Source organism: Cnephaeus nilssonii, assembly GCF_951640355.1.
Source record: "Cnephaeus nilssonii genome assembly, chromosome: 13".
Taxonomy (NCBI): Eukaryota; Metazoa; Chordata; class Mammalia; order Chiroptera; family Vespertilionidae; genus Cnephaeus; species Cnephaeus nilssonii.
In genome coordinates, this window is record NC_137084.1 from 2,154,291 (window position 1) to 2,291,280 (window position 136,990).

Below are 136,990 nucleotides of genomic sequence, written 5' to 3' on the forward strand. Positions count from 1 at the left end.
CCCGGAACGCCGAGAAGCTCCGAACGCACTGAGACCCCCGCTTCGTCCGGCCAGCCCCCAGCCCCGGGACCCCGGGAGCCCAGGCCCACCTGTGAAGTGGAGAATCTCCGTCCACTGCTTGCAGATGTAGATCTGGACGTCGGTGCCCCCCAGGGCCAGGTAGGTGCCGCTCTGGTCAAAGATCAGGGACTTCACCTGCCAGAGCCAGAGCAGAGGTCACACGAGGGGAGGGATCGGGCCACCGGAGCGGGTGAAGCTGCTCAGTGTTTCGGTGAATAACTGACCGACGAGGAGGCAAGCGAGGTGGGGGGCGGGGGGGGGGGCACCTCAAAGTTGTTATCCAGCTGCAGCGTCTTGAAATTCTTCAGCTTGCGCAGGTCCCACAGCTTGACGGAGGAGTCGTCGGCCGCCGTGGCCAGGTAGTAGCCGTTCTCGGAGAAGGCGATGCTGGTGATGGGGCCCGAGTGGCCAGGGAAGTTGGCCACGTTGGTGCGCTCCTGCAGGTGGGGGCGGGCAGAAGGCCACCCACTGGTCAGGAGGGAGGAACGGAGCTCGCGAACCCCTCCCTCTGGGACGTCCTGTCTCTCAGGGAAGGACAGGAGCGGGAAGAGCAGGGGTGGGGCCCAGCCCAGGGCCCCCGACCACCCGCTCCGTCACACACAGCCCTCTCCACCCGCGGCCCCGGGCCGGCCACAGGCATCCGGCACACGAGCAGCACGGCTCCGGCCGCGGGTCCCACCTTCAGGTCCCAGATCTTGATCTGCGAGTCCATGGTTCCTGTCCCAAAGATGAGTCCGTCGGGATGGAACTGCGCGCAGGTGAGAGCTGGGGGAGGGAGGGCGTGGTCAGAGCCCCCCATCCTGGCACTCAGGGCATTTTTATAACAAGTGAGCAAATGCAGGGAGACCCCTCACCGCAGCCGGAGGTCTCGTCCGTCACCTTGGTGAGCACGCGCCCCGTCTGGATGTCAGAGAAGGCCCAGTACTGAAACAGACACAGGCAGGAGTCAGAAAGGGGGTGCCCTCCAGGGCGCAGGGACCCCCGTCTGGCAAGCCCTGGTGAAGCCAGCCCCCCGGCAGAGGAAACACTCTCCTTGCTGGGGCGGCCGGGGCGGGGGTGTGTGTGTCGCTGCCCTCCCCCCGCGGGGCCGCACCTGGTCGTCCGAGGAGCTCAGGAGATAGTCGCCGGTGGCGTGGAGGCTGAGGCCCGTCACGGAGCTCTCGTGGGCCCGCACCACCTGCACGCAGGAGGAGCTCGGCACCGACCAGATCCTGATGGTGGCGTCCGGGGAAGCAGAGAACACCAGCTCCTAGGAGGAGAGAGGCGGGCGCTCAGGGAGAGGCGCACCCTAACGGCCGCCCAGGCTGCGGATGGCCACCCGCCCCGCCCACCCCCCGCCCCGCCCGGCTTCTCCTTGGGCCCTGCCCTGCCTGGAACCCCCTCACCACCCAGGGTGCCTGCCGGGGCCTCGGGAAACACTAAGATGCTAAATCCGCCAGCATTTGGCCGTGGAGGCCCCGCCACCTAGTGGTGAGCGGAGAACTGCAGCCGAGGGCAGCTCCCAGGACCAGAGAAGCTGGCTGGGCTCCGGGGGCGCATGGCTGCTCTCGGGGGGGGGGGGGGGGGGGGGGGGGGGGGGGGCAGTGCCTCCAGGTGGACGGCCGATGGCAGGTGGCGGATGGCAGGTGGCGGATGCGGCCTCAGCACTGCCCCCTGCACCTAAGGCTCCTAGGAAAGTCTGGGCAGGGAGAGAGCTTCTGTGGCGCCACCAAGCAACCACTGTGGTTGGAAATTAAAAACCAACCACCATCTTCTGTCAACGTGATTTCGTAGAGAAATATTAACCCCCAGTAAGAAAGGAGGGCTTTCATTTGGAGAAATTAATTTTTATGAAAAATTCAGCAGGTGTTTGTTTCTAACTTCCTGACAGGACAGCAACGGCTGGCTGAGCGGCAGGGGCCCCCCGCTGCCCCAGCCCCAGCCCCCAGCCCGAGGCCTGAGCTGCCACACCCCCGACGCCAGGACTCTGCCGCAGCTGCCTCTCCGCGGCCCGGCCCGGCCCGTCTCTCCCACCCCACCCGCTGCGACAGGCACACCATGTGCCCCGAGGACCGGGGTCCTGACTGCCTCGGCTCCTCGCTCCAGGTTCTGTTGGGCTCTGCTTCCTGGTTTGTACTGTAAACACAGGAGGGCCTGGTCCTCCTCCTAATAACACGGTGGCAGCGAAGACGCCTTGGTAAGCCACATGTTCCCTCGGCCGGTCGGGAGGCTGCCTCGTGGGCCCCACAGAGGAGAGGGGACCGACGACGCCAAGCAGAGGCCCTAACTGTCCCCTCGGAGACCAGAGCGCCCTCAGGAGACAGCAGGGGCGGGGCGATTCTGGGCCCTGAGCGCTGACATGGGGCTGAGATGAGGGGGAGGAGAGCGCTACCTGGGAGGGGTGGAACACCACGCTGGTGACCTTCTTGGTGTGGCCCTTGAGGGTGGCCAGGATCTGCTCGGAACTCTTGTCGAAGACGACGACGTTCTTATCCGCCCCGCCTGGAAGGACGCGCGTGAGACCAGGAGCCGAGCCCTTCCAGGTCCCTTCGCCCCGCGGCCCTCGCACGGGACAGACAAGCACCGCACCCCTCACCCCCTGCACCCCCCTCCCGCCCCTGGGCCAGGCCAGCGCTCACCGGTGAGGACCTTGTTGGTGTCGGCGGGGCAGAGGTCCAGGGCGAGGATCCCGGGGATGCTGGCGCTGTGCAGGCCCTGCCACAGGAACCCGTCAGGCCCAGCCTCGGGGGCCAGAGCCCCACACTCCCCCGGCCCCACACTCCCCCACCCCCACACGCCCCCGGCCCCACACTCCCCCGGCCCCACACTCCCCGGCCCCACACTCCTCCACTCCCCCACCCTCACACTCCCCGGCCGCGCCAACAAGCGGCTGGTGCTCCGCCCTCTGCACTGGGACCAGCACCTCCCTCACCGCATCACTGGGAAGCCAGAGCGGGCAGGAAGCGAGGTGACACGGTAGCAGCCCAGGCTAGGGACGGGCCAGAGGCGAGGGACAGCTCGCTGCCCGCTGGCTCCAGGCTGCCTGCCCCCCCAGAAACAGCCCTGGGGGCCCTGTCCCCGGGACCCAGGCCTGGCCACTCACCACGTGGGAAGCCACCTGCCGGTACTTGCTGAGCTCCTCCGGCTTCACCAGCTCCTCAGGCACCGTCTTCCCTCTCTGAGAAAGGGCCCGAGGAGGGCCGTGAGCGCAGGACCCAGCCGCCCCTGCAGGGGCTCTGCCGCCCCGGCCACCCGCCCCGGCCCGGGGAGAGCACGCACCTTCTTGCGCTCCGTGGTCAGCACGGTGGCCTTGTCTTGCAGCTGGGGGCGAGAGAGGGAACAGACTCCGGTGAGACAGGCTATTCTGCCGAGACGACGGGGTGCTGGGCGGGGCACGGCCCTGTCTCAGGGTCAGCGGAAAGCCGTATCTGCCGAGGTCTGTGCCCGGGGCCAGGCATGAGCCCTTCTCGCCCTCCCAGCTGCGGGGCGGGCGCTGAGGACTTGGCTTCAGAGGAAACGGGGCCTCGGAGAAGTGGGGGTCACTTGCCCGAGGCCGCAGGGGGACAACGCAGAGCGAGGGGACCAGGCCTGCAGCACCCAGGCCAGGCCCGTGGCGCCGAGGTGCGAGCTGCCGGCCTGCCCCGCTTGTTAGACACAACCGAGCACTTCTGGGGGGAGGCCCAGGCTCAGCCCCGCCCGAGACCCGCCCGCTCTGCGTGTGAGCTGCGCCTCCGGATCTGTCTCCATGTAGCCTCCACCCTGCCCGTCTCCCTCAGCGACAAGTGGAGACTGTAACCAAGTGTCTGATCTCTGCCCAGAGCCCCCTAGCGAGAAGCGGGAGGTCCGGCCTGTGGAGGAGGCGCTGCTGTTCCTTTAGGAGCAAAGGTTACGGACCCGAGAGGGTGGGTGAGCCGCCCACGGTCATAAAGCTCGTAAAGGCGACACACACAGCCCGGCCGCCTGGGCGAGTCTGTGCTCCGCATGACCCACTGCCTCACGGCCGGTCCCATCCCTATTGGCCTCCGGGGAGAAACGAGGCCCCACCCCCACCACGCGAGCGCCTACCTTCTGGATAATCTCGGGGGTCATTCCCACCAGCTCGCCCAGCTCCATCGGCTCGCCTGCCCCCTGCAGGGAAGACGTGAAGGTGAGAGGGGCGGGGGGGGGGGGGGGTGCCAGGCGCGCGCAGGAGGGCCGGGCAGGGGGCGGGGCGGCGGCACTCACCACAACGCTGGGCTGGGAGCTGGGCACGGCCTGCGGCACAATGAGGCCGGCCTGCGGTTTCAGCGTCGCCAGAGCTGTGAGAGAGACGCGTTAGAAACGGGCATGACAGAGCGAGACCAGCCGGGGGCGGGGGGTTATGGGGGGGAGGCTGTACCTTCCCGGGCAGCGGTGACCTCCTTGGTGAGGCGGGCGATGACCCGGCAGGCGGCGTCGTGCTGGTACAGCGCGTGGGACAGCTCCTGGCGGGTGGTCTGCAGCTGCTGGCGCAGAGTGAAGCTGTGCAGCATGACCGCGTCCTGGGGGGGCACACCGTGAGCGCGGGCCGGGGCGCCCAGCGGAGGGGCCGCCGCATCAAAGGGCTCCGCCGCGTCCACGGCCTCGGCCCGTGTCGGCGGCCCAAGCGCTATCTGCGTGGCCCCGGACGTGCTGGCCGCCCCCCAGCCCGGGCTGCCGGGCCTGGGCACAGACCTGAGCACGGACCTGGGCACGGACCTGAGCACGGACCTGGGCACGGACCTGGGCACGGACCTGAGCACAGACCTGGGCACGGACCTGAGCACGGACCTGGGCACGGACCTGAGCACGGACCTGGGCACGGACCTGAGCACGGACCTGGGCACGGACCTGGGCACGGACCTGGGCACGGACCTGGGCACGCAGCAGCGGGAGCCACTCTCTCCCCGCCGGCGCCACTCACCTCCCGGCTCACCTCACGCCCCGCCATCACCTCCCCGAGAGGGACCAAGAGTGCCGCGTACTGACCCCTCAGCGCCAGGCGCACCGAGCCTTCGCTCGCTCACAGCTGAGAGCACCCAGCTCAGGCCGGCCCGGTTCCTGGTGCTGGTGACGCACCGACAGGTGAAACCAGCCCTGAAGCCATGGATGTGGACTCTCATTCTCCCCACGCCCCGAGCGGCGCTGCCCACGCTGTTCGGCGAGGAGAACTAGGGCCTGAACGCAAGCGGCTCACAAGGCGCGTGAGCGGCGGAGCCAACGTGGAACCGACCCGCGGGACTCAGCACCAGCCCCCCCCCCCCCGCACCCCTCACCGGGCCATCCTGCCCTCGAATGAGAAAACAGTGCCCCCCCCCCCAGGCCTAGGCCAGCGAGGCCTTCCAGCGGGGGCACCCTTCTCCCCAGGGACTCACCCATTCGTCCTGCAGGGCTTTCAGAATGGCTGGGATGCTGGTGGCCGAGGGGGGCTTGGGCCGGATTGGGTGAGCCACTGCCAAGAGAGGGGAAGGGGCATGAAGAGCCACCCCCGGGGACCCTCCCTCCCCTCCTTCCTCCCCTCCCCTCGGCCCCTCCCGCACGCTCTGGGCAGGGCCGGCCTGCCGGGCGGGCGGCCTCGGGCACCTTTGATGTCCACCAGCTGCTCCTCGGACAGAGGCTGGTTGTTGATGGGGTCGGTGCCGTTCTCGGCGATGTACTTCTCAATGAGGCGCCGCTCGTAGATGTGGTTGGAGACGGGGGACACGCACGGGTGCTCCGGCACCTCATTGGAGACTGCGGAGACGGCGGCAGGGGCCTTGGTGAGGGGGGACCTCGGCCCAAGGGGATGCCCCCTCTGCTGCTGGCCCCAACACGACCATGTGCCCCACCCCCAACGAACAGGAGTCAAGACGTGACACCACGCCCGCTCTGTCCTGTCCCCAGAACGCTTCCCTGCGACATGACCAGCTTCGCCACGTCTCCTGACCGTCAGAAGCCGACACACACGGCCTGCGCAACGACCGTGAGCAGGCACCTGAGAGCACCCCGCCCTGCGGCCTCGTCCTGAACAGAGGCCGGACTGTCGCACCCAGGACACGCAGGCGCACACGAGGCCACTCGAGCCTCAGTCCAGAGCAGCGCCTGCCACCTCTCACCTCACGGCGCTGCTCACTACTGCCACCCCGTGGCACACCACACCTCGCTGTCCTTGCGTCGGCGGACACAAAAAGGTACCTATCACTGATTCCCTCACCCCAGGCCAGCATCGCCGCGGCTGCGGCCATTTTTTTATTTGACACCCTGAGGGGAGGGGTCAGTGTCCCTGGCTGAATAGTCAGGTATTGCTTGTTTTTAAAATTCCTGCAAGAACCAGCTGCAAATTGCTGGTCCGGAGCCTGGATGGAGCATCAGACAAAGAAATGACAAAGCAATGTGACAGGTGCCGTAAGGATACAAAACAGCCACATGTTGTTTCCTAGTTGCCAAGCTCGACTGTCAGCACTTCCCATCCATTAATTCATCTGCACGATCGCCCCCCACAGGGGCATCACTCCCGAGCTGCTGCCTGCTGCGTAGTCTGCGCGTCCCTTGGGGACAAGCTCGCAGCTGGACCCCGCAGCCCAGCAGGCGGCTCCGTAAACACAGAGGAGGGAAGGGGCGGGAGGATGCTGGGGATACGGGAACGCGCTTCCTCCAGACCGAAAGGAAACAATAAAGGTGAAATACCCTGCAAACGGCGCCTTCTTCAAATCACCACTGCCCTTCCTTTTTCTTGGCCGGGGATGGGGGTTGGGGGGGGGGGGGGATGGGGAGGTAATGGAAAGATCCTAAGAGTCAAGAGCTTGAGAGTTAGGCAGCAAATAGAGAAAGGGATGAGAAAGCAGTAACCTGTTGACACAGCGAGGATGGACACCTTTAGGCCACGCTACACAATAAACCACCAAGAGGGAGGACGCACATGCAGAAAAAAGCACGGGTTCGGGGTCAGAGGGCCTCGCTGCAGCACCCAGCTCTGCCGCCGATGGCTGCGCAGCGCTAGAAACGCCATCATCTCCCTGGACCTACCGCATCTGAAAAACCAACAACGGGCCTTTATTCCCGCCCCGGAGGGTTCCTGCGAGGATGCAACCAGACCCCCGAGCGCCAATGACGGCGACGCCAAAGGCCGCGGCTTTCGCACCGGGTGAGGCGGGCAGCTACAGACCTGGCCTCCAGCCCCGCCGCTGCCGCTGCCGCTCCGCGTGACCTGCGCACTCTGCAGCTCTGCCCACCCGGGCGCGATCTCAGCGGCACCCAGTGCAATACTCGCCTTTTGCAGGGGACACCGAGGCCCGGGGCCGCGCACCAGCTCCCGAAGCGGACCGTGCACAAGCCCTCGGGATCCTGCTGCCTCCGCCGGAGCTGGCCCCCTGCACCAGCCCCCTCCCTCCGTTCAGGCCCCGACGATGCGTGCGACAATCAACTCGCGGCGTTACGTAAACGGTGAGGCGCTGCGCAAATGCATCCCACGCAGAGGGGGAGGACCCCCGCGCTGACAGGCGGCCGCCCTGCCTCCCCCGCGCCCCGCTGTCACCTCCGCCCAGCCCCCGCGCCGCAGCGGCCGCAGACCCTCCCGCTCGGCTCTCCGGCCTCCTGCGACCCGCGATCGGCCGCAGCGTGTACTCACTAGAGCAGATCAAGGACATGGCGCCGTCGCTGTGCTCCGAGGCGCCACACGCCGGGCTCCGGGCTTAGCTTCGGAGCGGCCGCGGGGCAGTTCCTGCTCCCCGCTGCTTCCGGGACGCTCCGCGGCGAGCGGAGAGCTACCACCCCGAGCGACGATCGCGCAGCCCTTCACGTGCGACTGCGGCGGATCGCGCGCCTCTGCCTGTACTTAACGGAAACTGCCCTTTCCCAGAATGCACCGGGGCAGGAAAGGGCGCGCCAGGGAACACTCGGCTATTTCCGGACCCACTCGGCTCCTTCCGTAAAATGCTCCCTGCGGCAGGGAGAGAAGAGATCCGGAACTACACTTCCCATGATGCAGCGGGAATTTTAAAACCAATGCATTTTCTCAACCTTTTTTTTTAAAAAAAAAAAAACAACATATTTTTATTGATTTCAGAGAAGAAGGGAGAGGAAGAGAGAGATAGAAACATCAATGATGAGAGGGAATCATTGATTGGCTGCTTCCGGCACGCCCCCCACTGGGGACCGGTCCCATAGTCCAGGCTTGTGCCCTTGATCTGACTCGAACTCGGGACCCCTGAGTCCGCAGGCTGACACTCTATCCACTGAGCCAAACCAGCCAGGGCTTTTCGCAACCTTTTTGAGACCCATGCGCGCTGGGCCGTGGGGCCACCATCTTGCAAACTCTTAAGTGTACCCGAGGATTTCCTAACCAACTTGGTAAAATGCATATTCCCAAGGTCTGCCTTAGAGGGTCTGCATTTTCAGCGTGTGCCCCACGGGATTCTGAGGTTTGAGAGACACGGCTAGATGACCCGCTGCAGGGAGCAGCCACTGGCCGAGAGAGAAGCCGCGCTGGTCCGGCCTCTACTCCCAATTTGCTCTGCGATCTTGGGCAAGTCATCAGCTCCTCTGCCCCTTTCCTACTGGCTTCTGTTTCCCTTCCAACTCAGATCGTGTAGGGTCTCGGTGGATACCTATAAAATGCGATCCTCCCAGAAATCATGTACAGAACACGTGGTGTGAGCTCTAAGGGTCCAGACCAAGCAGCAGGACAGACAGGTGTGTCTTCTTCGCGGAAGAGGTGTGGCCGATGCTGACAGGTGGGCAAGATTCAGGTGGAAGAGAAGCAGCACAGAGGGCATCCCAAAAGGAGGGGCAGCGCAAACAAGGGCGGGGAGGAGAACAGACGCTGCCGGAACGAAGGGTTTGTATGACATCGTGCCCAGGAGCGTGGACTCTGAGGTCGGGTTGTGTGTGCTCGATCCCAGCTCCACCAGCTGGTAAACCGAGTGACCGTCTCTGCCTTACTCCCCTCATCTGGAAAATAGGGCAGGACAACAAGGGTTGACCTAACGCAGAGGGTTGTTGTGAGGACCTAATATTTAAAAAGCGCTTTGAATAAACTTGACGCAGTTGTTAGAAAGGCTTCTGGAAGGCGAGGCCCAGGATGCCACAGAGCCTGTTGGGAAGAGAGACCCTTGGCTGAGGGTTCAGAGCGCGATGGATGCTCCGGCCAACATCGGGGGGAAAGAAAAACCCGAAGAGGCGACAGGCTGGTGGTTAACTCCTGTGCCCCGTGGTCTGGGCAGAAGACAGAATCAGAAGGCCAAGTCAGGCAGGGGAGAGGGAGCGGTGAGTTTGGGGCACTGCTGTAACATCAAAGGCGCGCTCGCCCAGGGCAGCCAACGTGATCTAAGCATTAAAACAGCAACTGGGATGTTTTTTAAAAATGAGATCAACTTTGTGTGACTTTCTTGTTTTTGTTTTAATCCTCACCCGAGGATATTTTCCCATTGATTTTCGGAGAGAGTGGAAGAGGGAGGGAAAGACGGAGAAACACCGATTGGCTGCTTCCTGCACGTGCCCCCACCGGCCAGGGAAGGGCCTGCAACCGAGGTACAGGCCCGAAGTACGTGCCCTTGACCGACTGGAACCCGGGGCCGCAGGCCAATGCCCCGTCCACCGAGGCAAACCGGCTAAGCCTTAGCCGCTAAGGCAACTGGGATGCTTTCTGTGTGCAGTTACCTCACTGAATCCCCACACCTACTGCGCAGCCCTTTATAGTCAAGTGGAAACAACTGAGACTCGGAGAGATGAAGCCGGCAAGGGGTCACCTCATTCCAAATCCGCCCCCACTCCCCCCCGCCCCCCATGCTGCCCGTGTTTTGCAGAGTTGGGGCCTGAGAGTTGGCGCCCCTCCTTCTCTGCAACTGGACGGCTGGGCGCCCCCTGCAGCCTGGGCGTGGAACTGCTCCCGGAGGGAACGGGCGCGTTTCCCAGCGTCGCGCGGCGGTAACTGCTGCAGCGCCGCTTCCCTCGGTGCCTTTTTAGCGAGAGAAGTTCCTGAAGAGACCGAGGGCTCTCGGGCGCCCCTTCCTCCGGACGCTGCCCAGCAGGCACCGCGGCGCTCGGGCACTACATCGCCCCAAATGCCGGGGCGCTGGAGGGCGGGTGGGCTTCGACCCCGAGCTGAGATGCAGCTTGCCCACCCTACAGCCCAGCCAGGGTCACGCCTTCCCCCTTTCCCGCCAGACTTCCGCCCCCAGCTCCGGCCGCCCGCCCCGCTGCGCTCCGGGTGGGAAAGCTCGGGAAAAACACCGGCGGGAGGGGAGGGCGCATGCGCACAGCGGGGCGGGCGGGAGCGGCGGGGCCCGGGCGCGTCCGCCTTGCGCGTGCGCAGACGATAAACCAACGCCCCGGGATCGAGGCGCGGGTTTGGTGGCGCGTTTGGCGAAGTCGCACGTGAAGGGCAGTCGTGGCCGGAGGCGGGTGAGTGTGGGCCGACGCCGGGGCTCAGGGGCCGGTCGGGCCCGGGAGGCGGCAGCCACGCAGGCGGGGCCGGGGCGGAGCCGCGAGGCTGGGCGAGCACGACTGGGGAGGGGTCCGACTGGGGACCCGGATCCTTGTTGCTATGCAACAGGGGGCGTCGTTACTAGGCAACGGGAGGCACGCGTTTCCTGGGAGCCGAGGGTTCCGAGGCGGCTAGGAAATCCGGCCGAGGCGAGGCGCGGTCCGGCGGGGGGACAAGGCCAGCGCTGAGCGCCTCGCCCCAGACCCCCGCCCCCCGCCCCCCGGCCCAGCCCCCTGCGGCCTCGCTCCGAGCCCTTTGGGATACCCTGAACCCATGGGCCGTGCCGGGTCCCTTGCCAGAGACGCCACCCAGCAAGGGCTTGGCAGGGGACCCGCTGTTGGAAATAGCACATGGCGCTGACACCCTGTCTGGGGTAGGCTGGGCCCTGGGGAGGGCTCAGTTCGGCCTGTCGCCCTGCCCCCAAACAGAGGCTGGGAAGCAGCTGTTGGGGTTGGCGGGGCTGCCCCACCTGCCGGGGCGCTGACTTCATTCCCCTCCGCGGCAGCCTCGCCGTCTAGGAGCCCCCTTTCCACACCGGCTGTCCTTGGGCGGTCGCCGCCTGTTTGGATCAACTTTAAAATCAGCCTCCCCCACCTGTCTGCATGGCTCCCCCGGCTGCCCTCCACGGCACCCTCCCGGCTCTGGCCAGGCTTGGTCCCAACAAGCACGGATGAGCCATGCTGCGCCAGGCGCTGGGGAGCCCGAGAAAAGTTGGTTGTGGGGTCTGGACCAGGGGGTGCTCGGAGCCTGAAGGGGTGGCAGGCGTGGAATCGGGGACGCCCGCGGCCGTGCGGTGAGCAGTATACCGACGGTTTGGGTACGCACATCCCTTTGTGTTCTTTTTCCTATTTCTTGTTTTCCTTTTTGTGCCGCACCCGCCGTCTCTCTTGGTGGGCGGTGCGCCGGGTTCTCGCAGAGCCAGGCCAGCTCCTTGGGGTAAGTCCTGGCCCGCGTACCCCGTTGTCCGTTGGAGGAGCCTGGGCCTCAGATAGCCACAGGCAGGACTTAGCGGCTTCCAGTTTGTGGCAGAATTGAGCCTGGGACCAAAACGGAGGTAACGTTCAGGGCTTTGCCTGGAGTAGACTTTCCCCTGACCTGCCCACCGTGGTTCTGCATCGGAAGTTCCGAGGAGCTCTGAAAACACAAGCTGGGTCCCTCGCGGGGGGAGTCGGAGGTCGTTGGCCCCGTGGGACAGACCCCCTTGCTGTGACAGGCTCCACCGGCCACTCTGATGGGCGACCAGAGCCGAGAATCACTGCTGCCCCCCAGGATGAGGAAGTCGGGGCCCGAAGAGGCACCGAGTCAGCTGCCCTCCTGCCCCACGGTGATTCATAGCGTGAAAGAAAGCCAGGCAGAGGAAGCCTGCCTCCAGCAAACCACACCTCACACACAGCTTCCCGCTGCCATGGCGAGAGGAAGCCGTTCCACACACCCCCGCCCAACTCCCCCCCCCCCCCCCCCCCCGGGCTTCCCCGGCCCTGCTCCAGCCAGAGTGCTGTGGCCTGAACGGCAGGGGTAGGTAGGTCTTGTCCCCAATTTTTGCCGTCCTCATCTCTTGCTTGGTACACACCAGGACCTGTGAGCCCAGCAGGCGGGTCCCCTGTGGGTGGCCTTGTCCTGGGGGTCTGAGGGTCCTCTCACTTGGGGCTTGTTGATATTGGGGAGAACGTTCAGTGCCTCGAGGGCAGGGACCATGTCTCACGGTTGCCGTGCCAGGGTGTGGAATGAGCCACAGGGCAAGATGTAGGTTTTGGGTTCTGGATCAAGTCCCAGTTCTGCTTTGTGGACTTGAGCAAGTCGCCTGACCTCTCACACTTGATCTTAGCCAAAAGGCCGAGAAGCGATTCGCCTGACCTCTCTAAGCCGTAGTTTCCTGGGTGAAATGCGGAGAGTTGCAGTACCTCCTCAGAGAGCTTTAAGCGTTGAGCGAGGTGGTGGGATAGCGAGCACTGTGTGAGCGGTAAAGCGACACCGTGGAGCCGCGCGCACTGCTGTGACCGTGGCTGCGGGTGAAGCCGCGTCAGACGTGCTTCCCCTCAGCGTCCAGGCGGCTCCTGCCGTGACCGCCGCGGCTCCTTAGTGAGAAAGTGCGACAGAGTGGTGGGGGTCAGGCTCTTGCTGCCTGGGACTCACGCGGAAGAACAGACAGAGACTTCTGTTCAAGAAAACAGAGGAGGCCCTGACCGGTGTGGCTCAGTGGATAGAGCGTCGGCCTGCGGACTGAAGGGTCCCCGGTTCGATTCCGGTCAAGGGCAGGTACCTTGGTTGCGGGCACATCCCCAGTAGGAGGTGTGCAGGAGGCGGCTGATCGATGTCTCTTTCTCATCGATGTTTCTGACTCTCTATCCCTCTCCCTTCCTCTCTGTAAAAAATCAATAAAATATATTATAAAAAAAAAAAAAAAGAAAACAGAGGAGACGCAGGGCCACGGCCTCGCTGCGGAGGGCTTATTTCAGGGTCCCCGGCTCCCCTCAGCTGGGGCAGGTGGCCGCTTCACAGTGGAGGCCAGCGCAGAGCTCAGCAGGCTGCCGTGGGGGGAGCAGCTCCTGTCATGCTGACCTAGGCTGGGGGAGGTGACATGTGACTCCTGCCGGGGGAGTTCCTTGGACATAGGATCGCACCGAGAGAGCAGGCCTGCCCTGTCAGTCCCGGGGCGCGTGTGACCCAGATAGCCCAGGAGCCCCCGGCTTCCCTCGCCTCGGACCGGCAGGCAGGAGCCGTCTGCTGCTTGGTTTGTGCCAACAAGAGTAGAAGGCGTCCCAGCCTGGGGTGGCCCCTCGGGACCTGCCTGCTTCTCGGCCCTGCTTGGTCCCACCGGCCTCGGAGACGCCAGCGGCTGTTTCGGGGCCAGGAAGTGCCCGAATTCGATATTTTTAAAGATAACCCTTTCTTGAACCCTTCTCTTTCCCACAAAGCAAGAAAGGGAACACCCTCTCTCCCCTCTCCTCCATCCTGACGGCTCTGGTTTCTGGCCAGCTCTCTGCCTGCCCTGGTAGCAGGCGAAACTTCACGCCCCTGGCTGCTCCTCCCTCTGCCTCTGAGTCCTGGGAACGCCCTGGAGCGACAGGTTCCTCTGGGGGGCGGGTGGGGCCTGGAAGGGGCGGACTGACTTCTCTGGAGCTCGGAGGCCCCGAGATGTTGATACTGAAAACGGTTCTTGGCTGATCCACCCCAGCTTCACTGTGGCAGCGCTGACGGGCCCGTAGCATCATGGAACACGACATGGAGCACAGAACCCGAAGCGGTGACGTGAACTGTCACCGCTAAGTCACTGCGACGATTGATAGGTGCCTACTTCCTTTTCGCGTCCGGATGACCTTCCGTGCGGCTCTCTGTATCACCTCGGAAACGCCCGTTGGCGGTCGTGTGGCCGGGAGCTGTGTGCCAGGGGTCTGCTGTCAAATGCACCTGGGTTCAAGTCCTGGTTTTTCTATTGATTTCAGGGAGGAAGGGTGAGGGGGAGGGAGAGAAACATCCATGATGAGAGAGAATCATGGATCGGCTGCCTCCTGCACGCCCCACACTGGGGATCGAGCTGGCAACCCAGGCCTGTGCCCTTGACCGGAATTGAACCCGGGACCCTTCAGTCCATAGGCGGACGCTCTATCCACTGAGCCACACCGGCCAGGGCAGCTTTTTGTTAAGAATAATATCTTTCCTTAAAGGTGGTGCTCTCAGCCTTTGCCTCCATTGGTGGCTGGGGAGCGGAGGGCCTTCTGAGTCTGGGTCTCGCCTTCGCACAGTGGAGCCCCCCGGGATCTTGTGGTCTAAGCCTCGGCACCTCCAGGCAGCGCCAGCCCTGGCGAAGCTCCCCGTGACCCCGGGAACAGCCGCATTGGAATCCGCTGCGGCACCTGCACCCCCGCGGGCCTGTGGTTTGAGAGCAGAAGCTTAGGGTCAGTCCCGGCCTTTCTACTGCGCAGGGACCGGGGCTGACACGTCCCTCCCGTCTTCTCGTCCGCACCAGCAGGGCATGTGTGTGCGGCATGTTCTTGCTCGAGCAGTGACCGAGCGCCTTTCTTGATGTTGTTATACTCGGACAATCCTACTTGGGCGCTATTTTTAGGTTGTTTTTATATTCGCTTTATCTTAAGTAGATTATAATCTCCTTGGGAACCAAGCCTCATAGACTTATTATTTCTTATGCCCAAAGCACCTAAGACACAGACAGGCTTTCGGATGTTTAGAGCTGGAGTAAGGGTTAGAGCAGGCGTCCTCAAACTACGGCCCGCGGGCCACAGGCGGGTGTCTTTGCCGTTTTGTTTTTTTACTTCAAAATAAGGTATGTGCAGTGTGCATAGGAATTTGTTCATAGTTTTTTTTAAACTATAGTCCGGCCCTCCAACGGTCTGAGGGACAGTGAACTGGTCCCCTGTTTAAAAAGTTTGGGGACCCCTGGGTTAGAGCGAGCTCGCCCCCGCTAAGGCGCTGAGCAGTGCCCCTGGTTAGCTGCCGTGCGGGGTGAGGGTGAGGGGGCCCGGGAGTCGTGGCTGTGCCCAGCTGCAGCGGGAAGTGCCGTCCGCCTTTCTCACTGACGGGAGGCGGAGGGCGCCGCGTGGAGGCAGCGCGTTTCCCTGCGGTCTGGCCCCCTGCTCACCCTGTGCTGCTCTCCCCGCAGACCCAGTCATGGCCGGTTCGGGCAGCACGTGGCCATCGCACAGCCGTCTGTCCCAAGTCCCCCTGCTGGTCCTCGTGGCCCTCGTCCTCCTGCACTCAGCATCGTCCGAGCCCTCCCGAGACTTCGTGCCGCCCGGCAGGCAGAAGAGGGAGGTGCCCGCTGACCTCCTGAGCCAGATGGGCCGGTCTGTGCGGGGGACCCTGGATGCCTGGATCGGGCCGGAGACCATGCACGTGGTCTCTGAGGTGAGGGCGGCGGTTCCTGCGGGGACCCGCACGGAGGAAGATGGAGGAGGAGGCGCTGGCTCTGCGTCCTCTCTGTGTCACAACCCCCGTGGCCCCCGATTCCACGCGATGAAGCAGACATCCCTGCCTCTCGCGCTCCCATTGGTTGAATTCCACCTGAAGGCCCTGAGCTCCACCCCAGTCTTTCCCTCCTTCCTGCCCTTCTGGCCAGAAAGGCTGGGAAGAGCCATCTTTTTTTTTTTTTAATTTCTTTATTGATTAAGGTGTCACATATTTGTCCTCATCCCCCCATTCCCATCCCACTCCCCTCCCCACGGATGCCCCAACCCCCTGTTGAACTTAACCATTGGTTAGGCTCATATGCATGCACCCAAGTCCTTCGGTTGATCTCCCCCATCCTCCCCTATCCTCCCTCTGAGGCCCGATAGTCCGATCGATGCCTCCTTGCTTCTGGTTCTGTTCTTGTTCAGGGAAGAGCCATCTTTACAAACCATGTCACTGGCCCCTGGAGGGTCAGGCTTTGGTCTGCATGTGACCTGGTGTGGTGGTGGGCACACCACCAAGCCCTGCCTCATTCCTTCGCCTGTAGAGATGGGGGCGGGGCTCTCTCTCCCACCCAATGGGGTCTGATGGTTCCCACCCACATACACCCACTGCCACCCGCACCGTGTGCCAGCAGGTCCTCTGCATTAGGGCCCAGGTGTCCTGGGTTCTAGCCCAGGAAGGAGGAGCGGCCTGCTGTCCGTGCCCGCGCCCTGGCAGGGGGCTGGGGAGGGCCCCTCCGAGGCCCCGTGCGGGCAAACGCTGGCTGAGAAGCGGGTGGGAGCCGGTCCTGCCGGCCTGGCTGGACCTGGTAGTGAGGTTTGGGGAGGAGCCTCACTCGTCACGGGTTCATCTCTCCACAGACCACGTCTCAGGTGCTGGGGGCCGTCTCCTCGTGCATCTCCGTGGGCTTCTTCGCGCTGTCGGGGATCGCCGCCCAGCTGCTGAACGCCTTGGGGCTGGATGGTGAGTGGCAGGGAGCTGGTGGGCAGCTGGGGCTTAGCCCATCACTTCCTGTTTGTGGGAGTCTATCTTTTCAGGGTCTAAACTTTTCCCCAGCCCCCTGCCCCCGCCCAGGGCTCCCCAGAGGCCAGCTTAACAGCAGGCCAGAAACTGCCGCCACCTGCCAGTCCGCCTCCTGTCGGAGGAGCATCCCGCTCAGCCATAGCCTCGCATGGAACTCCCCACAGCCGGGAATCACTCCCATTTTGTAGATGAAACTGGCTCAGCCAAGGCAGGGACCTAACCAGGGCGGCAGGACACGGAGCCGAGATTCAGGCTCACATCCCTACGGCTCTGTGACCCCGTGGGAGGGGCTTTCTCTCCCTTTGCAGGGGGTCTAAGTCCTCCCTCTCTTTGGGTTTGAACGCCCCCCCCTCACTTGTCCCCCCGCCCCCCCCACCCCCCCGCCCGCTGGCCCATCGCCACTCCAGGCTGGCTGATTCTGTGACTCTTCCCCCTCAGGAGACCACCTCACCCAGGTCCTGCAGCTCAGCCCCGGCCAGGTGCAGACCCTCCTGCTGTGGGGCGCGGCGGCCCTGGTCGGCTACTGGCTGCTGTCCCTGCTCCTCGGCCTGGTCTTGGCCTTGCTGGGGCGGATCCTGTGGGGCCTGAAGCTTGTCTTCTTCCTGGTCGGCTTTGTGGCCCTGGTGCGCTCCGTGCCCGACCCTTCCACCCGGGCCCTGCTCCTGCTGGGCCTGCTGACCCTCTACGCTCTGCTGAGCCGGCTCACGGGCAGCCGGGCCTCGGGGGTCCAGCTGGAGGCCAAGGTCCGAGCGCTGGAGCGCCAGGTGGAGGAGATGCGCTGGCGGCAGAGGCGAGCGGCCAAGGGCACCCGGGGCCTGGAGGAGGAGTGAGGCCGCCCCGCACCTTCGTCGTCTCCGAACCAAAGAGCTGAGCTGCTTCCGGGGCGCTGGCCCTCCTTCCAGCCCTGCCCCTCGCTTGCCCCGTCTGGACCCTCAGGACTCTGACCTCTGCCCCAGCCCCCAGCTGAGAGGGCGGGAGACCCCTCCCTTGCTGGTCCTCTGACCCCTTTCTCTGCCCCCATCCGTCTCCGCTGGGCAGCTCGGAAGCCCCCACCCCCAGCTCGTGCTTCTGCTCTCTGAGCATCACTGCCGTCAGCCGCCCTGCGGCCACCCCGCCTTCCTGCTGCTGCTCTCGCTCTCCTGTCCTCTTTGCCTTTGCCAAGTCCCAGCTCCCTCCCTGTGTCCCCTCCCCGCCCTGCGCTCCTACCCAACCACTGTCCTTCCAGGCTGCTCCTTCCCTTCCTGCCCAGGGTGGGAGAGCAGGGCCGCTGGGACTGAGGGGAAGGGAGGTGGGGACATTGCCCTGTGGGGCTGTGGGCGAGATGGACATTGAGTCTGTTACAAGTGCCTTAATCCGAGCCAGCGGGCCCTGCGCTTGCCTGCTGCCCTGTGTGCGCCCTGGGCCCTGTGCGTGCCGGGGGCCCCTGTGCGTGCCCTGGGCCCTGTGCGTGCCCTGGGGCCTGTGCGTGCCCTGGGGCCTGTGCGTGCAGGTAGCCCCTGTGCATGCCTTGGGCCCTGTGCGTGCCCTGGGCCCTGTGCGTGCCCTGGGCCCTGTGCGTGCAGGTAGCCCCTGTGCATGCCTTGGGCCCTGTGCGTGCCTGTGCGTGCCCTGGGCCCTATGCGTGCCATAGGCCCCGAGCTTGCCGGCTGTCCTACTGTGTGTAGGAAAGTGTGCTGTGGCTGCTTTGTGTCGTGATTCCCCTTCAGCCGAAGCAGAGGCTGGCTGCTCCGGAGGGTGCTTGCGAGCAGGCCCAGCAGCGGCTCGGTCCCGGGGTGGGGGTGGGGGGGTCAGGGACCGAGGACGAAGGACTCATCCTGTCTGCGGAGCTGCAGGCGCCTCCATCTCCACTCCCACCGCCGGGAGCTGCTGACCAGGCCACCCCCATGGCCCGGGAGGGTCGCGGAGCAGACACACCGAGATGGCACCCCCTCCCTTCACATGCTCTGCGGGGAGCAGGGGGCGTCTGCAGACCCCTCTCCACCGGGGCGCTCCTCCCCTGGAGGCTCCGGTGGGCCGGGCACCCTCCTCTGCCGGCCGGGCATGTGACACCCGTGATGTGGAGAGTGACGACGTGCCCAGTTCTTACTGTCAAGGTTGACGCGGAGTCCCAGCTGGCGTGATATGTATTTTACCAGCGCTTGGTGGTTTTAAATAAAGTGCACGCTGTTCCATTGTCTGTGCCGCGTACGTGCGCTCGGCAGAGTCCGCACTGCCTCGGTTTCCCGCTGCAGCCAAACCCCCTCTAGCCCACCCTGTCTGTCTCCCGGCGGCCGGGCCAGGCTGGTGCGAAGGGAAGGCGGGAGGGGGTGGGAAGGAAGGAAGGCTGGTACCAGGTACCCTTCCCTCCAGGAGCTGAGGCATGAGGGAGGCCTGCCCCCGTTATAAGCCTTCCAGGAGCTGACTGGCACCCCACGCCCTGTCCCCCCCCTCGTGCCGGGGTCAAAGGCTGGCCCTAAGCCAGGGGACTTGGGCCTCCTCCTCGCCCACAGGGTTTCCTGCCCTGGGGTTCCTGACCCAGCCCGCAGCCTGGCGGGTGGAGGGCCTGGGCGGGTTTCTTTTGTCAGCTTCCCTGGAGATGCTGCTGGTTGGCGGGTGCCTGCTCTGGACCCTCCCAACCGCCTAGCAGGCGAGCCTGGCCCGGAGGCTGCCGGGACCCGGGAGGCCGGCCTTCTCTGGGGAGCAGAGGCAAGTCCTCACACTTCCCACGCCCACAGGCCTGTCCTGGGCATGAAACCAGCTGCCTGCGCCTGGAGTCCTCCCTTCCCGCAGGGGCCCAGGCCTGGTGGTGGTGGTGGTGGTGGTGGTGGTGGTGGTGGTGGTGATAGAACGAAACAGAAGCTTTAAACAAACCCCCTTTCCCAGTACTGGGAGCAAAAGTCTTAAACTGTTCCACAAACCCCCTTTTTCCAGTACTGGGAACAAAAGCCTTAAACTGTTCCAGGAAACAGCTCTGAGCCACAGGTGCTAACAATTAAGAAAAATAGGAGGTAGGGTTATCAGATAAGAACAACTGACTAAGTCAGGAGGTCTATTGTAACAATTTACTGTAAACAAGCCCAGGTCCACTTTGGAAAATTCCCCGAATTACATTGTACCCCACCCCAGGCTATAGTTTTCCCTTTATAAGCTTGTAAGACTCTTCATTCGGGGCCCAACTCCTCTGCTCCTGCGTGAGTCACGAGTTGAGCCCCAGCGCGCTGGAATAAACCTCTTGTTTTTTGCATCAAGTGACGCCTCCTGTGGCTGATTGGGGTTGCCGTCGATTCGGGGGACAGAGTAAGGGTCTCCTTTTGGGGGTCTTACATTTGGTGCGTTGGCCGGGAAATTGACGGCCCCCCCTCATCCGCGGAGTCGACCTTGGAGGTAAGAAGGGGTACCCCGAGATTGTCTGTCTTTGTCCTGTGTGAGATTGTCTGTCTTTGTCCTGTGTGAGATTGTCTGTCTTTGTCCTGTGTTTAGCCAGTTGGACCGGTGTTGTGTGCGCGCGCACTTTTGGTTTGGCAACCGTTCGGCGACTCGTGAGAGTAGCCGAGCAGTGGCCGGTAGACGTGCCTGGAGGGCCACAGGTTGCAGCCCTGGGGGACGCCCCAAGGGTGGAGGAGAGCCAGGGACGCCTGGTAGTCTCCTATTGTGAGGGCGCTGATCAGGTCCAACTGTTGGATCAGAGATTGTTAGGATCGCGCCCGTCTGGTTCTGTTGTGTATTTGTGGAGGACAAAGTGGAGTAAGTGGGTCCTCGCGTCTGTAGCGTTATTGTTATTTGTGTTTCTGACGACTTACGAACTGACGATGGGACAGACTGTGACTACCCCTCTTAGTCTGACATTAGACCATTGGACTGAAGTTAAGGGAAGAGGTTGCGACCTATCAGTTGAGATCAAGAAAGGCCCATGGAGGACCTTCTGCTCCTCAGAATGGCCCACTTTTAATATAGGATGGCCAGCAGAAGGGACTTTTGACCTGTCTGTCATCTTTGCTGTTAAAGAGATTGTTTTTCAGAAAGAACCTGGAGCCCATCAGGATCAGCAGCCCTACATCGTGGTTTGGCAGGACCTGGTGCAAAATCCACCCCCCTGGGTCCGACCTTGGGTTGCAAAACCCAAGCCCCGACTGGCTGCTCCAGTACCGGCTGATCCAGTACTGGCCGTGCCGGTGCCAGCCACTCCGGTGCCAGCTGCGCCGGTGCCGGCCGCTCCAGCGCCGGCCGCTCCAGTACTAGCCGCGCCGGTGCCAGCCACTCCGGTGCCAGCTGCGCCGGTGCCAGCTGTGCCGGTGCCAGACACTCCAGTGCCGGCCGCCCCGGTACCGACTGCTCAGGTGCCGGCCGCTCCAGTCCCAGCTGCTCAAGTTCTCGCCGTCCAGACTCCCAGTTCTGGGGGGAAATCCAGTCACTCGGACCCCCCCCAGAAGATTTATCCAGACCTCCAGACTGACCTCCTTCTCCTTGACCCACCTCCCCCCTATCCTCCTGTCTTGGTTCCTGTAGAAGGTCGGGGGGAGCCAGAAGCGTCGCCGCCCCCGGCAGTTGCCCCCTCTGCCCCCCCTAACGAATCTCTGCTAGGGCCTGCACAGAGCACCCGGAGCCGCCGCGGAATGACTCCCGACACCACTGTTGCCCTTCCCCTGAGAGCTTATGGGCCCCCACCAGTGGTGATGGATGGTGGGCCGGCCCCTCTTCAACCTCTCCAGTACTGGCCTTTTTCCTCCGCTGACTTGTATAACTGGAAAACTAACCATCCTCCCTTTTCAGAGGACCCCCAGCGCTTAACCGGGCTGGTAGAGTCTTTAATGTTCTCTCATCAACCCACATGGGATGACTGTCAGCAGCTACTGCAGACTCTTTTCAATACGGAGGAGAAGGAGAGGATCTTATTAGAAGCAAGGAAGAACGTACCAGGAACAGATGGACGACCCACCCAGCTCCCCCACCTCATCGAGACTGCCTTTCCCCTCTCCAGGCCTGACTGGGATTTCAACACGGCAGAAGGTAGGGAGCGACTGACAGTCTATCGCCAGACTCTAGTGGCTGGCCTCCGCGGGGCAGCGAGACGCCCCACTAATTTGGCTAAGGTAAGAGAGGTTATCCAGGGGGCCACGGAACCTCCGTCAGTATTTCTTGAGCGCTTAATAGAAGCTTTCCGGCGCTACACTCCGTTTGACCCTACCTCTGAGGGGCAAAGGGCTTCCGTGGCCATGGCTTTTATAGGGCAGTCAGCGGTAGATATTAAGAGAAAGTTACAAAGAATAGAAGGGTTGCAGGATTATACCCTACAGGATCTAGTTAAGGAGGCAGAGAAAGTGTACCATAAGAGGGAAACAGAGGAGGAAAAAGAGCAAAGGAAAGAAAAAGAAAGAGAAGAAAGGGAAAACAAAAGGGATCGCAAACAGGAGAAAAACCTGACACGGATTTTGGCCGCAGTAGTAAGAGAGAGAGACCAGGAACAGACCCAAAGCAGGGCTAGAAAGTCAGGTTACCTGGGCAACCGCACCCCATTAGACAAAGATCAGTGTGCCTACTGTAAGGAAAAAGGTCACTGGGCTAGAGAGTGCCCTAAGAAGAAGAAGAACAGGCCCTCCAAGAAAGTGTTAGCCCTGGAAGAAGATTAGCGGGGACGGGGCTCGGAACCCCTCCCCGAGCCTAGGGTAACACTAAAGGTGGAGGGGAAGCCAGTTGAGTTCCTAGTAGACACTGGGGCTCAACACTCGGTCCTGCTTGAACCGTCTGGGCCCGTCTCCCACAAAAAATCGTGGGTGATAGGAGCCACAGGGCACCAGCAGTACTCATGGACTACCCGAAGAACGGTGGACTTAGGAACGGGACGGGTAACCCACTCGTTTCTAGTCATCCCCGAGTGCCCTGCGCCTCTACTTGGGAGAGATCTCCTAACCAAAATGGGAGCCCAGATTACCTTCACCCCTGAAGGCCCGGAGGTGACCCAAAGCGAGAAAATGGCTACCGTCCTGACCATACACCTAGATGATGAACATAGACTTTTTGAGAAACAGAGAGCAGAAATTAGTCACATAAATGACTGGTTGAACAGGTATCCTGGGGCGTGGGCCGAGACGGCTGGAACAGGACTAGCTGCTGAAAGGCCGCCCGTAGTCATAGAACTGAAGGCCACTTCTACTCCTGTGGCTGTACGCCAATACCCTATGACCAAGGAGGCCAGGGAAGGAATTAGGCCCCATGTCCAGCGTCTCCTTCAGCAAGGCATTCTGGTAAAGTGCCAGTCGCCATGGAACACCCCCCTGTTACCCGTTAAGAAGCCTGGCACAGGAGACTATCGCCCGGTGCAGGACTTAAGGGAAGTGAACAAACGGGTGCAGGACATCCACCCCACTGTACCTAACCCTTACAACTTGTTGAGCTCTCTCCCCCCGGATCATATTTGGTATACTGTCTTGGATTTAAAGGACGCTTTTTTCTGCCTGCGGCTACACCCTTCCAGCCAGAACATCTTTGCATTTGAGTGGCGGGACCCTGACTCCGGGACTACAGGACAACTGACTTGGACCCGATTACCCCAGGGGTTCAAGAATTCCCCGACCCTCTTCGATGAAGCCCTCCACCAGGATCTGGCCCACTTCCGTGCCAGCCATCCCCAGGTAACTCTTCTGCAGTATGTAGATGACTTACTACTAGCCGGGGCCACAGAGGAAGAGTGCCGACGGGGCACGGGACTACTGCTAGAAGAACTCGCCCGCTTAGGATATCGGGCCTCCGCCAAGAAGGCCCAGATCTGCCAAAGAGAGGTAACGTACCTGGGGTACGCCCTCAAAGGGGGGCAGAGATGGCTGACGGAGGCCAGAAAACAAACTGTGACTCAGATACCCGTTCCTCGCACACCCCGCCAGGTGCGAGAATTTTTAGGGACTGCGGGGTTTTGCCGCTTATGGATTCCCGGGTTCGCTACCTTGGCGGCTCCCCTCTATCCTCTGACGAGAGAGAGTGTCTCGTTTGAGTGGGGTAACGACCAACAGCAGGCCTTTGATGACATCAAGAAGGCATTACTGTCAGCCCCCGCCCTGGCATTACCGGACGTAGCAAAGCCCTTCGTCCTATTTGTGGACGAGAGGAGGGGAGTGGCCCGAGGGGTGCTGACCCAGTCTCTAGGGCCGTGGAAGAGGCCGGTAGCATACCTCTCCAAGAAGCTAGATCCTGTTGCTAGTGGCTGGCCTGCCTGTCTGAGGGCCGTGGCGGCAGTGGCAGTATTGGTGAAGGATGCTGACAAATTAACTATGGGACAGAAGCTAACAATCATTGCCCCTCACTCCTTGGAGAGCATCATCAGACAGCCCCCTGATCGGTGGCTGTCCAACGCCCGCATGACACATTACCAGAGTCTCCTACTGAATGGAGACAGGATCCAGTTCGGGCCGCCTGCCATCCTCAACCCAGCTACCCTACTACCTGAAACGTCCACCCAGGAGAGTGTGCTGCATACCTGTCAAGAGATACTGGCAGAAGAAACGGGGACCCGCAGGGACCTCCGAGACCAGCCCTTGCCAGACGCTCAGCTAACCTGGTTCACTGATGGAAGCAGCTACATAATAGAAGGTAAACGGGTGGCCGGGGCGGCGGTAGTGGACAATGAGCAAATTATCTGGGCGAGCCGCCTACCCGAAGGGACATCGGCTCAGAAGGCTGAGTTACTAGCTCTGACTCAGGCTCTACGGTTGGCAGAAGGGAAGAAGATTAACATCTACACTGATAGCAGGTATGCATTCGCTACTGCTCATGTACACGGGGCCATCTACCGGCAGCGGGGGCTACTGACCTCGGCAGGGAAGGAAATTAAAAATAAAGAAGAAATTCTAAGCCTGTTAGAGGCCATCCACCTTCCTAAGAAAGTGGCAATTATTCACTGCCCCGGACATCAGAAAAGAGGGTCCAGGGTTGCAGAAGGGAACCAAAGGGCTGACAGAGAAGCCAAGCAGGCGGCCCAGGGACTTAACATCCTATCCTTGTCTGAGGGAAAGCCGAGGTCTCACCCTGAGGATGCGGTATACCCCTCTATCAGGAACTTTGAATATTCAGAACCAGACCTTGAAAGAATGGACAGATTAGGATTTCACCTGGAGACTCCAGAGGGGATCCGGGAAACCTCAGAAGGGAAAAGAATCCTCCCTGAAAAACAGGCTGTCATCTTTCTCAGACACCTTCATAAGTTAACTCATCTGGGCCCAAAACATTTAAAAACTATTGTCCAGTCATCACCGTATTATATCATGAAATTAGGAGAGCTCGCAGATACAACTGTAAAAGAATGCAAGCCTTGCCAGATGGTGAATGCCCAGCCCAGCAAGCTAACTCAGGGCAAACGGCTCCGAGGAGACCGCCCTGGGAGTTACTGGGAAGTAGACTTCACTGAAGTAAAGCCAGCCAGGTATGGATACAGATACTTATTGGTATTCATAGATACATTTTCAGGATGGGTTGAAGCCTTTCCTACCAAGAAGGAGACTGCTCAGGTGGTGGCCAAGACAATACTAGAAGACATCTTCCCGAGGTTCGGGGTGCCTAAGGTAATCGGGTCAGACAACGGCCCTGCATTTGTTGCCCAGGTAAGTCAGGGACTGGCCAAAATCCTGGGGCTTGATTGGAAATTACATTGTGCTTATAGGCCCCAAAGCTCAGGGCAAGTAGAAAGAATGAATAGAACTTTAAAAGAGGTCATGACTAAATTGTCCTTAGAGACTGGCATAACAGACTGGACAGTCCTCCTTCCCTTTGCCTTGTTTAGGGTACGCAATACCCCTGGCTCCCTAAAGCTAACTCCTTTTGAAATTCTCTATGGGGCTCACCCCCCACTCTTGACCATACCACACCTCCCTTTCCCAAAATCTTATCCCTCTCAATCTTTGTACACCAGATTAAAAGCCCTTGAGACTGTGCAGAGGGAAGTGTGGAATCGGTTGGCCGAGGCCTACAAGCCCGGAGACCTGCAAGTGCCTCATCAGTTCCAGGTCGGAGACTCGGTGTACATTCGGCGCCACCGTGCGGCCAGCTTAGAACCGAGGTGGAAAGGACCCTACATAGTGCTGCTCACAACTCCAACTGCAGTAAAGGTCGATGGCATCGCCGCTTGGATCCACGCTTCACATGCCAAGCCCGCACCACCCCCAGACCCAGCGTGGAAAGTGGAAAAAATGGACAATCCCCTCAAGCTCCGCATTCACCGTGTTCCTGCTCCTGCTGACGCTCCTTCCGATAAGTAGTCCTAATCCCCACAACCCCCAACGACTGACTTGGCAGGTCCTCTCCCAGACTGGAGATATAGTATGGAGCACCACCAAGGAAGACCCCCTTTGGGCCTGGTGGCCGCCCCTGACCCCGGACATTTGCGCCTTAGTAGCTGGACTAGATAATTGGGACATCCCTACCCTAACTGCCGAGGAGAGCCGTAGAACTTCACCCCCTGGCCCCATGCCCTCAAACAGCGAAAGTTACGAATACCATCTCCTTCATGGACATTACCGGGGCTGTAGCTACCCAAAGGCCCGTATCACCTTAAGCCAGACCCCTTTTTATGTCTGCCCCCGAGATGGGAGAACACGCACCCAGGAGAGACAGTGTGGGGGGGCATCCCATTTTTATTGTGCAGCTTGGGACTGTGAAACTACTGGAAATACTTATTGGAACCCCACTTCATCCTGGGATCTGATAAGGGTACAGAAAAATCTTATAGCAGCAAGCTGCTATCACCAAGGGTGGTGTAATCCCTTGAATGTCTCCTTCACAGAAAAAGGGAGACAATCCCGTGAATGGATTAAAGGAAAAACATGGGGATTACGTTTCTATGTGCCAGGTTATGACGATGGGTTTTCCTTCACTATCAAACTTAAGGTTGAAACCCTGACTGCCGTTCAAGTAGGACCTAACCTGGTAATATCTGAGCAGCGGCCTCCCACCGCCCACCTGAGACCACCTGCTCCCCAGACCTCTCTTAATGGGTCCACTACAGTTCCAACGTCCCCGACTCTAGAGATACTGAGCACGGGGCAGAGACTCCTTAACCTAATTCAGGGAGCTTTCAGCGTCCTCAATGCCTCCAACCCTAACCTGACCAAGTCCTGTTGGCTATGTCTAGTGTCAAGCCCTCCGTATTATGAGGGCATTGCCTTTTCAGGGACCTTTAATAATACCACCTCCCATGACTCCTGTAGCTGGGGGTTGAATAATAAACTCACCCTCACAGAAGTCTCGGGGAGTGGCACTTGCTTAGGCTCAGTTCCCACAGGCCGTAAGCATCTGTGCAATCAGACAATAGAAAGTCCTCAAACAACTACCAACTACTATCTGGTTCCTCCCGTAGGCGGATGGTGGGCCTGCAGTACAGGAATAACCCCATGTGTTTCCTCATCGGTGTTCAACACCACCAAAGACTATTGTGTCCTCATACAGCTGGTACCTAGAGTTATCTACCACGAGGCAGGTTCCTTCGAGGCCGAGTTCGACCTACGGCCCCGCAGACAAAAGAGGGAGCCGATCTCGCTCACTTTGGCAGTCCTGCTGGGCTTGGGAGTAGCAGCTGGAGTGGGGACGGGGACCACTGCCCTTATTCAGACTCCCCAGTACATCGAGGGGTTACGAGCAGCTGTAGATGAAGATCTAAAAGCCATAGAGCAGTCAATCACCAAATTAGAAGAGTCACTAACCTCTTTATCTGAAGTAGTACTACAGAATAGGCGGGGCTTAGATCTCCTATTTCTAAAAGATGGTGGATTATGTGCTGCACTAAAAGAAGAATGTTGTTTTTACATAGATCACTCTGGTGTAATAAAGGACTCTATGTCCAAGCTTAGAGAAAGACTAGAAACAAGACAACGAGATCGGGAAGCACACCAAGGGTGGTTTGAAAGTTGGTACAGCCGATCCCCTTGGCTCACTACCCTCATATCCACCTTAATGGGTCCCCTTATTATACTGCTTCTAATCCTCACTTTTGGGCCCTGCATCTTAAATCGCCTAGTCACTTTCATCAGGGAGAGAATAAGTGCTGTACAGGTTTTAATGCTCAGACAACAATACCAGTCCCTCCGCCAAGGAGACAGCCTCGGAGGAGGGTATATAGAGACAGAAGTTCCATGATTAGAACTTACAAAAAAGCAAATGGGGGAATGATAGAACGAAACAGAAGCTTTAAACAAACCCCCTTTCCCAGTACTGGGAGCAAAAGTCTTAAACTGTTCCACAAACCCCCTTTTTCCAGTACTGGGAACAAAAGCCTTAAACTGTTCCAGGAAACAGCTCTGAGCCACAGGTGCTAACAATTAAGAAAAATAGGAGGTAGGGTTATCAGATAAGAACAACTGACTAAGTCAGGAGGTCTATTGTAACAATTTACTGTAAACAAGCCCAGGTCCACTTTGGAAAATTCCCCGAATTACATTGTACCCCACCCCAGGCTATAGTTTTCCCTTTATAAGCTTGTAAGACTCTTCATTCGGGGCCCAACTCCTCTGCTCCTGCGTGAGTCACGAGTTGAGCCCCAGCGCGCTGGAATAAACCTCTTGTTTTTTGCATCAAGTGACGCCTCCTGTGGCTGATTGGGGTTGCCGTCGATTCGGGGGACAGAGTAAGGGTCTCCTTTTGGGGGTCTTACATTTGGTGCGTTGGCCGGGAAATTGACGGCCCCCCCTCATCCGCGGAGTCGACCTTGGAGGTAAGAAGGGGTACCCCGAGATTGTCTGTCTTTGTCCTGTGTGAGATTGTCTGTCTTTGTCCTGTGTGAGATTGTCTGTCTTTGTCCTGTGTTTAGCCAGTTGGACCGGTGTTGTGTGCGCGCGCACTTTTGGTTTGGCAACCGTTCGGCGACTCGTGAGAGTAGCCGAGCAGTGGCCGGTAGACGTGCCTGGAGGGCCACAGGTTGCAGCCCTGGGGGACGCCCCAAGGGTGGAGGAGAGCCAGGGACGCCTGGTAGTCTCCTATTGTGAGGGCGCTGATCAGGTCCAACTGTTGGATCAGAGATTGTTAGGATCGCGCCCGTCTGGTTCTGTTGTGTATTTGTGGAGGACAAAGTGGAGTAAGTGGGTCCTCGCGTCTGTAGCGTTATTGTTATTTGTGTTTCTGACGACTTACGAACTGACGATGGGACAGACTGTGACTACCCCTCTTAGTCTGACATTAGACCATTGGACTGAAGTTAAGGGAAGAGGTTGCGACCTATCAGTTGAGATCAAGAAAGGCCCATGGAGGACCTTCTGCTCCTCAGAATGGCCCACTTTTAATATAGGATGGCCAGCAGAAGGGACTTTTGACCTGTCTGTCATCTTTGCTGTTAAAGAGATTGTTTTTCAGAAAGAACCTGGAGCCCATCAGGATCAGCAGCCCTACATCGTGGTTTGGCAGGACCTGGTGCAAAATCCACCCCCCTGGGTCCGACCTTGGGTTGCAAAACCCAAGCCCCGACTGGCTGCTCCAGTACCGGCTGATCCAGTACTGGCCGTGCCGGTGCCAGCCACTCCGGTGCCAGCTGCGCCGGTGCCGGCCGCTCCAGCGCCGGCCGCTCCAGTACTAGCCGCGCCGGTGCCAGCCACTCCGGTGCCAGCTGCGCCGGTGCCAGCTGTGCCGGTGCCAGACACTCCAGTGCCGGCCGCCCCGGTACCGACTGCTCAGGTGCCGGCCGCTCCAGTCCCAGCTGCTCAAGTTCTCGCCGTCCAGACTCCCAGTTCTGGGGGGAAATCCAGTCACTCGGACCCCCCCCAGAAGATTTATCCAGACCTCCAGACTGACCTCCTTCTCCTTGACCCACCTCCCCCCTATCCTCCTGTCTTGGTTCCTGTAGAAGGTCGGGGGGAGCCAGAAGCGTCGCCGCCCCCGGCAGTTGCCCCCTCTGCCCCCCCTAACGAATCTCTGCTAGGGCCTGCACAGAGCACCCGGAGCCGCCGCGGAATGACTCCCGACACCACTGTTGCCCTTCCCCTGAGAGCTTATGGGCCCCCACCAGTGGTGATGGATGGTGGGCCGGCCCCTCTTCAACCTCTCCAGTACTGGCCTTTTTCCTCCGCTGACTTGTATAACTGGAAAACTAACCATCCTCCCTTTTCAGAGGACCCCCAGCGCTTAACCGGGCTGGTAGAGTCTTTAATGTTCTCTCATCAACCCACATGGGATGACTGTCAGCAGCTACTGCAGACTCTTTTCAATACGGAGGAGAAGGAGAGGATCTTATTAGAAGCAAGGAAGAACGTACCAGGAACAGATGGACGACCCACCCAGCTCCCCCACCTCATCGAGACTGCCTTTCCCCTCTCCAGGCCTGACTGGGATTTCAACACGGCAGAAGGTAGGGAGCGACTGACAGTCTATCGCCAGACTCTAGTGGCTGGCCTCCGCGGGGCAGCGAGACGCCCCACTAATTTGGCTAAGGTAAGAGAGGTTATCCAGGGGGCCACGGAACCTCCGTCAGTATTTCTTGAGCGCTTAATAGAAGCTTTCCGGCGCTACACTCCGTTTGACCCTACCTCTGAGGGGCAAAGGGCTTCCGTGGCCATGGCTTTTATAGGGCAGTCAGCGGTAGATATTAAGAGAAAGTTACAAAGAATAGAAGGGTTGCAGGATTATACCCTACAGGATCTAGTTAAGGAGGCAGAGAAAGTGTACCATAAGAGGGAAACAGAGGAGGAAAAAGAGCAAAGGAAAGAAAAAGAAAGAGAAGAAAGGGAAAACAAAAGGGATCGCAAACAGGAGAAAAACCTGACACGGATTTTGGCCGCAGTAGTAAGAGAGAGAGACCAGGAACAGACCCAAAGCAGGGCTAGAAAGTCAGGTTACCTGGGCAACCGCACCCCATTAGACAAAGATCAGTGTGCCTACTGTAAGGAAAAAGGTCACTGGGCTAGAGAGTGCCCTAAGAAGAAGAAGAACAGGCCCTCCAAGAAAGTGTTAGCCCTGGAAGAAGATTAGCGGGGACGGGGCTCGGAACCCCTCCCCGAGCCTAGGGTAACACTAAAGGTGGAGGGGAAGCCAGTTGAGTTCCTAGTAGACACTGGGGCTCAACACTCGGTCCTGCTTGAACCGTCTGGGCCCGTCTCCCACAAAAAATCGTGGGTGATAGGAGCCACAGGGCACCAGCAGTACTCATGGACTACCCGAAGAACGGTGGACTTAGGAACGGGACGGGTAACCCACTCGTTTCTAGTCATCCCCGAGTGCCCTGCGCCTCTACTTGGGAGAGATCTCCTAACCAAAATGGGAGCCCAGATTACCTTCACCCCTGAAGGCCCGGAGGTGACCCAAAGCGAGAAAATGGCTACCGTCCTGACCATACACCTAGATGATGAACATAGACTTTTTGAGAAACAGAGAGCAGAAATTAGTCACATAAATGACTGGTTGAACAGGTATCCTGGGGCGTGGGCCGAGACGGCTGGAACAGGACTAGCTGCTGAAAGGCCGCCCGTAGTCATAGAACTGAAGGCCACTTCTACTCCTGTGGCTGTACGCCAATACCCTATGACCAAGGAGGCCAGGGAAGGAATTAGGCCCCATGTCCAGCGTCTCCTTCAGCAAGGCATTCTGGTAAAGTGCCAGTCGCCATGGAACACCCCCCTGTTACCCGTTAAGAAGCCTGGCACAGGAGACTATCGCCCGGTGCAGGACTTAAGGGAAGTGAACAAACGGGTGCAGGACATCCACCCCACTGTACCTAACCCTTACAACTTGTTGAGCTCTCTCCCCCCGGATCATATTTGGTATACTGTCTTGGATTTAAAGGACGCTTTTTTCTGCCTGCGGCTACACCCTTCCAGCCAGAACATCTTTGCATTTGAGTGGCGGGACCCTGACTCCGGGACTACAGGACAACTGACTTGGACCCGATTACCCCAGGGGTTCAAGAATTCCCCGACCCTCTTCGATGAAGCCCTCCACCAGGATCTGGCCCACTTCCGTGCCAGCCATCCCCAGGTAACTCTTCTGCAGTATGTAGATGACTTACTACTAGCCGGGGCCACAGAGGAAGAGTGCCGACGGGGCACGGGACTACTGCTAGAAGAACTCGCCCGCTTAGGATATCGGGCCTCCGCCAAGAAGGCCCAGATCTGCCAAAGAGAGGTAACGTACCTGGGGTACGCCCTCAAAGGGGGGCAGAGATGGCTGACGGAGGCCAGAAAACAAACTGTGACTCAGATACCCGTTCCTCGCACACCCCGCCAGGTGCGAGAATTTTTAGGGACTGCGGGGTTTTGCCGCTTATGGATTCCCGGGTTCGCTACCTTGGCGGCTCCCCTCTATCCTCTGACGAGAGAGAGTGTCTCGTTTGAGTGGGGTAACGACCAACAGCAGGCCTTTGATGACATCAAGAAGGCATTACTGTCAGCCCCCGCCCTGGCATTACCGGACGTAGCAAAGCCCTTCGTCCTATTTGTGGACGAGAGGAGGGGAGTGGCCCGAGGGGTGCTGACCCAGTCTCTAGGGCCGTGGAAGAGGCCGGTAGCATACCTCTCCAAGAAGCTAGATCCTGTTGCTAGTGGCTGGCCTGCCTGTCTGAGGGCCGTGGCGGCAGTGGCAGTATTGGTGAAGGATGCTGACAAATTAACTATGGGACAGAAGCTAACAATCATTGCCCCTCACTCCTTGGAGAGCATCATCAGACAGCCCCCTGATCGGTGGCTGTCCAACGCCCGCATGACACATTACCAGAGTCTCCTACTGAATGGAGACAGGATCCAGTTCGGGCCGCCTGCCATCCTCAACCCAGCTACCCTACTACCTGAAACGTCCACCCAGGAGAGTGTGCTGCATACCTGTCAAGAGATACTGGCAGAAGAAACGGGGACCCGCAGGGACCTCCGAGACCAGCCCTTGCCAGACGCTCAGCTAACCTGGTTCACTGATGGAAGCAGCTACATAATAGAAGGTAAACGGGTGGCCGGGGCGGCGGTAGTGGACAATGAGCAAATTATCTGGGCGAGCCGCCTACCCGAAGGGACATCGGCTCAGAAGGCTGAGTTACTAGCTCTGACTCAGGCTCTACGGTTGGCAGAAGGGAAGAAGATTAACATCTACACTGATAGCAGGTATGCATTCGCTACTGCTCATGTACACGGGGCCATCTACCGGCAGCGGGGGCTACTGACCTCGGCAGGGAAGGAAATTAAAAATAAAGAAGAAATTCTAAGCCTGTTAGAGGCCATCCACCTTCCTAAGAAAGTGGCAATTATTCACTGCCCCGGACATCAGAAAAGAGGGTCCAGGGTTGCAGAAGGGAACCAAAGGGCTGACAGAGAAGCCAAGCAGGCGGCCCAGGGACTTAACATCCTATCCTTGTCTGAGGGAAAGCCGAGGTCTCACCCTGAGGATGCGGTATACCCCTCTATCAGGAACTTTGAATATTCAGAACCAGACCTTGAAAGAATGGACAGATTAGGATTTCACCTGGAGACTCCAGAGGGGATCCGGGAAACCTCAGAAGGGAAAAGAATCCTCCCTGAAAAACAGGCTGTCATCTTTCTCAGACACCTTCATAAGTTAACTCATCTGGGCCCAAAACATTTAAAAACTATTGTCCAGTCATCACCGTATTATATCATGAAATTAGGAGAGCTCGCAGATACAACTGTAAAAGAATGCAAGCCTTGCCAGATGGTGAATGCCCAGCCCAGCAAGCTAACTCAGGGCAAACGGCTCCGAGGAGACCGCCCTGGGAGTTACTGGGAAGTAGACTTCACTGAAGTAAAGCCAGCCAGGTATGGATACAGATACTTATTGGTATTCATAGATACATTTTCAGGATGGGTTGAAGCCTTTCCTACCAAGAAGGAGACTGCTCAGGTGGTGGCCAAGACAATACTAGAAGACATCTTCCCGAGGTTCGGGGTGCCTAAGGTAATCGGGTCAGACAACGGCCCTGCATTTGTTGCCCAGGTAAGTCAGGGACTGGCCAAAATCCTGGGGCTTGATTGGAAATTACATTGTGCTTATAGGCCCCAAAGCTCAGGGCAAGTAGAAAGAATGAATAGAACTTTAAAAGAGGTCATGACTAAATTGTCCTTAGAGACTGGCATAACAGACTGGACAGTCCTCCTTCCCTTTGCCTTGTTTAGGGTACGCAATACCCCTGGCTCCCTAAAGCTAACTCCTTTTGAAATTCTCTATGGGGCTCACCCCCCACTCTTGACCATACCACACCTCCCTTTCCCAAAATCTTATCCCTCTCAATCTTTGTACACCAGATTAAAAGCCCTTGAGACTGTGCAGAGGGAAGTGTGGAATCGGTTGGCCGAGGCCTACAAGCCCGGAGACCTGCAAGTGCCTCATCAGTTCCAGGTCGGAGACTCGGTGTACATTCGGCGCCACCGTGCGGCCAGCTTAGAACCGAGGTGGAAAGGACCCTACATAGTGCTGCTCACAACTCCAACTGCAGTAAAGGTCGATGGCATCGCCGCTTGGATCCACGCTTCACATGCCAAGCCCGCACCACCCCCAGACCCAGCGTGGAAAGTGGAAAAAATGGACAATCCCCTCAAGCTCCGCATTCACCGTGTTCCTGCTCCTGCTGACGCTCCTTCCGATAAGTAGTCCTAATCCCCACAACCCCCAACGACTGACTTGGCAGGTCCTCTCCCAGACTGGAGATATAGTATGGAGCACCACCAAGGAAGACCCCCTTTGGGCCTGGTGGCCGCCCCTGACCCCGGACATTTGCGCCTTAGTAGCTGGACTAGATAATTGGGACATCCCTACCCTAACTGCCGAGGAGAGCCGTAGAACTTCACCCCCTGGCCCCATGCCCTCAAACAGCGAAAGTTACGAATACCATCTCCTTCATGGACATTACCGGGGCTGTAGCTACCCAAAGGCCCGTATCACCTTAAGCCAGACCCCTTTTTATGTCTGCCCCCGAGATGGGAGAACACGCACCCAGGAGAGACAGTGTGGGGGGGCATCCCATTTTTATTGTGCAGCTTGGGACTGTGAAACTACTGGAAATACTTATTGGAACCCCACTTCATCCTGGGATCTGATAAGGGTACAGAAAAATCTTATAGCAGCAAGCTGCTATCACCAAGGGTGGTGTAATCCCTTGAATGTCTCCTTCACAGAAAAAGGGAGACAATCCCGTGAATGGATTAAAGGAAAAACATGGGGATTACGTTTCTATGTGCCAGGTTATGACGATGGGTTTTCCTTCACTATCAAACTTAAGGTTGAAACCCTGACTGCCGTTCAAGTAGGACCTAACCTGGTAATATCTGAGCAGCGGCCTCCCACCGCCCACCTGAGACCACCTGCTCCCCAGACCTCTCTTAATGGGTCCACTACAGTTCCAACGTCCCCGACTCTAGAGATACTGAGCACGGGGCAGAGACTCCTTAACCTAATTCAGGGAGCTTTCAGCGTCCTCAATGCCTCCAACCCTAACCTGACCAAGTCCTGTTGGCTATGTCTAGTGTCAAGCCCTCCGTATTATGAGGGCATTGCCTTTTCAGGGACCTTTAATAATACCACCTCCCATGACTCCTGTAGCTGGGGGTTGAATAATAAACTCACCCTCACAGAAGTCTCGGGGAGTGGCACTTGCTTAGGCTCAGTTCCCACAGGCCGTAAGCATCTGTGCAATCAGACAATAGAAAGTCCTCAAACAACTACCAACTACTATCTGGTTCCTCCCGTAGGCGGATGGTGGGCCTGCAGTACAGGAATAACCCCATGTGTTTCCTCATCGGTGTTCAACACCACCAAAGACTATTGTGTCCTCATACAGCTGGTACCTAGAGTTATCTACCACGAGGCAGGTTCCTTCGAGGCCGAGTTCGACCTACGGCCCCGCAGACAAAAGAGGGAGCCGATCTCGCTCACTTTGGCAGTCCTGCTGGGCTTGGGAGTAGCAGCTGGAGTGGGGACGGGGACCACTGCCCTTATTCAGACTCCCCAGTACATCGAGGGGTTACGAGCAGCTGTAGATGAAGATCTAAAAGCCATAGAGCAGTCAATCACCAAATTAGAAGAGTCACTAACCTCTTTATCTGAAGTAGTACTACAGAATAGGCGGGGCTTAGATCTCCTATTTCTAAAAGATGGTGGATTATGTGCTGCACTAAAAGAAGAATGTTGTTTTTACATAGATCACTCTGGTGTAATAAAGGACTCTATGTCCAAGCTTAGAGAAAGACTAGAAACAAGACAACGAGATCGGGAAGCACACCAAGGGTGGTTTGAAAGTTGGTACAGCCGATCCCCTTGGCTCACTACCCTCATATCCACCTTAATGGGTCCCCTTATTATACTGCTTCTAATCCTCACTTTTGGGCCCTGCATCTTAAATCGCCTAGTCACTTTCATCAGGGAGAGAATAAGTGCTGTACAGGTTTTAATGCTCAGACAACAATACCAGTCCCTCCGCCAAGGAGACAGCCTCGGAGGAGGGTATATAGAGACAGAAGTTCCATGATTAGAACTTACAAAAAAGCAAATGGGGGAATGATAGAACGAAACAGAAGCTTTAAACAAACCCCCTTTCCCAGTACTGGGAGCAAAAGTCTTAAACTGTTCCACAAACCCCCTTTTTCCAGTACTGGGAACAAAAGCCTTAAACTGTTCCAGGAAACAGCTCTGAGCCACAGGTGCTAACAATTAAGAAAAATAGGAGGTAGGGTTATCAGATAAGAACAACTGACTAAGTCAGGAGGTCTATTGTAACAATTTACTGTAAACAAGCCCAGGTCCACTTTGGAAAATTCCCCGAATTACATTGTACCCCACCCCAGGCTATAGTTTTCCCTTTATAAGCTTGTAAGACTCTTCATTCGGGGCCCAACTCCTCTGCTCCTGCGTGAGTCACGAGTTGAGCCCCAGCGCGCTGGAATAAACCTCTTGTTTTTTGCATCAAGTGACGCCTCCTGTGGCTGATTGGGGTTGCCGTCGATTCGGGGGACAGAGTAAGGGTCTCCTTTTGGGGGTCTTACAGTGGTGGAGGGGGGGCACATGGTTGTCACCCACCCTACTGGCCCCTTTCACCCTTTTTCACCCGAGGCTGCAGGGTCCCCCCTTGTCCTGGAATTCAGGTTCTGATTCCAGGGTCACACGCCTTTACAGGTGAGCTGCGTGGGGGGAGGGGAGGGGAGGGGAGGGAGTGGCCTCCTCCTCAGTCGGGAGCTTCTGAGACCGAGCGCACGACGCGTCCTGTCCCTCTTGGCAGCGGCGGGTCAGGCCCCTGCGGTGCCGTCTCCCGGGAAGTGGCCTTCGCCCCCACTTGGCGCTGGGGGCGCCCCGGGGTGGGGACGCGGAGGGCACTAGGACCCGGCGGGGCGGAGGGACAGCCCGCGGGCCGCGTGCCTGCGCTCCCGCCCACATCCCGCTCCGCTCCGCTCCGCTCCGCTCCATTGTCTGGGAGCGGCCCCGCGGCCGGGCTGTGCGGCGGGCGCTGGCGGCCGGGACTCCGCCGCGGGATCGGGATCGGGATCGGGATCGGGATCCGCCGGCGCCTGGCGGGCGCGGAGATGCCGGGCGGCCCGCGGCCTGAACCGCCCGCCTAGTCCCGCCTTCCGTGGGGAGGACGCGCGCCCGGATGGAGGGGCGCGGGGCAGCGGCCCCCCGGGGACCCTGCGCCCCCGGGCTCTGCCTCCTGGTGGCCCTCGCCCTGGACGTCGTGAGAGGTCAGCGGGAGGGGTGGGGCGGGCGGGGGCGGCCGGGCCCGGGGCCAAGCCCGAGCTCCAGGGATGCCCGAGCGCGGGAGTCTGCGGGTGCCCGGACCGAGCCCACGGCGCGCCCCGAGTGCGGGAGAGACCTCACCCGGAGGCCCCCGCCCCAGGGCTGCCTTCACCCGCACCACCGGCACCCCTTCCCGACCCAGCACAGCCGGTCAGGCCCGCACCTCCACCGCCTCCCTCCAGCCAGGGCTCCGGCCCGGCTGCCCCCGACCCGGCGGGCGCCAGCTCCCTGCTCTGCCCTCGGAGCTGCACCCCGGTGGCTGCTAGCCCCGTCCCCCGCCCCCCATCAACCCACCCCCGGGGCGGGGAGCTGCCCCTTTGCAGGGACCTTGGAGGTGGATATGCAGCCGCTCTCCCTGCCCCAGGGAGTTCCTTGACCTTGGAGTCCCAAGAGATCGCCCCATCCGTGCCTTCCTGGCGCTTAGGGAATCCCCATCCCTGGAGGGGGCAGCGGCTCCCCTTGGCATGGGCCGCGGCTGTAGGTGGATGATGCCACAGAAGAGTGGGCACAGTGAGGCATTCTCCACCCCCCGCCCCCGACCCCCGAAGCTGAGATCTGGATGCGGGAAGTCCGTGGGAGTCAGGCCTCCCAGCCTCTTGTCATTATCCGGGCAATGGAGCAGCAGGAGGGAGGGAGCCAGGGGCTGCCCCTGGGAGCCAGGCGCTCACCTGTTACACTTGGGGGGGGGGGGGGTAAGTGTCTCAGACACATGCTCAGTGATGGGGAGCATCCTGAAGGAGGCGGAAACCATCAGGACCCCAGCCCAGCAGTGGGCTGGGAGGGAGCAGCTCTGAGCTGCTTTCAGCCACCTGCCCCCCTCCCCGGGGACCCGCAGGAGCCAGAACCCTCTCACAGCGAGGAGCGGAGCGCCTGTCACGTCCATTAGCAGCAGCCGCCACCCCTGCTCCACACGCCAGTTTGCAAAGCCCTCTCCTTCTCCCGGGCCACCAGCGCCCGTTCTGCAGGTGGCGGAGCAGAGGCTCCCAGAGTTAAAGGACTGGCCCAACCTTCCCCGAGGCCGAGTTAGGGCGGAAATGCACGTCTCCAGGCTCCTAGGACGTCCGCTCCAGGGAGAGCTGCCCAGCGTGTGATCCGGGATCAGTCAGACAGGCCCCGGGTGATAAACAGGAAGATAACCAATTCAGAGGAGGCAGCCAGAGCTGCACAGAGCGGAGGGGATGGGTGAGAGTGCAAGCAATCAAGGAGGGCTTCCTGAAGGAGGCGGCATTCTCTGTTGGCCCTGAAGGGGGAGGGAGAGACCCAGAGTCTAGGGAGTGAACACTGCTGCAAGCAGCACAGGGTGGAGGGAGAGGTAGAGCGTGGAGGCAGGGTGGTCTAGTGGTTGATGCCTGGGCTCTGACTCCCAGCTCCACCATGTGCCAACTGTGGGGCCCCAGCAAGTACTTAACCTCCCAGCCTCATTGTCTCCAGCCATAAAATGGGATTAGCCCGGCCGGCGTGGCTCAGTGGTTGAGCATCGACCTATGAATCAGGAGGTCACAGTTCATTCCCAGTCAGGGCACATGCCCGGGTTGTGGGCTCGATCCCCAGTGGGGGGTGTGCAGGAGGGAGCCGATCAATGATTCTTTCTCATCGATGTTTCTATCTCTCCCTCTCCCTTCCTCTCTGAAATCAATAAAAAGAATTTAAAAAAGAAATAAGCATTAAATGAGATTAACAGTCATAGAACCTAGTTCTCAGTTGTTACAAAAACTGAAAGTCAGTACATGTATGTAACGTGTTTTATTTTTTATTTACTTTTTAAAAATATATTTTATTGATTTTTTTACAGAGAGGAAGGGAGAGGGATAGAAAGCTAGAAACATCGATGAGAGAGAAACATTGATCAGCTGCCTCCTGCACACTCCCTACTGGGGATGTGCCCGCAACCAAGGTACATGCCCTTGACCGGGATCGAACCTGGGACCCTTGAGTCTGCAGGCCGACGCTCTATCCACTGAGCCAAACCGGTTAGGGCTGTACCGTGTTTTAAATGGTAGCCTGCACATAGCTAGTGTTCTAAAGTGTGAATTACTATTGTTAGGCCTGACCGATAGTCAGTGGGGTACACCCCGAGTATGGTCTTGGTGGGCCTTTGTCCTGGTTATTCAATACCAGACTCTCTTCCCGGCTCCTGTTCCCACCCACACACCCCCCCCCTCGCACTCAGTACCCTGTTGGGATGGGGTAGAAGGGAGCACGTTTGGGAAACTGGTGCAGAGTTGCCATGGTGATGATGGAGGAGGAGGGGGGAGGTCCAGCCACAGCTGGCCAGGGCCTGGGGGCCGCGGAAGGGTCTCTGCTTCTGCAGACTCACCTGTTAGCTGCTGGGCCCTGTAGAGAGCGCTGCCCCACAGAGCCTCGGTGCCGGGGCAGTTACGTAAGGGCTAGGATGGGGGTGGAGGAGGGGGCGCCCCCCAGAAGGCTCTGCTGGAGGGAGAAAGGCAGGAAAAGGAATGGCGTGGGGCCGTCACCTGCTACCTGTGCTCCTCTTCGGGCCTCAGTTTCCTCGTCTGTGCAGTGGGGGGACCCTCCACGCCGCGGGCTGGGCCTGGGTAACGCTCCCTTCCTCCCGCCCGCGGCGCCGTGCCCCGCCAGCTCTGCAGCTCGCCCTCTCTGTCTCCCCCTCGCTCCTCAGTGGGCTGTGACCAGGGCCCCCCGGACCCCCTGTTCCTGCCGGCCGCCCTGGAGCTCCTGGACGCCCCGGAGCACTTCCGCGTCGAGCAGGTGGGCCGCTACCCGCCTGCCAACTCCTCCCTGGGCGCCCGGTCCGAGACCTTCCTGCTGCTGCAGCCCTGGCCCCGGGCCCAGCCGCTTCTCCGCGCCTCCTACCCGCCCTTCGCCACTCAGCAGGTAAGGGGGGCCCCGGGGCCCCCAGGCTGACGGGACTCGGGGCCGCGGCCTGCTGTGTGCGGCTCGGGCCTGTCCCAGCCCCCTTTCCAGAGGGGAAGCTGAGGCCCATGAAGGCTGGAACTGGGAGCCTGGCGTCCCATCTCCCCACACCTCACTCCCCCTCCCCCACCCCCGCCGTGCTGAGCACCCCCATTCTCCCTGCAGGTTGTCCCCCCTCGGCTCGCCGAGCCCCACCAAAGGCCGGTCCCGTGGGACGTGCGGGCCGTGTCGGTGGAAGTGGCGGCGACGCCAGCAGAGCCCCACGCCCGCGTGCTCTTCCACCTCAGAGGGCAGGATTGGCCGCCGGGGCCTGGCAGCCTGCCTTGTGCCCGGCTCCACGCCACGCACCCCGCGGGCACGGCCCACCGCGCCTGCCGCTTCCAGGTGAGCGCTGGGCCCCGCCCAGGCTGGCCCTGCTGCTGTGCCTGCCCCTGGGGGGCGGGGTCCTGGAGTAGGAGAAAGCGGGCTCCCACTCCTGGGAAGTGTGGGGTCCCGGTCCACCTGACTCCAGTCTTCTCTGCTGGCTCTCCCGGGACCCCGCGGAGGTTGCTCAGGGTCCCTTACGGCGTTCAGTCAGTGTGTATGATTTTGGGCAAGTAACTTAACCTCTCTGGGACTCAGTCTCCTCCTCTGTGGAATGGGGCAGTAACAACCCCAGCTCACATGGGGGCGGATAGAGACCGAGTGGGAGCAGTGCCATGCCTGCGCAGAGCCGCGGCGTTATGGCCAGGGTGGCGTTCAGTGCTGCGATCCCACTGTTGTGGCGTCTCCGCGGGAAGCCGCGGGAGAGGGGCGCGTGTGGACTTTGGGGTTCTGAGAAACCTGAGCTGCAGTCAGGGCGGCCGGGGCCTGGGTAGGGGGAGGCATTCGGGTCGGCTCCCGTGGACGCCTTCCGAGGCCTCGCCCAGCCCTGTCCCTGGTTGGCCGTGCCACCGGGGAGTCGTCTCCGGCCCAGGCTGGCCCTGCGTGTCGGCTCTGAGCTCCTGACACGCCCCACGGCCGTCGTGTATTTGCAGCCTTCCCTGGGCGCCTGCGTGGTGGAGCTGGAGCTCCCCGCCCACTGGTTCTCCCCGGACTCCACGCGGGCCGAGCTGGCCTACACGCTGGAGCCCGCCGCCGAGGGTCCTGGGGGCTGCGGCCCTGGCGGGGAGGACCCTGGGGAGCAGGCCCTGCCGGTGGGCAGTGTGGAGCTGCGCCCGGCGGACCCTCCCCAGTACCAGGAGGTGCCCTTGGATGAGGCAGTGACTCTGCGGGTGCCCGATGTGCCCGTGCGGCCCGGCCAGCTCTTCAGTGCCAGCCTCCTGCTTCGCCGCAACTTCACAGCCAGCGTCCTGACCCTGCGGTGAGTACCAGGCCCCGAGGCAGGGGCTCTGCAGGCCGCCTGGGCAGGCGCTCCTCTGAGGTCCTCACTAGGATCTTTGACTGTAAAATGTGGGCCCACCCACCCCTCCAGGCCAGGCACCGTGATTGCCCGGGCACAGGGCAGACCCGGCAGTGGCACAGCCCTGAACTTGAAGTCAGAAGGAGGACGTTCTCCTCTCCTGGGTCCTTGGTCTAGTGGGGCGGACTCACAGGGCAGCTGGGAGGCTCCAGGGAGGGAACAGGAAAGGGCTTGGAAACTGGCAAGTGCAGTGCCTGGGGGTAGTGAATGCTCGGACGCCTCAGGAGGGGATTGGCCCCAACCTCACTCATTTTTTTTTTTTAAATATATATTTTATTGATTTTTCACAGGGAGGAAGGGAGAGGGATAGAGAGTCAGAAACATCAATGAGAGAGAAACATCGATCAGCTGCCTCCTGCACGCCCCCCACTGGGGATGTGCCCGCAACCAAGGTACATGCCCTTGACCGGAATCGAACCTGGGACCTTTCAGTCCGCAGACCGACGCTCTATCCACTGAGCCAAACCGGTTTTGGCAACCTCACTCATTTTCATGTTCTCCCGCTTGCCACCTTACCACGGGTCCCTCCCCTTTGCCCTGAGCCCACACGGCTCCACAGAAAGGACCTCCTCTCTGTGTTCCTTCCTGCAGGAAGGTCCCCTAAAGCGGCCCCCACCCCACCCCAGTGACAAGGACTGGCCGCGTGTCGCTGGCCTCTTCCATATTTGGATTTGTGTGTGCCCTGCCCTCTGTGTCTCCGAGGTGCCTGTCCCGTCCCCCTCTCTCACGTCCTCCTGTGCTCACTAGATCTTCCCTGGACTTACACTACTCCCAGCCCCGTATCTCCGCTCTGGAGAGAGGAGCCAGGCCCAGGGGCCCCCAGCGCTAGGGAAGGGGGCTGCCTGGGCGTGAGCTGGAGTGCATGCTCTGCTGAGGCACTAAGTGCGGCGGGGGCTGGGGTGAGGGGGTGAGGAAGGGACCCTCATCCTGCCAGCGGGGGAGCTGCCTGAAGGACGTGGCATCTGAGTTGCTGGAGGCCTGGAGGAGGAGCCGGTGAAGACAGGAGGGGCGGGCGGGCGGAAGGCCAGCCTGAGCCACGGCGAGGAGGCACGGGCAGCGAGGAGGCACGGGCGGGCGGCGTTGTGTGTGTGGGAAAGAGCTCTGGGTGCAGCGAAAGCAGAGTGATGGAGAGCTGTCACGCTGGAGGTGACACTGGACCAGGCCCTGGGAGCCTTGAATGCCAGGCTTGGCCGTGACCTGTGGCCAGAGGGGTCGTGCGTGGTCCTGGGGGGGGAGAGCTACGTGGCTGACCTGCGCCGAGGCTGCGTCCTTCCGGCTTGGAGACGGTGAGGAGGGTAGTTGGACCTGAACTCGGGGACGCCCGACGGGAGGCTTAGCCCCGTGGCTTCCCGCTGGACCCCGTCCACGGCGTGGCACCCGCCTTGACGAACGGCACCTGCTCGTCCTCCCCAGCATCAAGGTGAAGAAGGGGCTGCACGTGACGGCTGCCCGCCCAGCCCAGCCCGCCCTCTGGGCTGCCAAGCTCGACCGCCTCAAGGGCTCCAAGCACCACACCACCCTCATCACCTGCCACCGTGCTGGGCCCACAGGACCCGACGCCAGGTGGGTGGTTGGCTCCCCGGTGCGGGCAGAGGAGGGGGGGCTGCGGGCTGATGACGGGCTCCAGGGCACAGGCTGCGCTCTGCATCGTCTCCCCATGTGAGCAGGCGAAGGAACAGACTCCTTCAAGGAATCAGTGTCTGCAGATAGAGCATCCATCCATTCACTCACTCATCCATTCACTCACTCATCCATTCACTCATCATTCACTCATTCATCATCCATCCATTCACTCACTCATCCATTCATTCACTCATCCATTCATTCACTCATTCATCCATCCATTCACTCATTCATTCACTTATTCATCCATCCATCCATCCATCCATCCTCTCACCCACCCATCCATCCATCCATCCATCCATTCACTCACCCACTCATCCATTCATTCACTCATCCATTCATTCACTCATTCATCCATCCATTCACTCATTCATTCACTTATTCATCCATCCATCCATCCATCCATCCATCCATCCATCCATCCATCCACTCACTCATCCATCCATCCATCCATCCATCCATCCATCCATCCATCCATCCTCTCACCCACCCATCCATCCATCCATCCATCCATTCACTCATTCATCCATCCATCCACTCATTCATCCATCCATCCATTCATTCATTCACTCACTCATCCATCCATCCATCCATTCACTCATCATTCATTTATTTACTCATTCATCCATCCATCCACTCACTCATTCACTTATTCATTCACTCATCCATCCATCCATCCATCCATCCATTCACTCATCATTCATTCACTCATTCATCCATCCATCCATCCATCCATCCATTCATCCACTTATTACTTATTCATTCACTCCATCCATCCATCCATCCACTCATTCATTCACCCATCCATTCATTCACTCATCCATTCATTCACTCATTCATCATCCATCCATTCATTCACTCATTCATTCATTCATTCATTCACCTACTCTTTATCCACCCCAGCCACGTGCCAGGTGCAGTGAGTCTGTGAGTCTCATTCCAGGTGATGCCCAGCCCCCCAGTGACAGCCCTCACAGCCACCACCCCACCTCCCCCCAGCACCAGATGGGTCCTTTTGGGGGGCTATTACTATTCCCAAAGCCCAGCTGCACTTCTTAACATTTACACTCTTCTTTCTCATGCCCTGAGCCTGTGTCAAGGCCATGGGCTTTGAAGCTCCTGTTTGAATCCTGGTTTTGACATTTACTTGGGCAAACCAATTCATCTCCCTGCCACCCCCCTACTCCCCCCCCACACACACACCAGAGCCTCAGTTTCCCCACGTGTAAAATGGGGATAATACTGCATCCCTTAGGGTTTGTGAAAATGAAGTAAGATGCTGTGTAGCCAACATCCAGGCTACTTCCTGGCACCTAGCGGGCATTTGGTCAAAGGAAGCTGTGAGGGCTATTCAGGGGGTTGTGTGCCAGTTGTGGGGCTTGGAAGTGAATCTTCCTTCTTGATAGAAATTGAGTCAGGTGCTTTACGCCACCCTGATGGCTGTGGAAAGCGGAGGGTCGAGTGGAGGAGGCCCAGGAAGGCAGGAGAGGCAGCGAGCAGGGGGGTGGGGGAGGGCTCAGGAGCCTCATGGATCCTGCAGGGGCCAGGACTGGAGGAGAGCTTGGGCGCTGGGGCCAGGAAGCCTGGGTTTCATGCCAGCCCTGCCGCTTTCCCCGTGTGACCTCGGGCGAGTGATGTAACCTCTGAACCTCGGTTTCCTCATCTGTAAGATGGGGATGATCACAGACCCTCCCTCAGGAATCCAGAGCGCCTGGCTGCTAGCAAGCGCTCAGTCTCTCTCTCCTGCCAGCAGCCCCGGCGAGCTGTCCGAGTTCCTGTGGGTGGACTTCCTGGTGGACAACGGCACGAGCGGGGGCCTGGCCGTCACTCGCCCCGTCACGTGGCAGTTGGAGTATCCAGGCCAGGCTCCGGAGGCAGAGAAGGACAAAATGGTGTGGGAGATCCCGGTGTCGGAGCGGGACATACGCGCCCTCGTCCCGCTGGCCAAGGTGAGGGGTGCCCCCTCTGCCCAGCCAGGTGGGGGGCCGCGTGGGGCCAAGAGCTGGGGGCTGAGCTCCTCCTGCGCCCCCAGGCCGAGGAGCTGGTGAATACAGCACCGCTGACCGGAGTGCCGCGGCGGGTCCCCGTGCGCCTGGTCACCGTGGACAGCGGGGGCGCTCTGGTGGAGGTGACAGAGCACATCGGCTGCGAGTCGGCCAATGCCCAGGTCCTGCAGGTCAGTGGCACGTGCCCAGCCCACGTGAGCCCACGGTTGTGTGCAGGGATGTACACGCAGCTTTCCTCCTCACCCATCCCGGTCCCCACGAGACAGCTTCGTGACCCCGGGAACCTCTTGGGAGCGTTCCCACCACCTCTCCCCAGAGTCCAGTGGGAGCTCAGTGACCCCCGCCCCCCCGCTCAGGCCCTGTCACGTTCATCGCTGCGCTGGCGAGTGAACTGCCGTGGGAGAGGGGAGGGCATGTACTTTGGGACCAGACCATTTCTGTTTGAAACCCTTGGTGATCAGCTAGCTGTGTGGCTGTGGACAAATCTCTTAACCTCTCTGAGCCTCAGTTTCCTAAGCTGTAAAATGGGAATGCCCTTTAGAGATGTTGCAAGAATGAAAAGCGGCCGAACGCGGTACCCAGCAGAACGCAGGGGCCAAAGCCAGCAGGCACCGCTGTGGTAACAATTATGTAATGATGAAAATAACGATGATTATGGTTGGAGCCTCGTCATGACCCATAAGACAAAACGGGGGCTGGGCAACACTCCCCATCTTGACGCTCTTAAGGGGACGCTCAGGCCTGCATTTCCTGCACCCCGGCCTCCCGAGGGGAGGAAGGTGCCAGCAGTGGCCCTGGGCCCGGGTGTGAGTGGCTCCTGCCCACCTGAGCAGGTTGCCCCGTGGCTCCGGCAGCAAAGTCAGCGCTCAGCAGGCAAATTTTGGGGTTCAAACCCTCCTCTGTCAGCAGAAAGATTCTGTTGTCTGCAGATAGCCATTTCCCCAACGGAGCCCCACACGCGCTTGGGGTGCGGCCCCTCCGGGGAGGCGGGCCCTGGCTGCGTGGCCAAGTCTTGCTCTGAGGACCTGCGTGTCCGTGGGCGGGGTCAGGGTGCCCTCTGGTGCTCCCTGGCTTGGCCCACGCCCTGCCCTCCCACAGGTGTCCGAGGCCTGTGACGCCGTGTTGGTGACTGGCAAGGAGAGCCGGGGCGCTCGCGGGGTGCGGGTGGACTTCTGGTGGCGCCGGCTGCGGGCCTCGCTGCGGCTGACCGTGTGGGCCCCGCTGCTGCCCCTGCGCATCGCGCTGACGGACACCACCCTGGAGCAGGTCCGCGGCTGGAGGGTGCCCAGCCCGGCCGAAGGGTGCGTGGAGGCCTGGAGAAGCCGCTTGGGGACTGAGAGAGGGCCCGGGGACACAGCCAGGGGCTCGGGGACACAGCCAGGGGCTCGGGGACACAGCCAGGGGCCCGGGGACACAGCCAGGGGCTCGGGGACACAGCCAGGGGCTCGGGGACTGAGAGGGCCCGGGGACACAGCCAGGGGCTCGGGGACACAGCCAGGGGCTCGGGGACTGAGAGGACCCGGGGACACAGCCAGGGGCTCGAGCTGGGGTCTGAAAGAGGCCCAGTTGCTTGTGGCTCCTTCCCCCATCCCGGCCCTTCATGGCCCAGCCTCTGCCCATCATTGGCGACCTCACACTCTCCTCCTTCCCCGCCTTCCCGCACTTGGACGGTACAGACCCTTCTCGTATGTCATCTGCTCCATCAGGTTTGGGGGCGGCCTGCCCCTGCACACCCCTCCCCTAGAAGGCAAACCCTGGAAGGCAGCTAGCTCACTGCTGTGTCCTCAGCGCCTAAGATGGCGCCTAGATCAGTCAAGATGGAGCTGCCCCACCAGAGCCCAAGGGTGCATGGCCTCAGGGACCTGAGCCCCGGGACCCTGCAGAGTGACCCTGTCTCCCGCATGGGAGGGGGCGCCCCTCCAGCCACCACCACGTCCCCATTAGGAGCAGGAGGGGAGGGGGGCGGGGAGAGCAGCTTGATGGACAGGTACAGGCACCAATCAGGAATGGGGCCGGCACTCAGCGCCTGCAGGTGGAGGGCCTGGCCCAACAGGTGTGCCTGTGGGCGGGGTTTTAAGAATGGGGCGGGGCCTCGCGGCGGGAGGCGGGGCCTGCGCTGACGCCCCGCCCCCGGCCGCCCCTTCCCCGCAGGGCGCCGGAGCCCGAGGCGGCGGCCGGGGAGGAGGCGGAGCGGCGGGCCCGGGGCTGCCGCCTGCAGTACCAGCGCGCGGGCGTGCGCTTCCTCGCGCCCTTCGCGGCCCACCCGCTGGACGGCGGCCGCCGCCTCGCGCACCTGCTCGGCCCCGACTGGCTGCTGGACGTGTCCCACCTCGTGGCGCCTCACGCCCGCGTGCAGGACCCGCGCGTGGCGGCGCTGGAGGGCGGCCGAGTCCTGGTGGGCCTGGAGCCCGGGGTCACCTCCATCGAGGTGAGCCGCTCCTCCGAGGAAGGCGCAGGGGCCCCAGCATGTTCGTGAGCGGCTGGGGGGGTGTCCCTGGGGGGGCCTGCGCCCAGCGGGATCGGGGTTGGGTGTGGGGGACCAGGTCTGGAGGGAGGAGGGAACTGTCCCCCACATGTAGGGTTGGGGTGCAGGTACGTGTAGGGTCTGGTGTTAGAGCAGGGAGGGTGGGGGGCAGCCTGCGCAGATGCGGGGAGCAGACACCTGAGCCCTGGGTGGGGCTGCTGGGGTCGCAGAGGGGAAAGGCTGTCTGTAAGTGGACCCCACTGCCGGCCCCTCGTCGCCCTCAGGTGCGGTCCCCCCTGTCGGACTCCATCCTGGGGGAGCAGGCGCTGGCCGTGACAGACGACAAGGTCTCGGTGCTGGAGCTGCGGGTGCAGCCGGTCATGGGCCTGGGCCTGGCCCTGAGCCGGGGCCCCGCCCACCCCGGGGCGGTCACAGCCACGTGCTGGGCGCAGTCAGCCCTTCCCGCCCCAAAGCAGGTGACGGCGGGGGGTCGGGGCCACGGTCAGTCTCCCCAGGTGGGGGTTGACGGGAGTGGGAGGGTTTTCGGAGTAAGGACCGAATGCCCTGGACCGCAGTGAGCTCTCCGTGGCCGGAGGTGGCCACGCAGTGGCTGGAGCGTGTCGGTGGGAGGTGGATTAGGCTCTAGCTGAGGACCCTCCTGATGGCTCGGACCCGGGGGCTGAGTGGCCGACAGGTGATTGACGCCCGTCCCCTCTCTCCCTGTGTCTGTCCATCTGCCTGTCTGTTTCCTCTCTGGTCCCTCCCCCCGTGTGGCCTGTCTCTGTGGGAGTGTCGTGTGCATGCGTGCCTGCCCTCGCGTGTCCGCCTGTCTGTGCCCCACAGGAGGTGGCCCTGTCCCTGTGGCTGTCCTTCTCCGACCACACCCTGGCCCCCGCCGAGCTCTACCACCACCAGGACCTGGGACTCTCTGTCTCGGCCGAGGAGCCCAGCGCCGTCCTGCCAGCCGAGGGGCGGGGTGCCCGGCTGGGGGTGGTGGTGAGTGGGGCGGGCACCGAGGCGCTGCCTCTGCATGTGTCTCTGCACCCGGCGGAGCCCTGCCGCCGCGGCCGCCACCGCGTGCCCCTGGCCTCGGGCACCACGTGGCTCGGGCTGCCTCCGGCCCCCACCCCGGCCCCGGCCCTGCCGAGTCCTGCCGGGAGCTCCCCGGCCACGGAGGCCAGTGTGGGTGGCGAAGGGCGGGCGGCGGGCAGTGTGGGGGGCAGCGGGGGTGTGAGGGGCAAGTTTGAGCGGACAGAAGAGGCCGGGCAGGAGGAGGAGGAGGAGGCAGAGGCGAGGGGGGAGGAGGGGGAGGAGGAGGAGATGGTCCCCGCCCCTCGGCGGGTCACCAACCTGGAGCTGGGCATGTACGCCCTGCTGGGCATCTTCTGCCTGGCCATCCTCCTCTTCCTGGTCAACGGGGTGGTCTTCGTGCTGCGCTACCAGCGCAAGGAGCCCCCCGACAGCGCCCCGGACCCCGCCTCCCCGCAGCCCCACAACTGGGTGTGGCTGGGCACCGACCAGGAGGACCTGAGCCGCCAGCTGGACCGGCAGCCCCCTGGCCCCCTCGAAGGGGAGAGGGGGTGTCCCTGCGAGAGCGGGGGCGGGGAGACCCTCACCCTGGCCCCCACACCCCCCGCGGGCACCCCCGGCACCCCCAGCGCCCTGGCCCGGAAAGAAGCCGGGGGGCGCCGGAAGCGTGTCGAGTTCGTGACGTTCGCGCCAGCGCCCCCGGCCCAGCCGCCCGAGGAGCCCGCGGGGGCCCCGGCCGTGCAGTCCATCCTGGTGGCGGGCGAGGAGGACATCCGCTGGGTGTGTGAGGACATGGGGCTGAAGGACCCCGAGGATCTCCGCTGCTACATGGAGCGGATCCGGGGCAGCTCCTGACCCCCGGCCCGGCCGCTGCCCGGCCTCTGGCGCTCACCGACCCGTCTCCGCCGGGCCCCTCCCGCCCAGCCCTCTGCCGGCTCCCGCCACGGCTCCCGGTCGGGTCGCGAGGAAGGGCTCAGCCCTTATTTATGGGAACCGTTTCATCCCGATGTGGGTACAGAATAAAGGGAGAGGGAACCGCAGGCCTGCGCTGTCTGTGTCCGTGGGAAGCAGCCGGGGTGGGGAGGGTGTCGGCCCCTGTCCCTGCCGGGGCAGCTTTGGGGGGCCTGTCAGCCCTGTCCCTGCCGGGGCCGCTCTGGGGGGCGTGTCAGCCCCTGTCCCTGCCGGGGCAGCTTTGGGGGGCCTGTCAGCCCTGTCCCTGCCGGGGCCGCTCTGGGGGGCGTGTCAGCCCCTGTCCCTGCCGGGGCAGCTTTGGGGGTGCCTGTCAGCCCCTGTCCCTGCCGGGGCCGCTCTGGGGGGCGGGGCCCCGCGCTGCCCTCTCGTAGCGACGGGAGATCCTCACGAACAGCAGGGCCGCGGCGACCTGGATGGCGGCCAGCAGGAAGAAGTACCGGTCCATCTGGCAGTTGTTGATGTTCCCTGGGGAGAGGGGAGGCCGGCATTGGAGGGGCAGGGTCCCCTGAGATGGCGGCGGCGGCGTGGCCAGGAGGCGGGGGAAGGCCCTGGGCGGGTGGCCCTCCAGCATCTGGCCGCCCTGTTCTTTCTGGGGCTGAGAACAGCTCAGGGCCAGCGGCCCCTCCACCGAATGGCCGAGTTCCAGCAGCAGGAGGGCACCGGGCCCCCCAAGTTCCATGCTTCCCTTTGACAGTTGGGGAAACTGAGGCCCAAGGAGGGCAGGCCATGCTGGGGTGATTGGCCCACTTCAGTGAGAGCCCCGTTCTCTGAGCCCAGCCTGCTGCGGGTCAGAGCACTTGGCCGGCCACCTCCTTCCCAAGCCCCCCCCCTACTCCCCCCCCCCCCCCCCCCCCCGCTCCCAGGGAGGCCCGCTCACCCTGGTCCTCGGGGCAGTGCAGCCAGCCCCCTGGCAGGGACAGCAGAGCCACCAGGCCGGAGCCCAGCAGCGAGCCCACCCCCGACAGGGCGAAGAAGATGCCCATGACGGCGCCCTGCATGGAGCGCGGGGCCTCTGAGTAGGCGAACTCCAGGCCTGCAGAGAGGAGAGAGGGCTGAGCGAGTGGCCAGGCCCCGCCCACGGGCCCCCCACCCCCCAGACAGCCACACCCTGGCTTTCCCTAGATGCCTGACGGCTCCGTGGCCATGACAACGCCCGTGCCTGTCACCTCTGCCCCGTCATCCACCCCGTGACCTCCCCATGGACACCCCCACACTGTCCCAGGAGTTCTGGGTCCCCTCCTCCCCCACCTCTGCCGTCTTCAGCCTCCTTGTCCCCTGTGCTCTCTGCTCACCTTCAGTGTCATCACCAAGTCATTTTGATTCGGCCTCAGAACCTCTTCTCAGTGTCTGCCCCCCTCTGGGTGCCCTCTGCCCCCCTCTGGGTCCCCTCTGCCCCCCTCTGGGTGCCCTCTGCCCCCCTCTGCCCTGGGCCAAACCCCAGCCGCTCACTTCCGGCCCGGCCTCTGCAAATGCCTCTGAAATGCCCCCTCCATCCTCCTCCCACAGCCAGATGTCGGAAAGCTCTCTAGTGGGGTCCTTCCCTGCCCAGGTCCCTTGGGTGGGGCTGTTACCCTGCGGGGCGGGGGACCCCAACTTCCAGGCTCCACCCACAGGACCTGCGCCTGCAGCCTCCCCCGCTCCTTGCAAGACTCCGCTCCTCGCTGCGCTGCTCCCCGGCCCGTGAGGTCCTTGCTGCCTCCCCACCTTGCCCCGGCTCCCCAACACCCCGAGGTCACTTCCACAGCACCCCCCTGGGCTCACTGTTCAGGAGACTGTTCCCCCCACCCCATGCCACAGCGAGTCCCGCCCCGCCTCCCCCTGCGCCTGCAGCTGAGTGGGCCCGCTCCTGGGCTCATTGGGGAGCCTGGCCAGCCCTGAGCTCCCCGCTCCCAGCCCGGCCCGGGAGGCAGACAGGATTGCATTATTACAGCCCCGCCCTGTGTGCGGGGCAGGTGACGAGGAGGGGGAGGCCCCGTGCCTCGGGCGGGGCACTGGAGAGGGGCCTCGGGAGGGAGGTGGCCCTGCGGCTCGGAATTGAAGGGGAAACAGAGTTCGCTTTCAATCTGCGGGAAAGGCAGCCGGGGACCCGCGGGAAGCCCGAACGGGAAGTGCCTGATTCACCTCAAATGCCCGGGAACCCCCCCGGGTGCACGCAGCCCCCCGGCAGTCCCGCCGCCTCCACGCAGACGGGCTCCAGAGGCTGTGCCGGGAGACCTCTGACCGTGAGGCCCCCCAGGCCGAGCCCGTCACCGTCACCGGCCCGAGCGAGCGCAGGGGCGGCCCGGGCACCTGGGATGCTGGCAAACATCTCGCTGATCCCGATGAGCAGGTACTGAGGGGTCTGCCACCAGATGGACAGGGGTGCCGCGTAGTACACGCTGTCCCCGATCTGCTGGGACACCGTCTGGTTGTGGTGGATGTATTCTAGACGCTTCATCTCCAGGAATCCTGGGTGGGAGAGAAGCGGACTCCAGCTTAGCCCCTGGCAGAGCTGGGCGCCCGCTGGGCCTTCACTACGTAGCCAGTGACTGACTGGGCAGCGGGCAAGGAAGAGAAGGCTGGCCTAGGGTGTGTGTGTCAAGATTTGGGTGCCAACTCTTCCCTTTTTTGCCTTGGCCGCCAGGAAGCTCAGAGCTAGGCTTGGCACGCAGTAAGAGGAACAGCTCTTGTTAATTGAGAGCCCGTTGTATGCGAGGCATTAATACCCATCCTGGCAAGTGAAGAAAGAGAGATTTAGGCGAAGCCACAGCCCGGAGGCACACAGCTGATAAGGCATCGGGCCTGGATCTGAGCCGCGGGGTGTGGTTTCAAAGCTGGCCCACTTTCCGGGGTATCGTGTGTCCCCTCCTGCAGCAGCCCCATCGGCTTTCAAGTGTCTCTCCTTCGCCTTCACGGCTTCGGAGGCAGCACGTGGAGCTGGTTCCCGTTCTGGCCCCACCACCGACTAGCGTGTCACCGGGCCAATCACCTAACCTGGCGGAGACCCAGCTCCCTGACGCAGCGGGTAGGGCTCAGGTGCCCGTGTGAATGCGAGGACGAAACAGGACGAAGTGCACTGAGCACATCGCTCGCAAGGGACCCATCCCGTTCATGAATTGCTCTGGCTTCTCCGTGTGAGCCAGGCCGGGTGCTGGGCGCCCTGCGGACTTCCTCTCCTCTAACCTGCACAGCATCCCGCGCGGCTGCACCCCGCGGGCAGAGCCTGGCCCGCGCCGGCTCGGGATGGACGACTCTGTTTAAAGACGAGGCTCAGAGGCTCTGAGACACTTGGGGATCGTTAGGTGACTAATGGCAAACGGCGGAGGTTTGTGTGCCAGCATGGAAGGCTGCCTTACCTGAGCGCCTTTTGAATAAGTGGCTTCAAATGCTTTTGAAATGGAAGAAGGAAGAGAACAAATAAAAACTTAAAAAAGTATGTTCCCCGGTGCTACGAAGAGGCTGCGTGTCTGGAAAAGTCAACGTGTGTTCAGCGCCCAGGGCAGCGCGCAGCTGTGAGTGAGAGGGGAGAATCCGGGCCCCGGGGAGCTGACGTCCCCTGGGAAGACCTGCTTCCTCAGGTGTCGAACGAGGGGGAGCCGGGCGCCCGGGGAAGCCTCCTTCCGCGCCCACCCTCTGCGAGGGGACCTCGGTGGGCGGACACTTGGCCCAGGCCCGGCTTCAGCATCAGCCTCGGTGAGCTGGCCGCGCCCCGCCCCAGCCCAGGCCGCCGCCCTCGCCCTCCCCTGCACACGGGCCCACACACCTGCCACAAGGACGGAGGCAAAACTGAAGCACATGCCCAGCGCCATCTTCTGCAGAGCGGAGGGGAGCAGCCGGCGCCGCAGCAGCCAGGGGTCCAGCAGGCGGTCCTTCACGGGCACCAGCATCAGCAGCACCACCACGTTGGCAAGGAGGAGCCAGGCCTCCGGGATCTGGGCACGAGGGAGCCAGGAGAGGCGGCTGGCAGGCCGAAGGAGCTCTGGGCTGGGGCCCGAGACCGGGACCCCAGACTGACCCATTTCCTGCCCCCCCCCGCCCCCTGCTCCGGAGGCACACTCCTCAGCTGTGTAACTAGGGGTGGGGTTGGATCACGGTGGCAAACAGGTTCCTCTAACTTCTACCCATTGGTAGCGGCTGCCTGCCACATTCACCAGCTCAGCATAAAGAATGTCAGGATTGATTAGTGATGTCTGGCACAGGCAGCAAATGGGGTAGGGTGGCTGAGATGCCATTGCCCTGCCAGCTCTGAAGGCCTTTCATTTTGAGTCAGATGCCATGCGCTGGTTAGGAAAGTCCTGGTGAAAGGCAGGGTCCCGAGAGGGAGAGGAGGAGCTGAGGGGGGACAAACTGGGCAGCGAGCCGGCTCAGAGCAGCAGGGGGGAGTGCACTGGCCTGACCTCTCTGGAGCAGTCGGGCAACCTGGCAGGGTGGCTGGGGGGTGGCACAATCCGCCCACCTTCCAGGTGCCTTTCCCGGGCCCCGAGGGCACCCTGCCGTGGGGCACGGGGAGTGCAGAGGCCACTTCATTCCCTCCTCTTCTGGGGGGCGCGGGCCGGCCTGACCCGGGCAGCACACACCACGCCCTCACCTTGTAGCCGCCGGCCGGGGCTCCCAGCGCCACCGAGCTGTTGCTGGGGTAGTTTGGGAAAATGTTCGGGATGTGGAGGTGAAGACCTTGGAGGACATATGTGGATTGCATCTGCAAGAGAGACGGAGGTGGAGCGGGGCAGAGCTGGCCGCCTCACGCCAGCCGGAGGCTCGGGCTCCCGGCTTCCAGGCAGGCAAGGCAGCCCGGCACAGGGTCCCACCCGCCTCGAGGGCAGTGACCTCCCGCCCGCCTCGTTCCTCAGAAGCAGGCTTGGCCCGGGCGCTGTGTGGGCGGCTCCATCGCAGAGCGGGCGTAGCTGGGGGGACGGCTGCCCAGGGCGGCACGGGGCAGGCGTGGCTGAGTGCCGCCGACATGGGAAGCAATGACACGGCTGTCCCCAGGGAGGGCTCAGCGAGTCCCAGGCTGACCCGCCGGGGTGGCTCTGCACCCGGAGACGGCGCAGGCACTGCCCCTCTAGATGCTATAAAATGGGAGGCCCTGGTGCGCCCCACAGGAGGGCCTGAGCGGGGGGCGGGGTGGGGGTGGCGCTGGCTGCGGGCAGCAGCTATTTATCAGCCGGTGTGGAAGGATGTCAATATCCTGACCAGCGGTACGACTGAGAATCAGCCATGGACATTCACACACGTGCTCACATGCACTCACACACGTGCTCATGCACACACACACATGCTCACACGTGCTCTCACACACACCTGCTCACCTTCGCCGTGGGGCGAGGTGAGAGGCAGAGGCCAGTGTCCTCTGAGCAGCTGATTCCGGGAGACACCCCCCCGCAGCCCCTCTCAGTGGGCTGGGGTGGGACTTGGGGGTCTGTATTATTTATTTATTTATTTATTTATTTTGGGGGGTCTGCATTTTTTAAAAGCTCTGGGGGGACACTGAGGCCAGCCAGGAGGGGAGCCCCACTCTGCACCGAGCTTGCCCCTCGCTGGCTGTGGGGTCCGGGGAAGCCGACGGCGAGCCCCCAGCCTCTGTCCACGCTCATTCGCACGAGGCGCCGAGGCCCAGAGAGACGGTCTCCGGGGCGCCTCGTGTCCACCCCCGGGGGAGGGGGCTGACTAAGGACCCACGCCGGCTGCTCACGTGGCAATCCCTCCCCCTTTCCGCTGCCCTGGGCTTCTCCGGAGAGAGGAAGCGGCGAGGGGCCTGGGAGCCCGGCCCCCAGAGCGAAGGGCGGCGGGTGCTCACCTGGAAGTACACCATCCAGTAGGGCACCAGGGTCACCATGACGGGCAGGAGCCTCACCAGCCCCCGGAAATTGGCGATGTCCTGCTGGGGGGAGGCGCCGGGCTGGGGCGGCCGCTGCTCAGGCAGCAGCTGGGCACCTCCAGGGTCTCTGTGGGCAGCGGACAAGGAGGGGACAAGGTGGGGGTGTCATCCCTGCACCGTGGCTCCGGCTTCCCCTCCTAACTTAACCCTGCCCCCCGGGCCTCGGTGACCACAGCCCCCCTCCGCCGCCACCCCGCTCCACTCCACCGTTCGCGCCATCACCAGCCCCCGCGTCCTCACGGCCACTGCCCTGGGGAAGGTGACCAGTCGCCATGCCACCCTCTCCGTGTGGTTTTGTCCCCCGTGCTGGCGCTGCCCCCCCCCCGATGGCCACACCCCTCTCCTTGGCGGCAAAGGCGGCTGTGAGGCCCGCCCCGCCCCAAGCTGGCCCCCGGGTCCACGGAGCTCCGACCAGAGAAGGTGGGTGCGGGCGTGAGGAGTGTTGGACTTGGAGCATCAGTTTGCCATGGGGCCCAGGACCTCCCAGCCCGCGCCCGCCCCGGACAGAGGCGTCTCAGATCCGAGGGGCCCAACCCCCCACGGCTCTCTCCAAGTCCCCCCTCAACGCGACAGACAGCGCCCTCCCCGCGTGGCAAGGGGGTAGGGATGGAGGGCACAGTCCTGAGACTCAGGACAGACCGGCCACGGGCTGGTGACCCTTCGCCCTTCGTCACGAGAGGTTTCTGACCCGTCTCGCCCAAGAGCCTGCCTCGTTGAGATTCTAAAGAAGGCGGCCGCGTGGCGTGGCCATTTCCCGGTGCCCAACGCCAGCTTCCCCGCTCCCGGCGGGCGATGCCCCTCGGCGGCCTGGGCCGCCCTTTCACTCCCTCCTCGCGCCGCCCAGACCCCTCGGCGCCAGCAGCTCCAGCCACTGGGCGAGGCCACGTGAAAGGAGCCGAGGGGCCTCGCCGGCAGCAGCATCGACTGCGCCACGTGGAGCCTCCTTCCGAGTCCCCGCGTGCCCGCACCCCGGCGACGGCACACGAGGCAGGAGAACTGCCTGGCCGAGCCCGGCACCCGGAGCGGAGCGGGGAGGGGAGGGGGGGGAGGGGCTGCTTAGCCGCTAAGTCCGGGCGGTCTGCGGGCAGCGATGGGTCCTCCAATCAGTGCACGAGGTCGGGGGGTGCGGGGGGGGGGGCAGGCTGTGCACCGTTTCCTCCTAGACCTGCTGACAGGAGCTGTGGCCCCCAAGGCCTGGACAGCCTTGCTCCCATCCGTTGTCGGCTAACGGCTAACGAAGGGAGGAGAGGCGGGGGGGCGGGGGGGGGGGCCGCAAGGCCAGTGCAAGGGCAAGGCGTGGGCAGGGCCCTGCGGCCGATTTCTTAGCCTGAACAGCAGGGATAGGGTTACAGGCATCACACCCAACAGCCCTCCCGGGACATCATCCTGCCGCCATCACCACTCTGCTGCCACTGCCACCACCACGCAGGGCGTCTCGTCACCGTGGCTACTGACACCATCACCCCAGCTCCATCTCCGCCATCACCGTGGCTACTGACACCATCACCCCAGCTTCATCTCCGCCGTCACTGTGGCTACTGACACCATCACCCCAGCTTCATCGCCACCGTCACCGTGGCTACTGACACCATCACCCCAGCTTCATCGCCGCCGTCACCGTGGCTACTAACACCATCACCCCAGCTTCATCGCCACCGTCACTGTGGCTACTGACACCATCACCCCAGCTTCATCGCCGCCGTCACCGTGGCTACTGACACCATCACCCCAGCTTCATCGCCACCGTCACCGTGGCTACTGACACCATCACCCCAGCTTCATCGCCGCCGTCACCGTGGCTACTGACACCATCACCCCAGCTTCATCGCCGCCGTCACCGTGGCTACTGACACCATCACCCCAGCTTCATCGCCGCCGTCACCGTGGCTACTGACACCATCACCCCAGCTTCATCGCCGCCGTCACCGTGGCTGACACCATCACCCCAGCTTCATCGCCGCCGTCACCATGGCTACTGACACCATCACCCCAGCTGCATCTCCACCGTCACCGTGGCTACTGACACCATCACCCCAGCTTCATCGCCGCCGTCACCGTGGCTACTGACACCATCACCCCAGCTGCATCTCCACCGTCACCGTGGCTACTGACACCATCACCCCAGCTTCATCGCCGCCGTCACCGTGGCTACTGACACCATCACCCCAGCTTCATCGCCGCCGTCACCGTGGCTACTGACACCATCACCCCAGCTTCATCGCCGCCGTCACCGTGGCTACTGACACCATCACCCCAGCTGCATCTCCACCGTCACCGTGGCTACTGACACCATCACCCCAGCTTCATCGCCGCCGTCACCGTGGCTACTGACACCATCACCCCAGCTTCATCGCCGCCGTCACCGTGGCTACTGACACCATCACCCCAGCTTCATCGCCGCCGTCACCGTGGCTACTGACACCATCACCCCAGCTTCATCGCCGCCGTCACCGTGGCTACTGACACCATCACCCCAGCTTCATCGCCGCCGTCACCGTGGCTACTGACACCATCACCCCAGCTTCATCGCCGCCGTCACCGTGGCTACTGACACCATCACCCCAGCTTCATCGCCGCCGTCACCGTGGCTACTGACACCATCACCCCAGCTTCATCGCCGCCGTCACCGTGGCTACTGACACCATCACCCCAGCTTCATCGCCGCCGTCACCGTGGCTACTGACACCATCACCCCAGCTTCATCGCCGCCGTCACCGTGGCTACTGACACCATCACCCCAGCTGCATCTCCACCGTCACCGTGGCTACTGACACCATCACCCCAGCTTCATCGCCGCCGTCACCGTGGCTACTGACACCATCACCCCAGCTTCATCGCCGCCGTCACCGTGGCTACTGACACCATCACCCCAGCTTCATCGCCGCCGTCACCGTGGCTACTGACACCATCACCCCAGCTTCATCGCCGCCGTCACCGTGGCTACTGACACCATCACCCCAGCTGCATCTCCACCGTCACCGTGGCTACTGACACCATCACCCCAGCTTCATCGCCGCCGTCACCGTGGCTACTGACACCATCACCCCAGCTGCATCTCCACCGTCACCGTGGCTACTGACACCATCACCCCAGCTACATCGCCGCCGTCACCGTGGCTACTGACACCATCACCCCAGCTTCATCTCCACCGTCACCGTGGCTACTGACACCATCACCCCAGCTGCGTCACCACCGTCACCGCCAGGACCGCGAATGCCCTCGCTTCGGTCAGCCCCCCGCCCATCCCGCCAGCACCGCCGCCTGGGCCTCCATCGCCGCCCTCAGTCCCCGAGGCGGCCCCGGCCCCTGGAGATCGGTCCTCCTAAAGGGCTGCCGGAACGTGTTGCCACGGGGCCACGGCGTGCCAGGAGCAGAGGGCGCTTCTCCGGGCTGGATCGACGGCCGCCCTCAGCCAGAGCCCCCTCACCTGGCAGAGTGTCGGCACCACAGCCGGGGACAGCAGTTCTGGAGAGCGAGTCTGAGCATGGAAGACACTTGGCTGCCCGCGGGGGGCTTGGTGACGAAGACGGGGGTGGCGAAGAGGAAGACGAAGAAGGCCAGGCCCACGCAGGCCACGGGGAGGCTGTACCCCACCAGGAAGCCGATGTTCTGCTGGACGAAGGCCACCACCAGCAGCGACAGCACCGCGCCCGCGTTGATGCTCCAGTAGAACCAGTTGAAGAAGCGGCGGTTGGCATGGCGGCCAAGTTCCAGCACCTGCCGGGCGGGGGTGAGAGCGTGAGGGCCCACGAGAGCCGGGGGCACTCTGCCGTGGCGAGCTCCCTGGGCCCGCACGCCCCTCCCTCAGACGCACTTCCTGAGTCTGTGGGTGGGCATTCCGGCACCTTCCCATCCCGGGCAGTGAGCAGATGCTCAGTAAACATTGGGTGGCTGCACGGACCAACCCTCTTGTTGGGTGTCACCAGTGAGCGGCCAACCAAGACCTCAGGTCTGCCCACGTGCTTAAACGTGATGCACGCGTGTTGCCGCGGGAGCGGGCAGGGGGCTCCCCGAGCGTCTCCCTCGCCGCTGGCGGGGGCAGTTTTCACGGTGGCCCGTCCCCCCATCCTGCCTCGCCCCCCGCTGATCTGTGCCCAGCCAGACGGGGCTGCCCTCCTCAGGGAGGCAGACACGGCCCCCAGGGTGGGAGGGAGTGGAAATTCAGGCCCCGCCAGGGCGGAGGCTGCAGCTCTTCGCCCAGGATTCCAATCGATCGCAACGGTCAGGCCCCAGGCCCTTCCGGCTGCGGCCCGGGTCCGCCGCACTGGCGCCCCCGCCCGCCCAGACCCTGGTCCCAGATGCTCGCTCAGCAGGTCTGGGCACGGCCTGGGCACCTGCATTTCTAAAAAGCAGTGAGGCCTGGAGGTCACCCCTCTGGATAAAGGGTTCTGTTCGCTGTTAACCCCTCGCCCGCTCAGGGACCCCCACCTCCGACGCCATCGCTCTCCTGTCAAGCTTTGCTTTCTGCAGTCGCACTGGGGGGAAGGCACGCATTTTCTTTCTTTTCCAAATGTGAACTGATAGGCCCCAGAGATGCACTGAAAACGGCACCCCCGCCCGAGCTGGTCTGGCCAGTGGATCGAGCGCCGGCCTGCGGACTGAAGGGTCCTGGGTTGGATTCCGGTCAAGGGCACGTGCCCGGGTTGGAGGCTCGATCTCCGGGGGTGCTGGAGGCAGCCTGTCGAAGATTCTCTCTCATCATGGATGTTTCTCTCCCTCCCTCTCCCTTCCTCTCCGAAATCAATAAAAATGTATTAAAAAAAAATAAAACGACATGGACTCCCTTGGAGATTCTGAGCGATGGAGGGGCGGCGTGCCCCTCCCGGGGAATCCGTGCTGAGGACTTTCAAGCTGAAAACCGAGTAAGTCCCCCTGGGCAAGGCCCCTGGGAACGGCTGGTGCGGGATGGTGGGTGCGGGATGGTGGGTGCGGGATGGTGGGTGCGGGATGGTGGGTGCGGCATGGTGGGTGCGGGATGGTGGGTGCGGGGTGGTGGGTGCGGGGTGGTGGGTGCGGGACGGTGGGTGCGGGACGGTGGGTGCGGGACGGTGGGTGCGGGATGGTGGGTGCGGGATGGTGGGTGCGGCGTGGTGGGTGCGGCGTGGTGGGTGCGGGGTGGTGGGTGCGGGGTGGTGGGTGCGGGATGGTGGGTGCGGGACGGTGGGTGCGGGGTGGTGGGTGCGGGACGGTGGGTGCGGGACGGTGGGTGCGGGATGGTGGGTGCGGGACGGTGGGTGCGGGATGGTGGGTGCCCGCTGGACGCGGCGATTCCCTAAAAGAGGCCCCTTTCCTGATGGCGGACACGCAGCTGGAGGCGTGAGAAGACCAGGGACAGTAGGACAAGCCCGTCAGCGCAGTGACGGGCTTACACCACCGGGAACCATTCGGCCGGCTGTCCCCTCGGTTGAGGCCGAGTCTCCTCGCCCGGCGGTGGTCATATTCTGCCCGTCCTGCGTCTGCTTTTGCTCATGAACGCCGCGCGTGGCTGTTTCAATCGTGTTCCACATTATTTAAAATTATTGCCTAATACCCCACTGAGCAGAGCGATTAAACATGGCCACGTGGAAAGCACCTCGCATCCAGGGAGCCAGTGTTACTGGATGTCTCCCCGCGCCCGCTCTGTCCAAAGGGGCCATGGAAAGGCTCAGAGGTAAGACACCTGCCCGAGTGGCCTGGCGAGTGAGTGGAAGCGCTGGGATTGGACGAGCCAGCCTGGCTCCACCTCGGGCCTAGCTGGCGGGGGGGGGGGGGGGCCCTGACCCCCAGACCCTGTGCCACATGAAGGTGGGGCTCCCGTGAGGCCTGGGGTCCACCACCCTGCCCGCTCCTCGGCCTGCTCTCTCTGTGACCGGTTCAGGGCGATTCATGTCCGGAGACCTCACTGTGCCCATCTGTAAAATGGGCACAACAATACCACCTGCCGCCTGGCTGGTCAAGAGGATGAGATGCGCTGAAACACTGAGAGGCACCGAGAGAAAGACGGACAACTGCGGGTTAATGACTATTGTTGGGGTGCTGTTGTTAGAGTGAGCAACTCCCCCCCCCCCCCCCCCAGTTCTTTCAAACAAGGAAACTGGCCCGGATTGGGGAAGTGGTTTGTGTGCTGGAGGTCACCCTGGGAGCCAGGCCTCCCGACCCCTGGGTCTCTGCCCAGGTCCCTGGCTTTCCCTCCCACTGCCCCCCCCCCCCCCAGGGTGCGGCCACTCACCTGGTCGGCCCCGAAGGAGGTGAGGTTGCTCCGGACGGAGCTGGCGGCCAGGGCGAGCAGCAGCAGGCCCCCGTAGAGGGTGGGCGCGCAGTACGGGGCGGGCGCGGGGCGCGGGCAGCCGGGCGCGGGGCAGGCGGGGGTGACGGGCGCCTGGGGCACCTCCCCGCAGAAGGAGCGGCGGCCGTCGGGCAGGGCGGTGGCGGGCAGCAGGCCGCAGGCCGCCAGGTAGAGCAGCAGGCTGAGCGCGATGGCGCGGAAGCGGCCCAGGTACACGTCGGCCAGCCAGCCGCCCACGGGCGCCAGCAGGTAGGAGGCGCCCAGGAAGACGAGCGCCGCGCGCGACGCCTGCCCGCCGGCCCAGCGGAAGCTGGCGTTGAGGTAGAGCACCAGGTTGCCCGCGACGCCGAAGAAGGCCGCGCGCTCCAGCGCCTGCACCAGCAGCACCGCGCCCGCCGCCGCCCGCCGCCGTCGGGGCCCCGTCCCGCGCGCCAGCAGCGCCTGGCGCTCCCCGCGCCCGGGCATCCTGCTGCCCCTGCCCCGCCCCCGCGCCCCCGGTCCTTTCCTCCCGGCCCCGGCCCCCTCCGTTCTCACCCCTTGCTGCTCCCCCCACCTTTCCCCCCTCCGCCTCTGCTGCACCCAGGTTTCCCCTCCGCTCTCCCCCCTTCCCACCCCCAACCTTCCTTCTTGCTCCCCCTCCTTCTCCTTAGCGGTCTCCCCGTCTCCCCGCTCGGCCGCCCTCCCTTGGGACTGACACCTGGCCCCCCTCTGGGGAGGGCCTCCCCCGGGGCCCCTCTGCTGTCCCCTCGGCTGCCGCGACCTCCCCCGGCCTCTGCCCAGCCCTCCCGGCCCCTGGCTCCTTCCCTTCCCCGCGCGGTGGCCGGCTGTCACGCGGTCTGCGGGCGCTCAGGAGAAGTGAAAGCCCGGGTCCCGGGTCCCAGCCGCCAGCTTTCTAAAAATTTCCCTTCGTCCCTGCCTGCCCCGCCCCCCCCAGCCTGGAGGAACGGGGCCGTTTTCAGTTTCATTTCCCCGAGGCATCCTCTCCCAGCCACGTCCCCGCTAGAATGCGGGACCCCAGAGGCCCTGAGCATGGGGTCCCACCGCCCGCTTTGCGAACCGGAGACGGCGGCCGTGGGAGGGGGGAGAGGGGAGGGGGGAGGCAGGAGGGGGGTTTTTGGGAACTGAACTAGGGGAACCCTTGCGGCCCCGGAGGGACCGGGAAGCTCTCAGAACGCAGTTCAGATTGTGCAAGTGCCCGGCCAGGAAGGAAGCCGCCAACCCCAGGACGCGTGTGGCGCCATCGGTACCCACAAACGGGTTGAGATTGAGAGGGGCCGGGCCTCAGACGAAATCAGAACCAGGCCTCAGCGCGCCCCTGCTCAGAGCCTGCAGTGCCCCCGGGGTCAGAGCCAGCCCTCCCCGGCCAAAGCCCCCCCAGACTGACCCCTGCCCTCCTCCAGCCTCCGGCAGCCCGGCCCCCCAGGTCCAGCCACACCGCCCTGCTCTCTGCCCCTCCCCCACGGGCTGCGCTCCCTCCCGCCTCAGGCCCTTTGCATGGCCGGCTGCTGCTCTGTGTTTAGGTTTCAGCTGAAATGCCTGGTCTTCAGAGACCTCCCCGTCGCCCATTCTAAGGAGCTCTGGGTGGATTCTCGCACCTTCTCTCTGCCGCCTTGTCCTGATTTCATGGCTTCAGGGCACACAGTTTCTTCTCCAGTGGCTGGCTTACTTCCCCCCAGCAGGACAGACCCACGTTCTCTGGGGTCTTGTCAAACGTTTCTCTTTAAGACTTTTTTTTTTAGAGCAGTTTTCGATTTACACCAAAATTGAGAGGAAGATACCAAGATTTCCCATGCACCCCTGCGCCCACACGCGCACAGCCTCCCCCTTCTCGACGTCACTCAGCCGGGGGTACCGTTTCTTCTCCCATCGTCCCATTGTGCGGGCTTGGACAGAGGTATGGTGACCGTGTCCATTGTCACGTCATACGGGCACCTCCACTGCCCTAGTCTCTCCCCCCGACCCCCCCTCGCCTCCCCCCGTCCCCACCGCAGCCCCAGACCCGTCCACTGTCTCGCTGGTTTGGCCTTTTCCGGAGCGTCACCAGGGGAGTCCTACCAGAGGCTCCTTCCCACCTAGCCCTGTGCATCCAGTGTCCTCCACGCCTTCCTGGCCTGAGAGCTCATTTCTTTCTTTAGTTAACGTATTTGTATTGACCTCAGAGAGGAAGGGAGAGGGAGAGAGAGAAACGTCTGTGATTAGAGAGAATCATGGGTCTGCTGCCTCCTGCACGCCCCCCACTGGGGATCGAGCCCACAACCCAGGCAGTTGCTCTTGAGAGGAATCGAACCCGGGACCCTTCAGTCCGCAGGCCGACGCTCTATCCACTGAGCCACACGGGCCAGGGCTGTCACACTTTTAGAAGGGGTAAGAAGCCACGCGGTGACCGGTGGGACAAGCCCCCGCAGGGTCAGGCGTCATGCAGGTGACCCGAGAGGGCAGAGCCGTCCGGAGCCTCTGGGTCAGCTGTCCGGAGCCTCTGGGTCAGCGCTGCAGGCGGGACCGGCTCTGGGGGAGGTGGGCCGGCGGCCCCCAGTTCGCCCGCTGGTCCAGCTCAGTCCACGCGGCCCCTCTGCGGAGGGAGCTCAGGGTGGCCACGGTGAGGTGACAAAGTGCACGTCACATCGGACACAGCTCTGTCCTCCCTTGGCAAGGGCGCCAGGGGGTGGGTAGGCCACCTGCCACCCCAGGGACCCGAGCCCAGCCAATGAGAGCGCTCAGCTGCTGCGGGAGGGAAAGCCCCGGATGACGGCGTGGGCAGCAGAGGAAAGCACCCAAGGGCGGGGAGCAGGGTGTCCCCCTCTCCGTCCAGCCTCTGGCCCGAGCTGTGCGGGGCCCCACCAGGCGCGGTGGCTTGGGCGAGGCCTGGGGACCAGCTGAGCCGGGGAGACCCGCGGGGCGGAGAGAGGAAGCAGCATCCTGGAGGGCAACGTGGCTGTCGCCAGGCCCGACTGTGACACTGGTGGCCAGTGTGGGGGCCGGAGGGGGCAGTTTGGTTCTGAGGAGACCCCGGCGGGGGGCCCTGACTGCAGCCCGCAGACCCGGGGCCTGGCCAGACTGCGTTCGGCCACATGGCATGAAGTGTGTGTTCGTTACTGTTTTTTAATTAAAAGAGATATGTGCACAGCAGGCCCTCGGGTTCCGTCGGAGATCCGTTCCTACGGCGCGACGTAACGCGATTTCCCGAAGTCAGAACCCACCTACATAAGCACCTCGGTCACTCACATGGAGCACAGACACAGAGGAATGAAGTGACACAGTAAACGAAATTTAAAAGGAAGAGAACCATTCCTGACCTTTACTGTGGTGAATAAATAATAAAAAACATAAAGCACACATGTACAGACGTCGAAATGACGGGAACTTTTTTTTTTTTATAAGTAAATGGGAGATGGCGACCTAACCACGAAATGACGTACGTCGAGTCCGACGTAACCCGAGGACGGCCTGTATATATATTTACTGACTTCAGAGAGGCAGGGAGAGGGGAGAGCTAGAAACATCAATGAGGAGAGAGAATCATGGACCGGCTGCCTCCTGCACGCCCCCCGATGGGGATCAAGCCCGCAACCCGGGCATGTGCCCTTACAGGGAATCAAATCGTGACCTCCCGGTTCATAGGTCAACGCTCAACCACTGAGCCACACCATCCAGGCTGTTTTTTAACTTTAAACATGGTTTAAACTTAGTGATCTCCTTGTAAGTTCAGGAACGGTCACATAAAAATCTAGATTTCTGGCTGCTCTTGAACTTGGGGGTGGGGGGAAGCTTGCAACTCTGGGCCACCAGGTGCTGTTTCTTACACACCCCGCCACATCGCCCCGCCGTGCAGTCACCGTCGGCGTCGAACATGCACAGCCTCATGGCAATTCCACCAGGGTGTGCCCCCGCCGTGCGGCCGAGCTTGTGTCCCAGGCCCTCCAAGGCCCGCCACACGCCATCAGGGTTTCTCTTTACCTGCCCCCCGCCCACACCTGTGGGGTCCTGGTCTGGGAACAGCCGCCTGGATGAAAGCATCATGGCCCCGGCGCGAGGACGACGGAGCCCTGGCCGCTCCGGGCGGCTGCGCAGGTCCACCCACGGCTTTCTGTGTGGGCGAGGGCTCGCTCCCAGCATGCCCTGGTGCCTAGCAGGTGCACCAGACATGGGCCACTGACAGCGGCGGGTGCCCATGCAGCCCTCCCATTCCCGGGGAGGCGCGTAGCGGCCCAGATCGCCCTCGCTCGGCCGTGCTGCTGCAGGACCAGCTTGCGAACTGCGGTTTGATTCCCTCCCGTGACCACCGGGAGAGCCAGTGCCTCTATTTATCTGTTTGTTTTAAATATATTTTTATTGATTTCAGAGAGGAAGGGAGAGGGAGAGAGAGAGAAACATCCATGATGAGAGAGAATCATGAATCGGCTGCCTCCTGCACGCCCCACCCTGGGAATTAAGCCCACAATCTGGGCCTGTGCCCCAACCAGGAGTCGAACCGTGACCTCCTGGTTCCTAGGCCAACGCTCAGCCACTGAGTTGGTGAGCCAGATGCCTGAGGAGAGAACAGAGCAGGCAGGTGGGAGAGGCCAGGGACAGGGTCTCCCGAGGCCCCGGCGGGAGGGCAGCCGCCGACCCGCGTGGAACTCTGTTACAGCAGCCACAGGACGCGGACACGGAAGAGAGAGACCACGAGGGATGTGGGGTCACTACTGAACGCGGTCGTGCGAGACTCGAATTCCCGCCGGAGAGCTGATGGAAGAGCCCGCTGGTGTGGACTTGGCTGGCCCTGTTGGCTGGGCGCTCGGAGCTGGAAGGTTTGTAAAAACTTGGCCCAGGGACTCCAGGCCAGAGGACCCCACGGCGGGCAGCTCCGCGCGGGCAGAGTGGACAGACCCGGAGGCCAGGCCCTCTGCGCGGGGCCTCCAGGCCCACCCAGAAGGGACCAGCCGGCCGTGGCTTAGCAGCAGCGGGACCGGAAGAGCCGGGGGTTTCGCCAGCGGTGCGTTCAGGATGAGTCACATGGTTGGGGGCCGCCCCGGGCCACAGCGTAACAGTGGTTGCCAAGGCGATGAGATGACGGTGACTGGGTTCCTCTCCCTGATTTTCCAGGTTCCTCTAATGCGGCTCCGCGGCGCCGATGACCACACGAAGGTCAGGTTTGGTGACGGGTGTCGCTGCTCGACTCCGGCCCCCCCCCCCCCCCCCCCCCGGGGAGGGTTGGGCTCAGCGGGGACGACGCTGAAAGGCCGCACGGGGAGTGGCCGGGACGGGGAGAGGCCTTGGACGCCCACCCGTGGGAGGAAGAGGCAGGTGGCAGCGGGTCCCGGCGGTCAGATCTCCCAGAGCCGCCCTGGAGGAGGGTCTGCGTCTCGGGCAGCGCGTCGGGGAGAGCAGGGCACCCAGACGCCGGGGTCGGCGCTGAGCCCCGTGGCCTCCCCTCGGGACCGCCAGTGCTCACCTGCGGTCCCCGGCCTTCTCCGGGGTCGCGGAGGTCACGGCCTTCTCATAACGACACGGAAGGAAGACGTAACCAGCCTGGCACCAAAGCAGCAGCGGTGAGACGGCAGTGCCTGAGCCGAGGGGACGCGCTGGCCGGAGACTGTGCCGGGAGCCGCCCGTCCATCGCCCCGCGCACCGGGTGCGAACAGGAAAGCCAGCGGCAGTTACTCATTAACGTGGGAGTCAGTCCTCGCGTGCCGGCTCCTGAGTATTCTACGGGACAAGACGAGAGCCCCCGCGTGGCGCTTGCGTGGACAGGCCCTCCGGGACGGGCGCTGGTGCGTTTGGTTCGCGAGCGGAACGCGCTGCTGTTTGATTTTTGTTCCTCCGTTTGTGTTTCTCCACGGACACCCTCCGCGCGTCTTTCCTTGGCTTCCCGGGCAGTCAGGCCGATGGACGCAGCTGCTTGAGGCGCTCACATCGGGTCCCCGCGGGGCTCTCCGCACAGCGCCTGCTCCGCGTACCCGGTGCCCTCTGCCAGGAGGGCCCTGCCTGCGCCCGACGCCCCCCTCCGCCTGCCCAAACCCGCCGTCCTGCTGCTGGTCCCGCCTCTCCTGCCACTTCTGTTCCTCTCCCGCCGTCCGCTGGCGTTAGAGCGGGCTCTCCCCGCATCCCGTTTTACCGATTGCTGGTTTAACAGACACCCTGCACTTCACAGAGTCCAACGGCAGCCACTGTTCTGTGCTCCCGCCAAGTAAGAGACCCTCCGTACGCACCACTCCTCACCAGTGGGTTTGTTATGGTTTCTGGTTCTTTTTTAAAAAAAATATATTTTATTGATTTTTACAGAGAGGAAGGGAGAGGGATAGAGAGTTAGAAACATCAATGAGAGAGAAACATCATCGATCAGCTGCTTCTTGCCCGCAACCAAGGCACATGCCCTTGACCGGAATCGAACCTGGGACCCTTGAGTCTGCAGGCCGACGCTCCATCCACTGAGCCAAACCGGCCAGGGCTGGTTCTTCACTTTCATCCTCTTTCCCTAACCCCACAAATCAGAATTGCCTTATGGCAGCCATGCTCCTGTACCGTGTCTCCCTGGCGCATGCTGTCTTGCTCGCCATTCCTCGTTGGCTCCTACACTTTCCCCCTGGGATGGGATTCCTTGCTCCCGAACATCCTACCCAGACAGTGTCCGGGGCCTGTTGGCTGTAGATGCTTCCGTTCGTCTCCGGACCTGCATCTGCTCAACCTCCTTCTGGGAACATGCAAAGCGGACATGCATTTCCACCAGCCCTTCCAGCTGCTCCTCCACGCTCCTCCGGCTCCCATCGTCCAGGGAGAGCAGCCGGCCGCACGACCACCTCAGAGCCCACCATCTTCTCTCGGGCGGTTGGCAGTGTTGCCACCGTAAGAGCTCGCTGTCGGTTTCTCCCTATTTATGGCGCGGGGTTTGGGGGAGCGTCCAGGACCCGAGGATTGTGCCTTTCACCCGTTCTGGAAATTCTCCAGGTCGACCTATTCAAACCCCTGTCCCAGCCTCTTCTGTGGCTCTTAACCTCTGTGTCATAGTTCCCATCCTGTGTGTCTGTGCTGCTGCATTCTGGGTAAGCTCTCCAGGTCTGTCACCCTGCTCACTAGCTCTCTCTTCAGCTGTGTGCATCTGCTGTTTAACCCATCTTTATGTTGCTAGTTTTGAAGATTATATTTTTCATGGATAGAAGGACTACTTTTTCTTTCTTTCTTCCAAATCTCCCTGGTCATTTAAAATAGTCTCAGTCCTTGTCTATACCTTGGACGGCTAACTTTTACTTCTTTAAGCCTCTGAAGCGTCCTTACTCTATATTCCAGATTCTGTAATTCCATCGAAAGGCTTTGAAGGTCCGAGTCTATTACTTACTGCTCTGTGTGGTTCTCACTTAAAATGACGTGTTGTGCCCTGGCCGGTGTGGCTCAGTGGATAGAGCGTCGGCCTGCGAACTGAAGGTTCCCGGGTTCGATTCCGGTCAAGGGCACACGCCCGGGTTCTGGGCTTGATCCCCAGTGGGGGACTTGCAGGAGGCAGCCGATCCATGATTCTCTCTCATCGTGGATGTTTCCATCTCTCTCTCCCTCTTCCTTCCTCTCTGAAATCAATAAAAATATATTTAAAAAAATGGCTTGTTGTGATGGTTAACGGTACGTGTCCCCTTCACTGGGTCACAGGTGCCCAGATGCTTGGTTAAGTGATATTTCTGGGTGCGTCTGTGAGGGTGTTTCTGGGGGAGATACACACTGGAGTCCATGGACTGCGTAGAGCAGATGCCCTCCCCTAAGCGAGGGTGGGGGGGGTGGGGGTGGGGGAGGGGGCGGGCTCACGCTCCCACAGGGTCTGGGTCTCATTGTGTTTGTGCCTTTGCTCGGGACCCCAGGCTGCGTCCCGCCACACGGAAGCTCCCGCCCACCTGGGTCAGCAGAGCCTCGGGCCGCCAGCTTCTGCTCCCCATGACCCCTTTGGTCTCTGATCACCATCCGCAACGTCTTCCCACCTCGCGGTGCGTCTCTGCCCCGCTTGTGTGTGTGTGTGTGTGTGTGTGTGTGTGTGTGTGTGGTTTCGGACTCTTCAGCTGTGCCGGCTGCCATGTTCCCGGCCCCTCAAACGCGTCTCTCCAGACCCTGCCCATCAGCAGACCCCCCGCGCGTCCCCCGCGCCCTGGCCTGCGTCCGGCCCCCTGCGCGGTGCCTGCATGCTCCCCGAGGGCAGGCCGCGGCCCCCCACCTTCCACAGAGCCCCCACCTGCCACAGAGCCCCCCCCCCACGCCCCCGTGGCTCTCCAAGTGTCAGTGGAACGAAATGCGCCCATCCTCCACCTGCGCTCCCAGGACCTCCCACCAGGGGGCGGCCTCAGCCGGTGCCTGAGCTTTTCCACCCGCGGGCGGAGGGTCTGGGTGGGCGGAGCCTGGCCTCCCGGGGCTCCAAACTCTGCAGCACCCCGTGCCCTCCTCGCGGGACCCCCCGGAGAGCCTCCAGGATCCGCCACCACAAGTCATTTCAGGGAGCCCCACAGGGCAGTGACTGGGAGGCCGGCGGGGACAGGAGGACGCGCAGGCGGGGGAGGGCCGGGCGGGCCGGACCCCGGAACCCAGCTCCTCACCCCTTCAAGGCTCCGCTTGGGGACCCCCGGGTGGCCTGCTCCTCCCTCAGCCGCGTTTACTCAGCCCCACGGGGAGCGCGATGGGAACTGACACACGTGCCTCCTCCCCGGGTCCGGTGCGGCCCAACTGGACCTCCCGGTGCCCCCCGCTCCCCCCACTCCCCCCGCTCCCCCCGCTCCCTCTGCTCCCCCCCGCCCAGGCCTCCGCCGTCCCTGCCTGTTGGAATCCGGCTCAGCCTCCGGGCCCAGCTCCTCGGGGGAAGGACGCCAAGCTGGGGGCCCAGAGTGTGGGGGGCACCGGCCCCGCCTGTGCTAGCGCAGGGGGTGCTGCAGCCGCACGGGGGTGGGGCGGACCGTCTCTCAGGCCTCCCGGTTTACGGCTCTGCCGGGCTCCAGAGGCTCTCCCTCCCTCTCCCCCCCTCCCCGGCCGTCACTGCCCCTGGGACAAGGCCACTCGTGGGACGCAATCCCAGGACAGCCCGGTTCCCCGGAATGGGACAGGCAGTGGGTCCCTCGTTCACCTTCCCAACACAGACCAGTGGAACACCTACTGTGTGTCAGGTCTCCAGAAACGAGGCGTGCCGTGCCCACTTTCCATTTCCTTAGTGTGTGTGGGCGTGCACACGTGTGTGCGTGCGCACATGTGTGCATGTGTGTGCGCGCGCACGTGTGTGCACGTGTGCGTGTGTGTGTGTGTGACTGTGACTCCGGGGTGCACCCAGGCTCAGAGGGCTCAGAGCGGAGGCAGTGGGTGCTCCCTCCCAGCCCCCGTGGCCCCGGCCCGGCTTCCTGAGAACAAACCACAGGCGGAGGGAGGCAGGGCTGGGCTCACAGGCTGGGCTCACAGGCTGGGCCGCCGGCTCGAGGCGCCTGCTCCGGGGAGGAAGGGACCGGGCGCAGCACAGGCCGAGCGGCGTGAGGGCATCCGCGCCCTGCCCGCCTCCTGCCCTGGGATGCCGCTTCCCGCCGACGGACACGTGGAGCCGGGAGAGATGGCCCCGCAGTGGCTCTTCCTCGCGGTCGCTGGATTGCTGACGGCAGGCCTCTCAGGTAGCCCCCTCCCGCCGCCGCTGCCGCCGCCCGCCTGAGGACGGCGCTGGCCTCCTGGCCACTTCCTAACCGCTCCCTCCACTCGCCTTTCTGGGGCCCGGTCGCCCCAGGGCTGTGCTCTGGCACCAGGAGGCCCCGTTGTGCCCACAGTCTCGGGGCCTGGAGAGGGGACGGGACCCCCCGGAGGGGCTGGGCTGTGCCTGGACGGAGCCGAGAGGCCGCCTGAGGCCGAGGTCAGGAACTGGGGTGCTCTTGCCAGCGGGCTCCCAGGCTCTGGGGGGAGACGCCTCCCCCCGCAGGCTCAGCGACCCCCACCCTAGTCCTGCCGACGCTCAGGAAGGAGCCGTTCGCCTTCAGAGGCCCGACCACGGCCGAGGGTGGGCTCCCCGCTTGCCGCTCAGCAGAGCCGTCCGGGCAGGCTCTGGCCGCGGGGAGGTGAGGGCAGCCGGTCGGGGGCTCGGGCACAGCCTTTGGGGCGGTTTAGGACACAAAGGAACAGACAAGTTCTTGGTGCCACCTCCCTTTCCTCCTGAGCTCGCCCGGTGCCAGGCCCTCATGACCGGGCCGGGCATCGGGTTTGGGCGCTGGGCTATGGTCACTGGAGGCTCTTGGGGTTTCCGGGTGTGAACACGGAATTCTGGGCCGCGGGAGTCGGGGTCCACCTGCGGCGGGGCGCCAGGTGCTGCCCTTTTGGTGGGAGGGAGGCCCAGGGAGGGCATCCGAGGCAGCTGGAGGCCGGGGAGGCCTGGGCGCTCTCCGGGGGAGCTCTCCCCTCCGCCTCCCCGAGCTCCTGACCTCACCTGGGTCCGGGAAGGCCGGTCAGCTCCGGGAGCGGGCACGTGAGCGCCTTCAGCCGTGCGGGTCAGCCGGGCCCTCCCGCAGACCGGGCGCACCTGGGGCGCGGCCGCCTCCCGCCCTGAGCTGAGGCAGACGGGCAGAGCGGCCCCCGGCCTCCCGCCTCCGGCCTCCCCGCTCTCGGGTCTCCTCCGCACGGCCCGGCCACCGGCCTCGGCCCGGCATGCAGTCTGGTCCGAAGGTCCGTGGTTCGGTGCTCGGGCCGGGGGAACCGACCTGGACCGGTGCTGGCGGGAAGCAGGAACCCCGGCCTGGGCAGGGCTCGGGCCGTGAGCCCAGGGGCCTCGCTCGGAGCCAGGTTCCCTCCACTCCGTCCCAGGCTCACCCTGCACTCGGGGACGGGCTCAGTGCGTGTCTTTGAACCGCATTCCTGTTCGCCGGCCTCCCCGGGGCCTACGCGTAGCGAGGGGAGGGAGCGATGTCCCTGTGCGAATGGAGAGCGACATCGGGCGCCGTGAGCGAGGGTGAGGCAGGCCGAGCAGCAGGCGGTGGGGAAACCAAGTCCTCGCCACGAACCGTGGAAAGGACGGCAAAGCGCGAGCCCGCAGCCCGCCCGCCCTGGCGCCTGCTTCAGGGGAGCTGAGGGGAATGACAGGCGTCTGGCCCCAAACTGTTACCTTGTTCCGACTTTGTGGGGGGACTGAGCCCCTTTAAGCAGGAAGCCGTTTGCTCGCTGTTTGGTTTAATGGCATTAAATGCTGCTCCCTGACTCCTCGCGGGCCCAGGGGTGTCTTCCCGCTGCTGGGACGCCTGGGGGCAGGCAGGGCCTCCTGGGCAGAGGGAACTGTGGGCCTCGCCCCCCAGGAGAGGGGTCAGCGGAGCCCCTGGTGCGGCCAGAGCGAGCCGACGTGGGGGAGCCGTGACCGGCTGCCTGGCGGCTCTCCCTCCACCTGGCCCAGCAGGCCGGGACCCCCCGATGGAGCCAGGCCTGCCTGTGTCCTCCCTGGGCAGCCGGGGCGGGGAACGGAGGTCAGGACGTCCAGGGGGAAAAGAAAGGAAGGAAATGAACGGAGGAGAGCGAGGAGAGGGAGCGGGAGCCGTGTGCGGCCTGGTGGGGTCCCCAGGCTACGCCCTGGGCGGCAGGCGGCCGGGGCCTGGCCCTCGGGGCCCTGGCAGACCCGGCCGTGGCCGTGGGTGCCCAGCAGGACTCCCAGGCCCAGCTCTCGGCTCCATCGGGCCTCACACACTGCGTCTCTGCCCAGACTGGCCTGGGCTCCGGGCCGGCCTCTCGTCAGGCCTGGGTTTGTGCTGTGGAGTGAGTGACCGGGGCGGAGCCTGGGCCTAGAGAGCCACTTCCCAGTCCTCGGCTGGTGCTCCCTGGAGGCCTGGGCCCACCTGCCCTCCAGCTCTGTGCCTCAGTTTCCTTTTCGTGTGCCTCTGGTTTCTGATCAGCCACCGGGGGCCGAGGCAGAGGGAAGGAGCTAGGAGCCCATGACTGGGAGGACGGGGTGGGGGCGGGCGGCTGGACGTATTGCCCGGTCTGGGCCTCTGGTTCACCGTGTGCTCCTTCTCCTCTCTGGATCTCGGGGTTCCTGCGGCGGAATGGGGTGCTTTGGTTAGACCCGTGGTCGGCAAACTCATTAGTCAACAGAGCCAAATACCAACAGTACGATTGAAATTTCTTTTGAGAGCCAAATTTTTTAAACTTAAATTTCTAACGCCACTTCTTCAAAATAGACTCGCCCAGGCCGTGGTATTTTGTGGAAGAGCCACACTCAAGGGGCCAAAGAGCCGCATGTGGCTCGCGAGCCGCAGTTTGCCGACCACGGGCTTAGACAATCCCTGAGGGCTCTGTCAGACCTGACCTCTGTGTGCCACGCGGCAACAGAGCCAGGCCGGTCGTGCCGGGCGGGGCCGAGGCCGGGGCCCCGGGGCCTCTGGACTGTGGTCGCTGAGGTGCCCCAGGGCCGCCGGTGCGCGCGGCCAGGGCGATCCGTGGTTTCTTTAAAAAGCCATTGTGGTTTCTTAGCAATTAAAAAAACAACAACTATTTTCCTTAACGTAGAAGTTCACCAGACAAATCTCATTGCGTTCTCCGCCCGGCAATTTCAGCAGCGATTCTCCAGGGCCCTGGACTGTGTTCGTTACGACGCCAGGAAGTCAGGTCTCGGCCCCGTGAGGTCTGTGCGTGCGCCCAGCAGCCCCGAGGGCGTGCGTTGAGAACGCGGAGGTCTGAGCGGGGACTGCACGGAAGGCTTTGGTTCAAACCATGTAAAGCCCGGTCAGTCCCTTGCGTGTGAATTGCAGGGTGAAACGATGGTGTTTGGGTCTGTGGGCTCAGCAGATTCTGCCCCCCTGGCCTCACCTGTCCCTTGGTAAAGTGGGGCCCCTAGAAAACGGAAATGACGCAGGTACCGGGGCAGAAGGAGGTCTCAGCTGTTCCCACAGAAAATGACACAATAATTTGTAAGTAATAATACCAGAACGAGCGCTGTGGGTCTCGGACTCACCGCTGTAACCCGCTTTGGCCCCGCCCTGGCTGTGCCCAGAGGGACCAGCACGCCGTGGACACGCGCAGCTGCATCTGCAGATGGGACGCGTTGGATTTCCTGACAAATGCTCCCAACGCCACTGAGAAACCAGGCCTTCCCCAGGGCGCCCGAGGGTGCTCTCGACCTAGTGAGCTAAGCCTGCATCCGTGAACACGAGGCTCTCGTCCACGTGCTAATCCTGTGCACGGACGTGGTCACGTTCCCTGAAAAGTTCCAGTTACATTTCAGCGAACACCCATGAACTGATCACACCGGGAGACACGCTCGTGGCCGATTGTTCTTAAACATCAACAACACAGGACTTTACACACGAACACACCAAACTGGACCCAACTGGCACCTAGCACAGACGTACGAATGCTCTGGGTTTTTGTCCATCTCATCTCTCTCTCTCTCTTTTTTTTTTTGGTTTTGTTTTGTTAATCCTCACCCGAGGATAGTGTCCCATTGATTTTTAGAGAGAGTGGAAGGGAAGGGGAGCGACAGAGAGAGACACATCGATGTGAGAGAGACACAGCGACGGGCTGCCTCTCGCACCCTGACTAGGGCTGGGGAGCGAGCCTGCAGCTGAGGTACGTGCCCTTGACCGGAATCGAACCGGGGACCCTTCAGTCTGCAGGCCGACGCTCTATCCACTGAGCCAGACCGGCTGGGGCTCATCTCTTTTTTAAATTTGGATCTTTGAGGGCTTACCGCCGGCGGGGCCTGGGGTTGTCTGGATCTGGGTGTAGTTTCCATCTCAGGGGACGGAGGTGAGGTCAGCCTTTTGGTGGTTTTGCCAAAATATAAGGCGTGGCTGTTACTGCTGTGTGGCTGGTGGACCCGCAGTGCCTTTGAGAGCCCATGACCTCCTCCAATTGGGCTGGTCCCTGACCCATGACCTCTGGATCCAAGGCATACAACCTCGTTCTCTCGGTCTGCCCCCCACCCGCGCCCCCACTTGGTCGGATTAAGTTAAAGCCATGTGTCCTCTATCCTGGTCCTGTTTCTTCACGTTCTCCCTGTGTGACATCCCTATGAACGCCGCTGTCTGCTCACTTCCTCCGGCAGAGCCTGGCTCTCGGGTCAGAGGTCAGCGACGGGTGGGGACGGACAGCCGGCTGTCTGTGGTACGTGGGCCAGGGCAGCTGGGCACTGGGGCTGGATGTCGAGGACCACGGGGATCTGATGGTGGAAACGCTGCCCACGCCCCCTCCCTCGCCTGCGTTTGCCGAGGCCTGCTCCACGCCAGTCTCACCGTCTCGTCGGGAAGCTCAGGAATGAAACGGGTCCCCCCGATGTTGGGTTCAGAGGAATAAGCAGGTGGCCCCAGCGGGGGCTTCGGGACCGGGGTTTGGAGGGAAGGGCCACCCCGGTTTGGGGCCACCTTCCCTCTGCCTGGACCGCAGCCGGGAAACCGCCCGCTAATGCCCACGCCACCGGTGCTCGGCCCTGCCCTGGGCGCCACGGGGGTGGGGCTGGGGCCCCCAGGCCACCTCCTCCCCAGTCACAGTGCCCCCGTCCGCCCCCGCCCTCAGCACCCGCCTGGCCAGGCTGCGGTGACGGAGTGCCCAGTGTTTGCCAGAGCTGCCACCTTCCCTGACGATGTGCTCAGTCCTCTTTCTTAATTGAACTTAAAGTGGAAATACACTTATTTTTAGGGGGAAAACCTTGGTAAAGATGAAGCCAGTGCAAACCACCTTGCTGATAGCATTGGGGACCACAGACGTTCCGGGAACAGAACCAGGCCGTGCGGTCTGGCCGACGCTGGCTGCCTTCCCCGGCCCGCGGGAGGCTCCGGGGGCAGAGGCGCCGAGGACACGCGGGGAGCCGGGGAGCGTTCCTCCTCCGAGCGGCAGGGAGGCCGGGGGAGGGCCCCTCCCCGCAGTGACGTGGGGTCTTTAGTGCCACGTCGGGGCCTCCTCCATCGCTTCTCCCCACGCCGGTCGTGGCCACACGTGGGAACACTGGCCCGGAGAGGGGGCAGCAGGCGGCCGTCTGTCCCAGGCCTGACGGAGCCGGGAGCCGCCTGCTCACTTCCCAGGCCGCACCCGTGCCAGGCCGTCCCCCGGCGCCGGGCAGCCGGGATTTCCCTGGTGAGCCTTGACATTGGAGGTGGCGCCCCAACTCGTGTCCCCGATTCAGCTCAGGGAGACGGAGCCCCAGCTGCCGGGAAGACGGTGCCCGCGGAGGGCGAGGCGGGAGGGGCTTTGGGGCGCTCTGGCTGCAGCTTTCGGGGTGATCTCGGGCCAGGTTCCTTTCCTTCCCTTTTGGGCCCTGGTTTCCTCGCCGCAGAAATGAGCCGGTTGAACAGGGAGCCCGTCCTGGGGATCCCGGTCCTCGGGGTCTCCCCCAGACCCTGCGGGCGCGGAGCAGAGACGTTAGAGGCCAGCTGGTGGGCGGGACATGGAAACCCGGCGCCAGGCCACGTGGCTTCCCCAGCCCAGCTCCGGGGGTCCAGGCCGCTGGGGTCCCCAGCCCAGCTCCGGGGCCAGGCACTGCTGCTTAGCCTTGCTGGGGTGTTCACGGCAGGGAAGCATCCGGCTCGCCTCGGGGAAAGGCAGCTGGGAGGACGCGCCGAGCGTGCTGAGCCCGCAGTGCTCCGAGTGTCAGCTCACACGCCACGCGGCAGGACGGGCGCGCCCGGGGCGCGGGCCTGGTGGTTAACAGAACGCCTCTGCACGTTGAGCTCGTTGGCCCACATGACACCCCCATTGTACAGATGAGCAAACTGAGGGTTCGCGAGGCTGAGACCTGCCCAAGGCCTGGAGCTGGTACGCGGCGGGACGTGAGCTCAGGCCTCCTGACGGGCAGCTCGGCGCTCTTACCGCGTGTCCACGGCGGGCCTCAGTTTCCCCAGCTGTGAGTCGGGTTGATGGCCAACTCCAGGGCCCAGGCTGGGACGGGGCGCCATGAGCCGTGGGCTGTGAGGTCCGTGGGGAAGCACAGGGCTCCGCGGGGTGCTAGAGGGCCTCGTGGTCCCCACGGCTGCTGGGCGGGGCCGGGCAGGAGCTCCTGGGACCGCGGAGGGAGAAGGGCGGGAAGCCCGCTCCCACCCCCATGCCGTAGACCCGCTGCCGTCTGCCCGCAGATGCCCGGGAGCCTCCAGGAATCCGGCCTGGGCAGCGGGGCGGGGCCCTGGGGAGAGGAGGAAGCTGTGAGGTGCTGGCCCGGGGTCCCCTAACGAGAAGCGATCCCCTGCTCTCCTCCCCTTGCAAGGGAGGCGCCCCTGGGTCTCCGCCGTGTGCTGGAGGGTGGGGGGCACAGCAGCCGGTCCAGCCTGTAAGTGTCCAGGCCACCCACCACTGCGTCGTGACCCGACCGGGCTGGGCGGTGCCGGCGGACGCCCCGGAGCCTGGGCCGTGCTGGTGGCCAGGGCCCCGCGGGGACACAGGCCGCAAGAGAGGGGGAACCTCGGAGCTTCTCCAGGGGTCTTGGGGTTCCCATCTGAGCACCCCACTTCCAACTTAGGAGTCACGTACGGAGCCCTGGGCTGGGGCTCGCAGAATGCGCACAGCCAGCGCCGCCCTGGCCGCTGCCGACGAGGCGGGACTAGCGGCTTCTGGCCTCCGAGCCGCCCGCCAGCCGCCTCTTTCTAAGTGGGGTTCGCTTCAGGATAACGTGATTTTTCTCCTCTGGCCAGGGTGCCCGGGAGCAGGCTGGGCGGGCCCGAGGCAGGGGGGCAAGCCCAGGATGGGCAGGAGGGCCCCCACTCTCCGTGGCGAGACGTCGCCTCCCCTCCTCCCCTCACTGAAGTGAAGCCAGCACGCTCCCCGAATGAACCCCGCTCCTTGGCGACGCGGGCTGCTCTCTCCAGACAGAATTCTAGAAGCTCCACTAGGACATGTGAGCTGGGAGACCCCCAGGTTTGGTGTTTAAGGCTCCTGTTTCTCAGAGGAGGACACTGAGGTGCAGGGACGGGCGTGCCCGAGGTCACCCGCAGGTGAGAGGCGGGTCTGCCAGGGGGTGTGGAGGGGCCGGGGTCCCCAGGTGGTCCTCAACTCCCCCTCGATGGGGGATGCAGGGGAGGCTCGGCCACACGTGGCCTCCCTCTCAGCAGCTTCCCCACCCCTCCCCTCCTCTGCCTTCTCTTCTTTAACTTTAAAAAAATATATATATTATTGACTTCAGAGAGGAAGGGAGAGGGAGAGAGAGACAGAAACATCAATGATGAGAGAGAATCACTGACCGGCTGCCTCCTGCACGCCCCACACTGGGGGTCAAGCCCACAACCCAGGCATGTGCCCTTGGCCGGAATCGAACCCGGGACCCTTCAGCCTGCAGGCCGACGCTCTATCCACTGAGCCACACCGGCCAGGGCTCTTTAACTCTTTATTTCAGCACAGTTTCTCACGTACCGAGAAATTTAAGTTCCGTGTGTGTGTGTTTCACTCAGTTCCCCAGCTGTGAGCATCTTACCACCATCACGGCATCGTTTTCTCTACTTTTCTGAACCGTGAGCGAGTAGGTGCTAGCAGGTTCCTTTCTCCTAACTACGCCAGCGTGTCTTAAAGTGACCTCACCCGGCACAGCACCCTTAGCAAAGGCAGGCGATTCGCGTGGGTGAAATCTCTCGGACCAGCCACGGGCCTTCTCCGGGTTTTGCCGGTTGTTCCGGCAGCGCCCTCGAAGGCAAAGGAAATCCCGGGGGATGCGCCGCGCGCTGTCCCATGTCTCTTCGCGTCCCTGTGCTCTGGGCCGCCGCTCAGACTTCCTTTCTCTCCCGTCGGCGTCGCTCCTTCCGAAGGGAACAGGCAGTGACTCGGCAAAACGCCCCTCATCCGGGCTGGTCCGCTGACGCCTCGCGATCAGACGTAAGCCGTGCCTCCTGGCAGGAACTTCTACAAGGGCCCCTGGCCTTCGCCTCCCACACGGGACCTGGGTTTCTCTCTGAATCAGTGCTTCCTGAGAAGCTCTTCTTTGGGATCTCAAATAAATGCCCGTGGCCTCTCACGCTGGCTATTTATTGATTTATTTATAGTTTTATTGATTTCAGAGAGGAAGAGAGAGAGAGAGAGAAACATCAATGATGAGAGAGAATCACTGATTGGACGCAGTCTGCACGCCCCACACTAGGGATCGAGCCCACAACCTGGGCCTGTGCCCTGACCAGGAATCAAACCCTGACCCCCTGGTTCATAGGTTGATGCTTAACCACGTGCTGCTGTGTCCCCCACGCATCATATGCAGAGGCACGTGGGACCAGCTGGGAAACTTACTGAAAAAGAAAAGGCCAGCCCGGCCGGCGTGGCTCAGGGGTTGAGCGTCGACCTATGAACCAGGAGGTCATGGTTTGATTCCTGGTCAGGGCACATGCCCGGGTTGCGGGCTCCATCCCCAGTGTGGGGCGTGCAGGAGGCATCCGATCAGTGATTCTCTCTCATCATGGATGCTTCTCTCGCTCTCCCTTCCTCTCTGAAATCAATAAAACTATAAATAAATAAATGGCCAGAGTGAGAGGCCACGGGCATTTATTTGAGATCCCAAAGAAGAGCTACTCAGGAAGCACTAATTCAGAGAGAAACCCAGGTCCCGTGTGGGAGGCGAAGGCCAGGGGCCCCTGTAGAAGGAAGGGGTTCCGGGTGCAGATAAGCTAACTCAGCCATCCTGATTCTGACGCGTGCTTCTCACCACCCCCCGTCCGGCGGCCCCCACATCCGCCCTCCTGGGAGCTCCACAAACGCTTGTCCGGGAGACACGGCGCCGGGCCCGGTCCGAGGCCCTCTGCTCGGTTCTGACATTGCAGAGGTTTGAGGAGCGAGACCCCGAGGCGGCCCTCCGGGAGGCAGCGCCGGCTCCGCGGTGAAGTGGCCTCGCTCCCGCTGTTTTTAACAAGCGGGTCCCGTGGCTGGTCGTCCAGCCGGGATGGCCCGGCCGGGGTCCTGGCAGCTCGGCACGGTCACTCTGTTCTCCTTTCCATCAGCGTGTGGCGTGTGGACAGGCTCCCGGGGACCTGTAAGCACGCGGCCTCTCCAGCCTCCCCGATGCGGTCGCACAGGTGATTCCGGCCGCAGGCAGTCACCACGCACTGTCACTCCATCGCGCCTCCCACCGTCCAGCTGCTGCTCTCCTGGCGGCTCAGTGCCCTGACGGCGGAGGCTGACGGGGCGCAGGCGTGGGCTCCCTGCGGGGTGAGCCTCCACGGGACAGCCGGCATCTCGCCCCCTCAGACTCTGGAACGCGGTCGGGCCCCTCCCTGCGGCCAGGGACCTTCTCCCCCCTCTTCAGACTTTTCACCGTCTGCTTGCCGCGCTCCTGTTATGCGCCGGGCACTGGTTTCGGGCACTGAGGACACGGGACAGGGCCCCGGACGTCAGGGAGCGTATATCCCGATGGGCAACAGGCAAGCACGTCCGGGAAGTCATAGCATTTCAGAGGAATTTGGGCCACAAGGAAAACAGCCAAGCCGGGAAGACGGAGGTGCCTGGGATGGGGGGACACAGTGAGGCCTCCGAGGGTGTCTGAGGTCAGGTGGATGAGATCAGCCGGGAGGAACAGGCCATTCACGGCGCGGGAACAGCAGGTGCAAAGGCCCTGGGGCAGGGCTGAGGCTGGCCTGGAGGAGAGGTTGGCAGGAGTCAGGGGCCACAGGTCACGTCAGGGCTTGGCCCTGAGGCAGCGGAAATGGAAAATCCTTGATGTGTAGAAGAAGGTGATCTGATTTGCCTTCACGTGTACCCTATTATTTAGCAAATATTTTTTTTTTACCAAATCTCCATTTTTAGCATACGTTTATTTAAACCTCGAAACCTTCCATCACTATCCCAGACCTCCAGCCAGCGTGACTCCAGTTACTAGAATAGATTCCCAGAGACAAGTAAGACAACCAGCCCGCCCGCCACGCCCGAGCTGGCGCCCTTGTTAACGGGGTCAGGGGTCAAAGGCTGAGCGGCACCGCCAAGGCCCGGTGAGCTCGGGGACCGAAGAATCAGGAAAGGGGTAACGTGCTAACGCTGCGATCCAGCGCCGGTTAGCCTGGGGCCCTAACGGCACCGCTGACCGCTGGGAGAGGAGTCGGCGGAGCCGTGGGGGGGGGGGTGCTGTGAGGGAGGCCGGCACAGTCTGGCCGGCAGCCTAACATCAGAGCCGTCAGAGGGGAGGCCCCCGCCCCCCGCAGTCAGACCCCCACGGGTCCACTCACCCACGTACCCGGGAGAAACTGAGGCCCCGAAATGGGGCAGGGACTTGCCCAGGGTCATAGTGAGAGCTGGTCTCGGCTCTGTCATCCCTCATGGTTACTCCCACCCGCTTCCCGCCGAAAGTGAGACGTGACGTACACGTTAGTCATCCTGTTGTGAAGACGGTGCGAGAACCACACCGAGAGAAGCCCGCCCCGGCGCCCTCACAGCACACGGCCCTGGAGGAGGGGTGGGCGTGAGGTTCTGGAGGGCAGCTCGCAGCACAGACAGAGTCCCCGGTACACGGACACGGAGCGGCGCCCCCTGCCCAGCGGGTAGGCGCTCGCACCCGTCGGGTTTGAATTGAGCGGCTCAGGGCCCTCTGAGCCTGGGCCGTGCCACCGGACCGCCCGGCAGCCGCAAAGGGGCTAGTTCGGCGCGGGAACCCGGGCGAGCCTCGGGCCAGCACCACGGGAGCCTGTGCTCTGGGAGGAACTCCTGTTTCCATGGCAACTGCCGTCCACATCGCGTCTCCTGGACCACAGGGCCCGGTGCAGGGCCAGGGAAGGGAGCGGCAGGTCGGGAGTGGGGGCAGCTCTGCGGAGGCTCCCCGGGGAGACGGGGCGGGGCCGGTGTGGCCCCGTGGCCGCCGAGGACGGACGGTTTGTGCCTCGGGTGGGAGGAAGGTGCCGTGGCCCTGGAGCCATAGGGGTTTGCACTGCGTGGGTCCACTCACGCGTGGATTTAAACAAACCCCACGCATCTGTCTCCTCTTCCTCACGATCTCCTTGAGGCCAGTGTCTTCTCCAGCTCGCTCCGTGGTAAGAGCCCAGTAGGCGATGCCCACAGTCTACAGCACGCGTGCGCACTGGCTGTGCATGTTAGCAGTAAGCAGGAGGCCAGCGCTAGTTAAGTTGGGGGGAGTCCAAAGTCCTACGCAGACTCCCGATTGCGTGGGGGGGTTGGCACCTCTGACCCCCGCGTGGCTCCAGAGTCAGCTGTGTGGTCAGTGGCCAGCGGCCCCCCTTTCCCTCAGGCCTGGGCAGCGGGGAGAGGGCAGCGCCTCGGCGCGGGGGCAGGAGCGGCGGCCGCCGTGGCCCGTGAGCCGCGCGTTTCACAGACGGTGTCCACGCGCCCCCGCCGTGGCCCGTCCCTGCCCGGCGCCGGCGCAAACCGCAGTCCACCGGCTCGGCTCTGCCGGCCACACGGCAGAGGCGGCTGCGGTCACGCTCCTTCCCGTGTCTCCGTTCTCAGCCACGAGAGAGGAATTTCCCGGGCCTGGCCGTGGGCAGATGCACTGGCACCGGGCAGGCTGTGCGCCTCCGACTCCGGGACCCTCCCGATGACACTCACCCCCCCTCCCGCTCCGGTCCCCCCCACGCTCACCACCCCCCTGCTCCGGTCCCCCCACGGTGCCGGCTCAGCGAACGCTCATGGGCCGCGGGCGGCGACAGGCTCATTCTCAGCTGTGGGACGTGGTCGCTCGCACGGCCTCCCGTTCCTGAGCGAGAGAGGGCGTGCCGGTCGGTGGCTTCCCGGGGCCGGAGGTGGAGAGCGGGGGATCGGACCCGGGGGGGGGGGGGGGAGGACGGGTGCCCTCTGGGGCGGGGACCCTGAAGCCTAGCCGCCCCGTCTGTCAGCCACCTGCTGCCTCGGCTCCGGCTGCTGGAGCCGGCACCTGGCAGCGCGGCCTGAACACTGCTCCTCGCTCTGGAGGGGACAGTCCGAGGCCCAGGCGCCGGGAGACGGGTGTCGGGGGCCCCTCCCTGGCTTGTGGGCAGCGCCTCCTGCTGCGTCCTCACAGGCCGGAGAGGGGGATCCTGCTTCTTGCTCTTTTTTTTTTTTAATCTCGAGGACCCTGACCCCACCTCACCCCAATGACACCCCAACGGCCCTCAACCCTGACCATCCCAGCGGGGAGGAGGGCGTCGACATACATGTGAGGGGGACACAGCCATTTAGTCATCAGCATGCACACCGAGCGTCCTGTGTGTCCCCGATCGAGAGAGTGAAAATGAAGACACAAAGACCCGTGAAGTCAGTAAAAGAGACCAACTCTCCAAGTCGCTGTCCCTCCCTCCCGGGGGAGAGAAGTCACCCCAACCTTCCTGACCTTGGAGAGTCCCCGCGGGTGCCGCCTGGTCGATTCCCCACGGCCACTCCAGGCAGCCCCCCCAACCCCCCAGCGAGGCCCACACTGGCCCGCGGAGCCCCCAGGACAGCCCCCCCCCACACCCCATGGTGCACACAGGATCACATCCACACACACACATCCCATACACACACACACGCGCGCACACACACACACACACACATGCACGCACGCACATGCACACTGCAGCCAGCGCCCCCAGCCCCCACCTCGCCGGCGCACGTGGGAACATTGAGACCCGCACTGGAGCCCCGGGACCGTTGCCGTGGGAACCTGGATGCCAAACCCTAACGGAGGGCGTGCGGATCCCCGTTCTGAACAGTCATTCGCCGGAGCTGGTGCTCCGGGTGCCGAGCCATTTCTCCTCCAGGGGCGGGCTGGGCCCCGAAGGCCTGACTGTTTCCTGTCTGAGTGATGGAGTGGCCCAGGTGGTGCTGGTGGGAGAGCTGTGTCTGCAGGGTGCGTGTGTGTGTGTGTGTGTGTGTGTGTGTGCGTGTGCGTGTGTGCGTGTGCGTGGCACGGGCACACTCCTCTGGGTGTGGGTCCCTAGAGTCCTCTCAGGCGAGGCTGAGAATCTGTAGCAGCCATGCCTGCGCCTGAGCCCCTGTACCGTGAGGCCGGGCCAGGCCAGGCTGCGGTAACAAACACCCCCAATCTCCATGTCTCGGCACAATAAGGGCCCCCTCTCACTCACACAACATCCATCGTTGTGCTCTGTAAGGTCCTCTCCTCCGGAACCCGGGCCTTAGAGCGACCGAAGGGGCGGGAGGCTCCTGCCTCCGATGGCCCGGCCTCGGCACAGGAGGCGGGAGGCTCCCTCCGTGGCACAGCGGCCCTGCCCTGCTCTCCCTCTGCGCTCCGCACCGGGGTGTCCCGCCCGCGGGCCGGTTCCTGGGAGACGGTTCAGATCGGGCCCTGCCCCTGGCTGGCGGGTGGCCTTGGGCTGCGTGTCATCAGGGTCCTCACAGGAAGCAGGTGGCACGCTGAACGTGGAAGTTTCTCCGGGGGCTTCATTCCCAAGGCACGTTCACAGGATATGCATAACGGGAGCTCGGGGTGCTGCGCCCCCCCCCCCCCCCCCTGGGAGCTCGGGGTGCTGCGCCGTCTGCACTGGGCCCGCACACAAGGCCCGGGCGAGGTCAGCGAGACCCGAAGGGGCGGGGACGGCCTTGAGAGGGACGATGACCTTCCGATGCTTGAAGGTCCCTGGGATGGAGCCAGCGGAATAATCACCATGACACCCTCCCCCCTCCCCCGTCCCCACTGGGGCTTCCCGTTGGCCGAGGAGGTGGCCGATTGAGACCGAGCAGGTGGCCTCCCAGGCCGGGGGCACGCCGCTCCAGCGGGACAGGGCGCTCGCTCCGGCCCGGCTCCGGTTTCTGTCCCTCGGCCCCTCCCCCTTTGTGAGGAGGGGGTGCTGACCTGCCTCCCCGCGCTGGGACGGTAAACGCACTAACAACGCAAAGGCCCCGCGGCCGGCCCCGCAAACGCTGAGCTCTCCACCTGGAAGCAGCGCGGCGCCCACGGCTCACAGCCCAGGCGCGCAGCCCCCTCGGGTCTGCTACGGACGGACCCCCAGACACAGTTCCAACCCAATGTCCTTTCTAAGAACAGCACCATTTTCAACTTCTTCTTCTTTTTACTCCTCACCCGAGGATATTTCCCATTGATTTTAGGGAGAGAGGAAGAGACAGGGAGAGACAGAGAAAAACCTCGATGAGAGAAACACATCCATGGGTTGCCTCCTGCACGCGCCCCCCGAGGGGCCTAGGCCAGGGAGGAGCCTGTAACCGAGGTCCGTGCCCTTGACCGAATCGAACCCGGGACTCTGCAGGCCGACGCTCTACCCACGGAGCCACACCGGTCAGGGCTCAAGTGTCCTCGGATGTCAGGTGTTTCACAGAGATTGTACCCGTTTAGCCACAATAGCTTCCTAAGCTCCCGCCAGCGAGGTGGGCTCTGGCAGGGAGAGTGACCGGGCTGGCGAGGGTCAGCAGCGGGGTCGTGGTCTGCCCCCCACCCCCGGCCCTTCCTCTCTGCTCTGCTGCGGCCCGAGGACGCACGCACTTACTGTGTGACGTGGCGGACGCTGTGGCTCCCGAGGACGCACGCACTTACTGTGTGACGTGGCGGACGCTGCGGCTCCAAAGCGTGAGGCTTTCCCGCCCCGGGGGGGGGGGAGGGGCAGGCGAAGGCACCCCGGGCCCAGGCCCTGTCTCTCCGCGGCCCCATCAGCCGCAGCGGCTCCAGCCAGTGCCCCTGGCCCTCGCGCGCCCGCCCCTGTGCCCTCCGTGCCAGTTCACTCGCCCACCGCGGCTGTGCTGGTTGGTTTCAGGTCACCCGTCGCCAGCCCCCTCCGGCCAGCCCAGCCCCAGCCGTGCCGAGAGCCAGCCCTCGGAGCCAGGTGAGGACACGGCCTCCTGGGCCCTGGCCAGCGTCCCGAGGCCCAGCAGGGTGTCGGGGGGACAGGAGGGGACGTGGACTTGTGGCTCCAGGGCGGCTCCCTAACTCCAGACCACACCCCTCCTTCCGCGCCCAGTGTCCGAGGGCTCTGAGGGCCTCGGGGTCAGAACCCCATCCGAGAGGCCACTGGGGAGTCACATGCAGGGGGCCAGGGCGCAGGGAGCATCTTAGGGACCTGCTGAGAAGAAGCTACAAAGCCTTGATGGGGGGGAGGGGGTGGGTGGCGTGGGGGAGGTGGGGAGGGGGGTGGGGAGGGGGGGGTCCCACCAGGTGGGCCCTAGGTGAGCTCCACAGACATTGGTAAGGACTGACTGTGCCAAGCTGAGCGCTAACACTGGGGTGCCATGCGGGGGAGGCTCTCCAAGGAGGGGCTCTGGGGGAGGGAGAACCACCTCATGCCCCGTCACCCCCGTCACCCCGTCACCCAATCACCCCGTCTGCCCTGCGGGTTCCAGGTCACAGGGGCCTCCACTGCAGTCAGTACCCTCAGGACAGAGAGAGGCCTGGGGGACTCCCGGCCCCGCAATACCAGGGGCGTCTGAGCCCAGACCCTGCCCTCCCTTACACAAGGTGCCCGTGAGGCAGGGGTGAGAGGGGAGGGTCTCTGGGGACTGGGCCCCGGGGTCCCAGGCCCACTGCTCCTTCCCCTCCAGAGTCACCCTCAGCCCCTCCTCTCGGCCTAAGGAGAAGCAGGGTCAGGCCTGAGGGGGGCTTGGGGATGACCAGTCCCGCCCCTGAGGCCGGGTGGGTGGGTGCTGTCCGTCGGAGGCAGGAAGGGGTGGGGCTCCGGCAGGGCCTGCGGGGCTTCAGCCGGGCCTGGTGCTTGCAGGGCGGCGGCTGGAGGTCCGCCTGGTGAACGGGAGCAGCCGCTGCAGCGGGGCCGTGGAGGTGCGGGCAGGAGCGGCCTGGGAGCCCCCGTGCGGGGCGCTCTGGGACCGCAGCGCCTCCGAGGCCGCGTGCCGCGCGCTGGGCTGCGGCGGGGCCGAGCGGGGGCCGGACCAGCCCACCCCGCTGCCCCTGGACCGTGCCCTGGGGAACGCCAGCGGGACGCCGAACGCCACGTGGGCCCTGGCGCCCGCGGTCCTGTGCGGCAGCAGCGCGTGGCAGCTCTGCCGGCTGGAGCGGCAGCCGTGCATCCGCGCCGGGCCGCTGGCCCAGGCCACCTGTGCAGGTACCGCCCCGCCCCACCGCCCCGCCCCGCCGCTGAGCCAGGCCAGCCCTCCCACTGCCCTCCGGACGGCCCCCCACCCACCACCATCGAAACACAACTGGTGCCCACACCCCAGGACGCAGCCTGGTCTCACTTCCAGCTCTGAGCCTGTGCCCCCCTCTCCGCTCACCCCCCTCCAACTCCAACTGGCCTGCTTGTCCTCAACCAACCCCGAAAGGCCCCAGTCCTCATGGTGTCTGCAGGCTTTACTCGCTGGTCCCGTCCCTCATCCCTCTCTGGACCTCTGTCTCCTTTATCCCCACCCCGACCCCCAAATACATAAATGTGCCAGGTTCCCAGGGTCCCTTAGCACTGGGCTCCCAGGCCCCGCCCACAGTTCACTCCAGATTTCTTCCCTGCCCACCGGCTCCACAGCCCTGCCCACAACTACCCGACCCCCCACCACCCCTCCCTTCCCCTCCCCCTCCCCTGCCCTCCCCATAACCCCTTCTCCCCCACCCCAGAGAACCGCGACCTCCGTTTGGTGGACGGCGGCAGCCCGTGCGCCGGCCGCGTGGAGATGCTGGAGCACGGCGAGTGGGGGTCTCTGTGTGACGACACGTGGGACCTGGAGGACGCCCACGTGGTGTGCAGGCAGCTGAGCTGCGGCTGGGCCATCCAGGCCCTGCCGGGCTTGCACTTTGCCCCCGGCCGAGGCCCCATCCACCGGGACCAGGTGAACTGCTCTGGCACCGAGGCCTATCTGTGGGACTGCCCGGGGCGGCCGGGAGAGCGCTACTGTGGCCACAAGGAGGACGCCGGCGTGGTGTGCTCAGGTCAGTGGGTGACGCCTCTGAACCCCGGTCCTCCACCAGCACTTACTGTCAGCCTACCGGGCGCCAGGCCTGGAGTTCGCGCGGGAGAGAGTGTCCCTGTCCTTGCACGGTCTCTGTCCAGGAGGGAAGATGAGACCAGACCCGCACCACCCCAGGCAATGGTGGTCAACGCCCCCAGAGAGAAAGCCAGGGGCAGCCCCGAGCCGGAGGGATGAGCCCACCCACATCTTAGGGTGAGGCTCTTCCTGAGAGGGAGGCAGCCACCTGGTTCGGAGCAGCACGGGGAAGCGGAGGCAGGGAGGCCCCGAGGAGCCTGCTGGCAGCCCAGATGAGGCCGTGAAGTTCTGGTCCAGCCAATGCCGCTCTGTAACGTGCACAGGAACCGGGGGGAATGGAGCGTCTCGTTAAATGTAGATTCTGACTCCATGGTTCTGGGACACGACTTGAGATTCTGCATTTAAAAAAAATATATATTTTATTGATTTCTTACAGAGAGGAAGGGAGAGGGATAGAGAGTTAGAAACATCGATGAGAGAGAAACATCGATCAGCTGCCTCCTGCACACCCCCCACTGGGGATGTGCCCGCAACCAAGGTACACGCCCTTGACTGGAATCGAACCGGGGACCTTTCAGTCCGCAGGCCGAGGCTCTATCCACTGAGCCACACCGGTCAGGGCGAGATTCTACATTTTTAATCAGACTCTGTGACCAAACCCAGGTCCAGCTGCCTGTTTTCATAAAAGCCAAACTCTCGAGACGGGTGCTGGTGAGAAGGAAATGGGTTTATTCAAGTGCCGGCCACCTGAGCAGATGGGGGACTCTGTCCCAAAGCCCCTCCTGACATCTTAGTGCGGCAGAGGGCTTATCAGGAGGGAGAGGGGCAGAAGCAGGAGGGCAGGCGGGGCGGGGCTGTGGACAGGCAGGCAGCGTCCTGCCGGTCCCAACGTGGATGTTCAGGGCCAGCATCCTCGAGTTGGCCTCTGGTTTTCTGAGCCTTGGGGTCCGATTGCTCCACGGGTTCCTTCAGGAACGGAGGCTGCTGATGGGTAAATTATACTGCAAAAGCGTGAACATGCAGACTCGAGTGCTTATGGGAAAACCAGGTTAGAGCCACCCGCTGGGCTAACAGTTACCAGGATGGTGGAAGGAGAGCGCACTCGCTGCCCATTACAATCCGGGCGGCACCGATGCCGCGGTCCAGGGACCACACGCAGAGCAGCGGAGACGTAGGAGCTGGGGCGCGGGGCCGAGGAGCGGGGCCGGCAGGTGCTGGAGGGCGGGCGCGGAGCCGGGCCGGCGGCGGCTGTTCCGGTTGTGGGTCTGGCTGGTGGGGCTTTGGGCCCAAAGGACCCGGACCTGACGCCGTGCCCTCGCTCCCCACAGAGCACCAGTCCCTGCGCCTGAGCGGGGGCGCGGACCGCTGCGAGGGGCTGGTGGAGGTGCACTTCCGCGGGGTCTGGAACACCGTGTGCGACAGCGAGTGGTACCTCTCCGAGGCCCAGGTGCTCTGCCGGGCCCTGGGCTGTGGCACCGTGGCCGAAATACCCCGGGGGCCGCCCCACGCCCGGGAGGGCCGGATGTACTACTCGTGCCGGGGAGACGAGCCCACCCTCTCGGACTGCTGGTGGCGGTTCAACAACTCCAACCTGTGCAGCCAGTCCAAGGCAGCCAGGGTCCTCTGCTCAGGTACCCCCCTCCCCCCGCATACACACACACACACACACATATACACACATATACACACATACACATACACACACACAGACATACACACACATACACACATACACACATACATACACACATACACACACACAGACATATACACACATACACACATACGCACACACATACACACACATATACACACATACACACACATATACACACATACACACATACACACATACGCACACACATACACACACATATACACACATACACACACATACACACACATACACACACACATACACACACACACATACACACACACACATACACATACACACACAGGTGTGGACCAGGAATTCCACTGAATCCGCAGCCCGAGACCTTCAGCCCGAGTCCCGCCGCGTGGACGAGGTGGGGAAGGAGACGTCCTGGCATGAGAGGGACCCCCGCCCCTTCAGGCCCCGCAGACGCTGCCAGGCAGCCGGGCGTCTCTTCCACGCGTCCTCCACGCAGCCTCGGCCGTGACCGGACCTCACGATGCCTGTTCTGTGCTGGTCGGCGGTCCCGTGGGCTGGGGTTGGCTCAGGGATGACAGCGGCTGGCCATCCCAGGGCTGGAGATCCTAGTGAGAACCCTGTCCGGAGACACGGATCGCAGCGACAGCCCGGACAGCGCCGGAGCCCCGACCCTGGGCCCGGCCTCGCCACGCCCTGGTCTGCCTCATTTTGGCGCAAAGCCACACCCTCACGCGGGACCTGGGTCCTCCTGACCTTCAACGCCCCGAGGCGGCGCCGTCGCTGTTGTACGCCCGTGACGGACAGTGCTGCCCCATACGCCCCTGACTGTCGTCAGGTGGGGTGCTTGGCGCCATCCCCCGGTTTCAGGGGTGTTGAGGTGAACACACGAGAGCGTTAGACCTGAAGAAACGCGGTATGAGCGTGTCTGCGCTTCAGTTCAGGCGGTGGATCTGACGCTCGCCACGCCCGGGCGGCTGGGAAATCCCGGAGCACCCTCCCCCCGCCGGGACTTTGGGGTCCTGCCCTCCCTTACCTGCCAAGTGATAATGACAAGGGTCAGCGTCCCCCTCGGGAGGCCCCCCGCCCCCCAGGAGCAAACCCGGCCGAATGGAAAGGGGTTCGTGGCTGCAGCAGGTCGCACAGAGGGGAGCGCATTGTTATTAGCCCCACGTTCTAACCACGGGACGCGCCCAGCATGTAGTCCATGACGTTCTCCTTAGTGTGTGTGTGTGTGTGGGGGGGGGAGGGGGCGGGGAGACGGTTTCCTGAGCCACATGCCCCCGGGACCGTGCCCCTGTCCCGGGTCACTGGTCTGTGTGGCACGCAGTAGGTGCTCAGTAACATGTGCCGAGTGACTGCGTGGTGCTCCTGACAGGTTCACGGAAGCTGCTCAATGGCTCCACGTCTGACCTTCCTACAAGCGCACAGCCGGCCACTGTAGGTGAGTGTCTCAGAGGCTCGGGGACATAGGTGCACGTGTGTGTACATGTGTGTGTATGTATGGACGTATGTGTGTCTGCATGGATGGGGCCTGATCGAGGCTTGTCCCCACCTCCAGACACTGGACTTGCCTCCCCAGGCTCTCGGCCCCCCCCCCCCCGCCCCCGCCGCGTCAGCTCCCCGAATCCTGCTGCTTCCTGGGCAGGAGTCCACTGCCCACGCCCCCGTGAGCTCTGGCAGGCGGGAGGGTAGCGCCGGAGAGCCGAGCGGGTCTGACACGGCCAGGTGGGGGGGTGCGAGGCGAACAGCCGGCGTGTTTGCCCTGTTCTGGGCCCCGGCCCCGCGCTTCGCCGTCCTTGGTTCCCAGCCTTTCGCCCTCGCAGCAGCCGCCCGGGGAGGCCGCGTCCTAACCCTCCGGCGGAGGCGGGAGGCCAGGCTCAGGGGTGCGAGGGCAGCCAGCCGGGGGTGTGTGTGTGTGTGTGGGTGTGTGTGTGTGGGGCTGGATTTGCATCCAGGGTTCTGAGCCCCAGACCCACGCTCGGCCTGTCGCCAGCGGCGTGCAGCGTGGCCGGCTTCGGGCAGACTCCCAGCCGGAGCCCCAGCGGGCCGTTCCTGGGCTCTCTGCGCGCAGAGCCCTGGCGAGGGCGTGGGAGGGGCACGCGGGCAGGACCCCGTGTTGCTGGGCGCCCCGGGGATGAGTGTGTGAAGCGCGTAGAATAGCGTGGGGCGCGGTGCCCGGCGGCGCTGTCTGGGCGTCGGCTGCTCTGTGATGAGCTAGTCCAGCCCGGAGCCCCCGTGCCCGCTGCGGGCCGGCTCAGCCCGGAGCCCCCGTGCCCGCTGTGGGGCCGGCTCAGCCCGGAGCCCCCGTGCCCGCTGCGGGGCCGGCTCAGCCCGGAGCCCCCGTGCCCGCTGCGGGGCTGGCTCAGCGTTCCCGTCTCTGGGAGGCCGGCCTTGCTCCCCCATGGAGAATCAGATGCCCCGGCTGGGCCTCGGCCCCCAGCCCCCACCCCTCAGCGGAGCGGCCCGCACTGCGCTGGGCTGAGCGGACGGTGGGTGGCCCTCCGGACAGAGACCGGGCAGCTGGGAGCCGGCCCCGCAGCGGGTGCTCAGGAGCAGCTGGGCAGAGAGCTCGGGGTCAGGGGTCAGGAGGAAGTGCCGCCCAGTCGGCGACTCATCGGGATGCGGGTGCGGAGCCCGCTCTTCGCCCGGAGGAGACGGTGTTAAAAGGGAAGAGAGCCGCAGGCAGGACGGGAGGCGAGGAGAAGCCGCCGTCCCTCCTCTGTCTCCCTGACGGGCTCTCGCTTCCAGAGCCGGCGGGGACGGCGCCTGCGGAGGACTGGACGCCGCGGGAGCTGGCGCTCCTCGTCCCCTGCGTGGTTCTGGGAGCCCTCCTGCTGGGCGCGCTCATCGGCATCTCCGTCCTCCTCCTGCGGGTGAAAGGGAAATACGGTGGGTGTGCGCCCGGGAGCCGCAGGGAAGGCCCGGGCCGGGGTGCAGCCCGCTCGGGGGGCGGGAGCTTGGGGGGCCCCGGCAGGAGTCGCAGTGATTCAGCCCTGGACTTGGGAGATCCCCTTGATGGGGAGGATTTTCCCAGCATGCCCGCGGAAGTGGACCGATGTGGCCCCAAGGGAGGACCAGACCGTGGGTGTGCCTTGTGGGGGGGGGCGAGGGGGGGAGGGGGGGGTGGACAGAGCCAGGCAGACTGGAAGGGAACAGCAATGACTGGCAGGGTCTCCGCCCCTCCCACAGCCCTCCCTGCTGCCGTGACGCCCCAGCACCGGCCCGCCGCCCCGGCAGGGGTCAATAGCTACCAGGAGGTCCCCAGCACCGTCCCCAAAGAAGGTAGGGTGCGACGCCCCTGGGGCGGCAGGAAGGGTTCCGGGCAGGGCCCCAGCCAGGAGGAGGCCTGCGCCAGCTCGCCGGTCTTGGCGGCGCCGTCATTCTAGGCCCCTGGGCTTCCGAGTTCGGGACCAACACAGGGCCTTGCTCTCCCGGGAAACCCCGCTCTGCTGATTGGCTAGCAGGTTGCGATGTCATTTCCTCTTCTTAAAAAATTTTTTTATATTTTTATTGATTTCAGAGAGGAAGGGAGAGGGAGATAGGAACATCCATGATGAGAGAGAATCATCAATCGGCTGCCTCCGGCACGCCCCCCCCATTGGGGATCGAGCCCACAACCCTGGCACGTGCCCTTGACCGGAATCGAACCCGGGACCCTTGAATCCACAGGCCGACGCTCTGTCCACTGAGCCACACCGGCCAGGGCTGCATTTCCTCTCTCGGTGGCTTGTCCACTCAGCCTCCCTGCGGGCCCCGCCACCGTTCTCCTGGGACGTGGTTTCATTCCAGTGTTTCCGAAGGCAAGCACTCGGACCGCTCGCCCATGCCCTCTGACATGCGGGTCCTGCCTCTCGGAGCTCTGCTCACAGAGCTGGGTCTCGTCACGTCGTGTTGTGACTCTTGAATCGCTTTTGTCCGAAAAGCACGCGGCGCTCAGCCGGGTGTGAGCACGCTCTGCAGCACCGTGTGCCTGGGGAGAGAGTGTGACTACAGAGCCTGAGCGGGGCTGGGCTCTGAGCAGCCGCTCCCTGAGCATGCTGGGCTAGGGGCAAGGTGAGGGCCTCCGGCCTCAGTCTCCTCAGCTGTACAACGGGCCACCGATGGGCGCTCCCTCCCGAAGCTGCTGTGAGGGTTCAGTGAGGCCACATTTGTGAGCGTTAGGGCAGCGCCGGGCGGGCGGTGCTGCTGTGAGCGTCCGTCACCGAGTGTCACTTAGTCCCGTGTGTGCAAAGGGCGGGCAGCGCCGGGAAAACCCAGGCGGTGGGCTTGTAGCAGAGGGGCTGCCGGGCGCTCTCCCTGCCTCTGTCTCCGCATCTACGCTGTCTGCCGCCTCTCCCTGCGCCCCCCGCCCACCCCTTGGCCACGGGCCCCACTCTGTTCTCTCCCCAGCTCCCAAGCTGCCCATCCAGGCCCAGGCCCCGCCCCCCGCGGACTCGGACTCCGGCTCCGACTCAGACTATGAGCACTATGACTTCGGCGCCCAGCCTCCCGTGGCCCTGACCACCTTCTACAGTGAGTGCCGAGCCAGGGAGAGGCCCGGCTGCCGCGGGCCTCCAGCAGGTCCCAGCGAGGACCCCTGCACAGCCAGGGTGGAGCCCCCTGGTTGCCCACCGGCTCCACTGTCGGAGGCCCCACACGGAAGGGTTCAAAGTGCTCGCGGCCCTGGAGGCCTCGCCACGCTCCAGGCATGGCCTCCCCCCTCCTTCCCGCCCACGCTCGCCTCTGGCCACGCAGGGACTTAAGGCCTGTCCTTCGCCGCTCCCCCGAGGTGGCTGTGTCTGTGTGACACGAGGGAGTTGGGGGAGACACCGTCCCGTCGGCTTCCTGCACGCTCACACACTCTTTCTGTGCCCCGACCCTCCAGCAGCCCCCGCCCCCCTGCCCCCAACCTCCACCTTGAGCCCAGCTTCTCCGGTTCTCTGCTCTGCCTTCCGGGGTAGCAGGGCCCAGGCAAAGCTGGGGGGCTGAACGAGAGTGGAGAATCCCGCACCCACTGTGGAATCCCTGGGAGCTTGTGGCAAATTCCTGAGCCCCACTCTGCACCTGCTACATAAGTTAGGGTGACAGTTGGCTGTGTGTGACAGAGACCCCGAGTGACAGTGTCCTCCGACATTGGCCCAGGGCCCAGGCTCCTTCCCTCTTGTTGCTCTGCAGTTCCTAAGGTGTTGCCCTCGTCCCCGTGGTCCAGAATGGCTCACCACCATGCCCACGTCCCAGCCAGCGGGAAAGGGGGTCGGAAGGTGGGGCGTGCCCTCCCCTTAAGGCCGGAGATGCCTACGTGGCTCCCACTCAGGGTTCGCCAGCCGGAACTTGACCCGCCAGCTGCAAGAGAGGCGGGGAGACGGAGCCTCTGTCCGAGGCCGCCGTGTGTCCCGATAAAGGCAGAGCGTCTCCCCCGACAGGAGGGGAAGTGGATTTGGGGACGCCAGGGCCTCTGGGATGCAAATGGCCCCACTTCTTCCGGCTGAGAACCTGAGGCCAGGCCTCTGAGCCGGGAGGCCAGGAGCCGGGGTGCCAGGCTCGGAAGAGCCGACTGCAGGTTCAGACCCCGCGTCGTCCGGGAGCTCCTGTGGGGCTGCCCCTCCTGGTTCTGGAGGGAGGAGCCGGGCCGGTGGCGGGTCCCAGGCCCTCCAGCTTACGCTCTGGGCGCTCCTCCAGGCCGTGTCTGGCATCTCCTGCCCAGATCTGCCCACCCGCGGGGAAGGCCCCGCCTCGGGGTTCTCTGCAGTAGCGGGAGGGGCACCTGGGGACAAGGGGTACGGCACGAGGGCTTCTGGCCAGAAGCAGCCTGTCCCCGCCTGGTTTCCTGGACCAGGACGTGAGCCCGGACGGTCCCTCTGTGCCCTGGGGTGGGCCTCCTGCCAGTCCAGCCTCAGGCTCAGGCCTCCTCCAGGCTCAGGCCTCCTCCAGGCTCAGGCCTCCTCCAGGCTCAGGCTCAGGCCTCCTCCAGCCTCAGGCTCAGGCCTCTTCCAGGCTCAGGCCTCCTCCAGGCTCAGGCCTCCTCCAGCCTCAGGCTCAGGCCTCCTCCAGGCTCAGGCCTCCTCCAGCCTCAGGCCTCCTCCAGGCTCAGGCCTCCTCCAGGCTCAGGCTCAGGCCTCCTCTAGGCTCAGGCTCAGGCCTCCTCCAGGCTCAGGCCTCCTCCAGGCTCAGGCCTCCTCCAGGCTCAGGCTCAGGCCTCCTCCAGCCTCAGGCTCAGGCCTCTTCCAGGCTCAGGCCTCCTCCAGGCTCAGGCCTCCTCCAGCCTCAGGCTCAGGCCTCCTCCAGGCTCAGGCCTCCTCCAGCCTCAGGCCTCCTCCAGGCTCAGGCCTCCTCCAGGCTCAGGCTCAGGCCTCCTCTAGGCTCAGGCTCAGGCCTCCTCCAGGCTCAGGCCTCCTCCAGGCTCAGGCCTCCTCCAGGCTCAGGGGACAAGAGATGGAGCCTCGGCCCCTCCTCACCACCCTCTGCTTGCAGATTCCCAGCGATACCGGGTCACGGAGGAGGAGGCCCAGCAGAGCCGGTTCCGGATGCCCCCCGTGGAGGAAGGTGGGTTGGCGGGGGGAAGGGGGTGGGGGCGGGAGGGGGGATGCAGCTCAGCTCACCCAGCAGCCCCAGCAGCCCCCCCTCAGCCCCCCGTGGACAGAGGCCCTTCCTGGTGTGAACAGCTCCCCGTGGTGGTCAGTTCCTTGCCAAGTCTAATCCAGAGCCTTCGTCTTTGCTCGCCGTCCCCCCCTCCCGGCCGGGGACGTGAAGAGGCGCGTGCCTCTCAGGCCCCCTGCCGACCCTGGACCCTGCGTTGCAGATCCCCCCAGCCTGGGCCCCCAGCCCCCCCGGAGCAGCAGCGGGTCCAGCACGTCGTCCGGGGAGGACTATTGCAACAGCCCCAGCAGCCGGCCGCCCCCGTGGGGCCCCCTCCTGGAGCAGCCCCCGCGCTTGGAGCTGGCTGGCTCCCAGGGCACCTTCTCGGGTGAGCGGGGCCCCGGGGGCTCTGGGTGCGCAGCCCCCCACCCTGCGGCCAGCCAGGAGCCTGAACCGGGCGGGTGCAGACACTCGCTGTGTGACCTCGGGCAAGGGCCCTCCCCTCTCTGGGCCTTCACTGCCTCCTTCATCCAACTAGAGGCTGACTCAGCGGAGTCCCGAGGCCTCCCAGCCCCGGGGGTGCGGGCTGGCTGCCTCCAGGGGAGGGTGACTGGCTCTGGGGCCTCCGCAGGGCCCTCGGCCGACGACGGCTCCAGCACCTCCTCCGGGGAGTGGTACCAGAACTTCCAGCCGCCGCCGCTGCCCCCGCCCCCTCCGGAGGAGCTGTTCGCGTGTCCAGGTGCCAGGGGCAGGGGAGGGGTCCTGGGAGGGGGACAGAGCGGGCTGGGGGAGGAGGAGGAGGGCACATAAGGAGGAAAAAGAGAGGTAAAGGGGTTACGAGAGAGAGAGAGAGCGAGAGGGAAACGGAGCGGATGGGACAGACTGAACGGGGCTCGGAGGGGAGGGGGCTCCCCGCGGGCGGAGGCACTCAAGCGGAAGCAGTGGGTGGCCTGGGGGAGCGGGGGGGGGGGGGCGGGCAGAGGGGCTCCCAGCCTCGTGGTCATGGGCTCTGGGGCCGCGGAGGCAGGACAGCCCTGGACCCTGGTCCGGCTCTGCTCTCCGGGCGGGCATCCGAGTGAGGGAGACGGCAGAGAGCAAAGGACCAGGTGGGATTCCTGTCCCCCGTCCCCCACAGGACCACGGGGGGGGGGGGGGCGTGGACCCGGCCGCTCGGCTCTGTCCCGGGGGCCATCGGGGCTCCGACAGGGCCTCCCGCTGACCCGAGCCTCCCGGCCACGCAGGGTCCGCCAGCCCGCAGCCTGCGTCCACCGACAACGAGGACTACGACGACATTGGGGCCGCCTAGCCGGCCGGCGAGGCTCCGGGGCTCGGCCTGCGCCCTGCCCGCCCCGTCCTCCGGACTGACGGCGCCGGCGCTGAGGGCCCCGGAGAGAGGAGAGGCAGCCACCCTCCGCCCCGTCCACAAGCAGAACCCGCTGCCGCCCTCTGCCCGCCCCTCCCCCGCAGGGTGCGGCGCCCCCAGAGGGCCGGGTGGACTGGACGCGCCGCCCCTCTCAGCGGGCTGCCCCGAGGGCTGAGTGGGTGACTCCCGGGACCCCGACCTCGGGTTCTGGTGCCCCAGAGCCAGAAGTAGCGAGAGGGGCAGACACGGGCCCATCGGGGCTGCCAGGAGGCCTGAGCCGCGGCTGTCCCCGCCGCGGACCCGAATCTGAGCCTCCCACAGCTTACGGCGTCCCGGCTCGACCCAGCGCGGCCACGTGCCCGGCTGTCTGCTTGGGCCGGCGGGAGCCGCCCGGATGAGCCTGTGAACATGCAGCGCCAGACCCAGAGCCCTGAACATGGCCACAGCCTCCACGGAGGCCGGGCAGCCTCCACGGAGGGCGGGGCAGCCTCCACGGAGGCCGGGCAGCCTGGGATTAAACTAACTGCTGAGTGAAACCAGGCGTGGAGTGACCAGTCCTTGACCTCCTGTAGAACCCAGGCTGTGGGCGCGTGTGCATGTGTGTGTTGTGCGTGTGTGCGTGTGTGCGTGTATGTGTGTGTTGTGCGTGTGCGTGCGTGTGCGTGTGTTGGTGGGCGCAGGTCTGTCCCTCGAGGCGCCTGGGAAACGTGCTGTGGCCTGTGCCCGGACAGACGCTGGGGCTGAAGGACAAGACACAGGCCTGTCCCAGGAGGAGGCGGCGGCTCAGCGTTCAGCAGCCACCGGGCTCCTGGCCTCCCCGCCCGGCCGGGCAGTGGGCCTGGGGCTGTGGCCGAGTGGGTCCTGCCTGGGCCCCCACAGCTGCCCAGGGGCAGTGCGGGGGGGTTCTTGCTCAGAGCTGCCTGGCCAAGAAGTTAATCCCAGGCCCGGGAGGGGGTGGGGGAAGGGGGGAGGGATGAGGAAGGGGGTGGGGAGGAGTGAGGGGTGGGGGAGGGGCTATGGACATGGAGGGGCTGTGGACACGGAGGGGCTGTGGACACGGAGGGGCTGTGGACACGGAGGGGCTGTGGACAGGGCTCAGAGGAATTCCCCACCAGCTCAGGCGCTGGAATTTTAGCTGCTGCCGTGGCCGATGCCCCTCCTCGGCCTTGAGGGTGAGGCTGGGGCCCAGTGTCCTCTGGGCCCGCCCAGGCAGGGGTGCAGGGGTGCAGGGGGACAGGGGTGCAGGGGTGCAGGGGTGCGGGGGGCAGGGGGGCAGGGGTGCGGGGTGCAGGGGGGCAGGGGTGCAGGGGGGCTGGCAGTGGGCCTGCTCTCAGGGCTGAGGGGCCTGTGTCTGTTCACCTGTCCCAGAGGTGGAGGCGCTGGCTCCCCCCGGGGCAACCGTCACAGGATGTGGTTGCTGCTGTGATGGGCCGCTCCCCAGGCCGAGGGGGATTCCTGGGGGCGGAGCCAGTGCTGGGTGGGCGGGGACAGAGGCCCAGGGCCCTCTGTGGAAGCCTCTTTCTGTCAGAGGCCTGGGTTCAAGTCCTGTCCTGGCTGTGTGGTCTCAGGCGAGTCACTCACCATCTCTGAGCCTTCGCTGTGAAGCCTGCCTGTAGAGTGCGCACGCAGGGGTAGGCACCGCAGGGTGATGGCGAGGGATAGGGTCTCGGCGATCGATAACCGCTCCCTCTCGTTGTGAATCAATAGGTGAGAGATCTCCTTAAAAGGAGAGGGGAGCCCGGCCGGCGGGGCTCAGCGTTGATCGTTGACCTGGGAGCCAGGAGGTCCCGGTTCCATTCCGGTCAGGGCACAGGCCCGGGTTGCAGGCTCGATCCCCAGTGGGGGGCGTGCAGGAGGCAGCGGATCACTGCTTCTCTCTCCTCATTGATGTTTCTCTCTCTCTCTCTCCCTCTCCCTTCCTCTCTGACATCAATAAAAATATATTCTTTAAAAAGGAGAGAGGGAGGAGACAGCCTTCGTGCTGGAGGCACTGGGCGCCTTGGCTCATCCCCATTTGCCAGGTCAGGAGGCTGAGGCTGAGGCCTGGCCGGGCAAGGCCTGCCCACGGCCACTCCGAGAGTTAGCAGCCGAGTCAAAGGTCCCCCCACCCCCACCCCGCCCCGGAAGATGGTGACACCCTCTTTTCTCCTGAGTTCTCCCTCGTGTCTCACCAAAGCCCCCCCCCCTGCCCCCACACCAGCACGAGAGAACTGGGGTTCCTGAGACATGACCCCCTGCCCCTCCAGCCCGGGCAGCCCGGAGGCACCCATGGCAGGGGCCCTCCCGAGGGCTGGTGCCAGCACCTGCCAGAGCCGGCCCCTGGGTGGGGTGGGGGGGCTCTCACAGGGTGGGCCCCCGATGTCTGTGCCTCCAGGGGACTCGGACCGTCTGCCTGAGGGGGGTCACCAGCAGAGCCGTCCTTTCAGGGGACCAGGGGCCGCCTGAGCCTCGGGGCTCCGGGAGAGGAATGGAGGTGCCGCTGAGCCCCGATGTCCGACGTCCACATTCAGCATCTCAGAACGGAGATGCTGCGGCCGACTCACGGCTGTGCGAGCGCGGGGAGAGGATGGTGCGCGGGGACTGAGGGGCCCGGGAGCCCCGGCCCAGCTGGAGAGAGGCCTCCCGAAGGCTTCCTGGGGGTGATGCCCGAGTGGGGTGCGAAGGATGAGCAGGAGTTCGCGATGGACGAAGAGAGGGAAGGGCAGTCCAAGCCGCTGGAATGGCCTATCGAAGCCAATCAGAAACCTGGGGTCATGAGGTCAAAGGGGACCCAGCCCAAGAAGAGGCTGAGGACACCAGTTCCCAGACCGACTGGTCCCGAGGGGAGGACCAGGCCCAGAGGCTGAGGGAGATGCCCAGCCGCCCGCCCGCCCGCCCTCCGGTGCCTCACATTCCCGGGTCCTCGGTGCTGTTGGCACCACACCAGGCCCGGGACATTCCGAGATGTTCAGGGGTGTCGGCGGGCGTGGGGGGCGGGCTGCTTCCACGCACCTCCCCGTGAGGCCGTGAGGCCCCGGAGGCCCTGCCCGCCCTCCCGCCGCCCCCCGGGGCAGCCCCACTCCTGCTTCGCCCCGGCCTGTTGGCTGCGTCCGGCGTCGGGGGGCCCGCGCGGGGCCAGGACCCCGGAACCACCCGCCCGCCGGTCCTGGGCTGCGCAGACGGGCTCGGGCCACGCGGTGGCCAGTCCAGGAGCTGGGCGCACGGTCCCAGCCCAGGCAGGGCGCCCTGCTGGTCCCCGGCCTTTCCCGCTGGGCACCTCCCCCCGGAGGCACCGCTGCCGGGGCTGGGTGTCCCCGGGGGTCCCGGCCCCCGCTCGGCCCCCAGGGCTCCCTCTGGCCGCTCCGGGGCCTCCACTCCGCCCCTCCCTGCGGCCCTCCTGGCGCTCGGGACGGGCAGTGGCTGACCTGGGGCCCCGTGTGGACGCCTCTCAGCGTGGCCCAGCCCCCTCCGGCTGCGGGGAGGTGGGACGGCGGCTCCACACGGGAGGAGCGGGGAGACCCGCTCACAATGGCCTCATGGAAAGTTCATCTCCCACCACCACATCCTTCAGCTGTTTACCAGCCTCACGGGCTCCGCATCCTGACATGAAAAGAGGCTCGCCCGCACCGGTGCCATCATCGAGGAAGGACCGAAATAGCACAGAGGAAGACAAAGCAGAGAGACAAAGGGAGAGGAGGGAGGGAGGGAGGGGGAGAGAGAGAGAGAGGGAGAGAGAGGAAAGCAAGCGAGGCCGCACGTGTCTGGGCAGACGTTGGGAGAGACAGCAGGCCCGGGCCTGGACCCCTGAGTGTGTGGCTCACTCAGCCCTCCAACCCTCAGGGCAGCGAGGTGGCCGGGTCTCTGTCGCCTTCTGTCTGGGTAAGAAAAGTGAAACCCAGCCCTGGCCGGTGTGGCTCAGTGGATAGAGCGTTGGCCTGCAGACTGCAGGGTCCCGGGTTCGATTCGGGTCAAGGGCACGTGCCTCAGTTGCAGGCTCCTCCGGGGCCCGGCCCTGGTCAGGGAACGTGCAGGAGGCAACCTATCGATGGGCTTCTTCACATCGATGTTTCTCTCTGTCTCTCCCTCTCTCTTCCACTCTCTCTGAAAATCAATGGGAAATATCCTCGGGCGAGGATTGAAAAAAAGAAGAGTGAAGCCCAGATGAGTCACGGACTAGGGACGCTCAGCTAGGACCTGGGAGCCAGACACACAGTAGGGCTGCACAGAGCAGGCAGGAAGGAGGGAAGGAAGGAGACAGGAAGGCAGCAGGCTCAGAGCCAGAAGGGGTGGAGGCCAAGGGAGGGTGGGAGGCGAACTTTCTTGGGGAAGCGTTGTCCCGTCCCCCCTACACCCCCCCAGGACCCAGCCCCAACCTGGCTGAGCAGGTGCCCCTTCCTGGTCCCGCCCCCCAGGCCCACGACCCCCCGCCCCCCAGTGCGGAAGGAGGAGAGGCAGCCAGGCCACCCTGCGCCTCCAGCTGTGGGGGGCCCTTAGCGTGGGGGACCCTTAGCGTGGGGGATGGCCAGTCGGGGCAGAATGAAGTTGGCTGACACCACAGCCCAGCTGTGCCTTTTCTGTGCACCATTGTTCTCCGCCCGCTTAATCGCTTTCCTGGCAATGGACTCGCGTGTTTCAAAACTCACATTTACCGTAAAAGGAAGCGCGAGCCATTTTACAAAATACCTTCAACGGGAGTATTCAGAGCGAAGGGACGGCCACATTTTTTATTTTTTAATCACAGTTTACATCCAATATTCTGTGTATTCGCTTCGGATGCACAGGGACAACCTATTCTTAAATGCAGGCGTCCCCCCACAATGTCTATGCACTGTAACAGCTGGCAGCTCCATGTGGAAAATGAAATGTATTTTAACAAACACGGCCTTTGTAATTATTCAAATTATACATTTTTGGGGACACCCTGTAGTTCAGAAAAAGAATCTGTGTGTGTACGGGTGGGTAGGTAGGTAGGAGAGAGAGAGACAGAGGGAGGGAGGGGTACATCATTATTGACTAGATGTATCACAGTTGGTTATTGGTACATTATTATTAACTAGATGTATCACAGTTGGTTATTGGTACATCGTTATTGACTAGATGTATCACAGTTGGTTATTGGTACATCGTTATTGACTAGATGTATCACAGTTGGTTATTGGACATCGTTATTGACTAGATGTATCACAGTTGGTTATTGGTACATTATTATTAACTAGATGTATCACAGTTGGTTATTGGTACATCGTTATTGACTAGATGTATCACAGTTGGTTATTGGACATCGTTATTGACTAGATGTATCACAGTTGGTTATTGGACATTATTATTGACTAGATGTATCACAGTTGGTTATTGGTACATCATTATTGACTAGATGTATCACAGTTGGTTATTGGTACATCGTTATTGACTAGATGTATCACAGTTGGTTATTGGTACATTATTATTAACTAGATGTATCACAGTTGGTTATTGGTACATCGTTATTGACTAGATGTATCACAGTTGGTTATTGGTACATTATTATTAACTAGATGTATCACAGTTGGTTATTGGTACATCGTTATTGACTAGATGTATCACAGTTGGTTATTGGTACATCGTTATTGACTAGATGTATCACAGTTGGTTATTGGTACATCATTATTGACTAGATGTATCACAGTTGGTTATTGGACATTATTATTGACTAGATGTATCACAGTTGGTTATTGGTACATCATTATTGACTAGATGTATCACAGTTGGTTATTGGACATCATTATTGACTAGATGTATCACAGTTGGTTATTGGACATTATTATTGACTAGACGTATCACAGTTGGTTATTGGTACATCGTTATTGACTAGATGTATCACAGTTGGTTATTGGTACATTATTATTGACTAGATGTATCACAGTTGGTTATTGGTACATTATTATTAACTAGATGTATCACAGTTGGTTATTGGACATTATTATTGACTAGATGTATCACAGTTGGTTATTGGTACATCGTTATTGACTAGATGTATCACAGTTGGTTATTGGTACATTATTATTGACTAGATGTATCACAGTTGGTTATTGGTACATTATTATTAACTAGATGTATCACAGTTGGTTATTGGACATTATTATTGACTAGATGTATCACAGTTGGTTATTGGTACATCGTTATTGACTAGATGTATCACAGTTGGTTATTGGTACATTATTATTAACTAGATGTATCACAGTTGGTTATTGGTACATCGTTATTGACTAGATGTATCACAGTTGGTTATTGGTACATCATTATTGACTAGATGTATCACAGTTGGTTATTGGACATCATTATTGACTAGATGTATCACAGTTGGTTATTGGTACATCGTTATTGACTAGATGTATCACAGTTGGTTATTGGTACATTATTATTAACTAGATGTATCACAGTTGGTTATTGGTACATCGTTATTGACTAGATGTATCACAGTTGGTTATTGGACATCATTATTGACTAGATGTATCACAGTTGGTTATTGGACATTATTATTGACTAGATGTATCACAGTTGGTTATTGGACATTATTATTGACTTGATGTATCACAGTTGGTTATTGGTACATCGTTATTGACTAGATGTATCACAGTTGGTTATTGGACATTATTATTGACTTGATGTATCACAGTTGGTTATTGGTACATCGTTATTGACTAGATGTATCACAGTTGGTTATTGGACATCATTATTGACTAGATGTATCACAGTTGGTTATTGGACATCATTATTGACTAGATGTATCACAGTTGGTTATTGGACATCATTATTGACTAGATGTATCACAGTTGGTTATTGGTACATTAGTATTGACTAGATGTATCACAGTTGGTTATTGGTACATTAGTATTGACTAGATGTATCACAGTTGGCTATTGGTACATCCTTATTGACTAGATGTATCACAGTTGGTTATTGGACATCGTTATTGACTAGATGTATCACAGTTGGTTATTGGACATTATTATTGACTAGATGTATCACAGTTGGTTATTGGTACATCCTTATTGACTAGATGTATCACAGTTGGTTATTGGACATCATTATTGACTAGATGTATCACAGTTGGTTATTGGACATCATTATTGACTGAAGTCCATGCACTAGTCAAAGCGCTGTGATGCTTCCCTGGACCTTCTGCTCCGGGACCCGGCCCTGAGCACACGTGACACGGACTCTGAGCCTCCTGGCTCCCGGGCTGTGCCGGCTCCTCAGGCTGCGTGGCTCCTGGCGACTACGCCGTTCGGAGCAGAGCTGGTCCGGTGTTTAGTGAGTGACCCGGCTCCATCCCGCTGGCCTTCCTCTGTGCTCAGCGGGGGCGGGGTTTGGGGAGGAAGCCCGGAGGGGAGGGCCATTCTCGTCCCACCCGTCCGCGGCGCTTCCTTCAACACGACCTTTCGCAGCGACGCCGACCTTGGTCACTGGCCGAGAGTCACTGCCCACCTGACGTTACACTTGGTGCTCCCTCAAAGGAAGTCTCTGTGTGCAGCCCACGCCCACGTCCCACGCCCACGCCCACCCCACGCCCCATGCCCACGCCCCATGCCCACGCCCCACCCACGCCCACGCCCCACGCCCCACGCCCACGCCCACGCCCACGCCCACGCCCCACCCCACGCCCACGCCCCACGCCCACGCCCACGCCCCACGCCCACGCCCGGAGGCCGGAGGAGCGCCACACGTTGGGAACTTTCCTGGTGGGAGAACAGCCTCTTCCTCTATTTCTGCAGCCGCTCACGGGTCCCACGGCTGTGGCTTGTTCTGTTGTTCAAGTTGTGCAGTGGTGGCCACTGGGAGCTCCCCCCAGCGCGCGCGCGCGTGTGTGTGCGCGCGTGTGCGCGTGCACGTGTGTGTGTGTGTGTGTGTGTGTGTGTGTGTGTCTGTAAATAACCCATGCACACTTACTAACCCACAAATACCTCCACATGTGGCCGCCGTGTGTGTATGGGGGTCACCACGAGCCCACGGCCAGGCCTGACGTGAGCCGGCACCACGTGGCAGTCCAGCCTCCGTTTATCCGGACCTCCCCCCCCCCCCCACAGCTCCGGGAAACCCGCCCCGCCCCCGCCCACGTCCTTCACCCTTTAGACCACGTCTCCTCCTTCTGCTCCACAGTTTCCTCACCAAGATTGTAGGCTCCTCAAGGGCAGCGCCTGGACGTGTTTCTTTTTTTCTGTTCTCACCTCTCCCCCGGAATGTCCCTAAGAAAAACAAAAGACTAGGCCCTGGCCAGTTTAGCTCAGTGGGTACGGTGTCGCCCTGCAGACCGAAGGGTCCCGGGTTCGATTCCCGTCAAGGGCACATACCTCCATTGCAGGCTCCTCCCCGGCCTGGGCCCTGGTCGGGGCTCGTGCAGGAGGCAACCCCTCGATGAGTTTCTCTCACATCGATGCTTCTCTCTGTCTCTCCCTCTCTCTTCCACTCTCCCTAAGAATCAATGGGAAAATATCCTCGGGTGAGGATTAATAAACAAACAAACAAAAAGTACACCAGGAAATAAAAAAGAAAAGCAGCACAAGTGATAAATTCTTGCGGAGGGAGGGGGGGAGGGAGCGGGGGAGCGGGGGAGGGAGGATGGTGCTCCAGGCTCTGGTCCGGGGCCTTTCACGCTTCTGGCCCTCGTGTTCCTCACACGCAGACACGCTACACACCCTTCGGGCTGAACCCCAATCGCCCACCAAAGGGGGAGAAGGAGCCCCTCGCTTCCAGGCGTGCAGCTCAGCAGCATCCCGTGGAGTTGAAACCCTGGGTGGCTGCAGGGAGGAGGAGAGCAGGTCTCCCGCCTGAGGCCGTGGAGGCGCGGGGGGGGGGGGGGGGGCCCTGGCTCGGGCTCCCAGGGAGGCCTGGACGTGGCCCGCTCTCCCCGGCGCGGGGCGGGGCGAGGGCCCTGCAGGCTGGCGGCCCAGCAGCACGCGTGGCCCTGGGGAGGGAGACGTGGCGTGGGCAGGCCCTCGGGGGGTCTCTGTCTGCTGAGGCAGCCGCCTCTTTGACGGGCGCGTCTATAAATAGAACCTGCCACCACCTGCACATCTGTGTCCCAGAAAGCGTTCAAAAGGCTGTGAATGGCTGTGGCTCTCACCCCTCGCTCTGCCCCAACGTAAAGCCGCGCAGGGGCTCTGCCGGGTCCTCCCCATTCCCTGTGCCCCTGCCGACAGCCCATGGAGCCCCCGTAGGACGTGCCCAGGTTTTCTGAGGGTCCCAGACACCTCCCCCCATCGGTCCCTGCTTGGTAGTGAGCCCCGTGCTGTGGGGAGCCAGGCCCTGCCTCTGGGGGACAGCGGACCCCTCACTCAGCACGGAGCCCCGTGGGAGAGGGGTGACACCTCTGAACACGGGAGCCCCTCGTATGTGACTTTAAAGCACACACATATCTTCATGGATGTCAGAGAGGCAGGGAGGGAGGAACAGAGACATCAGTGATGAGAGAGTCGTGATCGGCTGCCTCCTGCACGCCCCCCACGGGGGATCGCGCCCCCAGCCCGGCCTGTGCCCCGGCCGGGAATCCAGCCGTGACCTCCTGGCTCCCAGGTGGATGCTCAGCCCGGAGCCGCGCCGGCGGGCTGCCCGTGACGGTTTAATGAGGCAGGAAGAGGTGAACGCGGGAAAGCCGCCTCGGGCGCGGGGGGAGCATGCCGTCTCCCAAAGCAGAGACAGTGGCCCTCGCCCGGCCCGCGGCTCGGGGGGACGGCCCCCGCGCATTCCCGCGCCCGTCACATCGGCACGCGTGGGCCCGCTCAGTTCCAGCCCCTCCGCCCGGCCGCTCGGTGCCGGCGTGCACACACCGGACGGCCTTTAACCGAGCAGCAGAATGGGGTTCAGACCCGGGTGGCGGCGTCCAGGGCCTGCCGCCCACCCGGCCCGCGCCCGCCCGGACGAGGGAAGACGCCCACAGAGCGAGCATCCTGGCCTGTCGTGCGACGGGTTATCAGCGCCATCGCAGCCGCCCCGGCCCCGGCCCCGCAGCGGGATCGCGGCCGTCCTCGTCTGAGCGGCTTCCTGGGGTGGGCGGGGCGGGGGCCACAGGCCTCTGCAGCGCCCCACGGGCACCTCACCCCCCGATCGTCCGGCCCGAGCCTTCCAGACGCAAGACAAGGAGCAGTGGCGGGACCCAGCCCCCAGCCCCCCTTACCTTCTCTTTCTTTTTAAATCCTCACCCGAGGACACGGTCCCATGGATTTCATGGAGCGTGGGAGAGAGGGAGAGACAGAGAGAAACGTGGATGTGAGAGAAACACCGATGGGCTGCCTCCTGCACAGCCCCGACCAGGGCCCCGGCCGGGGAGGAGCCTGCAACTGAGGTGCGTGCCCTTGACGGGAATCGAACCCGGGACCCTTCAGTCCACAGGCCGACGCTCTGTCCACTGAGCCGAGCTGGCCAGGGCGCTTCCCTTTTCTTTTACCCGAAAACACACACACACGCGCACACTGACACGTGCACACACACTGCTACACACACACATACTGCCACACACATCCACACAAACCCTGCTACATGCACATATATGTACACTGCCACACACATGTGCACACACACATGTGCACACACCCACGCACACACACACGTGCACACTGACACATGCACACACACTGCTACACACATCCACACAAACCCTGCTACATGCACATATGTGTACACTGACACACACATGCACACACTGCTACACACACATGTGCACACATCCACGCACACACACGTACGTCCTTCTCCCTGGGAGAAGAGCTCATTGCCCTGGTGAAGTCTGGGCCGGCCCCCCACTTTGCAGATGAAAATATCCATGCTCAGCCCGGCCGGCGTGGCTCAGGGGTTGAGTGTGAACCCAAGATCCAAGAGGTCACCAGTTCGGCTCCCGGCCAGGGCTCCATCTCCGTGGGGAGCGTGCAGGAGGCAGCCGATCAGTGTTTCTATCCCACTCGCCCCCGCCCTTCCTCTCTCTAAAATCAATAAAAAATGTATAATTGAAAAAAAAAAATCGAATCAGTGCTCAGAGGGCTGCAGGGCTGGGCCGGGGCGGGACCCCAGTGCCAGGCCGGGTCAGAGGTCAGGCTTCTCCTCCCACAGTCTCACCCGGAGCCCGGGGCCCGCAGTGCACCTGCAGCTGCCTTTAAAGACACGTGTTTGTTGGTTTCCGAGAGGAAGGGAGAGGGAGGGAGAGAAGCATCCACGATGAGAGAGAACCGTGATCGGCCGCCTCCGCAGGCCCCCCCCTGGGGACCGAGCCCACAACCCGGCACGTGCCCTGACGGGGAATCGAACCCTGACCTCCTGGTTCCGACTGTAGGCCGGTGCTCAGCCACGGAGCCACGCCGGCCGGGCGTCCGCCGTGGCGCTTCCCGAGGCCGGCCGGTGTTTCTAACGAGCCGCCCACATTGGAAGCCAGATTTCACACGCAGGCCCCGATTTCCGGTTTCTTTGGGAAAATTGGGAATGTTGGCAACCCCAGGCCTGGAGCCCCGGTGGCCGGCGACAGGCGGCTGGGGCTGGGGCAGGAGACGGGGCGGCCCTCGGAGGTGGCCCCGCAGCTTGGCTCCCAGGCTGGGGCCCCGGGGCCCGGGGCTGCACCCCCCCTCCTCCAGCCCGCCCTCCCGGAGAGCCGCCTGGCCATGGTGGACCCACCGGGAGGCAGACCAGCCGGCGGCCCGGCGGGGGGAGCGGGAGAGGCGGGGAGACCCTGAACGGCCAGCCCTCCCTCCTCCCGTTTACCGTGCCCCGGAGGGGGGGTGGCTCCGTACCCTCGCCGGGCGCCTGTCCCTGGCCTGGGGGGTGGCCTGTCCCTGGCCTGGCATCTCCACGGCTCCTGCCGGCCCCTCAGGAGGGTGAACAGCAGAGCTGCTGAGCCAGCCGGCCTGGCCCGGGGCGGGGGCGGGGGGCGGGGGGCGGGGGCCGGGGGCCGGGAGCAGGGGGGGGCGGGGGCGGGGGGCGCGGGGGGGGCGGGGGGAGGCTTAACTCCGCGCCGGGCCTGTCTGCTCGCCGGCTCTTCCCGGGGCGTCGGCAGGGCGCGGAAAGGCTCGGCGGGAGCCGGGATTGGCCTCCGGGGAGTTGGTGGGGTTGGTAACTGGACAGACTGGTCTGTACGAACCTTCGTCTGCTCCCCACAGACCCTGAGGTGGCGCGATGCTGGGGTGCCACCGTCACCCCGGTGCCTGGAACCCTGCCGTCCGGGGCACGTCGACTAGTTCAGCGAAGGGGCTGCCCCTTTGGGGGTGACGGTGGGCGCCCCGGCGAGTGCTCCCGGGAGGGCCGGCCGCCGCCGCCGCCCGGTGTGCGGGCTCCGCAGGCCACGGCGCTGACGCTGGGAGAGCACCCGCTGTCCCCGCGGCCGGAGCCCCTGTGGGCGTGGGCACGGCCGGGGCCACCCCGCCTTCCTGAGTCTGGGTCCAGGGCAGCGTCGGCAAACGTTCCAGAACATTCCCGGCCTCCGTGGGAAGGACCCGCCCTGCCCGGGGCTGGGCACGCGGCCGCGGACAGCCGTGACCCTGAGTCGGTGTGCGCCCACCACACGCGTGCTGGAGGCCAGAATCGAATTCCACACCATTTTTAAGCCACAAAATAGTCTTCTTGTTACATCTTCGCCAACCATTTAAAAATATGAAAGCCACTCGCAGCTCCTGTGGCCATAAGACTCTGATAAAAAATTCCCCTCGAGATTATACTTATTACAATTACCGTTAGCAACAAATGAAAGGAACACGGCATCGCCGTTTTGTAAACAATGACTAGCCACAAGGCTACAGTCCACAGGAAACGCCTCTCTCTGACTGTTCAGCCCCCCCCCTTAGTGAACGCGTTCCGCGGATGGGTGCGGGGTGGCGTTGCTTGCGGGTCGGATGGAGCCAGCCCCGGGCGGCGGGGCCTCACTCACGGCCACCGGCCCAGCCGCCGGGCCCCCCACGCGTGCACGCTGTTTGCTGACACGTATGTCGTCAGGAGCCCGGCGGGCAGGATGTGAGTGGGTGTGCGTTCAGCGCGTGGGCCGCAGACCGACATTAAAGCAGACGGCTGCCTCCTCCTCTCAATGAACCTGGCGGTGGAGCTTGGACAACACCCACCGCGTCCTTTGTCGTTTGTTTGTTTGTTTTCAAAGTGGTTTGTTGTGAAATACACACAACCCAGAGCTGACCGCCCGGGCCACGCGCCCGCCGCTCAGGGTGACGGCTGCGTTTGTCACGTGCGCGGCCGTCCCGCCGTCCATCTCCGTGAGTGTTTCCCAGCGTGGCCTCATGGGTTCTGCCTCATGCCGCACACGCCACGCCACGCCACGCCCCGGGACCCCTGGGCTGTTCCGCCATCATCCCTCCGGCTTGTCCAGCGCTTCGTCCGAGTGGCCTGTGGCCCTTCCTTCGTCACGTCGGGGCACGCTGGCCTGCAGTGGGCATTTACACGCTCAGCTCGTCCCCTTTCAACGGCGTCCTTAGCGTTAGTGCATTTGAAACGAGAAGCACGACCAAAGGACTTGTATGCATGCATATAAGCCTAATCAATGGACCCCGACAACCGGGGGGCGAGGGCATGAATGGGGGGGTTGGGGGGTAATGGGGGATAAGGACACATATGTAATACCCAGTCAATAAGGAAATTAAAAAAAAAACAAAAAAACGAGAAGCACAGTCACGCTCCCCCGGTTTGAACCTCCCGCACAGCTGGACCAGACGGAGTGTGCTGCTCCCGCCGCGCCGCTTTGGCGGGAAAATGGTTCTGAGTTGACGGCCACGGGCTCTGCTCTCGCCTCCGTTCTCCCTAAAAGGAGGCGCCCGCTTCCTCCAGTGACGGGGCGTGAAGCCGCATCGCACAGGCGCCTCCTCCCCCACCCCGGGAAGGGCAGGGCCGCTCGGCGGGGCAGGTGACTCATCGGGGAGAAGGGCCAGCTCGGTCTGCGAGACGCACCTCGCTCCCCGGCCTGGGCCCTTGTCCGCCCGAGCTCCCCGCACGCTTCCTTTCCCCCAGTCCCCTGAGGACCCGCCCCCAGGCCCCCGGAGCCCCCCCTCCTTGTCTCGTGACTTGCTCCCCGTTTGCCGCCCTTCGTTAAAATGGTAGAGAAGCTGCCAGGCTAGTCTCGTCTTCGCGTCCTCACTTTCGTAAATTCATGCAAAATGGAACCTTTCTCCTATTAATCCGTCTTTTACAGCTTAATTCACAGGCCCCGGCCCCGGCCCTAAGAGGGTAGAGGAACAGTGTTTCTTTGCTACCCTTCCCTGTACGGTCACGCGTTAACACTTTAGGAATGCCCAAACACCTGAAAAATATCTACCTGCCCAGACGCAAGCTCTCCACCGAGAACTGTAATGCTCCCTCCGCGGCCCGGCCACCTGAGCAGCCGCGGGCGCCGGCGGGCTGGGAGAACCCCGCAGCCCGGTGCCCGCCTCAGAGCGCCCGTTCCCCACCGGCTCCTCGGCTCCGGTAAAAGCTCCGTGAACGTGGCTGCCTGCACATTCGGGCCTTTGATCCCTACCAGCCAGCTCAGAGGAGCAAGCCCGGCCGGAGGGAAGAAGGACCGAGCATTGCAACGCCCAGCGCTTGCGCAGAACCATCCTCCTCTCCCGCCCGCTGTGCCCGCGCCACCACGCCCGGCCTGGGACGGAATCCGGAAAATGAGAGGCCGGGGCCGGCCAGGCTGCGACCACGCCTCCCCCGCCCCCCCCCCCCCCCCCCCCCCCAGCTCGGGCCACAGGCTGCTTTCTCTTCCCCGGTTACAGCCTGGCGTTGGCGGATGTGAAGGTTAAACGGGTTAACGATGCGAGTCGCTAGGCAGGCGCCTGCCCACGGCCATGTGCTCAGTCCGGCAGCTCTCCTCGCCCTCGTCCTCGCCATGATCCTCCCGCAGCTCAGAGGAGGCCGAGGGCAGACACCATCACGATCAGAAGGAAGCCTGAGCTCAGAGCCCACAGGACCCTGCTGTCCGGCCCGGCGGCGGGCTCAGGGGCTGAGCACCGACCTAGGAACCAGGAGGTCACGGCTCGATTCCCAGTCGGGGCACGTGCCCGGGTTGCAGGCTCCATCCCCAGGAGGGGGAGTGCGGGTGGCAGCCGATGCATGATTCTGTCATTGATGTTTCTCTCTCTCTCATCTTTCCCTTTCCATATTATAATTTTTTAAAAGAACCCTGGTATTTGCGGCCACCTGGCAATCCTGACTTAGTTGGTTTGGGGTGCAGCCTGGACAGAGGGGTTTCTACGCTCCGGGAGTTCTGACCAAGGCAGGGAGCCGCTGGGCCGAACAGGGTCCAGGCCGGGTCTCAGGCTCCTCAGCTCGGCCACGATCTGGTGCTTCCCTGGACGGCCTGCAGAGCGCCCTCGGCCGCACGCCCCGTGGGCCCCGGCCGGGCACGCTCACCTGCTCTGAGCCTTCCTTGCCTCGTCCCATCTGCACCCCGACAGCAGCGCGGTTCTTGGGAAAACACGTCTGAGCTGGATCTCAAAGTGCACCCAGCCCCCGCACCTCCCACTCTCGCCACTCAACTCGGAACCCACCCCCTCCTGCGACCAGTGCGGAGTCAGGAGATCGCAGAGGGCCTCAGGGGCCCGCCCACCCTGCCCAGTCCGCCCCGCCCACCCCGCCCAGCGCCCACGTGGCCCAGGCCTGCGACACCGAGCTCCTGAGCACGTGGGCCAGCACCGGGCTCCATGCCCCAGAGCAGGTCCCGCCACCGTCCATCATCCTGGTCAGTGGGGGTGCCCGCCAGGGACCTCACCTTCCTTAGACTAACCTGCTCCCCATCGGCCCCCGCTAACCAATTCTGAGCACTCAGCACCAGCCCCATGGGGTTGACGATGTTTCTTTTTTATATATTTCTATTGATTTTAGAGAGGAAGGGAGAGGGGGAGAGAGAGAAACATCCGTGATGAGAGAGAATCATGGATTGGCTGCCTCATGCACACTCCCACTGGGGATCGAGCCCGCAACCCGGGCATGTGCCCTTGACTGGAATCGAACCCAGGACCCTTCAGTCCGAAGGCCGACACTCTATCCACTGAGCCACACCGGCCAGGGCCTATAACGATGTTCATAGAGGCTGTGTGCTGCGTGGCTTCCGTGCATTCTCTGGGCTAGTCCCCGGGCCTAGGCTATGAAGTAGCTGGTACCATTACGCCCCTTCCACAGACAGGGAAACTGAGGCTCACGGAGGTTAAGTTCGAACCTGGATGGAGCCCGGGTCAGACAGACCCAGAGCCTGTGCTCTGGGCCACAGCGTCACGGCTCCACCTCCACCAGTGGGACCCCTGCCATCCTCCTCAGGTTCACCTTGAACCTGGTGCCAAGGGGAGCGGGAGGGGAAGGGCTAGAGCCTCTCCCATGGACCCGGAGAGTAGCAGGCCTGGCTGGGCCCTCCGGTCCTGTTAGCTCTCGCCCCCCCCCGTGGCGGGTAGAGCTCGAGTGAGGCCACTCTGTCCAGAGCAGAGACCTGCGGGCTCGCCCACCGGGTCTTTGGTGGCCTCTTGGGGGAGCAACGTGGCGGCAGTGGGAAGAGCCCCCACTCGGCCCCTTGGGGTCTGTCCGTGCACCCGCTGAGAGGCCACAGGAGGGAGGGGTCCGAGATGGCGGCGGCGTGAGCGGAGGCGACAGCTCCTCCCAGGACCGAATGAAACGGCACCTAAATGACAGAGCAGCCAGCCCGAGGGACCCGCCGAAGACAGTGCTCTCCCCGGGACAGGAGGGCCCGCCCCGCACCCCCAGCCGGCGTGGTCCATCAGCCCTGCCGGTGGCTCGGTGGCCTCAGGGATGCAGGGCCCGTGGCTGAGAAACCCCCAGCTCGGACCGAGCCCTTCACGCCGCGCTCCCCGCCACCGGAGCCGGTTCAAGCACGTCCCCGTGCAGCAGGGACCACCCGGCCACCGTCTCCTCAGGCGGCCGGCGCCCCGGTGTGATTCCCATGCGTGTGCTCAGTGAACACGTCACAGCCCTGCAGACAAGAGGCACACACACGTCCCGAGCTGGGCCCTCCCAGAGGAAGCCCGACTCCAGCCGTCACACAGCCGGTTCGTCACCACCGCGGCTCAGGGCCGGGATAGACCGGGCTTTAGCAGGCTGAAGCTCAGCAACGTGGGATCCAGAGTAAACACGTAAGACGTGACCGAGGCCGTGAAAGGCTCCATGTAAGCGAATGCCTCTGAGGCTGACCTTCGCCGGCTCCAAGGTCAACCTGCCTAGCGTGGGGGGAGGGGGGGAGGGGCAGCCGATGGCACCAACCCCACGTCTCGCCCGCTCTGTCCCAGGACCATCTGCACACGGTCCCCTTAACCCCACACCACAGATGCCTTAAGACGAGGGCTTGGGGCTCGGAGAGGTGGAGGGACTGACCCACCCACGTTGCCCGGGCGGGACCCAGCCCCGTGGACTCTGGATCCCACATTCTCTCAGCCACACCAGGCAGCTCTCGAACATGTGACCCACGTGCGGAGGGAGGGGAGTTGGCATTGCTGCATGGGACACAGATGTGGGGTAAGTTTCAGGTTCGCCCCATGCACGCCCCGTCTGCCTCCTACCAGAACTCCTGAAAATCACAAACACGCAGCCCAGACCCCACACACAGAAAGTCCCGGGTCATGACTGTATTCGAGTGATGGAAAGCGAGAACGCGGAAAAAACCTCCATCATTCCCAGCAGAGACTCGCCACGGCCCTCACAGAGCCCCCTCCTTCCCACGGGGCCGCTTCCGGCAAGCGCCGTGAGCACAGCAGCGAGAAACGGGACCCGTGCTGATCTGACTGTCTCCCCCCACTCGCTCGCCTCCCTTCCGAGGACAGGCAGCTCGGTGGAGTTTCACAGCATCCAAAAACGTGCCGGAGTGGGCTGGGCGCGACTCTCGGGCTCAAAAGCTATCAGCACATCTTGGTTGACCACAGAGGGTTTTTATATGTTTTTTTTTTCCCTCTTTTTTGAACATCAGCTCAAAGGGGAGAAGAATTAGTCAGGGCTCAGAGGCCAGGAACACGCCTGCGTGGAACCGTCACACCGCTGTGAGGCCCACCGCCCGCCGCCAGCCTGGCCGGGAGCCGAGAAAACTCCCAGGTGCTTTACCCGGCGGGACGGGCGCGGCCCACGGGACAGTCATCTGGCGCTCCAGGTTCTCAAGCCGGGGAGAGGGGGCTTCACGCTTTTGAAACGGAAAGAAGCATCCAGAGACACCTCCGTGACACACCGTGACTCACGCCCGCCCCCGCCCACCCCCAGGGGCTCGGGCCCTTTCGCTCGCACCTGGAGGGGAAGGGGGCTGGTCCGCGTCTGTCAATTGCACTTCCTGTTTCTTCGCTTCCATGGCCAGGGCTGCTGCTGGGCGAGAGGGATGGGGCGCCGTGCGGGGTCCCACACGCCTCACCCCTGGCCTGGCTTGTCACGCCCCGTTCACTCACGGCCCACCCGCCTCATCAGCCTCTGCAGAGGCCGCCCTGGCCGAGCGGGACGGAAGACGCAGCTCCCTCTCTCCGGGTGCGCCCCGTCAGGGGTGACGGAGAAGCCAACAATCCCTACAGGGAGATGGGTGCTGGGTGTGGGGGCACAGGTGCTGCAGGGCCAGGGGAGGGGGGGGTCTGTCCTCAGAGAGTCAGTGAGGGCTTCTCGGAGGAGGTGGCCGCCGAGAGCAGAAGGTTAGCTCCCCCCGCTCAGCGCCGACACCAGCCAGGCAGGTGCAAACGTCCACAGGTCACTGACTCACGTGACCTTCCCGCCCTCTGAGGGAGCAGGTGCCCCGGGAGTTCCACCTGATGGAGGAGGGACTGGAGTCGCCAGGATGTGCCCTCACCTGGCTCAACGCCCCCGAGCGGGCAGGGTGAGGAGGACACGCTGACCTGCCAGGGTGGCGTGGGGACCAGGCCGTGGGGAGCCGCGGAGGCGAAAGAACATGGCATGCACGGGACCCGCCCGCATCTCGCGAGCACGTGGCACAGCAGAGCTCATGGCACGTGGTGCGCGGCCCGCACAGGGGCGTGGTGCATAGCCCACACAGAGGCGTGGTGCGCGGCCCGCACAGAGGGGTGGTGCGTGGCCCACACAGAGGCGTGGCGGCCCCTGCGGCGCTTTGTAAAGAAGAGGCGTCAGCGCTGGAAGAGGGGGAGACTTCACAGACCCAGCTCCCGGTCGTGTTGAACACCGGGTCTGGGGACACGGGGCCCTGTCCTCCTGTGCCAGCTGTCAGGCTGGGGTGCCTCCCCGTGGATGAGGTGCAGCCGCCCTCCCGCCCCAGCTCGCCGCAGGCCCCCCACTCCCTGAGGTCTCCCCTGGCTGGTCCAGCTCGCTCCCTGGTACTCGGTGTCTAGGACGCGAGGGGCTGGAGAGCTGGGAAGAGGGGTGTGCAGTGCGGGGAGGGCAGTGGCGATTGGCGGATTCCTGTTGGACGCCCCCCCCTCCCCCCTGGCGGCTCCTGGAAGGAAGGCTGGCCAGGGCACAGCGGGAGGCGGCTCGGCCGGGAGCAGGGCCTTCTGTGCGTCCCCCGGGGTCGGGACACGCCTCACTGGGGAGCAGCTGACTCTCCTATGGAGACAGAGGCCCCCAGAGGCCTCCCACCGCCCAGAGGAGCCGAGGGGCCGCGCGGAGGGAGCGCCTGGGAGTCTTGGCGAAGGCCCTGCAGCCCCGAGTTCGGACTCCACCGCAGGGGGAAGGGGGCCAGGGGCGGGCCGGGCCGCGGGGTGCTCACGGTCCCAGCCGCGCTTCACGGTCAGCCCCAAACCCCCGCCGCCGGCTCTGATTTCAACTGGAGGCAGCAGGGAACCAGGGGCGCGGGAAAGGCTGGGTGGACACAGGGAGAAGGCCAATCCCCACCGGAGAGGCGATGGGGCCGAGCCCCACACACCACCCGTGAGAAAGACAGACACGTCTCCACTTCGCCCGAGCCCCCGACGTGCGCAGTTCTGGGGCCCAGTCTGCAGACAGGCAGCAGGCACCCACGGCTGGCAGCCTAGACCAGTTAGCAAACGGATCTCCGTTAGAACCCGCACTCATGGCGGGAGAGCGTGCTGTGATCGACTAGTGATGTCTGCTCTGGGCCCCGGGAGGCGGGGGTCCACGTGTGTCGCACATTTGCTGCCCGTGTAGACAACACATCCAGCCTCTTCCCCTCTGGACCCCCCGGGTGACACTGCATGGGCCGCCCCGGGGTATGAAGCAGGCGGTCCGGGCCGCGCACAGATCCGGGTCTCAGGTTCCCACCAACGCCTGCTCCGTCCCCCGGGCCCCGGCTCTCGACCGAAAGCACCCCGTCATCGCTCACGCTCCACGCAGGAAGCAGCGGCCTCGCAGCAGAAAAGAAAACCAAGATCCCGTCTGCCTTGAAGGATTCATTTCGATACAACTTCACTCACGAGCCAGCCGCTTCCTGATCTCACATCTCACCATCAAAGACCGGCCGGCAGGGCTGGGCCCTCGGCAGCCACCTGCCTGGCTGAGCCGCGGCTCGCTGCCTGGAGAGGGTTCTGGGACGGCGGCGGGGTCCTGCCATCCCGTCCCTGCAGCCGCCCGAGGAGGGGCATCCTCACACGCCCCCCGCGGGTCCCGCCGGCGGGCGCCCACAGCCAACCGCGGCAGCCCCGGTGGGCAGAGGCCCTGGGAGACCCCGGAATGGGATGAAGCCAGATGCTCGTGCAGAGGGGGGCAGCCAGGCCCAGAGCGGGCAGTGGTGTGGCCACGGCCACACAGCAAGGCTCCAGCATCCAGTCTGCATCCTGCCTCCGCCACGTCGTGTGGGGTGCCCCCCCCCCAGCCCAGGATTGAGACAAGGGGCTGGGGGGGCCGCCGTGCCCGGTGGAGGGGGGACACGCTCCCCATGGAGCAGGAGGAGGGACAGGGTCGGACGCCGGGTCCTCCTCCCCAGAGGTCATCCCAGCATGGCCGAGAGGCGGCCCACAAATGGGGTGACCACGCACTGTGGGGGGTCCGGCCTGGCCGATGGCCCCTGGAGGAGGAGGAACAATCCATTCATTCATTGGACAGACGCGGGGCCAGAATCACTAACGTTAAGCAAGTCAGAGGTCCAGCCATGGGACACGGGGCAGCGATAGACACGCACACACCACGCTACACGCGAACACGTGCGTGAATTTCACGGCCGTGACCGTGAGCGGAAGAACTGGACCCACGAGAGCAGGCGCTCGGACGCCTCGCGCGGGAAGGCGCAGCGAGCGGAGCCAATCCGTCGCCGCGTCGGTGGGCTCCGCGCAGGGCGGGCTGTGGCTGGGAAGAGGCCCGGAATGTGGGCGGGAATGTTCTAGATCTCAGTGGGCCCTGGGCCGGTGCGTGTGTTTACACATAAAAGCTAAATAAACGTCGTTCTTTAAAAATCGTTTGCGGTGTGTGTTTCAGAGCGCCCCTGCGGGACGGAAGATGAGCGTCTGGGTCAGGGACGGTTCTGCGTGAGTCTGAATCCTGCCGGCGGACGCGGCTGCAAACCCCCTGGCTCCCCGGGCGGCTGGGAAACGAGGCCGCGGCGGGCACGCAGGGGACACAGGCCCCGGCCCACGCCTGGCGCCGCAAAGAATCGGCCGTTTCCCAGCCGGAGCTGGACCCTGGAGCCCACGCTCAGGGACCTCGTTTCTCGGGGGGGGGGGGGCGCGGATGGCTCCCCTGCCCCTTCCTCTGCTCAGTGTGGGGGGAGGGAGCTCAGAACAGCAGCCCCTCTGCAGCCCACACACAGGTGGGCAGTGGGTCCCCTCGGTGCCCCGTCCGAGCGGATCCGGGCGGCAGTGGGTCCCCTCGGTGCCCATGGCTCTCCCCTCTCCTCGCCTTCACCTGGGGGGGCCTCTTGCTCTCTCACCCCCACACCCGTCCTGCCTTTGCAGTTTGCCAGGAGCCTCGCGTCACTGTCTGAACCGGTGCGAACCCAGCGCCCTCAGCACCGTCCACGCACAGGCCGGGAGGCCAGGCTGGGGCCCGGCAGGCGGCACAGGAGGAGGAACCCCGGCCCCGCCCGAGTCCGGCTCCCCCGAGCGGCACAAGCACAGACCCTGTGCTGCGAGCGTTTTCTTTGTTAAAAGGTGCGCACGTTCGCACGGGGGGCGTCTGGGAGACGCCCCAGCCGGTCTCCGGCCAGCGAGCCCGTGAGTAACCCGCCCTCTTTTCTAGTCCTTCCTGTGCCCACGGGGACTGCGACCTGCACAGACCCCGCTCCCCAAGTCACACGGAGGGCGCCTGCAGAGGAAAGCGCGTCTGAACTCCCGGCCTCCGGCCTCCCGGCCTCCTGGGCCTCCCGGCCTCCCGTCCTCCTGGGCCTCCCGTCCTCCCGGCCTCCCGTCCTCCCGTCCTCCTGGGCCTCCCGTCCTCCCGGCCTCCCGTCCTCCCGTCCTCCCGGCCTCCCGTCCTCCCGTCCTCCTGGGCCTCCCGGCCTCCCGTCCTCCTGGGCCTCCCATCCTCCCGTCCTCCTGGGCCTCCCATCCTCCCGTCCTCCTGGGCCTCCCATCCTCCCGTCCTCCTGGGCCTCCCGGCCTCCCGTCCTCCTGGGCCTCCCGTCCTCCCGCCCTCCTGGGCCTCTGTCCTCCCGGCCTCCCGCTGTGTGCAGGCCAGGTTGGCACCCCGTCCAGTGGTGTGAGCGGGGGGGGGGGGGGGGGCCTGCCTCTCCCCAGGCCGGTGCTGAGCCGCTGAGCGTCGGAGCTGAGAACCACTTCCTGCCCTGGGGGAGGGGAGTCGCCCCCCCCCCCCTCCGGGGTGAGAGCAGAGGCTCGCTCAGCAAACACAGCTCTGGGGCCACCACTGGCCCTCGGTGCGGCCGACCACGTCCTCGCTGACACGTGCCCGTGACCCCCGAGGCCCAGCGGGTCGCCGCGCCACCCTGCAGTAGGGAACACGGTCTGAAGCAAGAGCGGCCCAGGCCTCAGGCAGCGGCGTCCCTGCTCCCCTCCAGCGCACCCCATGTTCGAGCCCCAGACGGACCGGCCTCCCCCAGAAGCAGCCTGGGGGGTGGCCGAACCCCACCCTGCACCCCCAGGGGGAGGCCGGTGAGCCTGCATCCTTATTCTAGGCGTGAACCGATGGAAGCGGAATGAACACTGAGCACGCCACGCACAAAGCGACCCACATCCCTGTTCTGAAACAGACATCTCAGCCAGGAGCGGAGGCTGGGGGGGACGGGGAGGCCCTTCCCGGATCCCCACCCCCACCCCCACCTGGCAGGGTGAGCGGGAACCGGCTTCTGGGGAGGAGTGGCCTCTCCTGGGGCAGCCCCGGGGGTGGGGGGGGGTGCAGGGCCTCAGTTTCCTGCCTTCGTTCGGGGTAATTAGGGGCCGAGCCTCCCTCTCAGTGGGCGGCCCACCCAGTGAAGACGCTATGGGGGGGTAGGGGGGTGGGGGGGCTCCTCTGCCCGGACTGAGCTACACGGGGTGTCCCGGCTCTCAGGGAGCCTTCGCCTGGGGCAGAGGGGACGCGGACCAGCACGGGGCCTCGTCCTCCCTCGTGGGGGAATCGGAGAGGCGGATCCCGAGAGCGTGTGAATGGGGCTGGCCCCGGAGAGGTGGCGTGAGCTGGCCGTGGCGCCCACTCCTCCCTGACGCTCCGCCGCCGTCACCCCCAGCGCCCCCTCCCGACGGAGGTCACACCAGCGAGGTGCCAGGAGCACAGAGCAGCCATGCCGTGGCCGATGCCCGCCGGGAGCAGAGACCATGTGACCGCCGCTCCTCTGCAGCCCGAGGGCGGGAGGCTCTCGGGTCGGACGGGAGGGGGCTCCGAGCCAGGCCCCAGCCCCGTGCGGGCGCCTGGGGGTGTTTTCCAGATAGAAGCCGGGGCTCCCAGGTGGCCTGGGTCAGCAGGAGGGGGTCCCCGGAGAGGCTCGCAGCGCCTCCGTCCAGCGATTGATTTCCCCTTTTCTCTGCCTCTGTCCGTGGGCCAGAGCATGGTCACGGGGTCCTGGCCACGGGCTCTTGCCCTGCGTCTCCCCTCAGTGAGCGCCCGAGGCTCAGGAAGCTGTCCCCCGGGTCTGGCGCCCAGCGCGGTGCCGGCTATCGGTGTTTTCAATCACAGAGCCTGGGGCACCTCACCATCCCACTTCCTCTCGGTGCAAATGGGGAACGGAGGCCTAGCACAGCGGTCGGCAAACTCATTAGCCAACAGAGCCAAATATCAACGGTACAACGATTGAAATTTCTTTGGAGAGCCACATTTTTCAATCTTCTTCCAACGCCACTTCTTCAAAATAGACTTGCCCAGGCCGTGGTATTTTGTGGAAGAGCCACACTCAAGGGGCCAAAGAGCCGCGTGTGGCTCGCGAGCCGCAGTTTGCCGACCACGGGCCTAGAGCAGACCTTGTATTGAACCTAATACCGGACCCCATGGGAAGGCCCAACATTATGATCACGCTGGTGCCTCCTCAAAGCAACCCGTACGCTCACTGAACTCTAACCTCACGGGGTTTCCTGGGTGGGAGGCCTGACAGATTACTCGGAAATGAGTGAGAAGAGCTAAGGATTGTTTGAGAAGAAGAAATAATGTCCTCCCATATATCGAGAGTACAGTTCAATCGACAGATTTACCGAGATCAAAACTGGGCGTGCCATTTGAGGAATAAACGAATTAATTGAAAAGAAGAGAAAAATCAAGAAAAAGACCCAGATGTATGAGGAAATTTAATAATGTGATCGTGTCCTGACCAGTGAGGGGAAGTGTAGAATTTTCAAATGGTGTTGAAGCAATGGGTCTCCTTCCGGAGGGAAAAAAAATTATAAATGGAAACTTTAAAGATGCTTTTATTTTTGTTTTGTTTGTCCTCGTCCGAGGATATTTTTCTTTTTTTTTTTGGTACTATCAAAAAAGGTAGAAATATCTTAATAGGTTTCTTGAAGTTTTCATTTAGGACAGAAGGCAAAATAACTTTCTGAACATAAACATAAAAATAGAGCACATTTATCAACAGTAGGAAGACGCCTAAGCTTATAATAACAATGTATTAAATCTGACGTAATAATACACAGAAATTCACTGCCAGATATTCTGATGCATTATCCTGAAAATATGTCTCATACATAACGCTGACATATAACAAAGTGTAGCATTGTTTTCACAGGGAGAAAAGATAAGTTTTAGTTTTGTTTTACTCTAAAGATTTTTTTAAATTTTTTTTTGGAGAGGAAGGCAGAGGGAGAGAGAAACATTGATGTGAGAGTGAGTCATTGACAGGCTGCCTCTGCATGGCCTCCACCAGGGATTGAGCATGCAACCTGGGTTTGTGCCTTGATCAAGTCAAAGCAGCAATCTTTTGGTGCATGGGATGACACTCAACCAACTGAGCCACATGGGCCAGGGCAAAAATAAGTTTTACCACAAAAACAGAATTACTGTATTTCAGCTTTTGATTAAGTGTTAGAGATATACTTTAAATATAAAAAAGAAAAACAAGAGTCACCCTTAAAATAAAAAAGTATACATATATATATATATATTTCATTAATACTTTTTATGCTCTTACAATGTAAAACATTTAGAAACTTCTGAGCTCTCAAATTTTGGCCAGTTAACCTATTTGGCTTTAACATATTCTAGATTCCCTTTTGAGAATCAGACTACAGTTTATGGCCCATCAGTCCGATATAGGTAGAGCGATTCTACTTCTTCTGCTTCTTTTTGGCGGTTCATCTTCGGAGCTGCTATCCGTGCTGGTGCTGCTGCTCCTGGAAGAGCTGGGGTCTGAGTCTGACTCAGAGGATGAGGAGGAGCTTGAGGAGGAGGCTGAAGACGATGAGCTGGAGGAGCTTCCATCAGCATCACTGTCCTCAGAGGAGGAGGAGGTCGCTGTTTCTTCACTCTCCGGTGGAGAGTCACTGGCTGAACCGTCACTGGAGCTGGTTACACTCTCAGGCCTTTTTCTGCCGTCTTTCTCTCTACATTCGTTTCTCCAGTGCTTTGTTGTAATAATAAACTGTTTTCTTTTTCCTTTAAAGCTTTCTTTAGTTCTGCTGTTCTTGAAGGCCTATGTAGGTATTTTCCTTCTCCTGTGCATTCGTAAGTCCAATGTCCACATTCCAAGCATTTCTGACGTCTCACATGTTGCCTGTGTGCTTCACTACAGAGCAAAAATCAGAATACAGGTCTTAAATTCTGCCGCTTGTCTCCGGGCTATGAGCCCATGCAGGGGAGTCGCCATCTTAGCGCGGCTCCCGAGGATGTTTTTCTATCGGTTGTTAGAGAGAGTGGAAGGGAGAGGAGAGGCAGAAAGAGAGAAACATCGACGCGAGAGAGACATCGACTGGTTGCCTCCTGCACAACCCTGGCCACACACGACCAGGGCCGGGGATGGAGCCTGCGTCCGAGGTACGTGCCCTTGACTGGAATCGAACCCGGGACCCTTCAGTCCGCGGGCGGACACTCTATCCACTGAGTCAAACCGGCCAGGGCTAAAGATAATGTCAAGAAATTGAAATAAGTCATAAAAAACACCATACTAAAAAAAAAAAAAATACAGGTGGAATTAAGATGTTTGTGTAATAAAATAAAAGAACAAAACTACTAGGAGAAAACACAAGGGAAAATTTTTATAATTTCACCGTAGAAAGGGCGTTTCTAAGCATGACATGAACACCTGGGGCCACGCCCTGGCCAGTGTGGCTCAGCGGTGAGCATCGCCCACACACTAGCTCACAGGTCTGACTCTCAGTCGGAGCACATGCCCGGGTCTCAGCCCGGTCGCGTCTCTCTCTCTCTCTCTCTCCAATGAAAACACATTTCTAAAAGAACCAGGAGCCATAAAGAGAAAGAAGTTGGACGACATAAAACCTTTTGACTTACAAAGGGAAACACGGCACAACAACACATCGCTGCCCACAGCGTGGCCGCGGGCACGGACCCCCGCAGCCCGTGAGTGAGCGGCGGGGTCACCTCCGTCGCACAGAAAGCGCTCTGCACGCCAAGCGAGGGCAGCCGGCCCGGGGGGGGGGGGGGGGGGGGAGACAGGCCGCGAGCCGGACAGGTGACGAGCCAGCGAGAAACACACGACACACGAGAAACGCGCTAAGTACACGCCCGGCTTTCCTGGCGACTAAAGAAATAAAGACGCAGCAGACAACTAGAGACCCAAGCCCATCGCAAGGGTGAAAGCGAGAACGTCAGGGGGCGCCTACCCTGGCAGGAATCACGTCCACTGGTCCAACTTCCTTCCTTCCTTCCTTCCTTCCTTCCTTCCTTCCTTCCTTCCTTCCTTCCTTCCTTCCTTCCTTCCTTCCTTCTTTCTTTTTCTTCTTTCTTTCTTTCTTTCTTTCTTTCTTTCTTTCTTTCTTTCTTTCTCCTTCCTTCCTTCCTTCCTTCCTTCCTTCCTTCCTTCCTTCCTTCTTTCTTTCTTTCTCTCTCTCTCTCTTTCTTTCTTTTTCTTCCTTTCTTTCTTCATATATATATATATATATATATATATATATATACATATATATATTGATTTCAGAGAGTAAGGGAGAGGGAGAGAGAGATAGAAACATCCATGATGAGAGAGAATCATGAATCAGCTGCCTTCTGCACGCCCCACACTGGGCATCGAGCCTGCAATCCGGGGCCAGTGCCCTTGACCGGAATTGAACCGTGACCTCCTGGTTCAAAGGTTGATGCTCAACCACTGAGCCACACTGGCCAGGCTCAGCTTTCTTAAAAGACCCACTTCAGCATCATCCTTCCAAATGCTAGGCTCTCCTACAGCCACAGCAGCACACCGGCCTGGAAATCCATCCTCAGAGATGCTAACCGCACGCGCCCGCAGACCCGCCGGCCACGCTGCCTCACAACAGGAGCAGGCGCACGCTGAGGAGGAAAAGGGTAAACTAAGTCACGGCCGTGATGTCTGGGTGACTGGGCGGACGGGAAAGAGGCTGGCAGGAACCCCAGGGTCCCGCCGTGGAGAGACATGATTTACTGGGCAGCGGCGAGGAGAAAAGCAAGTGTATGACAGAGAGCGAGGATAACATGACACACGTTGTGAGGGAGCACGCGAGACACATGAAGATTCAGGCCGAACGCTCCGTCGTGAAGGACAGAGATGAGGGAATGTCGCTTCTAAACATGTGTGTGGGGCCCGGCCGGCGTGGCTCAGGGGCTGAGCATCAACCTGTGAACCAGGAGGTCACGGTTCGATTCCCGGTCGGGGCACAGGCCCGGGTTGTGGGCTCCATCCCCAGTGGGGGCCGTGCAGGAGGCTGATCCATGATTCTCTCTCATCATGGATGTTTCTCTCTCTCCCTCTCCCTTCCTCTCTGAGATCAATAAAAATATATTTAAAAAAATAAAAAGTTATGTGGGTGTTCCTTCAGTATGTTTCTATGAGACATGTAATTTTGCACATTAGATACCGTGTGTATGTTGTATGCGTGTGTAAGGAACAACAAAACAGTGTGTCCTCACCCAAAGTCGTCATCCCTTTATTCTAGAGATGAGAGACGGTGCCGGACCCAGCACCGGCCCGAGACCCCGCGTGCTGTGAGCGCCGAGGGGAACTCAGCCCCGGCCCCCAGCTGCCCCCCCCCCCCGGCCCCGCCCAGAGCTCGGCCTGCGAACTGCCCACTTGGCAGTGACGCTGCGGGGAGGGAGGTGGCCTAGTCCCGGGCTCACACCTCCGGCCATCCAGCCCGCAGTCGCTGTGATGGACGGAGACGCTCAGAGGCGGGGGGGCGATGCCTATTGTCGGGGCCCCAGCAGGCCGCCCCCAAGTCCCACGGTGGCCTGCTGGTTACTGTGAGTTACCGTTACGGGAACCTGCCGCCGCCAAAGCTAACTCAAGCCCCAAGCCTGACTCACCGCACCCCGCCGCCGCCGCCCTAACGGGTGCTTCGCGTACATCCCCGGCCCTGAGCCCCGGCCGGCCCGGATCCCTTCCGCACGCGCCGTCCCGCCAGCTCCCCGGAGCGCAGCGTTTCTTTGTGTGAAAAGCACAGGAAGGTGCGGGCTCGGTCGCTGCTCTGAGCTCCACCGTGTGTCCGAGCTTCATCCTGTGATTCTCCTGTGCGCACACGCTACACGGCTGCCTCCTGCGAGCCTGGTGTGGCGCCGGGTTATCATTTATCCCTGGTCCCGCTGGAAACGCCGAGGAGGGTCCCGGAGGAAACCCCCCCCCCCCCCCGCCCGACACGGTTAATAGTGTGGGATGTGTTCCCAGCATTGGCTGCGTTTTTAAGTAGTTGATGCGACCGTGCAAGTATGGTTTTGTGTTTCTCCTTGGAAATAACATGGAATCAGAGTCGCTCTCTGATGTCCCTAAAATCGTCATAAACATCAAGATTGAAAAACAGGTGTTTTAAGTAGGGGTGTCTGCTATGTAATGTCGCCCCGTGAACCATCCCCCACACACCTAACCTGCAGGCACCACGTGCCCCTCTGGGATAAGATGCATTGAGTACATTTGTATTTCTGTTCATCCTCACCCGAGGATACGTTTCCGTTGACTTTTAGGGAGAGGGGAAGAGAGAGGGAGAGACAGAGAGAAAGATCGATGTGAGAGAGACACATCGATCGGTTGCCTCCTGCACGCGCCCCGACCAGGGCCTGGGCCGAGGAGGAGCCTGCAACCGAGGTGCGTGCCCTTGACCAGAATCGAACCCGGGACCTTTTGGGACTCTATCCACTGAGCCAAACCAGCTAGGGCTTGAGCACATATTTTTATGCCAGGCAGAGAGCTGACTAAGCCATGCCGTGCCTCCTACCAGACAGCAAGGTTAATTCTGGGTGGATGAAAGGGCTAAAGAGGAAAAAAAAATCACAGGAAGACTCGCCTCAAGCTGGTGAGCGTACGTATCAGACTCCGTGAGGGGGCGGACTTCCCAGGCCTGCGGCGATGGGAGAAACCACAAAACAGAGATCACGCGGTGGGGTAAACAGCGAGCAGAGAGGTAAAGGTCAGACTGCCAGCGGGGAACCGTCTGCTACACCTACGGCCCGAGATGGGAGCCATCACACGTAAAGAGCTCCCACAAATCAATACAAAGCCGCCGCCGCGAGGCCGCCATCATCGGGGGAGACTGCGGCCTGGGCTAGCCCGTTGGTAGCCACGCGCCACGGGCTGCCTGCCTTTACATTTAAATTAATTTAGATTTTCACGAAAACCGTAAGTAAGCGAAGTTAAATCCGCACTTAAATAAAATTTAAAAATTAGCTCTCAGTCCCGCTAGCCTCCCGTCAGGTGCTCACAGCCGCTGTCTGTCCTCTTAGACGGCGTCACGGAGGCCACCCCGCCCGCCATCTCGGAGTCTGGAGAGTGCGCAGGCAACTCACAAAGAAGACAGACGCGCTGATGACGAACGGGCACGTCAACCTCCTCAGCTTCGTGGGAAAGGAATGCAAGTGAACCAAGGTGCTGTTTCCCTGGGGGAGTCATCCAGTTAGGGAGACAGCGGGCGCTGCCAGCTGGACACCAAGGAGCCCCCGCCGTCTGTGAAAGGGTTCAGCCCAGGGACTAAGAGCTGTGAATCCGCAATCCCGTTTCTACGTCCCAAAGAAACGGTCAGCCATGCAGAGACAGACAGCACAAAACGTCACGGACCCCCGCGTTACTTGTAAATCCAGAGCGAGCCCCGCCGGGACCCCCACCCTCGGGAAGCGATCGCGCTCCCTGCGGGCCCTCCTCCACGGACGGATAAACCAACAAAAATCACGTGTCTCCGTGAGGGGCCGCTGGCTCCGAGATACCTGGGACCTGAGATTGATTTTAAGAAAATAATCCAAAGCTGAATCATTCAACTACAAAAATATGGGGACAGATGGACACAGAGGGGTCAAATGTCAGAAATAACACGTGATTCCGCGCGGCCTTCGTGCGGCCCGGTGACTCCTGGGTGGCGGGTCGCCGTTTGCTGCCGCTCTGCGGAGCCGGGGCGGTCACTAAACTGCAGAGGCTCGGAACCGGGGACGAGGGACGGGCTGGACGCCAGGCGGCCGGCGCGGGCCTCAGACAAGCGGCCTCGGCGCCCCGCCGGGGAGAAGGGCAGCCCCACGCCGGCCGTGGGGCAAACCAGGAGCCGCGCCGCGGGTCTGAGAGCCGCAGGGAGAGCCGCCGTGCGAGGGGTCCGTGCCTGTTCGTGGGGCTGCAGGCCGGGGCCCGCTCAGGGGCTCCCCACGCAGACACCGCCCTAAACATGTCCCGTGTCGCGGCTCGCGTGGCCGGCGGGGCGGGGGGGGGGGGCGGTCCCCTCCCTCAGAGGCAGGAGAGGGCCTGTCCCTGCTCCCGCGCTCTCCGGAGCCGCGACTCCCACAGAAATAAAAGTGCTTCAAACAACAGGAAAGCCGCAGCGAACACAGTTCAACCGGCTGCGGCCAGAGGCCAGGGACGGCGGGGCGGGCGGTGGGGCTGGGGGCCAAGGGGAGTGGGATTTGGGGGCGTGGGGGATTTTCTCTCTCTATTTTATCCTCCAATCTTCGTGAATGGGCGTTATTTTCCTAATCAGAAAGAAAGCCAGGCTCCCTGATCCAGGGTCTGGGAGGGAAACTGAGTCAGACAGAGACGCGTGCTGAGGGCTGGGCGGAGGGTGAGGAGACCGGGCAGAGTGGGAACCATGGAGGGCTTCCTGGGGGAGGAAGCCTCGGCCAGGGCCCAACTGAGGGAGAGAACCGGGGGCAGGACCAGCTCCAGCTTCCTTCCGCCCCACACGCCTTCCCACGCCCCCACCCAGCCCTGCCCTGGGGTGCACTCCCCCCTGCACTGCCTCCTGCACTCCCCCCCTGCACTGCCCCCTGCACTCCCCTCCTGCACTCCCCCCTGCACTCCCCCCTGCACTCCCCCCTGCACTGCCCCCCTGCACTCCCCCCTTGCACTCCCCCCTGCACTGCCCCCCTGCACTCCCCCCTGCACTCCCCCCTGCACTGCCCCCCTGCACTGCCCCCTGCACTCCACCCCTGCACTGCCCCCTGCACTGCCCCCCTGCACTCCCCCCTGCACTGCCCCCCTGCACTCCCCCCTGCACTCCCCCCTGCACTGCCCCCCTGCACTCCCCCCTGCACTCCCCCCCTGCACTCCCCCCTGCACTGCCCCCCTGCACTGCCCCCCTGCACTCCCCCCTGCACTCCCCCCTGCACTCCCCCCTGCACTGCCCCCCTGCACTGCCCCCTGCACTCCACCCCTGCACTGCCCCCTGCACTGCCCCCCTGCACTCCCCCCTGCACTGCCCCCCTGCACTCCCCCCTGCACTGCCCCCCTGCACTCCCCCCTGCACTCCCCCCCTGCACTCCCCCCTGCACTGCCCCCTGCACTGCCCCCCTGCACTCCCCCCTGCACTCCCCCCTGCACTGCCCCCCTGCACTCCCCCCTGCACCACTCCCCCCTGCACTCCCCCCTGCACTGCCCCCTGCACTGCCCCCCTGCACTCCCCCCTGCACTCCCCCCTGCACTGCCCCCTGCATTCCCCCCCTGCACTGCCCCCTGCACTGCCCCCTGCACTGCCCCCCTGCACTGCCCCCTGCACTGCCCCCCTGCACTGCCCCCCTGCACTCCCCCCTGCACTGCCCCCTGCACTGCCCCCCTGCACTCCCCCCTGCACTCCCCCCTGCACTCCCCCCCTGCACTCCCCCCTGCACTGCCCCCCTGCACTGCCCTCCTGCACTCCCCCCTGCACTCCCCCCCTGCACTGCCCCCCTGCACTCCCCCCCTGCACTGCCCCCCTGCACTCCCCCCTGCACTCCCCCCTGCACTGCCCCCCTGCACTCCCCCCTGCACTCCCCCCTGCACTCCCCCCCTGCACTGCCCCCTGCACTGCCCCCTGCACTGCCCCCTGCACTGCCCCCCTGCACTCCCCCCTGCACTCCCCCCTGCACTGCCCCCCTGCACTGCCCCCCTGCACTGCCCCCCTGCACTCCCCCCTGCACTGCCCCCTGCACTCCCCCCTGCACTGCCCCCTGCACTGCCCCCCTGCACTCCCCCCTGCACTCCCCCCTGCACTGCCCCCCTGCACTGCCCCCCTGCACTGCCCCCCTGCACTCCCCCCTGCACTGCCCCCCTGCACTGCCCCCCTGCACTGCCCCCTGCACTCCCCCCTGCACTGCCCCCTGCACTGCCCCCCTGCACTGCCCCCTGCACTGCCCCCTGCACTGCCCCCTGCACTGCCCCCTGCACTGCCCCCCTGCACTGCCCCCTGCACTGCCCCCCTGCACTGCCCCCTGCACTGCCCCCTGCACTGCCCCCCTGCACTGCCCCCTGCACTGCCCCCTGCACTGCCCCCCTGCACTGCCCCCTGCACTGCCCCCTGCACTGCCCCCCTGCACTGCCCCCTGCACTGCCCCCTGCACTCCCCCCTGCACTGCCCCCTGCACTGCCCCCCTGCACTCCCCCCTGCACTGCCCCCTGCACTGCCCCCCTGCACTGCCCCCTGCACTGCCCCCTGCACTGCCCCCCTGCACTGCCCCCTGCACTGCCCCCCTGCACTGCCCCCCTGCACTGCCCCCTGCACTGCCCCCCTGCACTCCCCCCTGCACTGCCCCCTGCACTCCCCCCTGCACTGCCCCCTGCACTGCCCCCCCTGCACTGCCCCCCTGCACTGCCCCCTGCACTGCCCCCCCTGCACTGCCCCCTGCACTGCCCCCCTGCACTGCCCCCTGCACTGCCCCCTGCACTGCCCCCCTGCACTGCCCCCTGCACTGCCCCCCTGCACTCCCCCCTGCACTGCCCCCTGCACTGCCCCCCTGCACTGCCCCCCTGCACTGCCCCCTGCACTGCCCCCCTGCACTCCCCCCTGCACTGCCCCCCTGCACTGCCCCCTGCACTGCCCCCTGCACTCCCCCCTGCACTGCCCCCCTGCACTGGCCCCCTGCCCTCCCCTCCGCAGAGCTGGGGGTCTGTGCCCGCTGCTCCCCCCCTCCGCAGAGCTGGGGGGGTCTGTGCCTGGCTCAGAGCTCTGTCCCCCGCTTCCTCGAATCCTCACTCACACAGCCCAGAGGGGTGTCTGCGTTGGGAGCTCCTGAGCAGGCCCTGGCCTGGCCCCTGCCCACCAGCGAGGCTGCCCTCGAACGGGCTGCATGGGGTTCCCTGTGCCACAGCCTCCAGCTGCCCCCGCCCGTCTGCCCGCTGCCCGTCTGCCCCCCGCCGTCTGCCCCCGCCCGTCTGCCCTGGCCCCACCGGCCGGGCCCTCCGGCTGTGCCCCGGGGGGGCTGCGTTCCGGCCCCAGGGCCCCTGTGGGCCAGGTCCTGGAGGCGGCCTTCCGGGCACAAGGCCCAGGGTCGTGGAAGGGAGGTGCCTCTTGGGTGGGGAGCCCTGGGTCTCTGTGGGTCCCTCACTCGCCCTGGGTCTGGGGTCACTTCACCTCTGAAAAGCGGGTCAACGTGAGCTGCGCCACCTCCCGCCGGGGCTTATGAAACGCGCAGCCAGGGCAACAGTCAGGGTCACTGCCTGGGGAGACCGCCACCCGCCCCCCTGGAGGGGCACGCACCCCCGTTCGGCAAATGACATGAGGTGGGTGAGGCCTCAAAGGAAGGCCGCCTCTCCTTCAGCCAGGGGCTCGGTTTGGTGTAAACGCTCCTCAGGAGGCGCGTGCACCCCAGGCTGCCGGGTCTGCAGCCTGGCAGCCCCCCGCCCCCCAGCGTACCAGGCTGCTAGCGGGAGAGGCCCAGCCAAGGGCTTGCTCGGTTTCATTTTCGCCAGGTGGCGTGGGAGTCGCTTCCTTCCGCCTCAGGTTCCTCCTCTGATAGCAGGGGGACAAGCCCCCTGCCCCCCGGCCCCCCGGTCCCCCCCCAGAGCTGGGGCGGAGAGGCTCCCGGGAAAGTGCTGTGTGAAGAGCAGGGCCACAGGGAAGCACTAAGATCGCCCAAACCTTCCCCGCCGCACGCAGCTCGGCCCGCGGGCACTGCCCGTCCCTGCGGGTTTGGGGCCCACGCCCCTCGGTCCTGGGGGGCCCTGTGGTGCGGGCTCTGTGGGTGGAGCAGAGCTTCAAGGTGTGCGAATCTATTGTTTGACTCCATCAGCAGCTTTACCCAAACCACCTAAATGGAAGCTATTTCCCGCCCACAAGGCGCGGGTGCGTGCTCAGGGCCTACGTCTGTGCGGGTTCGGACAGGCCCGCCCGGTGCCACTGCGGCTGGGAATTACCCGGAGGCGAAGGCGGCGGGGACCCTGTGCGCTGGGAGACACGCTCACCTCCCCCTGAGAGCACGTAAGGGGGCCTGGCCCGTCATAAGAGGGGTCCCCAGAAGTGACTGTTATGACCGTCTATCGGTCAAGGCAAGCTTCTCATTGCTGAACACGCTCTCCTTCTCCTTTAGCGACCTTCCTCCCCTCTCAAGTTCAAGGGCCCTACCTGACCCTTAGCCAGGTTCCCACGAGTGCCTCCTCTTCGCCCTCGGCCTCGGACCCGCTCCTGTACGTGGGGCCTCTCTCTGTCTCTCTCCCACGCGTGGAGTTCCCCTACGTGTGCATGTTCTTAACTTTGGCCATTTTCTCCTGCCGCTGCCTCTCCTGTCGACTGATTATTAGAGCAGCCAAAGCGACCGGGAGGACGGAGGGAAGCTGTTCCTCCCACACGAGTGTATTACATTAACGCGCATGGGAACAGACACGTAACTCCCGAGGTGAAGAAGTTCACGCGTGAGCCAGCCTCCTCCATCGTTCCGTGAGGGTGGGTGCACGTCGGGGAAAAACAAGACGATGCGTTGCCCGGAGGCCCTGGCACAGCGAAGGCCCTGAGTAAGGGGTGACCATCACCACCATCACCGTCGCAAACCTCGCTGTCATCAGCTTATTGCCACCGTCGGCACCTCATCACCACCCTCAGCATCAACACCGTCATCGCCGACCACGGCCACCGTCCTGCCGGGACTGTCACCGTTACTGCCACCGTCAGCACCATCGCCTTCACCACCATCGTCACCAGCACCATTGCCGTGAGCCCACACTCAGAGCCAATCAGCATTTGCTTCTAGACCATCTCCGGGGTCAACCGCCCGGGCCCCGCCCTCAGTGGGGCTTCAGGAAGTCAGGACAGGGGACCATTCTGGAGCTTTGGGGCCTCCTGGGTCCCATCCAGGGTGGGCTCCCCGGAGGAGGGAGGCTCTGGGCCCCACGCCCCACCCTCCCCCCAGACCAGAGCCGTTTTCCCCCGGTGCCCGATGGGCCTGCTTCTTCTCCAGGCCAAGGCCGGCCACGCGGGCCCACCCCTCACCTCTCAGAACTGCGGCCTCCCCGTCTCTCACAGGAGCCAGTGACCTCGGCTCTTTAGAGTCTCCCAACGCGGGGTCCAGGTCCCCAAACCGCCGTTGTGTCGGACAGCCCTGGACACTCAGCAAGCCATCAAAATGGGCCTTCATGTCTCCAATTCGCTCTCCCGGGGCGCCCGGCCCTTCCCTCACTGGCTGTCAGGGGGCCCCGGGAGGGGCCACTCACGGAATGAAAAAACCTTGGCCCTGAAGTGATGGTAACCCCATTCGGTCTGCCGCCTTTAAACAAACCCAATCAGGCTCAGGGTGACTAGAGCGAGGTTGGAGCGATTCAAACAATGCTACTGAAAGGAAATGAAGGCTGAAAAAAGGACGTTTGTGCAAAAACACAGAGTGATGTTTCACAGCAAACCAGAGAGCGCCACGCGAATGCCCGCAGGAAGGACCAGAGAACAAGGAGCATGGGGCTTTACACGTTGGCTGTTGTGCAGCCGCGCTCCACACGTGTGATCTCAGTGAGTCTCAGACATGGGAAGACACGCAGGATGTACTTTAAGAGAAAAAGCAGGCCACACACACACACACACACACACACACACACACACGCACAGCGGGGCCAACGGAGGTTTACAATTATGAGTACGCAAGACAGAGTCTGTTCCTGTGTTATTACTTATTATTGTCTCATTTCCCATACAGACAACTGTAACCCTCCTTTGCCCCAGCCTGTATACCTCTCTACACCTTAGCTGTAAATGGGCACACACACCTTTTGTAAAGGAAGATTTATGTCATGGGTATGATACTAATTTTGACACAAAGCATGATTGCAATTATAACTAGGAGAAGAATGAAAACAAATTCCCTAAGGTGCTCGCGGTGGTCGTGTGGAACCGTGGGATTGCGGGTGGTGTGAAATACTCTCAACAATAAAGAATTTAAATTAAAAAACAAGATTGGGAGTTTTCGGTCCACTCTCTGTTCCTGCTGGCTCTGCCAACCAGCCCGCCGCTGCCCCAGCCGCTCCCGGCCTTTCGTTTTCAGAGGCGTCGGCCGCCCCCCCACAGGATGTTCCCGCACGAGAGCGTGACGCCCGCGCTGTGCAGAGCCGTCCGCGCAGCCTGCCGCCTGCACAGCAAAAGCGCCCAGCCCCACGGCCCCTCGGCCCACCCCCCGCACCCCTCGGTGACCGTGACCTGGAGGCAGAGTCTGTGGACGGAGAAAACGCTTTATCTGACGTTTCCATTCACGCGTGTTCGATTTAACGGCACTGAGGCTGCTGGACACGGAGGGTCCTCACAGCCTGTGTTTCGGAGCAGAGCGGCCCCGCTCCCGTCAGCGCGCCACCCCTCCACCCTCCTCCGGGTCCGACTCCGAGGGGAGCGGGGCGGCCATGATCTGCCTTTTGCCCGGTCTCCCCACCTTCTCATCGTCCCTCGGTGCCTCGAGGCCCCGGTACATGGCCTTGCGGGGGGGGGGGGGGGCGCGGGGAGAGAACTCCCTAAAAGCCACACAGCGGCTGAGCTTCTAAAGCAAACGTGGCTTTGGCCATGTCCTTCCGAAGAGGCTGTGCTGATGGTCCCGCGTCTGGGGGGTGGCATTGTTTTAAGATCTCATCTCAACGCCCAGGTCGGGGAACCTCGGGAACCAACAGGGGCAGCCCCTTTCCCTCACAGATAAACCGAGGCCCGGGAGAGACACGCAGCCGAGGCACAGCGTCGGCGAGGGCGAGGGGCTGAGTCAGGACCGACGCCCAGGTTCCCCAGCTTCTAGACCCTTCTCGCCCCGCGTCACACGGTTATCGCAATAATACAGCCCAGAAGCCTGTGCCCTCGGCCCGGAAAACCCTTCCCACTGCCAAACCGGCAAACGCCTACTCACCCTTCGAGTCTCAGTCTGATGCCACCGCCTCCAGGAAGCCTTCCTGGCTCTCCCAGAAGATGGGTTAGACGCACCTCCTCCTGGGCTCCCAGCTGCCTGCCGGGGTCTCCCAGGGGCCTGGAACCTCAGCGCTGGAGAGGAGGGGGAGACAGCGTCTGTCTGTCTGTCTGTCCACGTGCTCGTGCCGAAAGCTCCCTGCCGTTCGTTCATTCATTTGTTCTAGAAGGAGCTTTGGAGCAGGTGCTGGGTGCTGGGTGCTGTGCTGGAGAGCGGAGGCTTGGGTTGGGTGAGGAAAGAAAGAATCCAGAGCGGGAGATTTCAGCAGCCCAGGGGCGTTAGAGGTGCTGGCCCCTCCCGACAGGCCCCCTCCGGTTTACAGAGGGGACCCGAGCACTGGCTGCGGGCCCAGGACTCAGCCGGGTCTGCGCGCCTCCCAGGCCCCCGGAGGCCGGGGCGGCACAGCACACGGGGAGAGAGGCCGTGCTGAGAAAGGGGGGCCCGGAGACCAGGAGGCCTGGGGGTTCAGTCCAAACCGCAGGGCCGGGGAGCGCGTGCTCGGGGAATTCACCTCACCGCCTGACCCTCAGTTCCCGCATCTGCGAAATGGGCCCGGTTAGCCCCCTCGTAGGCGGCCTTCTCTTCTCAGCCAGCACGCAGGCTCGGGGCCGAGCAGGTCCAGTCTCAGGTGCAGAAGCAACAGAAGAGAAACCATGATTCACACACGCGTGGGGCCATGGCCGTGGGCTGCGTGTTTCCCGAACACCAGCTTCCGGGCGCCGGGAGGCCTGCAGCAGGCCCGGTGGGGGAGGGAGGGAGGGCAGGGGGTTCGTTCAGGGGCAGCTGCCGGGCCTCCAGGCGCAGGCCCAGGGAGGAGGCCTGGGGGTGGGGGCGGCCGGAGCTGACCAGCCCTCACACTCCGGGGGGGACACTGAGGTTCACAAGCCCTTCATGACGCTTCAGTGCCGAGGTTGGCAAACTGCTCGCGAGCCACATGCGGCTCTTTGGCCCTTGAGTGTGGCTCTTCCACAAAACACCACGGCCTGGGCGAGTCTATTTGGAAGAAGTGGCGTTAGAAGAAGTTTAAGTTTAAAGAATTTGGCTCTCAGAAGAAATGTCAGTCGTTGTGCTGTTGATACTTGGCTGTTGGCTAATGAGTTTGCCGACCGCTGCTCTGGGGGAATCTCCCAGAAGCCCTGCAGTGCACCCCACCTCAGAG

At 62.9% G+C, this 136,990-nt stretch overlaps 5 protein-coding genes across 6 annotated transcripts in view; 3 read left to right on the forward strand and 2 right to left on the reverse strand.

Annotated features, from left to right (window-relative positions):
* Window positions 1–7,867, reverse strand: part of PRPF19 (pre-mRNA processing factor 19) — a 9,535-nt gene extending 1,668 nt beyond the window's left edge. Inside the window, exons 1-15 of the mRNA XM_079787034.1 lie at window positions 7,643–7,867; window positions 5,620–5,769; window positions 5,412–5,488; window positions 4,418–4,559; window positions 4,264–4,337; window positions 4,105–4,167; window positions 3,319–3,360; window positions 3,143–3,217; window positions 2,679–2,754; window positions 2,432–2,541; window positions 1,154–1,309; window positions 915–984; window positions 740–825; window positions 327–497; window positions 90–195 (exon numbers count right to left, since the gene is read on the reverse strand). Of these exons, the coding sequence (XP_079643160.1) occupies window positions 90–195; window positions 327–497; window positions 740–825; window positions 915–984; window positions 1,154–1,309; window positions 2,432–2,541; window positions 2,679–2,754; window positions 3,143–3,217; window positions 3,319–3,360; window positions 4,105–4,167; window positions 4,264–4,337; window positions 4,418–4,559; window positions 5,412–5,488; window positions 5,620–5,769; window positions 7,643–7,661 (1,417 nt within the window). The 5' untranslated portion in view covers window positions 7,662–7,867. The remainder of the gene's footprint in view (window positions 1–89; window positions 196–326; window positions 498–739; window positions 826–914; window positions 985–1,153; window positions 1,310–2,431; window positions 2,542–2,678; window positions 2,755–3,142; window positions 3,218–3,318; window positions 3,361–4,104; window positions 4,168–4,263; window positions 4,338–4,417; window positions 4,560–5,411; window positions 5,489–5,619; window positions 5,770–7,642) is intronic.
* A 2,414-nt stretch (window positions 7,868–10,281) lies between these two features.
* On the forward strand, window positions 10,282–18,604 carry TMEM109 (transmembrane protein 109). The gene is made up of 4 exons (XM_079787910.1): window positions 10,282–10,416; window positions 15,117–15,361; window positions 16,267–16,369; window positions 16,868–18,604. Exons 2-4 carry the CDS (start codon window positions 15,125–15,127, stop codon window positions 17,257–17,259), a joined length of 732 nt encoding a protein of 243 aa, XP_079644036.1. The 5' UTR covers window positions 10,282–10,416; window positions 15,117–15,124; the 3' UTR covers window positions 17,260–18,604.
* An 18,307-nt stretch (window positions 18,605–36,911) lies between these two features.
* On the forward strand, window positions 36,912–49,548 carry TMEM132A (transmembrane protein 132A). 2 transcript variants are annotated; one of them, XM_079787911.1, is made up of 11 exons: window positions 36,912–37,032; window positions 39,726–39,940; window positions 40,145–40,363; window positions 40,996–41,321; window positions 42,834–42,983; window positions 44,794–44,992; window positions 45,076–45,219; window positions 46,148–46,350; window positions 47,201–47,477; window positions 47,798–47,989; window positions 48,357–49,548. In XM_079787911.1, exons 1-11 carry the CDS (start codon window positions 36,945–36,947, stop codon window positions 49,395–49,397), a joined length of 3,054 nt encoding a protein of 1,017 aa, XP_079644037.1. In that variant the 5' UTR covers window positions 36,912–36,944; the 3' UTR covers window positions 49,398–49,548. The 2 variants fall into 2 exon arrangements, with proteins under 2 accessions (XP_079644037.1, XP_079644038.1); XM_079787912.1 differs by having other exon boundaries at window positions 44,797–44,992.
* A 182-nt stretch (window positions 49,549–49,730) lies between these two features.
* SLC15A3 (solute carrier family 15 member 3) lies at window positions 49,731–62,152 on the reverse strand. Its single transcript, XM_079787913.1, has 8 exons — window positions 61,580–62,152; window positions 58,799–59,088; window positions 55,291–55,438; window positions 54,082–54,192; window positions 53,257–53,425; window positions 51,804–51,962; window positions 50,392–50,547; window positions 49,731–49,979 (listed from the first exon to the last, which is right to left on the reverse strand). Exons 1-8 carry the CDS (start codon window positions 62,099–62,101, stop codon window positions 49,825–49,827), a joined length of 1,710 nt encoding a protein of 569 aa, XP_079644039.1. The 5' UTR covers window positions 62,102–62,152; the 3' UTR covers window positions 49,731–49,824.
* An 8,983-nt stretch (window positions 62,153–71,135) lies between these two features.
* On the forward strand, window positions 71,136–97,830 carry CD6 (CD6 molecule; the record flags this gene model as incomplete). The annotated part of the gene is made up of 13 exons (XM_079786982.1): window positions 71,136–71,232; window positions 86,164–86,232; window positions 87,121–87,462; window positions 87,966–88,277; window positions 89,662–89,964; window positions 91,345–91,410; window positions 92,718–92,858; window positions 93,159–93,251; window positions 94,359–94,481; window positions 96,420–96,491; window positions 96,748–96,912; window positions 97,156–97,263; window positions 97,766–97,830. 13 exons carry the CDS (start codon window positions 71,136–71,138, stop codon window positions 97,828–97,830), a joined length of 1,956 nt encoding a protein of 651 aa, XP_079643108.1.
* Window positions 97,831–136,990: the final 39,160 nt, after the last annotated feature.

Bases quoted from the DNA above. Each gene is read 5' to 3' on its own strand.
- TMEM109 (XM_079787910.1), top strand. From the start codon at position 15,125: ATGGCCGGTTCGGGCAGCACGTGGCCATCGCACAGCCGTCTGTCCCAA. The intron at 15,362-16,266 runs GTGAGGGCGGCG...ATCTCTCCACAG, and splicing joins CCATGCACGTGGTCTCTGAG to ACCACGTCTCAGGTGCTGGG. The intron at 16,370-16,867 runs GTGAGTGGCAGG...CTTCCCCCTCAG, and splicing joins GAACGCCTTGGGGCTGGATG to GAGACCACCTCACCCAGGTC.
- TMEM132A (XM_079787911.1), top strand. From the start codon at position 36,945: ATGGAGGGGCGCGGGGCAGCGGCCCCCCGGGGACCCTGCGCCCCCGGG. The intron at 45,220-46,147 runs GTCAGTGGCACG...GCCCTCCCACAG, and splicing joins CCAATGCCCAGGTCCTGCAG to GTGTCCGAGGCCTGTGACGC. The intron at 47,478-47,797 runs GTGAGCCGCTCC...CGTCGCCCTCAG, and splicing joins CCGGGGTCACCTCCATCGAG to GTGCGGTCCCCCCTGTCGGA.
- SLC15A3 (XM_079787913.1), bottom strand. From the start codon at position 62,101: ATGCCCGGGCGCGGGGAGCGCCAGGCGCTGCTGGCGCGCGGGACGGGG. The intron at 54,193-55,290 runs GTGAGCACCCGC...TCTCTCTTGCAG, and splicing joins ACTGGATGGTGTACTTCCAG to ATGCAATCCACATATGTCCT. The intron at 49,980-50,391 runs GTGAGCGGGCCT...CCCTCTCCCCAG, and splicing joins GCACTGCCCCGAGGACCAGG to GGAACATCAACAACTGCCAG.